This window comes from Ambystoma mexicanum, chromosome 10 (assembly GCF_040938575.1).
Source record: "Ambystoma mexicanum isolate Mex_15411 chromosome 10, UKY_AmexF1_1, whole genome shotgun sequence".
Classification (NCBI taxonomy): Eukaryota; Metazoa; Chordata; class Amphibia; order Caudata; family Ambystomatidae; genus Ambystoma; species Ambystoma mexicanum.
In genome coordinates, this window is record NC_090932.1 from 1049949901 (window position 1) to 1050094079 (window position 144179).

Consider the following 144179-nt stretch of genomic DNA (forward strand, 5'->3'; position numbering starts at 1 on the left):
AAGAACTTTATACGCGATCAACACATCGAGTGAAATGGGGGACCATCACTTCCTACAGTTTAAAGGGCCAACAACCGCAGTTCCCAGATTCAGATAATCAGGAATATCCTTCCAGCAATACCCCTATCCGAAATTACCCACTGGTCTCTGATAGTCTGAAAGTCGGACTGCCCATCCATTAAAAAGGGGAACCAAAGGGCAGTCAGTGGACACAAATCCATTCACAAGGACAGGCAGTCCAGAGAGTAGAGAGACAAATACCCTCTTGCTGCTGCTTGGAACCCCACTCCCCATGCACGGTGGACTGAAGAGAACCTCCACCAGCTTTTCCATGATATCCATCTCAAGCCGGGACTGACTGTAAATAACTACAGGTAAAATAACATTGGAGTGAAGGTGGGACATAGAGGATCCTTCAGGTCGGTCTGCTTACCAGACTCTTTCACTGAGGCAGCAACAAAAGCCGGATCAGAATTTGTTTTGAAGGGAGGGGCAGCACAACTGTAAGAGGATATTTCATTTGCAAACCTGATATTGGAGAACGACCAAACCCAATACACAGAAAAGCGGAAACATACATGAGGCATAGAGAATAACATAGTGACCAGTGTACTAGCCTCCCCTACTCACTGTGACCCGAATGCTCATTAGAGGGATGTCTGTGATCAGCACATCTCATTGCAGAACTCATTCCTTCAACTTTCAGGGCAGGAGACAAGGTTATCCCAGCAGTGACAGCAGCCTGTCCGCAGTGCTGTCTGAGGATTCACAGACCGAAATGTACAGCAGGAGGCAGTGCCATGATCTATATACACACCAAGAGACTGGGAAGTCAAGCATAACCTGCAACAGGCCGTATTACTTGCAAACTTGAAAATGGGGAACCATCATACCCAATACACAGAACAGTGACACATACATGAGACCTAGAGAATAACACAGTGACCACAGTCCTATTCTGCCCTCTCACTGCAACATCAAAGTTCTTTAGAGAGGTGTCTGTGATCCACAATTCTCCATGCATTGCTCCTTCCTTCAATTTGGGGGCAGGAGACAGAGTTATCCCAGCAGTACTGACCGCTTGTCCATAGTGCTGTCAGAGGATTCACATCCAAAATGTTGCCCGATTCTATGTCATGATCAGAGCGCCTACTGCAATTTCCACAGAAGGAGGCAGTGCCAAGATCTATACCCACACAAAGGAGCTGGGAAGCCTAGCATAACCTGCAAGAGCTATTTTTGGTTGCAAACCTGAGAATGGGAAACCATCATATCCCATTCATGGAATAGTGGCACTCTACATGAGACATAGAGAATAATGCTGTGACTGCATTCCTACTTGGTTCTACACACTATGACCTCAAGGCACTATGGAGGATGGTCTGCAATCCACACATCCAGATGCCATGCTCCTTTCTTAAGTGATGGCCAAAGTGTGGTCCCTGGCCATTTTGACTTCCCTTGCTCATTCCCAAAACTCTGCCCATTGCAGGCCCAGGACGAGCCATCTGTAGCCACCCAGAAGCCGGTGCACCACTGCCACTCAGCCCAGCGGAAACTCAAGCATGTTCCATACACACAAAAGCACCCGCTCGCAGAACTTGTAGTTTTCCGGTCCGGAATCAATGGTACCAGCAAGTTTACCAGTACCGTTGTTTCCAGACAGGCAAACCCGTAATGAGGCACAATATGTTTTAGGAACGTTCTGTCCGTAGGCAAAGCACCTACATAGAGTAAGTACTGTTATGAGGAAGACATGGAGGTAATGATTCAGTGAGAATGTAAGTCTTGAGAGAAGTATTGATGAAGAAGTATAATCAATCAGTTACAGAAAGAGCCATTGAGGACATGTGTCAGTAAGAGAGTAAACCAATGAGATGACATTCTACTGTTACTTATTATTTGTTGAACACTAAGCTGCATGGCGTGAAAGTACTGCTAGCTGTATCAGGGTGTAGTTGTGTAAGGTTCTAGTTTTCCTGTAGACAAAACACTGACATTTCAAAGCAATTTAACAGTTAATTTTATACATTTGAATATTCATCACTCATTACCACTGCATACTATTGCACATGCAATGAAAATTATCAATTATCATTCCCTACACATAACAATCTGGTGGCTATGTGCATGGTTGTACTGGGGTGGGCATTTGTCTGAGTCACCTGTCGATGCTAGGTTGGTGATGGCTTATAATGACTTGCAACATGATGGAACAGCTTTCTTGATGCTATGCTTATGAGTGGAGTGTGTGGTTTCCGTTCACATGTGGCTTAGAGCAAGAGGCTCAGGCCCTGATCACAAGTTGGGTGGTAGCCCTGAAATGCAGATGTAATGGTCTTACCACTGCATTTAAGTGTCTGCCCAATCTCGTGCTCAGTGTTTGGGGTTAACACGATGGAAAAAATGGCAATTTTCAGCGCAATGATCGCTAGAGGTATTACCGCATGGTAAAGCTCAGGAATTGCGCCATCAAATACCCATTGGTTCCATGGGGACTAATAGTTAACACCCAACCTGTGATCCAGCAGTAATACTGCCGGATGGGTGGGCGCTAACTCTAATAAAGTTGGGCGGTATCCCAGCGGGGATACCGCCTAACTCGTGATCAGGCCCTGAGACATAAAGAAACTATGGGCCTCATTAGGACCCAGGCGGATTTCGCGGTGCTAAATGCACCGCGAAGCACGGCGGAAAGCCGTCGATAGCGCCATGGGGGTTGGCGGATTTACCGCCCCATTCCGACCTCGGCGGAGCGGTAAATCCCCAATCCCCATTCTGCCCTTCCCCATTCCCATTCTTGCCCCATAGGGTATAATGGGAGTGGGGAAGGAGTTAATTACGCCACCGTAAAATACGGTGGCGTAATTAACAACGAGGTCCCGTAGCGCCATGGTTTTCTCCGCCTGGTAAAACCAGGCGGAGAAAACCTCCATGGCGCTAAGGGAACTCGTAGTACGGCGGACGGGTCCGCCGCGATTAGCGCTGGCGGAAACCCACTCCGCCTGGGTCCTAATGAGGCCCTATGTCAGTGAGACCTAACAAGTGAATATGCAAGAGAGGCATTTTCTTTTGTTATGTAGTCAGTGTATTAATAAGTGAGTACATGAATGCGGCAGTTATATTATGAGTCACTGAGTGGATGAGCCTCAGGGAAAAGGATACAGTGGTTAATGAGTGGTGAAAAATGTGGCGCTGTGAGAAGTCAGTGACCAAATGAGGTGTGGAATAAATTATCCAGCAAGAATGGATCACTGCGTGTGTCAGGGAGCGAATGGGACATCACGTGAATACTCCAAAGCGTGAAAGAACGAATGTGTCAGTGATAGAATGACAGCGTAAGTGAAAGAATGAAACACTTAGAAAATGATCAAATGAGAGGAATTAGCACGGAATTGAAAACGTGACTAAATGGAACACTGTAAATGCGTGCTGCTAAGAGAATGTTAGAATTGAAAGTGCATTTGAAATAATGTCCGGTTGTGCCAGGCAGCAAATTTGTGAATAGTTCAAAATGCAGACAAGTGTATGTGCTCAAGATTGGCCAGCGTTTTAATGTGATTACAAGAGAGTGTATGGAGAGCAACTACTTGGGAGAATGATTGCAAAGGAGAGTCATGTCATCTTAGACTGAATGGTAAATGAATTATTGAATTATGAGTAACATGATAAATTAATGTGAACGTGAATATATTACAAGGAATTGAACAAATGAATGCATGAATAGCTGGCTAAAATTAATAAAGAAAAAATGTCTTGAGTAGGATGTTTCATGACCAAATGTGCAATGCTCAAAATATAGGTAGAATGGTCACAAAGGTGTTCTTGTGACACTCATGGAAAATGGAGTCACTTTAATTTGAAATGTGTTATGCGTTGTTTCTAAATGGACGTGGACCATGCATGGTTGTTGAGACAATGGGCATTCGTGAACATATATGAGTCTGGACAACACTTACATCACTCACCACAGAAATGTTAATTGTTCATTCCAGGGCAAACCTTCGGCACAATGACATGCTTGATCAGCAAAGTCTAGCCCAATGTCTCTAGTGAAACCAAGACCGTATTAGGAAGATGAACTATAACGTATATGAGTGAATGGCAGCACCACCCGACCTCCCGAAACAGAGCCTTTCCAGTACCCTAAATCCTCTAACTAGACTCATCCTAGGAAGGGGTTGCAAAGTCTGGACACATAGGGAGATGGAATCAGCAACACAAGGAGCTACTACTCGAAAGTGTGGTAGAACAGGCAGAGGGTTCAAATTCAAGAAACACATCATGATCCCTCAACATCCCTGTTGGATCCAAATTGCAGTTTGTTCACCAACCTTTTTTCCCTGCAATCCCCACGTCTTAAGCAAGCTGAAGATCCCCACTAAGCTCAGCAGGACATGATGCTCCTACTTGCCAGCATTAACCCTCTGGCCAGCAGTTGCACACACTGAGGCACTTATTTTGGAGCACAACCAATTCAGAAAGAAAACAAAAGATGCGATGTGCATGAAGTTAAGATCCAAAGAACTGGCTTTATTTAATTAGTGTTTGTTTTCTTCCTCTTGATATCCTTAGTGGCATTATGCCATGTATTGATGCGCAGAGTTAGAAAATAATGTTGTGTCCTTGTCTATTTCAACTTTTCTGCGTAGCAGTCTGCTAAAAGCATGTGTCTTGTTTCAAGGTAATGTATTCAAATGCGTAAACACATTCGACCAGAGGTTAAAAGCCCTTGGTTTGTCCAGCCAGGAGTCTTGGTCCAATACAAGAAAGACAGCATGTCCGGGGCTGTCCATCTTGAAACAAGAAGAACACGTTCTATTCCCATAGGAGAGTCGTTTGATGGTGAAATTGTTTTGCTAATAAGGTATACTGGCACATGACTTTTGTTGCTTGTTTCATAAAGGGTGAACTGGCAGCCAAAGAAATGTGAACAACTGGCCAGAGGGTAATCTTGTTTATATATCTATTACTGACTGGTTGATTGATTGACCTGTTTGTTGAATGGATCGGTAAATCATTATTGACATTGTTGATTGATTCATTAATGTATCAATGCATTCAGAGAGAGTTTTCCATTGCCAACCTGCCAGCCACATTGCTAACCTCAGGACATGTCCATTGCGAATATTGTGTTTTTTTTACACTGCTAGGGCATGTTCAAAGAATATGCTGTTTAAAAAGTGTCCCTTGGACAGTTCCAAAAGCAGCAGCACAGTGGGCAATATGGGAATGTCATTGCATTTTTTTTTAAAACATCTTTGCATCAAGATATTTTGTAAATATGTTGCCTCAATAAACGACCACTTGGTATAATATATGAGATCCGCTGACTGCCAGTCTCTGAATTTAAATCTTGTTGATTTTTTTAATATTGGGCAACATGTTGATTTTGTAATATTGAGGGTCAATCATAATCTTGGCAGCATACCTATACTGGTTGTGTTGGTACATTCCAGTTAAGGTCTTTTTATTTAGCCACATTTGTTCATGGTACTTTTTTTTTCAACATTCTACCATTTCTGGCACAGGCTGTTAGATGGCCATAGTACCTTTCTAACTATAGTACTGACTAGAAATGTCAATGGAACTTTAGCTACAAAGTAATCAAATTAGAGTAATAATAGTGTTAAGACTATGTTATTGCTTAATTACTATGTGACATTTTCAGAACTGGTATCGTATGATGTGTCGCAGTGGTATTCTTTGTTGTAGTGAAATGTCTTCCATTTTAGGAGAGGTGTTGCAGGGGCAATCATAAAAAAAAAACAACACAGAGATGTGTCAGTGATTGTTCCCAGAGCAAGCACAACTAAGATGAAGCCGTGCACGGCTTGTGTTAGCCCACAGGACGTCACTTGCCCTCACAGTACCCAGAGGGCGTTATGTATAAACAGTTCTATGGAAAAGCAGCAGTAACCAAGATTGCTCATGTTCAGTGTTATCTCTTGATTTGAGGGCCAAAACAAAACGAAACTAAACGTATGTAAAGATTATTCTCAAGAGCATATGCTCCGTGCCAATACACATACTGGGCCTCATTACGACCCTGGCGGAGTGGGTTTACGCCAGCGTTATTCGCGGCGGACCCGTCCGCCCTACTACGAGTTCCCGTAGCGCCATGGAACGTTTTCCGCCTGGTTTTTCCGGGCGGAAAAATCCATGGCGCTACGGAACCTTGTTGTTAATTACGCCACCGTATTTTACGGTGGCGCAATTAACTCCTTCCCCACTCCCATTATACCCTATGGGGCAAAAATGGGAATGGGGAAGGGTAAAATGGGGAATGGGGATTTACCGCCCCGCCAAGGTCGGCATGGGGCGGAAAATCCGCCAACCTCCATGGCGCTATCGGCAGCTTTCCGCCGTGCTCCGCGGTGCATTTAGCACCGCGATTTCCGCCAGGGTCGTAATGAGGCCCACTGTGTGGCAGCATGACCAGTCCGTGGCAGCAGACATGTTGCAGTGAAAAAGGGCTTGTGTCGGGCAGGGAAGGGTGCATATTTGAGAGATGTGTTGGGTGGATACAAGTACAGAGGATGGGGTTTTAGAGGACATAAGGTTATGAAGGGAGGCACATTTCAAAGCAAAGCCACATGGCCTCGTTCCAAAGACTTTTTTTGAATCATATTTCAATTTAAATTTGTCATGTGTCTCTATAGATTGGAAATGTATGTCTGTATAGCTCAAAGCACTATCGCGGTACTTGACTGATAGCCCTTATAACATATGTATAATTGCAATACAAAAAATGATGTATATAACTATTATGTATTGTCTGAAAGTTCAGTGTAATTAAAGACATCTCTAGTAAAATGTTATGACTGTGAATCTCCATTTATTGAAGCTGCTGAAACGTGTTTTGACGCTAGGTCCTTAATTAGACTGGACTCTTAGATTGTCTCTTGATTGTGTTACATCGAGAGATCATGAGTAGACCCATGGTTGCTCCCTCTACTCCCGATGACAGATAAGCCATGCACTTTTTTGTATGTACTCTTCTCTTCTGACTGCAAGGCGCTGACTTTTTCATTTAGAGTAACGTTTAAACATGTTAAGCATTCTATTTGTCAAAGTCTTGACAAATAGAATGCTTTGGGGGGGCAAAACCAGCCAACTAGCTCTTTCAAAAAGATATTTGGCACCCTGATATTCACAAGAAGATTGAGGAGATGGTGGGATTGGCCTTTGCACCTCAGACTGGACACTAATTATTGGAAGACATGTTGAGACATGTAGAGTTTGGAAATTCATGTTATATGTTTATAAATACATGTGAGCCTTGTTTTATAAAAATAATCTGCTGATATACTGTGGTCTTTCGACTGTATAATGTATGGCATTTGCCCCCCTCTTTAAAGGCTCTTTTCTTATCTTAATCAAGATTTGAATTTGAAGTCCTTAATTTTAAGTTTTTATTGTGATATGGTGTATTTAAAACAAGTTGAGAACATTCCTAGGAGCCTTAGATCCCCACTAGAAATATGGACGAGAAAAGATACATCTACTGCGCAGATAGAATGACCTCACAAGAGAATTACAGCCATAATGGCTTCGCTAAACAAAGCAAATACCTTGATATGTGAAATTGAGTCACAATTACATGAAATTCATACAGAAAAAAAAGCAATGAAAATTGTGTTGATATAGTTTTACCACTGATAAGAAGAGAAACTAATGTAGATATGAACACTAGTCAAAACAGAAATCTAAATAAACATAAGCCTTTTACATTGATCCTAACTCAAATTGCATTCAGAACATCACATTGACCCATGGCTTAATAGACCAACTGATTGAATCAAGCAACACTAGCTAATAGATTTACACCATTAGAGGACTTACTGAATACTATTTGTACACTTTGATCTTTGGTTGATGGCAAAGAGACATGCTTGGAAAATATATTTTACCAAATTCCATTAAAAAAAGTCTGTGACTATTAATATTATATCCCTACAATCTAAAATATCGAAATTAAAACATAAGAAAGGACAGGAAAAAAATAAATTGTCTTACCATCAAAGCAGTCTAACAACAATCTGAACGCAGAGATTGAAATACAATATGTTGGCAATCTTATCTCTTGCATAAAAGAGGTAATGCCCAACACAAAAAGTTACTAAAAATGCTAAATAACTTCTCCATTGAGGCTTGGAAGTACTAGAAGCCTGCATTGCTAACCACCGGCTTCTCAAAAATTAATCCAAAACCAAAACAAAGGCGACAACATAAACAGCACCATTGTATCAAATAAATCAATCAATTTTAGAAATATATGAACTGCCAGAGAAATCCCAAAGCCAAGGCAAGCTAAGTGTCCTCAAGCAACGCATTTGCCAATACTCTTGTTTAAACGTACTTCACTGATGTCTAGAAAGTCACCCTTATCAAGTTCTCCTTCTGAGATATTCTCTCCATATCTCTCCATTAGGGCCAAGATTGTTAGAAGAAGGTGGTTTTTTATTACAAAAAAGCATCTTTTGGATAAGGGAAACTATGGTCTGCAACTCTGTTATTAGGGTAGACATATAAGAGGGGAAACCCTTGAAATTTCCGTCAAATTTTAATCTGGATTGTTTTTGAGTCAAACTGAAATACTCATGACAAGCAGAGGTTTTACTGTCAATGGAGTACAGATCACTCACCCCAAGTGGTGCACCTATTTAATTAAACACTATCTTCCAAAGATAACGGGTGCAAATACTAATAAGCATGTGAAGCTAAATAGAAATTATACATTTTTTATGGCAACTAGTATGAACAAAAAATGTATACTGTAAATGCATTTGATTGTTCCTTAAAGTTAACCACAAATTATGACTGCCAAAGCAACAGACATGCTTTGGATATGGTACCATATGATGGTAATCAAGTTGTTGATTTAGATGAAATTGATCGACACATTTTCACCACCAAGGGTGCTCTTTTCCCACAAGTGATATCCTCTATTAATGCACATGAAAATAGACTATCAATCATCAGTTGGAGTATTTCAGGCCTAAACAAATAAGTGCTTGACCAATATTGGGTAAAATGGATTAGTGGATTCTTTAATATGTTGTTGCAAGAAACTTGGGTTATAGATCTGCTATCAATTGAAGACTTTTCCGACTATTGTATACCTGCAGTAATGGAAGCCAGTGGTTGACCAACTGGTGGATTAACAATTTGGGTAAACAAAACATGTAATCTGACACTGATAACATTATATACTTGTTCGATGTATATCCAAGTATCAATGTTATATCTGTTGCTACACGTTTGTTACTTGACAAAGCAACTGCTTTGTTTAGTCTTCATAGACTTGAAAACAGTTTTTGAAGGTTTCCAGTGAAGCACATTATGGAAATGTGTGTTGGATTTATATATAAACCTTCAATTTGTATGTGGTATTCTGATGCTTTATAATGACAATACAGCAGTAGTAAAACAGGGAATGCATTGCAAGCAAATTACCCTCTTTAAAATTGAACATGAGTCAGGCTTCGGTCCCCTTCCTTTTTTCAATTTGCATTCATGGAACAGCCAGAAATCTGTTCTTTACCTGCAAATGCACCACTTTTAGATGGCAAATAAAGTGGAATAGTACATTTCACAGACAAACCATTCGTTATTTCCAAAACTCCAACTGGATCATGATTGCAATATTTGAAATGTAAACAAATGTGTATAGATCATGATTTGGAAATATACCAAAATAAAACTAAGACAACATCGTGCTCATGACAACTGATGGACAAGTCATATAGGAACAATATAACATGGTTGAAGGTTGAAAGGAAGCAAACTAAGAGATTACTTTGACTATTTAGGAGTTTGATTCTATGAACGAGGCACATGGTTCAGGCAAACACAAAAACACACCAAGCTTGATTTACTTGGCTGCTGTCTGAAAACAATGTGCATATCACACTGAAAGTGCTATGGTATTCTAGTTTAAATCACATCTCCATTGACATCCTTTACAGCTAACACATTCAGTGTCCTACCAGATAGAATGCTCCTGAGGACATATAAGAAAATGTACTGAGGTTGTTATACTCTCTACTGGGTTTGCCTTTTAAGGCATAGGACAGGTATGGCATCGCACAGCTACAGTCAGCATGACCCAGTCATCTTTGTCTACAGCTTCTGCATTCAGATTTCAATATTCTTCTTTCGTAATCTGGTATTAGGCAGGCAAATCCTACATCTAGTTTGCTTGAGATAAGGCCGTCTTAAGGTGTCTGCACATTATCTCCACCATATTGTTCCACTTCAGTACTTGTACTGTCAGGTAGAGGTTCCCCAGCTGCAGACTTGCCAGAATCCCAGAGCACCCTCTACTTCCTGCGAATTTAAGTTGACATTGATGCAGTATTTTACCACATTGTGTCATTTCACATAGCATTTTTTCATCGGTTGAGTTTTCTGATTAGTTTCCTTCAGAGGGTGACAATCCCATTGATACATGATGGGTCCATGATATTTATCCATATGACACGTGGAGGTTCAGGTTAAATGTGGGCCCACATTAATTTCCCCCCATATATTTGGATCTGAACATAATACAATTCTGAGGCACACTGTTTTTGTATTACACACAATACCTGCATCTGTAACATGCCTCAGTAGCATGAAATATGACAAGGTTTGTAAGTTACGTACATTTAATAATAATTGATATATGTTAATCTATCATCTTTATGAATGTAGGAAGCCTCAGCCAGATTGGCTGCCTACATCCATTTCTGGCCAATCCCAGGAAGCCGGCAGGTGATAGCTGGACCCCTGTCAAAGGGCCTTTTCAAAGGTTCCTATCTGAACCTCTTCCCGCTTCCAGCCCTTCTCAAGCATGACAGAAGTTTTTTGTCTTGAGCTCCATCTCCACAAGGCTTCCTGGACATAGCACCAACCCCCACACACATCGGGTAAGCCCTTTTGGGCTTGGGTCCTCCTTGCTTTGACACTATCCCTGTTTCCTATACTGCTGTGTGTTCTTCCCCTTCTGCCCATTGATAAGCCTGCTGTAAGCAACTACATATAACCCCACCATGTTATGCATGCCTTAGAGTGCCTTATGTAAAAAATAAAAAAAATACAATGTAGCTATTCTTAGATCTGTTCAACCACTTTGGTGGTTTGTGCTTAGAGTGCCTTATGTAAAAAAAAAAAAAAAAACACACACAAAAAAACTAAAACATGTTTTTAGGTGTTCTTAGATCTGTGCAACCACTTTCATGTTTGTGCTTAGAGTGCCTGATGTAAAAAAAAAATCGAATTTAGGTGTTCTTAGATCTGTGCAACCACTTTTGTCTTTGTGCTTGCAGTGCCCCTACAGTGCCATTCATGTGGCTAAGAACTGTCCTATTTGCGTACTGCTTATTTTTCACTAACTTACAGATTCCTTACTGTGCAGCAGTCTCTTTGATGTTGCCCCTCTTTCCATGAGGTGAGGCATTGCCAGTCCATGTTACTGCACCTATTTAACTCATATGCTGTCTGATATAGCCACCGCAACATGAGGAGAGGCTTTTCCAGTCCGTGCAATTATACCTTTTTGACTCATATGCCTTCTTTATGTAGCCCCCCACAACATAGGTGAGGCTTTGCCAGTCTGTGTAATTGTGCCTATTTGACTCATATGCTGCCTGGTGTAGCACTCTGAATCACGAGGTGAGGCCTTGCCAGTCTTCTCACACACACCATTGTATGTCTGTAAACATATACGTTTTCTTGTACTACACAGATTGACCATAAACTGTCTGTAACTAGCGCCTAGATGCCTGTGGGCTTTCTGCACTGAAATTAATACAAATAAATAAATAGTATGTAGATGTATTCATAGGGCACACGCCACTTGTCTACACTTTCTCAAACAACTAAAGTACTATCCAGTTGCTCTCATTTTTGGAAACAAAACATAATGTCCATAGAGGTCCACTCAGACTCATTTATTAACTTGAACAGGGCTGGCTTAAATCTCTTGGGATCAAATCTATTCATTAGACCTGGACAGATGGTACTTTATTGCAGAGTTAGAATTCAAAGATCGAAACCTAGCTCAAACACAGTCTTTTGATTGACTATTCTCTGAAAACAAAAATTCACTGTATCTGATCATCTCAAAGTCATAAAGTGGAGGAGAATTATGGAAACCAAGATTTCGGTGTGCTATAGGGCGCATTCCTCTATATGTTCATATTGTTTATTTAACATAAGGATGCACTCTGAGTGTATATATGGGTGTTCGCTTCAGCCCCACCTTAAAATCTCTCTTTCTCTCTCCCCCATCTCTTCCTCTACTTACCTAACCCTACCTACTTCTGTTCCTCTTACGCTTACCTGTCATTTATCTTTACAGGCTAATTGCTCTACACACTGTTTTGTTGGTTTGATTCATGTTTTATAAATTGCTTCTACTGTTATAATCTTCTGTGTATCTTGTTGTTACAATGTGAAGCGCTTTGCAATAAAGCGCTATATAAACACAATGAATACAAATACAAATAAATGAGTGGTCATCTTAGGCAGGTGGCTGAACTCTAGTCAGGAGGACTACCCGTTGCCTTGGCAACCTAGTCAAAAATTGATGTATTCTGATACAGGTCTTAAGTTTGTGTTCTTAAAGTAACATGTGCACGGACACAATTACCATGGCAATTATTTTCTCTCATTTACAATTGAACACACACATTGCTTGATACAATTAAAGAACTCTTGTCCATTCTTGTGCTCTTGGAGATGTGCAGAATTTACTCGACAGGTGCTTTGGAGCAAATTTCTATGAGATAGGATTTATATAGAAAAATGGCACAGTAGACACAAATCTTAATTAACTTGACAAATGGGTTAAACATCTATTCAATGAACTACACTTTTAAGGGATGAAATAATATTCACATAAACAGTTATTTCATTTTTAAGGGCAGAGTTTGTCCTCTTGTGTAATTATATACATCCTGCAATATTTTGGTCAAAGAGTTTTACTCAGAATAAATGTGCCTCTTTCCAATATCTGTCACCTTGTAACATTTGGTAGATTATTACATGATAGAAATGAGCAGTGTAAAAAAAACATGTTTGGTTCAATAAACTGAATTCCATTTAAATTAATTATCCCTAATGGTTTGGTATATGATGCTTCTGGAACTGAATTTTACAAATTATATGTTAAGTATTCTCCGAAGAATGTTTGCTTCACATGGGAAGTCAGCGATGGGCCAAAAGTTGGAAGAGATTGATATGTTGGCATTAACTATATTTCTGTATTGGTATGAATGTGTGAGAGAGAATGCATGAAATAATGCAAGGGAGTTTACAAGATAAGGTGCAAGAGAGAGCATAAGATATTGTGCAGGAGTGGGAGCAACATGGGGTTTAAGAAAGTATAGGTCCATGCAAGCAAGGGTTTGATAGTGGGGAGGGAGGGAGGAAGCGAGAGGTTGAGAAGTAGAGTGCTACACAATGTAAGATACAATAGTGAGAGTGCACGTTGGCAAAGAGGTACATTGTGGAGTGGTCAAAAGAGATTGGAGAGGTGGGAGGATTGTTTATAATTAGGAGAGGCCTATTGAATGAAGGAATAAAGGTACATCAGGAGACACAGTCACATCTTTGCAGAAGTAGAACACTATCAGGCCTAAGAGGCATATGAGGGGTGTATAGCTACAGTAGAGAGAAATGATGCCAAAAGGGTGGTCAGGTCCAAGGGGATGGTGTACCTATAATAGGGTTATAAGTTCAACAGGACTGGTGATGGGCACATTGTCAGTCAATGGAGCAGTCAGGCTTCAGGTATGATGATTCTCTGAAGCAGCAGAAATAATTTGCTGTATCCATTGGCTCTGAGGATGCAACTGTGGTTGTGTTCCAGTCAATGGCAGACACCATCCTAAAAGATGAGAATTTTTAATTTTTATGATTTACTCCACATCTTCATCTTGTGGGATATTTTAACCCATACTAATGAGCCCCACTGCCTCAATTTACAAATGGTGAAAGAAACAGCCAAAAATGGATGTGCTAACCGCTGTGCGTGCAAAAATCTGCAAAACTCTGCATGGGTCACATTCACCAAAGGCTGTAAACCCCTGCCACACAGTCAAAGTGGGGGTGACAGCAGAATTCTCACTGTAGGAGAATGCCATTGGGTGCTGTTACAGTTAACATGAAGCAAGGCCACAGAATTAAGCTAAAAACTGAAAATGCCTTTTAAAATGCAGATTTTGCAACCTTCACAGTGCTGATTTGGCACTAGATCCATTCATTTTCCAGTGAACCATTGAAATTAAAAATGTACAGAAATCACAAATCCCCCAGGTGGCTCAGAGAAACCAGGCCTCACTGACTGACAGCAGCTAAGAAATGGATTTTATGAAAAACCAGTCCAGCAACAGTTTGTTTTCAGTTACACAGGAACAATGCGGCTAAAAGTGGCAACATATAACAATTTCAGCTGTACAGAAAAAACTCAAAACAAAGGCTGGATACATATATCCAGATTTCAAAACAAAGCCCAGCACTCAAGGGCAGAAATAATTCTGAATTAAATGTGTATGTGCTGCATAAGAAAAGTGTATTTAAAAGACTCAGTTTAAATGTGCTTTTTCGGTGAATAAGTGCAAAAATCGCCTGTTTAAAAGCATGTTTTATTGAGGGGCCTAATTCTTTAAATATCAAAATCTACCTATAAACTTTGTTCAAGTTATATGTTTTAATGAAAGCTGTAGGTAATTTCTTAAAGTCAAAACCCAGTTTGACAGTGCCCAGCCTGGTAAAGATGACACTTCTTGTTAACACCTTGCTGCTACAGGAAGGCTTAATTGATGCTCGGAGGTTCTCGCATATTAATAACAATGAACTGATTAGACATTTGTCTTGGACCGAGCAAAGGAAATGGCAGGCTGCCTATTTATCCCTACAGGGGAGGGGCTGGGAGCTTCCCTCTCAAAGAAGAGGACACCCCACCCTGATCAAAGGAATGTGACAGCTGTTGCCTGTTTAAAGGAGAGAAAATAAAAACTGCTAAAAGATATCTGTTATTTAAATGCCTATTTGTGATTAAGTTTTGAAACTCTTTAACTTTGCAACATGAAGAAGGACAAATCTAAAAGTTGGTAGTTGTACAGCTAATGTGATGTTCTTTCTTTGGAGACATGATTGAACCATGTACTGCATAAGGAACCAAAGATACACCAACACACTGATTGTACCAAAACTATTAATGCTGCAAGTCTAATATTGTATACCCATGCTCTAGTGATGATTGTCCAGATATGTACTGAATTAGGAATTGTAAGGCCAAACCATTAAGATTAAAATTGACAAAATTCCACAGAATGACAAAGACAGCTCTCACTGAGATGGAAATTGGGTGTAAAGATAACCCATAAAATGTGTAATGCATGTGTCTGATTTTAGTTCAGCGCATAATTATAAAAAGTTGTGGTCAAAATCACTGTGGGAGTTCCTAAATCACCTCATAAAATATGACAGCTCTTTCTGGCTTCGAACCAGAACAAAGCAAGTGCCTCTGACCTAGCACAGCCGAGTGGGTGTGGACTGTAATTCTGCCCCTACCATAAACTTTGTGATGTCACTTGGCATGATAAATATAGGAACTTCACCACACACAGACACACACTGATTCCTGGCTCCATCCTGATTGCCGCGTGATGCCCTCTTCCAGAATTCTTCATCTTGTCCTGATCCAGATTACTTTGCAAAACCAAGTCTCAGCAATTGCTGAACTCTTCTTCAGCTAGGCCCAATTCTTGAACCATCCCAAACTTCAGGAAAGAACAATTCTGTTCCATACTGGCCTGCTACCATTCATGCATGCCTACTGAACTCGCAATCCCGCTAATCTACTGTGTCCAGTGACCAGAAGGGCCAATCCAATCCAAATCCAGTCTGAGGTGCCAGTGCAATTGACCCAAACCGCCCAGCTGACCATCCTGCCAGAGGTGCCCTGCTGCCAGTAGATGCGACCCGTGATGACCAGAACCCTGACGGTCCAATCTTAATTTACAGTGGACTGTAATTATCAACAGGAATCATAGTAACCCATAGTATATTTGCATTGTCCTATCCCAATCTCTCAACCTATCCTCCCTTTAACTTAAGAACCTTTAACCTTGTCAGACCCATTTTTGCAACACTTTTTGTAATTCATAGTGTTAGCGCTGATTTTCTCTCATTTGTTAAAAAAAAACATAACCCATTAATGATTTGGATGAAATAAAGTAATTCCCATACAGAAAACGTAGTATCCGCCATGTGAAGAGTTACAAGCGGCTGTGCGAAGCTGTGGAGATTCCCAGGTGGCATTCTATTTTTTTTAGTCCTTCATATAGTTTAAACAAAACCAATCTGCCATTTTAAAACCAAATGTCTGCTTTTCTCTGCTCTATTTATTTAAAAAACGCCTCTCATTAAAACGTACATAACTTCTTCAATTGTATAGCTAGAGATCCAATTTCAACTCTCAGTTAAACCTAAGACCTGAAGCTGCATCCACAACCAACCCCATTGCGGAACAGTGTATTTGACCCATTTTTATTATAAATCGCAAAGTGAAATTTATGGGCGAATTAGCATTTTTGCAAAAGTTTTACATGTGTCTTTTTCTCATTCAAAGTATTTCGACACTCCCATTCTGATTTAAAGTGTGTTCTATTGCTCATCTTGTAGCTTATGTTTGTTAGAACCTATTTAGTGTTGCTCTCATAGGAATTTACATTAGTTTAAGCATTTTGCACACTTTTCCTTGTTTCAAAAAGCCATTTTCAACTGTCATTTTAAAAAGTATAAATTTCCAAAAACACTTTTCTCTCTTGTTTGGGGAGGGAGGATTGCATTCAAACCATGTACACTGTTCTTCATTCCTAAATATCTGTTGCTTACTTAAATCTGTGTAGAATTGCTCATTTGTGCATTAAGAACTTTGCAGGGGGAAATCTTAACCTAAGCGCTATCTTTTCACAAGCCAAAACTGTTCTTTTTCCTGTGTTTTATCTTCTTTATTGCTATAAGTGAGTTCAATTGCTTTACATACTTTCTGAATTGTTTTGTCACCACATTGGTGATTGCTGCCCCATATATTTATATATATATATATATATATATATATATATATATATATATATATATATATATATATATATATATATATTAAAATGTGTGTTTGATTTGAATTTTAAATAATAAATATATATTTACCTTTAACCAACCAGCCTGATTCCTAGTCCACTGTGACCAGGGGGTATTTTGAGATGGGTGTGATATGAGTGGTATATCACTCAGAATATTTAACCTATAGCCATAATAAATAAGTATTTCATCTGTGCTTTACATGCTAGACGAGACCCGGTTGTATTGCCTGATTGAAATCCTTAACAATCATCAGTACTTTAGGCACATTTTGAATCGTATGAACCAATGAGAGAAGGTGCACACAATATCAATTATTCATGGGTATACTTATATGAAAGTGCAGCTCTCACCTGCAAAGAATCTATGAATTTTGATGGCAAACAACAAAGAAAGGCTGACGAAGACAAAAATAAAGAGAAACGTATGCAGTTGGCTTGGCTGGGTTGATTTTTCTTTTCTTGGTTGTTATGGTTATGATGGCAATAAGTTGAATACAAGTTTGCTTTCCCCAAACCACCAAAATACAATAAACCAGATGTTATGCATATTACCCTACATTTACATTAAATTATATATCCTATCCACATTTTACAAAAGTACCATGGGCAGTCTGGTAGTAGTGCGACTTGTTGGGACCAGGAGCCTTGCTGACAATAAGGAGAGAAACACAGACTGATGGTATTCAAGCTTCCTTTATTAGATTGCAAACACATGGCATACAGAGGGAACAACAGGGAACACAGCATGCAAGTGTGAAAGCAATTTGGCACACAGAGCTCTCTCCCGGGCCCCCACCGTAGAGTGCTCGTTTATAAAGCATATCATAGACAAACAATTATATGTTTCAGTACTTTCACAATGGGGGTGTTACTTGGCACGATATTGTAGATTTTTGGTAAGAACTCTTGACATCTCACTTGTGATGCAGCCCTGCAGGGACATTGTGTTGTATTATGAATAAGCAGCATTCGCAGAAAACCCCTTCTGCTATCTCCCATATAAGGGGCTATGGCTATACTTGTTGAGAATAAGCAGAAGGGAAGGTCTGACATGCCCTGTGCCCTAGAAGGGGTTTAGGCCTGTCTGGGGTGCTGCGTGTAGAGCAGGCAAAGGGAGGTGACCTGGAGGGTCAGAGGTCTAACTATATGGGAGAGCCTAATGTAGAATACTATAATATCGCAGTTCATTGCATAGCATAGCATATTATTGCATACCATAGTATAGCATAAGATAGCATAGCAATCCTTCATAACAGAGCATAGCATATCAATCCTGCATTACATAGCATAGCATAGCAATGCTGCATAACATAGCATAGCAAATCAATCCTGCCACAACACACTGAACACTTGTAATGATGTGATGTTATCTTCTATTAAGAAAAAATCAAGAAGTGAGAGCCTACCTCAAATTTCCATTTTCCATCTCACCATTAAAAATGTATGCTATTAGAATATGACATACTTGTGTTTCTGTGTAACCTATTGGCCTTTCATTCAAGACTGTCTACTTGGGCTGATGGCAAAACAGCCAAAGCTACATTAGTTGAAGCATTTCCGATCAAGTCTGATCTTGCTGCTCTCACTTTTCACATGGAATTTAACTGTACCCTTAGACTCATATGACAAGCGCAATCTGTGACTTCATCAGAATTGCAACATTGTAGATGTCCTACTTTCTGGCCCCCTAGAGTGAATCTAATATGCATGTCTAACGTGCTATTTGTGTCCAATAAATGATGTTCCTGCTGCTGAGACAGTAAATGCAGAATAAATATACCTCGAGAGACTAACATGGTGTGGTGTATTAAGAGGGTGAAAGCAAGAGAGGCCCACTGCACATCAGATAGAGATTTTGCAGGAAGACCCCCCAAAAAACAATATAAAAGAGTACTCAACAAGATTATCAAGAAACCTCTGAATGACATCCAGGAACCTATTCAGGGCCTTGTATCAGATAACCAGATAACCCAATGTCTGACACATTCTACATGGTCCTCAAAATACACAAAGAAAACCACCATATATGCCTAATTATCTCTGGCTCAGGCAAAATGAATGAGAATATCTCTGTCTGGGTCGAGAGCATTTTGAAGCCACTGGTAATAGAGACAACCAGCAACATCCAAGACACAACTGATCTACTCAACAAAGTGGATGATATAGACCCCCTCCCAAGGGGCACATTACTTGCACATTACTGGCATCAATGGATGTGGAGTCACTGTAAACAAAAAGTTCCACACATCTATAGCACAGCCGCAAGTTAAGAATGTTCTTGCAATAAAAACCCACAAGATACCATCGAATATGCTAAAACACAAGGGACCGGGATAAAAACATACACACTTTGAGATCAGACTTCCTAAACCATGATTATAACCACCAAATTGTGGGTAGACAGATTCACAAGGCAACACAGATTCCCTGGATCAACCTCTTAGAATACAGAGTGAAAGAAGCACAAACACAGGTGCCACGGGTAGTCACATACAATCCAGAGTTGGAAGCCCTCCACAAAATTGCTGAGGATCTCCAACCCATCCTGCAAGAAGATGAATGCCTGAGAGAAGTTTTCCCTGAGATGCCCCCTGTGGCTTTCAGCCAACCAGCCAATCTGAAGGGAACAATGGTCAGAATCACACTACTCACAAATAGCACAGATTATGAAACTTTTCCTTGCAGAAACAAAAGATGTCTATCCTGCCCACATATCAACATTTTGGACACAATCAAGATAACCCACACAGGGAAGTACTGCATGATTATGGGACAGTAACATTTTACATGCACATCCAGCAATATTGTTTACTTGATTATGTGTATGAAATGTCCCAAGCATGGCTACTATGTTGGGGAAACTAGACACCATCTACATAAACATGTCGTCACAGTGTAAGCAATGTACAAACAAGTGTGCAGTTGTTGAGAATTTTTCAGAAACTAATAATAACTCTGGTGATCTCAAAATTGCTGTACTATGGGCTAATTGCATGACTGACAAGGTCATAACGACCTATGAATTCAAATGCATGCACCATTTCAATACCTTAGCAGGGAGCTTGAAAAGGCATGAAGGTTCAATGAGTCACTATCCCAACTAACAGACGTTCACTTTTTCCACCCATAGAGATACAGGGATAACAACATTCAGACCTTACATGTTCCATTCACAGGCATCCAACTTATACTGTTCCAGACCCACCAGCCTTTGTAATGCAATGAATTGTTTCTAGAATCGGTCCAATCCACCTCCTTCTGCCCTCCAACTGCCCCGGCTGAATACTTCAAAGAGGCTTATCAGGGCACTGTCTCTAGTCAAGTCCACCCTTTCCGCACGATTGTGATGCAACACAATCCTGAGATGGTATTTGAAGTTACCACACTGGACGTCATGAGCCACAGGTCTAGCACAACATTGGTTGTGTATCCCAACTGGCCTGGTGGCTCTACATGCAAAGTACCTTTTTTATATGTGTATCATGGTTTCAATGTAGTATAACCACATGAAGTCCTCAGCTTAAAATTAATACTGTCACTAAACAAAAACAGCCACTCCAGATATGTGATGTCATCAGTGATGTCATTGAGGATATCACATGTGACGACATCTTTGATGTTCTTGATGTTAGTGTTGGCAGTGCATGTTGGTGGCGCAGGTTATGGTTGCATAGCTTACTGTAACGGGCACGTTTTTTTTTTCTTCTTTTTACTTGTAACAATAACATCCAATTAAAATGTTTCCCATAATTTGATAGATTTTTATTAGCGCAACTTAACCATAATGTCCTTTTAACAATGTTTTTTCACTGAATTTGAGAGGTTTCTATTAGTGGATCTTAACCATAACGTCCCTTTAACACAGTTTTTTCAGTGAATTTCATATGTGTTTATACGTGAAAATGTTTCATGATGTTAAATCACTGTATATAAATTATTAATAATTCCTCTTTTAACATATGTGGAATAACTATACACTTCCTTTAACAAACATAAATTTTGCAATGCATTCTGTTGTGTGTTGTTATCAGAAGCGCATGCTGTGGATGCAAGTCATGGTTGAATTGTCCAGGGCATGAGGCTCGATCATGACCCCAGTCCCACCAAAACACCTGTGTTATCCACTGCACCTACCCTGCATCCTAGTTCAGTGTCTACTATACCCTCATTATGTGACCAATGGCCAGTGCGAATGGCTTGCACTCATGACCAGTCTCCAAAATCCATGGGGCATGGGCTTCCGCCATGACACATTCCCCAATAAGCAAATCAAAGTAGACATTTGTCCTTGCTGAAAGCCAGGCCCACTCTCCAGGCACCAAAGTTATATCACTATTTGTTGTACTTGCATTTTGATACTTTCCAAAATGTAAAGCACGGGACTATTTGGAAAAGCGTGCTTTCAGGTCCTTACTGAGGTTTCTCGCATAGGTTTACAGCAATCCGTTCAGGCCTTCGGGCTACAGCCGCAAGTAGAATTTGATTATCATTTAAACTCCTGGGCTTCGGACATTCTTCCTGCCCAAATAAGTAAATCAGAGTAGGCATTCATCCTTGCCAAGGGCCAAGCCCACTGTCCAGGAGCCAAAGTTATATCACAATTTTTTGTACTTACATTTTGACACTTTAGGAAAAACAAAACAGAGGGCACATTTTCAAAAGCATTCTTTTAGGTCCTTGCACTTCAGGCTGTATTCGCAACCAACATGTGTTTAACCATTCAAAATTAAAGCTCTACCCATTCAGCATGCCCCAATAAGCAGATCAGATTATACAGTTTTACTTGATGAGGACCAGGCCCACTGCCCTGACACTGAAAGTTACATCACCAGGTTTTGTATTTACATTTTTGGCACTTTGGAAAAAAATAAAACACAAAACAGATTTGCAAAAGCATGGTTTCAGTTCCTTGTTGATGCTCCACATGCAGGTTTGTTGTAATTGAGTCCAGCACTTCAGGCTGTACCCGCACATAGAATATTTCATCCTGTTCAAACGTAGGGCTTTGGCCATGCAGCATGCCCCAATTAGCAAAAAAGAGTACACATTTGTCCTTGCTCTGGGCCATGCTCACCACTCATGCACCAAAGTTATATCGCTATTTTTTGTACTTACATATTGAAACTTTGGAAAAAATAAAACACAGGACAGATTTGCAAAACTATGTTGTGAAGTTCTTGTTGATGCCCCTCGGGCATGTTTGCTGCAATTCCATCTAGCACTTCGGGCTGCAGCCATGAGCAGATTTGTTTATGCTATTCAAACCTATCCCGAGTTTGAAAGTCTTTACCACATAGCTAGTCTCTGGTGGACATGCCCACTTTAATCCCATTGCCGGTCCCTCGTGGTCATGGCCAGTGGTTAGATTGTACAAGCCATGACCCAGACAATCTGGCCACTGGCCATGGGCACAGGCTATGTCAACAAAGGTATATCAATATTTTTTGTACCTACATTATGACACTTTTCAAAAAAGAAAACACTGACATACTTGCCAAACCATTCTTTCGGGTCCTTGCAAATACTCCTTGGACGAGCTTGCTGCAAATCTGTCCATATATTATTTTTTGATATATCAAAATGTACGAACAAACTATATTCACATAAATTAGCCCCCACATTATAAAATCCATTCATGCTTTGCACAAACATTCAAGGTTGGGTCCGTAATCTTTCTGCAAACAATTGTGCAGATTCATCAAATGGCACTAAAGTTCTAAGACATCTAAAAATGTTGTGACCCCCTCTAATTGTGCCCCTTCTTGACAAAACCGCACTAGGATTTGCAAACCCTTCGATTCTGGGTTTAAAATCTGTTTGCAAAATTTTGTGCAGATTCATCAAAAGACTTTCAAATATTTTGCGACCCCCCTCTATTTTGACCCCCTTAGCGAAACAGCACCAAACCTTGCAGGAACATTCAGAACTGGGTCTAAAATGATACTGCATGCAGTTTGATTGAGTGGCACCAAAGTTATAAGCCGTCCAAAAACAGTTTTTCACCCTATAATGCAGAGATATGCATGGATATCTCCGAACATCTGAGATGTTCGCGAACATCACAAGAATGTTCCTGAACATCGGAAATGTTCACAGATTTCAGAGAAGAAAAAATACCAATTTTTTTTATTGTTAATGGGCATATCCCATTCCATCCTCACAAAACCCTCACCTCCCCAGAGGTTGTTTAATTTTTTGACATGTGTAATATTGTGTTTTTTAATATGTTAATACTGCAATGTTCGCGGACTACAGGCGCTGTCCGCAAATCCAACATGGCAACTGGTTCAAATGTTTTCGTGTACCTCACATTTTTAATTGACCAATCAGCAAGCGCGTACAATGTCCACAAATGTCACACGGCTCTCTAATTGGTCCAGAGGTGTCCACAGACACTGAATCAGGACATAGCTTTACAGACGGGGCTAGATATCACTAATTTTGGTTTACCTCATTCTTGGCCATTTTAAAAAACAAGTGACTGGACTAATTTACACCAAATTTGCAAAAGTGCGCTTTCAGGACCAAGTGCTGCTCCTCGCGCAGGTTTGGTGCAAATACGTTGAGCAGTTTGCTCTCTAGGTGTGAGCACATTTTTTCTTACATTGTGTATATGAGGATTTCAAACGTTTTGGAACCCACTGTAAGTTTGCCCCCCTTGAAAAAACCGCACCAAACTTAAACTTTTTTTTAAAAGTTTGCTGATGATTTTTAAAACAGCGCCAAAGTTATAAGCCACCCAAAAAGTGGTCTTCCTATGAGATGAGCACCTTAACTATAACTACACTGCTGCTAGCGCAGGCCGTGTTATATATCTTTAAGTTTTAGCATATATGCACACTCCCTTCCAACATGGCCGCCCCTGTTCCCTTGGAGTTGGTAACAACCTGTTGCCATCGACATAGTTGAGGGACCATTATTGATGATGTATTTACACTGTCCAACCCTCTCCCCCTTACGTGATCAAGCGCTTAGTATAGCGCGAAACGCGTTGTTTGCAGGCTGCTGCCCCTAGGTGTCCTGTTGTTGTTCTGTCTTCTATGTGCTGCTATGTGTCGTGCATTTGTTTTTTTGCACGATGCTTTTGTTTTTTAACTTATTAAAACATTAAAGACATTAGTAATTCCTATACTGTGTCTGTTTGTTCGTTCCGAACCTTTTTGAACCTGGCATTCATGTTTGTGCCTGCGGGAGTGCGATTCGTTCTTTCCTCCTTTTTTTCTCTCTCTCTATATATATATATATATATATATATATATATATGCCATTATAAATAGCAGATTTTTCCTCAGCATGCTCCGGAATATTGTATTTTTCGAGTACTTGGCTCCAAACAGCAGTGCATGGTGTAAACAGTGTTAATCTCGACGCAGGTATGCTAAAAGTGGAAGTGCAACACATGTAGCAAAGAGAATGAATGTACCTAAAACCTATAAACTAAGGCCAGACATAGTGATCAGTCAAGAAGGCAGCAGTATACCATACATGGATATGAACTTTAGTGAATTCTATATTTTAACAAAGATGAGTGAGTTACACATTACTGATGACATCATTCCTAAAATATACATTAAAAGAATGCAATATAATGAAGTAGATATGAGTTATCAGACCATAGTTTAGACATGTCCAAGAAATTCAATGTAAAATGGACCTGCAGCATGAGCACCTCAAGCTGCCCTGCCCCTCGTGGCCTTGATTAATGTGGCGGGGTTATGAGTTGCACAGGACATCCAGAAGACCAACTTAAGTGTGAACATGTATCCATTTACAAATGATTTTTTTTTTTTTGACAAACGTCTTAAATTATAAACCTCTAAGCATTGTCCTGAGCATGATTACTATAGTAGGTAAGCAAAGTTCAGGTGTAAGATTGTTCCATTTTTTGAACAATAGTTCTAGACATTTTGGTAAGAATGGCCAGACATGTTGGTGATCTATTCTGCCAATTAAACCCAAGAATCCAAAAAGGAATAATGTGGTTGCACGATATTGAAGGGGTTTGGATCTATAACATTCCAGGACTAATGGGCCAAATGAAACAGAGGGTTTTAATATAGTGTCAATGTGGGGATATTAGAACTGTTTGATATCATTAACAATGAAACAGGACTTTAACCACCTTCAGAGTTCTTACCACCAACACACAGTCACAGTGCTGAAGCAATAGTGTTTGAACAAAGTGTATTGACAGACCTTGAAACCTTGGAAAATACAACTAAGAATCTTTTTCAGAACATATCACACCAGGAGAGAAATGCAATATTGGATCTATCTAACAACGAACCAATAGTAATATATAAAGCCAAAAAAAAGGCAGAGGAATTGAAATAAAGGACAGGGAAAAATACATTGGGGAATGCCTCAGGCAACTGAATGATGAATCGTGTTGCGTCAAACTTGATGTAGATCCGACGACAATATTACATAACACTATCAAACTCAAAGTAGAGACAGCTCTCGAAAAAGGGTGGATTTGCAAACAAGACACAGGTTTTTTGACATCTAAAAATCAGAGAGTACTTTTATTCTACACAGTACCAAAAATACATAAAAAATCTCAGTACCATGCTGAGAAGACCAATTGTTTCAGGTTTGAACTCAATTGTCCAAATTTGCAGACAACTATTTGAGACCAGTAGTGAACGAGATGAAGTCACACATACAAGACTCTGTTGCAGTTGTAAAATAGATTGAAGGTATGAAATTTGATGCCAGTGAAGATACACTGATCAGTTTCGATATCGTTTTGCTGCACACAATGATACCACAAGACAAAGCCTTGCAAATGCTATAGACGTTTTTATATTGTGATGCTGGAAATGCTTGGAGGGACAGGACCTCCATGCCCTTGTCCTGTACTCCGTTATCATGTGTGTTCTGGTGTGTTTTCTGCACAGGACTCCATGTGGGACTCCTGGCAGTGCGCTCTTCCTCTTTTTGGTTGTATTGAACAGACCCTTGGGATACCCACATGGCATATATGGGACGGTGTACAACCCTGTTGGTATCGGTATGTTTTTGGGCACCTGTGTGTGGCCCACAATACAGGGTATGGGCTAGTGGCAGCTCCATGCTGAATTTGACAGGTGCTCTGAGTATCCTCCATTTTGGATACCCAGCCCCTGCCAATGGAATACGTTGATTCCTGTTAGGAGAAAATATGGCCCCTGTGGCCTTTTGCTTTCTATTGCCTGCTACCTTGTTTTTCCAAAGACTTAAGAAGCCCTGACTCTGTCCCTTCCCCTGACTGGATGTTGGCTGGAAGTTCAATATATGGTAGTGTGGGGATATCCAGGCCAGACTGGCTGGAGCCTTCCCAATGACTGTATGTTGTGGGTATGCCCGTGGGGTGGAACCTGGGTGAATTGAGTGTGTGACCAATATACATGTCATGCTATGGGCATCTTGTTCCTAGTATGTGACACAATTAATGAGACAACCCTGGTCGAAACTTGTATGAATGCAGTGTGGAGTGCTGAATGGCTGTCTGTTGTGAGTGTCTGGATGGAGAAGAATAGCCTGAATGCACTGTAGCCTGATTCGATGCCTGCCTGCTGAATGCCCTTCTGAATGATTGGCTGCCCAAGCCTGGCTTAGCAGTGTGATTGAGAGACAGCACCGTACATCAGGGGACCTCTAACTTACTGAAATTGTTCAGAAGCTGAAGATAAAACTTGATGGTTAACCTTGAAGCCCAGCTGGAAGAAAAGGAATTGCTGCTGCTTTCCTGTGACACAATCAGAAAGCTGTTGTGTCTCCAAGAACTGATCCAAGAGAAGAGCTGGGTAGGAGACCACTTCCCAAGCTACGAGGGAACATCGTGCACCAGCTAGTCTTCAACAATGCTCCCTGGAATTCAGTCCTCTAAAAGCTGCCGACCAGAGACGGGGACCGCTGAGGAATCTGAAGTGAAGCACCAGGGCATCGAGGCCATCGACGACCATCACCGTCGACTGAGGTTCGGAGGACCGCTGTGACCTCATCGACCAGAGCTGCAATGCTCCATTGCCTAAGGCATTTTTAAATCAAGGACTCTCTTGCTCATCACCGTTGACAACTTTGTCCTGCCGGAGAAAGTCAAGGTCGCTGATGAACCGAGGAGAATCTGCTGGTGGGTTTCCCGCTACCCAAAGTCCACAAAGACGCCAACGAAGATCTGAGAGCAAGCCGGGTCGAGTCCCGATTGCTGACGCCAACCACCGACGACCTGACACCCTTGCTGAGCCTACTTTCCTCATTGACTCTTTCCGGCAACAAACTATCGTCTTTGAGGTGCACTGCACACCTCATCTTCACAGGACGCCCACAATTGACAAGCACCGTGAAGGCCAAAGCTGCCATCTCAGCAACATTGGTCACATTTTCTTTGATGTATCTCGATGATCCATGGCTCCTGCCTTAAGGGGAGTTCACTCAAAAAGGATCCATCAACGACCCGTCAACAAACTCTGCTAAACCAGGTACATTGGGGTAGTAGAATGTTTTTAGACACGAACATGACTCTGCTAAACAATATATGGTCTGGGCTTGTCAATATACTTTATTTATAGGTTGCCCAGGTGGGGGTATCCTCACACAGAACTGTGTCTTGTTGTAGGAACCAAGTGTTCTGCCAATTGTTTAACCCAACATGTTTTCCTCTCATATCTGTTGTTGGTTCACTTTGCTATTAGACTTGTATGTCATTTACAACTGTCAGCAGTTGGTGCACTTTAAATGAGTCATGAGTCAAGAGATAACTGTGGTACCACATAGATATTCTACATATTTATCATTATAGTATTGCCTGAGCATAAAATGTGCTATTGTGTGTGTATATAACTTGAACCTTATTTATATAAATAACTGTGTTATCACTAGAATAGTGTGTGGACATTCCATTGTGGGGGCTTTAGGACTACACTGTACTTAAGAACCAGCCTGCATCACCTCCTGAGAGCTAAGCCTTTATTGCTTGTCCATTACTGCTTACAAAAGTGAATATTGGCTAGGGTGCTCTGCGCTTCTACTGTGCCATATAGAGGGCAGGGGTACCGATAACGCCCCTCCAGTCTTTACATATATGCCAAACACACCCCATAAACAACATCTAATTCATTAATTTTGTGGTGCATCGAAATGACACTGGGCCTCATTACAATATTACAACTCTGGCGGCAGCCGTGCCCTTATTAAGGGCACGGCTGCCGCCAGAGTTGCATTTTTTCGGGCACCCGCGAATGTCCAAGAACCGGGTCATGCTGAGCTTGGCGGACCCAGTAATTGCCCATTTGTGGGTGCCGGAATCAAGGGCCTCCCAATCCCCATGCTGCCCCATAGGGCTGAATGGGGATGGGGAGGTTAGATGCACCGGCCCATACAGAGTTGTGCCGGTGCATCCGACGTGCTCTGCTCACGGGGGCCATTAAACCTGATAGGAAAAACCTGGCGGGTGAAATGGCAGCCGCAAGCAGAGCACGTAGTATGGCGGTCCGGGAACTACGGTACCAGCATGCTTACCGGTACCGTAGTTCCCGCACCACCATGCTTGTAATGAGGCCCACTGACAGAGAACTATTTCAGGTTTCTGGATACATTCTACAAGCAGATCCATGGCATGGCTATGGGTGCGACCGTAGCAACAAATGTAGCCAACCTGTACATTGAGATGTCGGAAGAAATTAAAATCTATGAAGCATCTAACACATACAAGAAGATTGTAACATTTTGGAAAAGATAAATCGACCATTGTATGGAAAGAAACAATCTTGGAGGACATAGTTTGTAAAATGCCTTAATAACCAATACAGAAGTGTACAATTTACCGTAGAATACAACGATAGTAAATTTAATTTTCTGGATCTGACAATCTATGTAGATAAATACAACAAAGTGTTGGCAGTAAAACTCTATCACAAAAAGACAGACAGAAACTCATTGTTGAACTATGAAAGCTTCCATCCAAAACACTAAAGGGACAATCTATCCTTTGGGCGATTCTTCACACTTAGGAGGAATTTCACCACCAAATCAGACTACACAAAAGAGGCCAAGACACTAAAAAATAAATCACACACAAGAGGCTACCCAGAAACATTGTTAAATGAGGCATGCAAGACTGCCAGTAACAATAACAGAGAGGCAATCGTAGACTATAAGATAAACAAAACAACTAATAACAACAGATTAGTGTTCATGAGTACATTTACCGACCAATCAAACACAATCATGAGATGATAAAGAAAAATTGGAGCATTATGGCAAAGGAAAAAAAAATTGGAAGTACCACTAATGGTGTTCAAAAGAAGCTCAAACTTAAGACATCAAGAAAAAATTACATTAGCCTGAAAACAAAAACAAAAAAAACTACAGAGTTTACCTTCCATGTCGGGTTTGCTGAATGCTAAAGGACATGTGGCATGTGGGAAATGTAAATGTTGGGACTCAAGCCAGAGAAGTAGACATCGGACTTAAGATGAAATGGCAACAACAGGTTTTAAATTTCAACTCAGAGATGGTTGTTTATGCCATTTGGGGTCCATGTCCACTGATGTAAATTGGGAACAACAGCAGAAAAATAAATACAAGAATTAGTGAACATAAGAGTTCCATTCAAAACAAAATACAGGAAGCCCCTATGGTAGATCATTATATCTCCAAGGGCCATGCTTGTGATGAGGTAAAATGGACCATGCTGTATACATTACAGAAAAGCAAAGACAGCAGCACAGACAAAAATCGCCTGTTTAAAAGAGCAAGAACTAACTTTCCTGACAAAATGTGACCAAAAGGGTTTAAATGACAATGTCAAATGGCACAAAATATGTTAAAGGAATTACAGTAGAAAACAGTGGTAAACAGCAAGACCAGACAACCCAGAATAATAAAGTAATATGTGTATTGAATAATAACTGGATTATATCCAGTACGTTGGGTTATAAGAGCATAACGGAGAATGAGAACACATTGTTACAAGACAACAGCACACTATGAAGATGGCAGACGTGTTATCGCGACTGAATGGTAAAAAGCGAAGAAGTCTGTGTAAGGGTTGCTAGGACACCACTTTCAAGGCATCACCGCATAGCACTCGATCAGTGTGAAGGTGCCAGATGTAAAAGCAATACAGACACAAGAGCAGGAAAAGGCGCTCATAAGCATTTAAAACATAATGAGAATGCCAGTACGAGGATTCATACGGCTAGAAAATGAATAGCGAACAGAGTCACCTGTGGTAGCAGTCATCCACATCAATTAAGTGATGAGACTCACGCAGTAAGGAGGCACAGGAATAAGACAGGGATCCAAAGGACACAGATATGGAATAATGAACATGGGTACTGGGTTTGTTCTCTGTCTTCCATAGTGACCTAAATGAGGAAATGCATGATGCATCAATAACGGATACTGAGCACATACTGGGTCAAGGAAAGACAGAATCCCAGAAAACACACCGGGTTTGGTGAGAACTAATTAATACTTCTAAAAAGTACAAAGTCACTGTTGACAAATAACCATGTAGCAAATGTAAAGAGCTAATAGGTTGTTTTACACATTGCATTCACAGTGAAAAACAGAATACGTGGCAGATAACGGGCAATGGATTCTATGAAGGTAAGGCTAATCAAAAAAGTCCGGTAGAAGGAAGACAAGCCTTTTCCATTTAAAGGACTGCTGTTTCCAGTTATATTTTGGTCATTTAGTGGACCATGAACAGACAAGACAAAAGTTCAAACACATGGGAGAACTACACAGAATTGTAAGGTCCTGGTAGCATAGGCTAGCACATAGTAAATGTAAAACACAGTAAATATAAACAACATTACAGTGTGGATGTGAGGACATTGAAGGGACAAGAGCCCCTGAGGAAGTTCTAAGGACATACGCCTATGATACAAGAATGCCACGTCGGGCTGAAGTTTGGGTTTTAACAAATATACTCACAAAAAAAGATGATTAATGTTGCAAAGGTTTGTCTGTTTGTGTTGTTTTATTAAGGCCGTTTATGTAATTTGTTGCACGTTTTTGGGGTAATTGCATTTTTAGCAGGTTCAGTGCAGTTTGTTTAGTAGAAATGAAGAGTTTTATTGATTGAAACATTACTGAGGCAGAATTAATTGTTGCATTGCATGTTCCTGTTGATATCCTACTACAGACTACTGTGATGATGATGAATCATTTATGAGGTTTTAGAAAAGAATTAAAAGAACCATCAAAAGTTTAAAAAAAGAATGACTAATGAGTTTTGTCTAAAGTAGTCCACTGAGGTCTAACTGGTTGGTTTTCTAGGGATATGAGAACTGCCATCACATGGATGAAGTAGGAGATATTGCATATTAATCGAGTAAGATCTTTAAGGGAATTGATGTGAATTTGAGTGGTCTCTTAATAGTGGAATGGCAAAGTATTTTTTTGGGAAAAGGCTGTTGCCTACATCACATAAGGCACATGCACATCACATTCAAAGAATCAGCATTCAAGATCCTAGCCAGTCCTAAATAACATGTTAGTGCAGCTCATCACTATGTATGGCTAGTAAGTACCTATATATGATTTTTGAGAAAAAAATAGAACGTGCTTCCACTTACTTGAAATGTTAGAATATGTTCAAAATGGTTTAATTGTATGAGGGTCACTCCCCTTCCCTTTCAGTATCATGACATTAAAATTGAACTGGTGGACTGTATGGTGTGTTTTGTGACTGTTTTGCTATGTCCTGGTTACTTATTTTGGGTTTTGGGTGTGGGACCAGGATCTCATTGTTCTCTCTCATCGTGCAGCACCCGCAGTGCCTAAACTTCTTCTATACATCAGTTAGTAGCATTGTGAAGTTTGAGGTCTGGATTTCCGAAATGTTCTTTGAGGAGGATTTCTCCGAGTTTAACTGACAATGAGCCTCATTCTAAGTGTGGCGGTCCGGAAATAAGGGTGCCGGCCACATCGTACTGGCACCCTTTCCGGACCGCCACACTACAACACTGCCTTCTGGGGCCGGTTACGCTCAGCAGGTCTGACCTGCCGGGTGCAATTGCCTGGAAGACAGTTTTGTCATGGAAGCACCGGCACCGTTGACAATGTTGCCAGTGCTTCAATGAACCCATTCCCGTGGATCCACGGAAATGGGGACTTACCAAATCTGCCACCAACTTCCCGCTCCGCCAGGACTTGTAATATCCCACTGGCACTGAGAGGTTAGATGGCAGATTTGGTGTTACGAGGATGGCGGCAACCCACCAGTAGCACTGGTGGTTTACTTCCATCCTCATAATGAGGCCCAATGACTGCATAGATATAGCCTTTATTTAAGGTGTAATCCGTGCTAATTCTCATTGTCATAGTATTTCAGTTTCACAGATTATTAAATGTTTCATTGGACTTCTAATATTCGTTTTCAACACACATACATTAATCTATGAACTATGTTTTTTGACTTTATTCAACACATGCTGCTATCATCGAATACGGTGGGATTTATTTCATGTCAGAAGAGAGGTAGAAAGGCATTATAAACCCCAACAGATTTCAGAACTGATAATTACAGGATTCTTAACTCTTGCCACAGATCATGCAATACATCAGTGGACTATCTTATCCTTTCCAATTACAGAAACAACTAAAGAGGTTGCACAAATATTGGTACTGTCTGTGCTTGAACTAACTTCCCCCATGTACAGGATAGCCCACATGTACGTCATAGATTTTTTTTTCTGCTGAAAGCTGCAACAAAACGACTGTCAAAAAGTGTCAGAGTCAACAGATGTGTCTTACCTGTGGAAATGAATAGCGTTTGCATGATTGCCACATACCAGTTGTTGTCATCATAGACCCAATTGTTCACAACCCAGCACATACTTTACTAAGAGATACCATCTATCTACATTGAAAGGACAATGCAGTCCCAAAAAAGACAAGGAATCAACAAAAGGTCTATTTCTCCATTCGAAAACACAGGATTATTGCAAAGGGTAGTAGTAAAGCAGCTTTGCATCAGTGCGAGTGCAATTAGCATGAGGGCAAATGTGTCATGATGGAAAAACCTACCATTTCAATACGTTTTTGCATCATAGCAAAGGACTAGGAAACAGCTTTGCCTGGTGCAAACATATGTTTAAAGAATATCGTGTTGCACTTGGACAATCCAGTGCACATCTGCCACTTATACTGTTAGGTTACAACTTGCTCAGCCACTTCCTTGGAATGTGTACTCTCCAAACCATGTTGGATTGTGTATATAACGTTGCATTGCACTTCCCTTTTAACTGGATGGATACACATTGCACATCATTGTTGAAATGCAGTACATAGTCCATTTGGTATCCTCACCCTTCGAGAGTTGACAATTAGTGGCTGTTTTGACAATCCGACAAAGCTAAAAAAAAATATTTAAAAAAAAAGACACAAGAGACAGCTATGAGCCAGGCCTTGCAGCTCCAGCAAAGAGTTCAGACCAGTGCAGCATGCAAATAATGTTAAATGAAACAGATTATGCATTTTTTGTTTTAAATACATAATTTCTACGCATTTTCACAGCATTTTTTACAAAATCCTGTCTGGGTTTTACTATGTGATGGTGTGATGAGCCCAGCTTTGGCCAGTCAGCAGAGATCTCCAGAATGCATCGTAAGGTTTACTGGTAGGAGACTTCAAAACATATTCAAATTGTATATGTCTTACCTGTTTCGTTTTTATTAACTAACGCCATTAGGTGACTGCTAATTTTCAAATTTGATTTTATTTGTTTAATATAGACATCAACGTGTTAAAGGTACTGGTCACAGATCAACTGTGCATGCCTCCCTTTGAAACTAATATTGTCGCAATCTTAATATTGACTTTTTATAAAGTGTGGTAGTAGACGTATTTAACAGGAAATATTATGTGAAGTAAAATTTATTTTGCGTGATTATTCTATATATTAATAAATGTTTTGTAGTCTGAAAAATGTTGTCTTGCTAAATAAATAATATATACATAATATATATATATATCTTCAGTAAACATGCCTACATTATGACAGACATATAGTGCATCACTTAGCACTTTGCTGACTTCAAGCTGTGCATTAAGAGAGATGAAATGCTTACTTTAAAGAAGTAATCACAGCATGTTCAGGGCTATTTCTTCAATGGAAGCCTGCATAAATGATGAAACGTATTTACCAATCTAACGAGTAAATCTCGATGTATACACAGCTATAACACTTCGACAGAGATCGTCATATGCTCAGTGTAATGCTAGTGCACCTGATACTAGCCCGCTCCCTAAGCTGCACTAACATGTATCATACCAGTTCCCCCTTATTGCCATTACTTCTTCTAATACTGCTGCCCTGCTCTACACTGCCGTTGCAGACATGAGCCAATCTGCCCGGAAATGCATCTTCTGAAAGCAGTTCGCAATAATATGCATTAACTCTGTCAATGCCATTCCTTGCTGCTCTAAAACATTGTGATAATACCAAATGCCATTGTTTGATTTTGGATTATCACTGCTAACATTTGGTTTCAATTTGTATCAATTCCACACATTTTAGTTTATCTTCATTTTGATTAAATTCTGTTAAATCTGAAATGCGAATTACACCACAAGGTACATTATTTTCCTAAATCAAGTTCTCCTAAAGTATGAGAACTGTCCACATGTAATGTCCATCTCTTTTGCATCCTCTGTGATCTGGGCCAACTCTGGTAAAGCAGGTTCTCCTGTTTTGACTTCAAACTGCTGATGCCAATTCCCTGTAATTTTAAATGAATGCATTCATAAAGGTCATGCTATTAACATTTTCTCTACTGATATGATATCCCTACATTGCATTACACATGCTAATATCAGTCCCAGTAAATCGGCAATACCTCTGTTTTTATCATTGCCAACTCATATACATATATTCTGCAAAAACTATCCTCATTAGCCTTGAACATTCCAATGTCCTCATTATCATTAACTGTGCACGAACCCGATCCTTCTCATTTCCATTAACTCAGATAATTCATGTTCACCATTATCTACATCATCACTATCAATAATTCCAATGCCTAATATGTATTAACTCTGCCAATGTCATTTCCACTTATTGAAAACTCTGGTCATAATGTATAGGTTTCCTGAAAATAATATTTCCTGAAACCAGTTATATCTGGTATGCATTGACTCTGCTAATACCAGTTTCCTCTTATTGCAATTATCTTAGCTAAAACCAGGCCTCATACCATATTCACTAACTTGAATGATCCTATGATTCCCATGGCCCCTGCTGTAATGTCAAAAATATGCTGGAGCAATTTCCCATGACCAGCATTAACTCTGCACCCCGCACTTGTGCAATCTGAATGACACAAGGCCTAGTAAGATTGTTTTTTTGTCTTCCTTCTGTCTTCCCTTCCATATCTTGTCGTGCCTAGAAACACTTGTGTACAGGCGCGTTATAAATGGCTTATCATATCGTATCATATCACAGCAATACCCTTCTAATCGCCACACACTCTGGCATCAACTCTACTAATAGTAGTCCACAGATCTGATTGCCTCTGTTGGGGCTAGCCTCACTGCTCTGCATTAATTCACTCAATACCTCACGCTTCAGATCAATATTAACACTTCAAAAACCAGTTAGTTCTTTCTTAACAATATTACCTTTGTTAACTCTTGTCCTGTAATCTGCATTAACACTATTAATACCCGCTCCTACTGCTTTTCAGTATCCTTTATACAGTTCAAATTAAAATGTTGCTAATGTCAGTTCACAGTTTACTATTTTCTCTTCGAAGTATCTAACAAATTGTATGTATTGCTGTTGTAAAAGAAATCCCAAATGTAACATATAGTTTGAGGAAGACACTGTAGAATCATTAAAACTGTAACCTGCATTCTGTCTTGGACAACCATAACATAGAAATCTGCAAAACAGACCAGGAATACAAATGTTTGGAGGACCAACACATGTATTGACAGGTTGTAGATAACATTCATCATTCAAAACGGGGCTGGACAGAACAATGATATATGATATCTGCACTTATCAGAGTTACCCAGTCTGCTGCCTTAAACACAGCACTTGCCACTTGCTGGCTGCACTACCACTGTTTATTGACCCGATTTTCTATTTATTTTTTTATTTATTATTATTTATCTGCTCTCCTCTGCTCCGCACTTTCCACTCTCCCCATTCCATGCACTTTTTCCCTTATCCCATTCCCATCCACTTGCACATTCTCAATGTCACTGGGCCTAGTAAGATTGTTGTTGTGTTGTGTTCTCCCTTGTTCCCATCCCTTGCCTAGTCACTCTCTGAAACACTTGTATATTAGTGTGATACAAATAAAATATCATATCATATGATAAAAGTAATAAGTAGTAGAAATCAGTCAATTGATACACAATCAGGTGATGGATTCTGCCTCCAATGGTACACTGCCTCCAGACCGGAAGTCCAATATTTGTGCTCCAATTGCCCAGTATTTTAGCATGGCACTGTTTGCTTGTAAACCCTGCATATCGGCAACTCAGAGTAAATAACCCATGGTGCATGCTGTCAAGTCTGGACATGCTGAATGTGTATCCTGATTGCTGAAATGCAGGCAGACCTTGCTAGGTTGGGCTGTTGGACTACTTTGACTGGGTTGCATTCAGACCAAATGAAGAGGTTAATAGGGGTCACAGCCCACATTCCTCAGTGTAGGAAGAATAACAAAGGGGGTGATTGTGGACCCAACACACACTTCCAATCCGCAGTACCAAACTATTATTTGCCTATTCTTAAACACACAAATTATGTGAAACAAATGTACTTGAGCGAACAATCAGCATACAGAGAGGTGATAGACAGACCACTCATAACACAGAATGGAGCAGGTGGGCCAATCATCACAGAACATGTTTTTGCCAGATCACCCTGTATGCATAGTTCTGCTATTTCCCCATCTGATACCAGTATTTCAGTTAATCTCCAAATCAAGACAATTCCATCAATATTCTTTGCGATTTTAGTGATGATGAAGCACACCAGTTGTGCATTACATCTTGCAACAAGCACCACAATCTACAACTAAAGGTGAACACAAATCCCTTGTTTGAGGTATAGTGGCAGAGCAAGTTCTAAAATGCAATCCTTCTCAAATGTATCTCACTGTAAAACTGGTTGTGCTCTCCATTTTGCCATTGCCTTCATGGTAGTAGTACTAGCACATGTAATGTTGTTCTGGACCATCCCTACCATGCTGGTATCCAGGGGAGCCTGTCACAACATATTACCACCTGTGTGAAAGTGCAGTGGCACAAGCCAATAGACTATGGAGCCTCCCACATAAATGGTGTTGATTGCTCAATGATGAGCTGTACATTGAGTATCATGCAATGGATGATCTTAGTCCTTGGCATGAACGTCACCCCCAGCACCAAAGTGGGCCACGTTCCAATGCAAGTTATCCCAGAACAGTGTATCTGTTGATTTCCCTCTCTCCTTCCTGTTCTAGTCAGGAATCCCCTCATGGAAAGGGAAGCCCTGTGGAATGTCTTTACACTATGGTTCCACACTTTCTGCTGTAAGCGATATTCAATCAACACTACAGCTAAGTCAATGCCTAGTCTGGGATGCTGAGGAAAACCCTTATTGATGTATTTTTATGTCCAGTTCAGTACTCTGGATGACAACCCTTGTATAACACCCCCCTTTTAGAATCCCCCTGACCCCACTGAGCCAAGAAGTAGGTTTGTTTTGAAAATTAAAAGGTTTATTTGAAAATTTAAACAATATATATATGTCACACTTCTATAAATAAATAGATAAGGGATATTACACTTGTGAATATGAGCAGTAATCAGCAAGAGGTAACTTATGAATAGGAACAGAAGAATAAGGTGGGAAAGAATGCTTTATATGGTTCAAGGAAATGCATTGATGAATGAAATGCAGTACAGAAAATAACTTGATATGGCTTCAACAAAAGACAATGTAATCACTTTTCCTTGACAATTCACTCCCCCCCTATGCAATGTAAGAAATGGAAGGAGAGCACACAGTCTTCAAGAATCCCAACAACATGCAATACGAAATGCAGTTCCCCCCCAGCAAGCTTAGAGGAAAACAGCTAGAGGTTTGAAACACAGGCCCAAAATGCTTTGAATGTGATGACAATGAAGTGAGAAATGTGCTAAAAATGCTTTTAATTCCCTCTAGAGGTTCAGGGTGGGTGATATCTAGTTTATATTAGTTCAGGCTCACTTTAGCAATGCCCTATGAATGATTGCCAGGTTGCACACGAATTTCAGCAAGCAAAGCAAGGACAAATATTTTTACACATGGCTGAAATTGAGCAAAATGTCAAATCGCGGCAAATTTATTCGCGTGTGTCGCGTGCGTCAAGCGCGAAAACGAAGGCACTATAGGGAGTAGGAAGTCGGTTCTAGGCTCGTTGGAAAGCTTAGAATCTTAGCTTTAAGATAAAATTCGCTCCTAGCACAAACGGTTCCGGAGATACGGCCGATTTCGTGAAGGTAGTTTTTCGGAATTGAAATTTTAAAGCTCAGAATGACAGATGACAGTTTTCAGTTTTAAAGATGACAGAATGACACGATTCTAGGAGGCAGTTCTAATAGGCTAAAATAGTTTGAATTAGATCATTTTAACTAAGAGATTGGTTCTGCAGAGTTCTGCTAGGTACTCACAATATAAATTTGAAATAGGCCTCGTCCCGGATCTGGTCAACACGTCCAGCGGCGGTTCTCTCTGCTTGGCGGGTCAATCAGGTACCGGTTCTGCTCACAGCGATCCAGATCTCTGGTTCTGCTCACAGCGGTCTGGGTCTGGTCTGCGGTTCCGGCAAAAGTTCTTGGCAAAGAATTCAAACAGCTCGCCCGGCTGTTGAATAGATTGGTTAGGTTTGCTGGATTCTGAATGCCTGCTGAGAATACTTTTGCTTGCAGTGGGCCTTCTAGGTTCAAAGTTCTGTAGTCTATGGGTCTCTGGTTCTGGTCTCTGTCTGGATGGGATGTCGGCCGTCAAAATGCTCTGCAGAAATGGAAAATGAATGTCTCTACCTGTCCCAGCAGTCTCTTTTTATGTGTTTTGGAAGTGGGTGTGTGCGTGGCATAACTGAGCCTGCCCCTCTCTACTTGTCATTGGCCCAATTCTCCCCTCTCCCATGATTGGGGGAAGGAAATGGATTGTCATCGTGATGAGGTCTGTTTATGGGTCAGAGGATCCTCCCCTGGTCAATTTGCCCACAAATCTATATTTGATTCAAATACATATTTCCCAGATACACAATTTGTTGAAATTAAATGTACACATTATATATTCCTTATGGTCCATGCTTGTCCGCCTCTGATTTTCCTGGGGGCTTGCATTAAAAAATGACAACATTTTGCGCTTTTTGACTGGTTTACCAATATCGGACATTTACCAAAAATTACACACATGTGCGCAAGGAGTATGGACATTAATTGATGAAGTGTCAGATTTTTAACGTGCAGACATTTGGAGTAAGACCCTATTTTCCACTAGCAACCCCCCAGAATACACCACAGGGTCCTAACACCTCTTAAAACGTGCACAGAAAAATCACAAGAATAATGATATTACTTATATAATTCTGACAAGTCCATACTATGAATTATCCATCTTTTTAACTTATGCCCTGGTCAAAAAGGGGTGTGGCTTCCCACATCACAGGGTGGAATAACTGGTTTATCCACTTCCCCCAAGCTCAGCTGGCTCTCACAGGCACTTCTCCTCCCACTTCTCCCAAGAGGAAGCCACTTTACGGCCCCCCCAATATAACATTTGCCTGAGTCCAGGACAAGGCTTTGTTCAACCTCCTGCGGTGCCCCTCCCCTAATCTAATCAGAGAGGGCCATGCGATCTCCTGTTGGTGGGGCCAGCAGGATGCAGCCAGGCCTGGGAAGAGTTGTTGAGCCAGTTCAACTCCTGTCGGGGGTAGTTGTCAGGCAGAATTCAGCTAAATGTCACTTTAGTTCCCAGTTTTCTACATTCAAATCCAATTTACATGCAGCTATTTTTTTATATATACATTAAATAATTACTTCCTTCAAGTCATTTCAGAATATAGTTTTACATTGTATCCACCTCTTAGCAAGTCTTTCCTTGGCCTGGTTTTGGTTCATTTGTTCAGTTTTACATAAAAGTCTGGTGGTTTTAAAACGCCGGCTTTCTGATAGTGGTGAGTACCGGTATTGCATCCATTTTTGGGATCTGTCTTGAATGACTGCATTTCAATAGAGTGGTCTTTTGGTTGATAGTATAGGACCCTTGCTTAACATTGTTTTGATGGCATCCTTACAGTAGAGTGGTGATGTGGAACCCCCCACAAGAAGGTTGTATCTTTGGAGTGGTCTTGTGCCAACTGCGCAGTTCTCCTGGATTCTGGCGTGAATGTGGGCGGCGACAGCTCATCCCCACATCCACCCAGTCTATTGATTTAGTTTGTTCTGGGATAGAATAATGGGCGGCGACAACTCATCCCCACATCTACCCAGTCTATTGATTCAACATGGGTCAAAACCCTTGACACTGCAAGGATTCCACAATTGTCTAATGAAATCAGTAGTTTGGTCATTGCGATTTTTTCTATTTTCCCTGAGCAGTTATTCAGCTTTTTCTGAGAGGTTCTATTGGGAGCTTCATCAGAGGCAAGCATATAGTTGATAGATGCCTAAACCTATTTGGGGTGGGGTACGTCAAGGACCCTGTACTGTCCTGTTTTGTTCTGTGTGGGTACCTTCACGTGACTAGGTGTGAGTGTGTGACACATTGACTATTGACCTGCAAGAGTACAAAGATGATTAGAGGCTAAAACGCCCACCCAGCCCTCACACTTCTACAAACCAAGAGCCAACACAATCACAAAGGTAAACAACCATAGTAAATAGATATACTTCATTTGACTTTTGTGGTAATGTGTACTGAGGGAAGGCTATACTATTAAGATGGGTGTGAATGCGGTTCAGTGTCAACCCAAATAGAAAAGTATAATACTCCAAAATAAAGGAATGTCCACTGTAGGGATATTCATGAACAGCACATTTGTACAAAGTCAAAAAGAGCTAAAGTGGGGGTTTAATTGGTTAGTATATAAATACAGTTAGTTTGAAATAGGTGCTAGGGGCAGCTTTTTAGCAACAAGCCAGTAAGCATTAATTTTTGGAAAAGCATTATTTTTAAAAGGATTTAGTAAAACGTTTTTCTCTTTAGCAACAAGCCAGCAAGCATTAATTTTCAGAAACATTTAGCACAATGTGCTGTCATGAATATCCCTTCACCACTCAAGGTTATGTACAAATATTGTTTAGACACACCATGTACAACTAACTGACCAGAAAATGATGTAAAACTCACCCCTACAGACGACACAAATAATATGCACAGATAGAAAAGATGCAGCACTCTGGGTGATGAGACGAGGGGAAAGAGGCATTTAAAAGAGCACAATGTTCAAAAGGATATTTCTTCAATTTGCAAAAAGGGAATCAAAATGACGTAACTGATAAATAATATATTCTGCAAATGTCTTAGGGGTTCGACAGCCTCAAGCCAGGCTGCTCAGTGTCGACCATCATGTCAGCTTGAGTCACAAATGCAGCAGAGTCAATGGTCCAGCTGCACGCTGGCATCGAGGCAGGCCGAACTGAAGGGTAGCTGCAGAATTGAATATTCTACTTGAGCTGTGCATATCGGTTGCTTACCTCGTCTGGTTCAGTGGTCGAGGATCAGTGGCGGCTGATCTTTTACTAAAATGTGCTTGCAAGTTGATTCGATGCGAAGGCTCAGAGGTCGCCTGCGTTGGGTAAGTCGGCTCACAGGAGTGGCAGTGAAGAAGTTGGTGTTTCTGATGGCGATTTGAGCAAAGGCAAAGTAGTGGTACTTCATAGTTCGAGCTGGGGCAATGACATGCTTTAGCTGGCATGGTGCAGCACCAAACGATGTTTGGTGAATAGAGGAAGTCAGTTCGCAGTACAATGGATGCCAAAAGGCAGCATCAGAGGGTCCTGCTGGATCACTTGGGGTCTAGGCAGACTGGAATCAAGGTTTGAAGTGGGTCATCATTGAAAACAGGGATCTTGACTGTTCTTGATTCCAGCCAGGTATCTTGTGTCCCACTCCTGGGTCTCGAAGGCCAATGTCAGTCCATTTTTCTCAGGCTCCCAAACATGGAGGAGTCTGGCATACAACTTCAGGGGACCTGTAGCACGGTGAGGACCTAGGCACAGGGTGGCTGGCAGAAAAGCAAACTTATGTTCCAGCAGCAGTGTTCACCATCAAAGGTCCCATGGGATGGCTGTGGGAAATAGCTTGCTTCTGCCTTTGGAACCTCGGTCTTCACCCCACAACTGGTGGGCTTTAGAAAGGACTACTTTCTCAGCAAGTTCAAATCGTTATAATGGTTCAATATGAGTCCATATGATACAAAGATGTGGTGGGACACCCCTTCTTTTATAGGCACATATCACGAGGTGATTGAACTAAAGCTAGGCTGATTTAAGGGTCAAATTCCCACTATTAAAATGTGTGAACTTTGCCCTTATGATTTCACACCCAAAATGATTTGCTCCAGTGGAAGTGGAGGGGACAGGAAAGGAAAGAGAGGCAGGGAAAATCAAGATGGCACATCCCTCCTTAAACTAAACAGGTCCCTCTATGGCTATCCTAGCTCTCTCACCTCCCCTTTTCAATAGGTTGAAAGGCCTTTAGAAATGCAACACCCTCATGTGAGACCTGGATTTCAATGCATGGGTGTTCCTCTGGTTTTCTGCTCCAAGCCAGCATCCTGTGTAGTGGCTGTTCAATGAAGAAGGGTGTTTCCTGCCCTTACAAATGAACAAAGAGAGCCCCATCCCAGGATACCATCCTGCCAGTAGAGTATAGCGCAGCCTCTCTGGGGTAATACACACAACCCTTTCAAAGCTGAACTGGGCCCACAAACATGTGTGCAATATCAATTTGAAGTGGCTGGGATAACTTAAATGATAACTCAGGTATGGCTTAAGTTTACAGTTTTATGTGGTTACACCAGGACAACATCTTCAGAGTTATGTTGATTTTGGAAGAGGGGTGAGTATTTTAAATGCAGCCCCTGCACTGCAGAGACGTGGGTGTCACTGCAGCTTTCCAGAGTGCACCTGTGACCTCTGAACATGTTCTGTGTCACTGGTAGAGCAGGTGCTGCAAATCAGGAACCTTATGCAGCAGGGCACAAGTACATGCTATGCTTTTTGCATGGAGTGTGTTTGATAAAAGTCCTCTTTAACGTCGGGTTAAGAGCTTGTAAGGTACATTCCATTCAGACTAAGGGTTAATGTGAAATTCATGGCATCATACAGGGAACCTACTTCAACCGGCTTTATTATTGTCAGGCAGTGAAAAAAACAAGCCCTGCAATGAAACAATTGATGCCACAAATGGATCCGTATATGGGTATTTCCTTTCCGAACCCTCCTTCTGTGCCATCTCAGAATATACCCTCTTGATGACTGTTTGAAAGAATGTCTGGGGATTTGACTGGGAATGTACATCCCAACATAAAGGCTATGAAGAGACCGATGAACTTTGAATGTTGCATCACCAGTGATTGAGTGGCAGCCAAATGTTTTAATCGATACAAAGATTGCAATCAAGGTTTGAAACTCAGTTCTGAATCTCTCATATAGACAGAGAGTCTGCACCAGTACTTTGTTCAATGCTTGTACAAGTTGCTTAAGCACACATTGAAGAAACTCAGCATCTCCGGCAGACAGCACATCACCAGAAGCCAGGACACACAAAACGCTGCTCCAAAAAGGAAAGGAACAGAAAACAAACCTTCTCTGCCTATGCACCAATACTATGGCACCTCATCCCTGTCAGCATCAGACTCATTCCCCATGCTCTTACAATTCAGAAAAGAACTCAAGACCCACAACTCCAAGTAATCTCTACACCTCAACACCTAGGCCATAACTTCACCTCTCGTGCCACCTGACTCGCTAGACGCTGCCCATTCCTCTCCTCCACTCCACCTGGTACAGCTGTACCCCTCCTCTGTGCCCCTCTGTATACCACCCTCCGCTGTATACCTGTTCTATTGTCCAGCCGTGTAAGCCTTATTGCATCAGACCACAGACATTCATCACAAAGCTAGTATGCAAGCAAAAAGTATCTTCTTCACAAATCGCGTTGAATACTCTTTGAATCAGCCCAACAAGCTTTTTAGCCTTGTCTGTTCACTTTCTTCTGCTTCAGCTGCGTCTGAAGTGACTTATTCTTTACAGGCACTCTGTTTCTTCATCAATCTATTTTACAGAGAAAATTGCTACCATCCATTTGAAAAACGGTACACTTTGGTGGTATGATTCAGTATTAGAGCCTCCATTCAGGGATCCATTCAGGGATTCAACACAGGTATGGTCCAAGGGATTGGACAAAATGTTTGTATCTAAAATGCAAAATGCATGTTTAGAGCGCATTCAGCATAGTAGATAAGATCTAAGCCCATAATATTGAACAGGGATGCAGGGGTTGCCGGTGTCCTCCACACATATTACAGGCAGTGCGGGGGACAAATGGCCAAAATACCAAAAGACCAAGTTACAAAATGCAGGCTAGTGGGCTCTGTGATTTTGTAATTCAATCTTTTGGGATAATATATTACAGTGCACATCCTTGTCCAATTTCCATCACTTCTTTCCAGCTGATATAACCACCGCCACTAACCGAAGGAAATTTGCTTCCCCATTGGACACTATTCCTTTGACTACTCAAAGAGATTATGGCCATCATTGTCTCTCTGGCTGCTCAGACAGTCAATCATTCCTTTACTTCAGGCACTTTGCTCTGATTTGAAGCACACTTTGGTGATTCATCTTCTGAAAAAAACCTTCCTGGGCCCTATCTGTTCCGGACAATTTCCTACCTATTTCTTAGTTACCTTTTGTAATGAAGCTTCTTCAGTGCTCCTCTGCGAAAGTGTGTTCGTCTTAGCTGTTGATGACCTGGTTCGACTGTGTGATCAGAGCAGAGTTGAGGCATTGATTTTGTTCAACCTATGGATCGCATTTGGCACCATTAATCACACTGTCTTGCTTGATCACCTGTTTGGGAGGACCTGATAGAACCAGTGCTCTCCTGGCTTTACTCGTTTTTAATGGATTGGTCCCAATCACTCTTTGTTTCTCCGTTTCGTTCTGCCCGAGCCCCTTTAACATTTGGGTTCCTCAGGGATCTGCCATCTCCCCTGTCATGTTCAATGTTTATTTTCAGCCTCTTGCTAAACTCATCCATTCCCATGGCTTCCTATGCTATTCGTATGCAGATGAAACCCAGATTATCCTCTGCTTAGACCAGGTGCAACCTGCTACTGCTTCCCCATTGAAGTCTTGCCTGGAATCCAAGGGAATTTGGATGTGTAGCAACTGGCTGAATTTTTATGAAGACAAGACAGAGGTGTTGTTGGTTGGTCCCCCCTCAAATGATTGTTTCTTTACTCCATCCTTTAGGCCTCGCTCACATAGGCTGTTTCCATCGCTGGTGCCTCTGGTTAAGGATTTGGTCTTTTTAATCTCAGCCTCCCTCTCTGCCGAAGCCCAGGTGAGTGCTGTGTGACAATCTGACCATTATCATCTTAAAGTGGTGAGGGAAGTTCTTCCTTATTTGTCTCCCCATTTATGAGCTCCTGTTGTGGCTTCTCTGGTCTTTGGCATCATGGATTTTTGTAATTCACTGCTTTTGGCAAAGCCAGCCTGTCTCCTCCAGCATCTTCAGGTTTTGCAGAAGTTGGTGGCTACCGTAGCCACTCAATCCCCTTGTGGAGTTCATGTTTGTGTTACACTCTGTTCATTTTGAACGGAGGATAGCACAGGGGCAATGCACTGGTCTTGGAAGCATGACCACACAAATCAACAGAGGTTTCAATACCAACAGATCCATGCTTAGAAACGGAACTCCAGTATTAAGGGCATTATAAAAATAATAATAAAATAGAATAAAATGTCTCCCGATATTCAAGCAGATTCATTTTTAATCCCTTTGTAAAGTTCACTGTGTCTTTTATGTCATTGGAGTGAAATATCTCCAATCAAAGTCTTGCCCTTATGTCCCCTCTTGAGCGTTTAGATCGCAAGATGCATGCCTCATTTCGGATACCACGCTTTAAATATTCTCAAATTGGTAGCTGTGGCCAGGTTGTGGCACAAACTCCCTCTCTCCCTTAGGACCACTGAGATCCACCTTCTCTTTAGATGCTCCTTGAAAACGTTTCTGTTCTAGGTGTTTTATGACTGTCCTTTATAGTAGTTCTTCCTATTCAGGATTTTAGCACCGAGATTCCTTTTTGTTGTATACAGCACTTTAGAAATAGATCTAACTTAACAGAAGCTGGGGTTGTCGATATGAACCAATTGAATTGGCAAGAGCCATGTTGTTTTGTTTTCAATTGTTCGTTTTATCATTGCAGATCACTATTGTTTGCGCATGCCCAAAGTAACACGATTAATATTGATGCATGAAGATGCATGAAGTGTTGACATTTGCTGGAACCCGTGGTCCTGCGGCAGATTCTTTGAATCAGAGAATCCCTCGGAAGGACCTGTGGGCATGAAGGCTACCAGACTATTTCTCATAGTTTCTTCAGTTTATGGGGGTTTTGGTCTGGTATCGTACTCTGATAGGTATGATGTGTATACCATGGAACGGAAACTGCTCAGCCCAAATAGGGAATTGGCAGTAATGGGCCACTACTGTGTCCCTGAACACAGTGGAATTTGATTGCTGTAAACATGTTCCCCATATCTGGCAGCCCTGTTGCCATAACGGCTGAATTCTGGATTCTTGCCATTTCCACCTCCACTACTTTTATTGTAATGAGTTTAGAGTTTTTCATTTTGCCTTTAGCAGTTCACAATGTCTGTAAGCTTGTCTGAATCTGCAAGGACTGTGAGCACCCGCTTGCCACAGCTATAACTTAACCTAACATCTTTTCCGTGACAGATTTTCCGCCGAATACCCTTGAGAATTCCATTTATCTCCTATTGTAATTCCAGAGCAGAAATACACCTGTCGTTCAAAGGTGCCTGGGACAGTGCATAAAATGATGATTTCCTAACAAACAGAAGGAAGAAAATATTCAAATGCGCCGGTCGTCTTCTAGGATCGTAAATCAGCATACGACGTACATGTGCTATATATTTCACCTTCTTTTGAAGTCTGATGCATGCATAAAACTCTGAATGACAGAGTGTCCCTTCGCCTGGGCCCAGCAGGTGCACAGAGGATGTGCCCTGCATTGCAAAAATGTGGCATCAAAGACTTCCTACAACCCAAGAAATGATCTTTTAAATGCATGTCCATAAATGGTTCACCTGCAAATGGGTCTGATTCTAAGGCTCACCACCAGATGACATCAAAGCCACTTAGGCATACACAGTGCCATGCAAATGCCCATCTAATACCCATACACACACAACTGTTGGCTTCATCAATGCTTGTTTTTAACAGGGGTTCAGTTCAAGGAAGAGGGACAATTCAAGTGGCTGAAAGCACACTTGGTTGAGACATTTTTATGACAATAGTAGCAAATTTACAACTGAAATTAAGCCATTAACTTTCAGCAGTCTGCTCAAAATAGCACTGGCAGGCCGACGTTTGATGTCAATTTGATAAAGTTAGCTCAACGAGATCCCAAGAAGACCTTTGGGCGGTAAAGGACTAGTAGTGTGTCGGAATGACCAAAGTGATTTACAAGGCAATGGGAATACAAAGGGTCAGTAAATACCCAATGACACCCACAAGCTCTGCATCACTCTCTGCAAGCCATATCCCTTGTAGCGGTACTCCAATGCAATATTGGTGTTTTATAGGTGGTGCTGTATTACCAGCTAATGTCATAACTAACACAAAAATGGGGGACTGGAAATTTGTGGGAGACATTTGGATGTTGAGATTTTTTTTGCAGGCTCCCCCAAATTCATCCCAAAATGGCAATTTATCCTGCAGTGATTCATGTGGGATTTGGGGAGATTTGAAGGCTAAGCCATATCCTTAATATGTGGCCAGTATTACTTTTCACCCATTAGGCCACTTTGCCTCTCGGTGTTTGCATCTTTCAATATTTAGGTTGAAAGACAGTGCAGTGTTTTCTTTGTGTGTGTGTTTATTTTATTTTATTCCTGCAAGAGTTTCCTTTGGAGAGTTCCCACAGAATTATTCCTGTGTGAACTCATGTACTGGTGGTCCATTACCGTGTGAAAGTTTCTTTTGGGAATACTATGTATTAAAATTCTCACAGTCAGACAAACCTCTCTTTGAATTTCATTTTTAGCCACCCAGTTACTTTACAAATATGCCATCCCTCGTTGTTTGTTGTCCCCATATCCCTCTTCAAGGCCATATGTAGACAACCTCTCTCCTAATAAAGTATTCCCCTTGTTTCTTCCTGTGATGCACTGTATTTATCTTGGAAACCTCACCATTTACCAACGAGAATCTCGTGAGATCCCTGCGGTAAAATGAAAACTGAAAATATCCTCTATACCCCTCTTTGAAGTGTCAAACTCACCAGTTGGTCCTTTGTCACCCATCCCTCCTCTACCTTGATTTGAATTTTCCAAGTTCCCATCTTTGAATATAATTTTGAGCACTTTTTTTTTTAATGTTACCACACAATTATCAAATGAATAACTCACATTGAGTAAGAAAAACAAAAATGATGTATTTTAATTTCTGAAACGTGTCAGTGTGGAAAACATAGATGTTTTACTGCGACTGGGTGCTCCCCCTTCAACATTATTTATTTTAAAAACGTAGTGCACAGATTACAAATCTACACCAGACCACCAAACAACACATCTGTACTGGTTTCCCGCCCCATATTCTTTCATATTTGGCAGAAATCTATCCAGCAGGTTTCATTGTGCATGTCTGCAGGTGTATGCAATCTTTGGCTCTCCAGATGGTATAAATTACATCTCACACCAGCACTTTTCAGCATAATCAATGATTAGAATTCATGTGAGTCATAGCTCAACACATTTGGGGAGCCACAGGTTGCAGAGTTATGGAAGAGAATGGTGTTTACTCACTAATTGAAAAGGAACTGGCTCTGTCTGAAAACAGTATTTGTTCTATGCTTAATAACTTTTGAACTGACACTTTAGCCCCAAATGCTTGACTTTGCGGTGGGACCCATACTAGGCAATGTAGCTAATATATTTCCGTCAGATTCATCCAGAGGCTCAAATAATATGAATACAAAAATGCAGCAATATCTGACGTCATCAATTTTCACGAACAAAATGCATGTTTTTGAGCTACTTTGAATATCCGCAATGTATTGTGTAGTGGCTCTGAAACTGGGCATGACATTCAAGAATGGCTGCTTAGTAGTGCAGTGAACTATGCATCTTGATAGTTGAAATGGTCTATTATACGCTCATATTTCAGATGCAAGTGTTTTTCATGGATGTTTAAACTCATCAAAACATTGATGGTTTTTGATATACTGTCAAATCTCCTGCAAACACGAGTTATGGGGGGATGGTATGTATGGATTGAACATAGATGTAGAGTTTTTTTCTGATGCAGGGTAAAACTAAATATCTGTCAGCTGTAGAGTGTATGCCACATTGCATCCCTTGTAATGTAATTATTGAGATAGCAGTGACATCCTGCAAATCTTAAAATCCTGCAATGTATGTCAATTCAGTGATTCAACGGACATCAACAGACGTTCGCTCAAGTCTCTCTGGAGAGAAAATGTCATTAAAAAATACATTTATATAGAAAAGATTTGGCATTCTTGATGTCATACTATGTGGAAAATAAGGAACCCTACATGGGGTTGTGATAGGCTTAAGGGAATCATCTAGGTTTACTTTCTATGGGGGGCAGTATTGTGATTGGGTCTCTAAGGTCAGGTGGACAGCTAGGCCCACCAATAGTGCAAGTCATAATTGCTGTCATAAAATACATGACGTTTCATTGGCTTTCAAACTATAGGGCTCTTTACTGTCTGACCCTCTACAATTGGCTGGGACGCTTGTACCCTTCTGGAATATTCCACTCGTCAGCAGCACGCAAGCTGGTACCCGAGGTGCTTGTGGGTTGGACTTGACCATATCTACCCACCCAATTAGCCCATCATCATTCATCACTCCTGCTGTCAGCCATTCAAATTATCTTTGAACTCAGTCTTGCAAAGTATCACTGTGCCTGAGAATAAAAGGGAGTGCGAGCATGGTCTTATATTCAAGTCTCGGTGTAGCTTGCCCAAAGTCTATTTTCATCTAGACCATGTGACAGGAGATCCAGTTTTAACTCTTTCTTTCATATTTAACGTAATTAAATTAATAAAACCTGGCACTTCTAGTGTTTTTCCATTACACCTCAACATGAGCTTGCCTCGCTTCTCACGTTCATTGTATCTTCTCAAATAAATAACCTGTTTCTTGGCTGCCCCAACCCTTGACACTGGGATAGTCAACCTTTCTCGAATCTCTCCTCATCGTCAGCGGTTTTCTTCTACGGCCCCACACTTTCAGCTCTTCTGTTCATGGGGTCCTAGTTTGCAAAAACATGTCTTCAAACATCCAGATTCTATATAATATATATATATATATGTATATTGGCGGCACCGCCTGCAGTCTATTCACTACGTATACCCAGTCCTACGATTACTTAGTCTACTTGTGTTTCAGCATCTGTACAATTATATAACAGCTTGCATTTTCTTCAGTGCTCTCCACATGTGCAATCGTCATTCCGCACATGAAATATTGTTCAATTCTTCACTTCACCATCAGATTCAATAAGGTCTATATACTCTCTTCATTGGCATCTCCTCTGGGTTTGTCATTTCTGCTTCATGTGATGTCACTAGCCCTCTTTTTTATTCAACATCACACTTCTTCCGGAACCTCATTTAAGAGACTGTCATTTCTCTGCGGGCACATCATATAGAGTTTTCTCGAAGGATACCTTGTTTTGAGGATTCTTCGCAGTATAGGGACCATTATTAGTGTAGTGCATGTCACAATTTCCAGTTTCCAACATATAGGCAACATAGGGGTGGGACTTCCGGTAGAAACATTTGGCTCCTCCTCTACACACTTATCTCTTCGGTTACCATGTATGTTAATGATTAATATTGATAGAAGCAAATGTGAACTTGCCCGCTGCACTGTCTTTGATTTGGAAGGAGCAATTCACTGAAAAGCTCATACTTCACTTTAGAATTTGTTCACGTCTTGAGATATCACTCAACATTAAATTTATTGATGAGTCCCACCACTTCCTTTTTTGGAACTTGTGCCCTATTGCAGATCCACACTACACAAAGTCATTGATTCCTTTAAAACAAAGGCAGACCATCTTCTCACTTGGATGGACCAGCCTGAAATTTCTAGACTGAATCGTGGTTTGACAGAGGGAAATATTATTTTCCATCAGTTTTGAACAGACACACCACTATGGGCAAAACAGCAAGGTGGATTTAAACAGAACTTAAATGGGATCAGGGTGGACTTGTGTGTGCCACCTTAAATTCGGGGGCTGAGGTCCAGTTTATTGTGGGTACATGTGTGCTGCTTGCAGCTAAGGGGCAGAAGCGCAGTTTAGTGTGGGTATGTGGGTGATGCCTTAAATATGGACCAAGCACAGTTTAGTGTGGGCACCTGGGTGTTGCCTTAAGTTAGGGGGCAGAGGCACAGTTTGGTGGGGGTAAAGTTAGGAGGCAGAGGTACAGTTTAGTCCTGATAAAATGGTGCTGTTTTACATTAGGGGGCTTAGTTACAGTTTACTGGGAGTTAGCCGTTGCTACCTATAGTTAGGGGGCCAAGGTGCAGTTCATTGCGGGTGCTGGGATGAGGATTTGTCCGGTTGCAGGAGTGGAAGGGGATTTCTAGTAAGTAATCATTTATTCATTTGTTACATGGGTACGGAGCAAAGTTTTGACAATGCTATGTGCTGTTTGTAATGGGGAGAGTGGGTGGCATTTGGGGTGCAACTCGATATTCGTTGCGCTGCATGGTTGTGCGGACATTTCATTCCATTAATCGGCTCCTAGAGTTAATCTTTTCACCCGTGCAATCTTCTTTCTCGCGCTAACTACTTTGTGCGGACTTAGCACTTTTATTTGTAAATTAGGCCGAGTGTTTTACCTAAAACACTCAGGGTCTGATTTACAAAAGCCTTTTTATAAAGGCATAATCCCATTGAAAAACTGAAGTCATTTCGATATACCGGTCCAAATAGTTTGAATCATTCAAACTGATATGTAACCCCATTGATAGGTTAAGTTTGAACCAGATGTTAATGTGTATGCTACTCCACTGTTCCACCCCCATTGCTATTGTGCAATTTTGTGAGCTCCCCCTGACAGCACCTGCAAAAATACAAAGCTTTTCACTAGCTACTAGAGTAAAAACAAACAAAAACAAAAAAAGTTGCGGTAATTTCAAACACAATTTTAGGTATACGTTACAAGTTAAGTGTACTTTTTACGACTCACACGTTGAAATATACCTGTCAAAATATGTTTTCAAACACATGGCACAAAATGACTACTGCTCTGCAGGGTAGAGGGATATGCAGTGAATACAACCCCTATTTAGCCCCACACTACTACTAAACATGATCCCATTTACAACACGCACAATGCAACAGGTACACCTCCTCCACCTCTTGTGACGAAATGGGCTCCGGTTAGAATATTATCTTTAGGATAAATGTGAGGTAGCAAAGATGCATCCAAACAATAATTGTACTGGTATACCAACAGAATCCTTTCATAGAAGACACATAGGGCCTGATTCATGGAATAGAGTCTGCATGGCAAATTGGGACTAAGCGTGCAAAACCATGCGCTAAATCCCATTTGTCGATTCACGGGATCGACTGCACAAGACTTTTTCCTAGTCTAGGTGGACTTTACGCAGGCTCGGCATGCGTCTTTAAGTGGCATATTGTCTTGTACAAGACACCTTGCAGAACTCGCAAAATGGGAAAGAACAAGGGAAAATGAGGGCGTTCAGAGGGACAGCCCGTGAGAGTCGATCGCACACACACAACTGTGCAGGTAAAATCGTATTCATGGATATGATCACGCAATCCCTTCTCGGAGAATTGACAATGCGAAGCTCTCGATGTAACTGCCACCAGAAGGCAGGTGTACAGACACTTGTGCATAGGAATCACAGTGCAGAGGTAAGATTGCAGGCTGTATTTAGGGGTGTGTGCACGCAGTCAGGGTTCTGATAAAAGTTAGGGGAAAGTGTCAGCAGTGTAGCTGGGGCAGGGACAGTTTACAGTGGTACATACGCATATTTACTGGGAAATGTTTACTTTTACGACACATGTTACGCATGTTGATGGATTGCTGGGAATAGTTATGGGGGACCCCGTGCAGTGTCCCTGAGGTGCAGACCTGGTTGCAGGGGACCCCACTCATTGTTTCAAGAGTGTATGTGTTTGTGCTGAGGAGCACCCAAAGATAGCTGTATCTGGCTCTTTTTGCTTTCTGTGGGGGGGCATCAGGGTGTTCACAAACAAATCCATGAATACGTGGAGCACGCAGAACAACTTCTGTGTGCAGGCTTGCGCAGAGGCGTTTTCACTGTGCAGCCTTTGCAGGATCTGTGCACACTTTTCCATGAATGGGGCACTTAAAATGTAGACTTTGGAATGAAAGTGGATACTCTAAGCCTGAATACAGAGTGTGAAAGGTAATATTTTTAGTGTCAATGTTCAAGTTAAGAGAAGTATTTAAAAAGGTACGGATTCTGGTCTTAAATGTCCATAAGGCCGTTTAAGTCAGGCCATAGCACAGAACCAGCACATACACATTTTAGGCTTGTTTCGGGGTCTCAAAGTGTGGAGAGTGGTTTCCCTGTGTTTGTGCTTATTGATTCTATATGTCCCCATCCACTTTTCGTAGGGGTATTTCAGGAATGTAAAATCGGAGTGTGCCAGACTATCCATCTTTGAATGGAAACCTTTCATTGGAAATTAATTTATATGGTTGTGTTCGTTTTTGATGATGTGTTTTGCGCCATACCAATGTGCTTTTCTCAGTAAGACAGGTTACATGTTCTGAAAACAATACGTATTTGGGGTGTACCAAATAGTAGATTAATATTCGTCTAAATACTGAATAGTTGTACAAAGTATTCAGTAGAAGCCAAAGCCGAATACGGAGCCAAATCATTCCATTTTTAATACATAAAGTTGCGAAACAAAAAATATATTTTACAAATTAAAACCACCCTTATAAATATGTATCCCCATTGTGTATGTTGTTTCTCTTTTTGTTAACTATAGAAAGTGCTTTAATGAAAGAACACATTAAGGGCCTGATTTACAAAGCCTTTTTTCAATGTGATTGTTCCATTGTAAAACACCTTTGTAAATAAGGTCTTAAGAGATTGTTTCTTTGTGCATTCATGTGTGATGCTTCAATCTAGCACAGCTGAGCTAGGGCCCAGTAACTGCGAAGAGCCTATGACAATAAAATGCAAATGTACAATCACTGGGAAGTGTTTTGCCTCTGCCTTTTAAATGTTTCTTTTGGGCCAGCCCATTTTTGCCTTCTGGCTGTAGCAGAGCATTGAAACACAGCGAGTGCAGCAGTTAGCAGCCTGCTGATAGATAAAATGCTACCGAATGCAAACTTTTTAGATGCTAAAACCATCACATAGGTTTTCAGTAGACACATTAAACACTGAAGAATAGACCTACAATTTCCAGTAGGTGATTTGCTTTAATATTGCCAGCTGAATGTTTTCAATTACACAGTAGATGCTAGGGTAAAGGCTTTTTTAGCACACTGAGCTATACTTCCTGCTTTCTTTAATTTTGCAAAACATATTTTCTCTAACTTTTAGTTTCTTTTCTGGTAAATGCGATACTAACCTATCTGCTTAACTTTCTTCAGTTCTATTTTTAGACATGTTTTGAAAGATTTAACTTATGTGGGATGTATCAACTCACTCATCCAAGCCCTGCAACATCACTGTGCATTGCTGTGCATTGCTGGCAGCAGAAACATCATAATGGCCGCCGGAAAGCATGCTGCTCGCTAGAAATCACCAGAAATTGTGCAGTAACAACCTGAAAAAAAGGCCACCATCCACTTTTGCCTATCTTAGTGAGCACAGGAGATCACTTCCAAAAACCACCATTGGGCTACCCACAAAGTAGCCTGAAACCATTTGGAAATAGCAATGCTGATTGAAAAAAAGAAACACAGAGCTGTTTGAAAATCCGTTTTCTTGATTGTCAAAAATTGATAAAATCATGGCTCACAAATCACCTAAAAGATCCAACCTCTTTGTTGGGTGTTCCACATTACTCTGCTGCAAGAATCCACATCAATACAATGTCAGCAAGAATCATATGTTCTCAGAACAAAATCCTATTTTAAAGATACTTGATGGAGAGACAGTTGTCAAAAATGGGTGTAAATCCATTGCTCACCTCTACCAGAAAGCCAGCGTTTTAAAACTATTTGTGTAAAGTTGAAAAATTGAACCCAAACTATGCCAAAAGAACAGAATTCCATCAAAATGCCATATAGAGTGCCACACAGTGATATCATGTTGAAAAAAGACTTGATTTACAGGTATGTTGCTTATTTTAAGTTTATAAATGTTATTTGTTTTTTCACAAGGAACTATGTTACAATTGATCAGAAAGTAACCTGATGCAGTTAAAACTCCAAAAGGCTTGCTTCCCCTGAGAACCCTTCACACCTTTTCCCTGGACAAAGGAAGCTTCCCCTGCCCTTGGCCAAGAGATTGACAGGCTGGTGTGAACAGGAACTAGCAGAGGCACCCTGGCCTGTTGCTCTCTCCAAGACAATGGATTCTTTGGGATGAATAGGAATATGCTAAATTGGGTGTAACTGTCAACAAAGTGTTGGCAGGAAACAAGACATGTGACCCTCTAAGTCAGCCCAGCTCTAGGAGGTGGACCAGACTGAGATGTGAATTGAATTGAAAGCAAATGTATGTTTTATAAAAATGCTTATAACAAATTGTATCAGGCTGACAAAAATGGGAAACCTTGAGGGTCTTAAAATTAAAAATTCCCTCACTATTTAAGACTAAGCTGGACGCTGTGTGATGTTCTGAGATCAAACCCCGGAATGTATTCATATTGCAGCTGCTGGGTTGTTGCTATGAACATAAGAAATTACAGTAATATGCCCAGAGAGGATATGAATGCATGTCTAAAAATGGGTGCAGAAATAATATTGGGAAACCCACCAAAAGCGCAAAAAGTGGTCATTTCTGAACCAAAGCTCCTAGGAAGATCAGAGTTGGACAGAGATGTACCTTAGGCGACCTGTCATGCAATGTAGGTAGCATTAACACGTTGTGTATATTGTCAATATGTGTTTTATGAAAAATCAGATATGCTGTACAGACACAAAGGCGAGTGTTTTTTGCCTAAGCCATAAACATGACACCGGGTGACACGCTGATCCTTTCTCCAGTCAGGGGACAGGAAATCTTTTGACCAATCCAATACTTAGAGGGTTGGGCATAGAGAATCAGCCTCCCCACCCACTTTGGAAATACATAAATAAGGACTGCTAGGACAGATAGGACACACACACTCTTTTTCACTACTCAACTATTCTTGGTCAAGCACCCTGAAGGAAAACTCCAGACTCCAGGCTGAGATCCAGACAACTCCAGAACCAAACTCTAGAACCAAACTCTAGAACTTCGAAGCAGAGCGGCCTAATTCACCAGCTGAACCCTTCTCAGCAGGCCTTCAGAATCTAGCAACCTGATTCTAACCCCTAAACTCCCCAGGGGCTCTCAAAATCCAACAGCCTGGCTGAGCTGTTTTGCTATTCTAGCCAAGAACCCTGTGCAAGAACCAAGGTCCAGACCCAGAAAGCAGAGCTGTATCCAGAACCCGTCAGATCCAGTCCAAGAGGCCACCCAGACTGCTGTGCAGTGCTAAGAGAAGAACCCAGAAGGCCTGAGACCTGTCCGGTGGCGAGTGAAGTCCAAACCCTTGACCAGATCTTTGACGAGGCCCACTGCATTCTAAAACCTAGGAGTGAGTATTTGGTCTAGTACTGTGCATAATCATCTCTTAAGTAAGTAATCTTATTCCAACCATCTTAACCTGTCCAGAACTGCATTACAGAACCTTTTGTCTATCCTAAATTCTTCTCTCCTCCACATAAGTCTGTGATATTTGTAGCAATAATCATCTTTGTGCTGATATTTCTGAATAGGGACGTGTTTTGACGGACAGGGATCAGAGCTGTGGCACCGCTGTTCTGGTGGCTGCCCGACAAGTGTCTTGCTTCTTCATAGCTCCTTAGTATATGCCTATCCTTGTTAGTAAATCTTTAAAGTGCATCTGTCATTTCTGAAATCTTGACTTTATTTCTGAAAATCTACCTTCACAAAAACCTCAGGAACTTTTGAACCATACGTCCTAGAACCGGAATTTAGCAGTCATTTTGAAGCTAAGATCCTAAGCTTTCGAACGAACCTAAAACAACATTCCAATTCATTATAGTTTTTGCATAATCACGTTTTACGCACACAAAAAAATTGCCGTAAATTGCAATTTAGCTCCATTTCAACACATGTCAGAATAGCTGTTTCTTGTTTGAAACTGCTGAAATGTGTTTTCCATCTGATAATCATTCATGGATCATTACTAGCGTTGACCTGAACCAATTCAAAGTAACTCTCACTTGTCCTGAATCTCCTTTAGTGAATTAAAATCATTTTATCATATTTTCACCTTTATTTTAATCACATTCAAAAGTATTTTTGCCTGTTTTAAAATCAGACCTGTTCTCTCTAAGCTTGCTGGGGGAACTGGGATTGAACTGGATTATAGATTGTATTCTTGAAACCTGTGTGCCCTCATTTCTATCTCTTCATATTGCATAGGGGGTGGGGAGAGAGTAGTCACAGGGGAAAATGTGATCATATTATCTTTTGATTGAAATCATATCAAGTTTATTTCTGTGTTGCATTTTTCCCATCTTGCATTTCCTTGAATCATAAAAGTATTCTCTGCTACCTTATTCTCCCATTCCTACTACTTACTGATTAAAGAGATTGTTGAGATTGTAATATTACCCATTGCTGATGTTTGTCATATTCATACGTGTGCTATTCAGAGATTATTTTATTCATAAAAGTGTGATATGTATTGTTCAATTCTTCAAATGAACCTTTTAATTTGCAAAACAAACCTACTTCTTGGCTCAGTGAGGTCGGGGAGATTCAAAGAGAGGGGCGTTATATACGGGTTCATCCTCCAGATTTAAAGAACTTTGACATAAAAATATATAAATAAGGGCTCCCATTGGGCATCTCAGACTAGGCATTGACTTAGTTGTAGTGCTGGATTGAAGACCCTTACACTTATCACGGCTGCTATCTAAGCGACGTTACACACAAGGATCCTATTTAAGCAACTTCCAATGAGAAAGAGAATGCCTCACCTTGAATGAAGCCCCTCATCGATCCCACATTCCTGTAACATACCTTTGCAAAGGGCCACATATGTCAAGGGCTTGGAAGAAGCTGAAAGGATGCCCTGATTCTCCTTTCCATCATAGCAGACACTTCAAGTACACAGCATGTCCAGAAATGCATCACCATTAATGGGATATCTGCAAGGGCTGTTGCTGCAGCCACCTGGTTTTGTGCTTTGTCAATGCCAGACAGGGGCAGATAACCATCCTGTGCTTCTGGCTCTTTCCTCTGCTGCTCACACCTCTGTGAGTTGGCTTTAAGTGTCCAAAGGTGTCCAACCCATGAAATCAATCAGATAGCATAAACACTGACACAATCCTTGGAGCAGCTGAAAAGACGGGCAATCCGCTGTTCAAGCAGACACCCCCAGTAGCAGTCAGGTAGACCATGTACTGACATTCAGTTTGAGTGACAGACTAATTAAGTATTTGGCTGAAGCAGAATTTCTGTTTCATAGCCAGCATTTAGTTGGATACTTACTGAAAGCCAAATGTTGGTACACCCCTAATATGTATTGGTAGTCACCTTTAGAAATCCACATAACTTAATGATAAAACACGCTAGTTTATTATATGCAAAGTGCCTTTTTATTACAAATAGCTGGGTAGGCTCTAGAAAGCATGCACCCCAAAAGGAGACACTCACTCACAATTAAAGAGACATAGGCATAGAATGAGACAGAGAGAGATTGTGGGAGAGAAAGAGAGTGAGGAAAAGAGAGAGGAGGAGAGAGACATACATTGAGAGAGACAGAGAGAGGGTGGGAGGTGGATAAAGAGAAAGAGAGGGAGAGAGAGATGCTCATTTGATATGCTGTGTGTGGTCAACATCCATGTATTAATCAATGCATAATTTAAATGGGCAAGCAGCATGAGACTAATATTAGTTTGAGAGCTAGACTGATGAAATAAATCAGTGAACATTGGTTTTGAAAAGAAGCTAGAACAGAACATCTGGTGAGTATCATGCACAAACTCATTCAGTAGAACGTGACACAGTTCAACAAGTAGCAACACATTTTCACGTCTCTAATTTCAGAGAAGAACACACAAAAGTTAAGTTTATGCAGTAAGTAGACTTAGCCATTATAGCCAAGCCATACAGAGCACAGCCCCACTCAGTGCACAATGCTTTGTGGGTATGACAATAAGCTCAAATGTAAACGTGTTGCTCCATTTTATACATAGGGTTTTCATACCAAATCAGAAGAAGACAGACACATGCATATCAATCCCACCCTTATTAAGGATCATTAATGCACTACTGTCGACCACCCTTATTGTTGGCGCACTTGGGCATGTTGAGCAAACACCAGAATAGCAAGGGTGGGTTTAAAGGCTAGTAAAACAAATCTGGACAGTAGAATTAGCCGAATCCACCAAGTCACTTACTGAACTGCACCACCAAGTAATAATCACTGAAAGTTCCTCTCCAGTTCCAAGCCAGAGGTTCACTGCATTGAGTGCATTCACATTAGATCAAATGCCAAGCTTCTGACCCAGGAACGTCTCTTTGTCTATAGGCCACTCATATATATATATATATATATATATATATATATATATATATATATATATATATATATATATATATATATATATATTTATGCCATTTGTGAGCACAAGGTAGGTAGCTTGCAAGACAATTGCATACATGGTTCAGGTTTATTAGGAATCATTAGCACAGTATAGCCTGACGATATTTTGAGTGGGGGACATTGAGAAAACAACAGCAACGTTATTGTGTGTTCTCAAGTTTTGAACCACCACCTGAAAGTAGAATTAGTCATTGCAGCCAAATCACACAGCACCATCATTCCTCCCCAATAATCATCACTGGACATTCATCATCAATGCAGAGCCTGTTGGGCAATGCAGCAGGCATGCACATTAACTTAAATGACAAGCCTTTGTTTACCGAAAACAACTGTGTCTTTCAGTCAGTGCTATTTTATGAGGTGTGTGACAGAAACAGACATCTCACAAGCATACAAACAAAAGCATATACGTGCCTGCGTATTAATGGCAATCAGTACGTTCAGAAATGCTTTTGGTTGGAGGATATGGTCATGTTGATCAAACACAAAGGGCCTCATTACGACCCTGGCGGAGTGGGTTTACGCCAGCGGTATTCGCGGCGGACCCTTCCGCCCTACTACGAGTTCCCGTAGCGCCATGGAGCCGTTTTCCGCCTGGTTTTTCCGGGCGGAGAAATCCATGGCGCTACGGGACCTTGTTGTTAATTACGCCACCGTATTTTACGGTGGCGTAATTAACGCCTTCCCCACTCCCATTATACCCTATGGGGCAAAAATGGGAATGGGGAAGGGTAAAATGGGGATTGGGGATTTACCGCCCCGCCAAGGTCGGAATGGGGCGGTAAATCCGCTAACCCCCATGGCGGTATTGGCAGCTTTCCGCCGTGCTCCATGGTGCATATTGCACCACGATCTCCGCCAGGGTCGTAATGAGGCCCAAACAGTTGTGTGGTGATATTAAAGATTTGAAAAAACAGCCCATGCACTTGACATGTGAATGTAGAATTATCCATCTCAGGCAAGTCCCACAAAGCACGGTGCCACCAAATAGCCATCACTGGAAGCTCACCCCCAGTTCAGATCCAAATGGGAAGTGCATTGTGGGTATGCACACTAGCTCAAATTGCAAGCCATTGTGACAGAAATGTATTTTTTGTCTAGCACACTGCCTAATGTATTTATTTGTGTATGTATTTCATTTTTATATCAACCAGACAGTAAGTACAATTACTCTGTTGGCTGCCATCAGAATGAATGTCAAGGGTTGGGTTATATGCAATGCACACAAATCATACTACATGGAAAGGAGCAAAACACGTATACAACTCAAGGAGCAGAGAAAAGATGAGCCTACTTTAATTAAACGTGATTACTACATGTTCGTATGTCACAGAACCTCATCTTTGGTGACCCACACTTATAATATTCTCAGGTTTGGTGTTGCAGACCAGGACTAGTAGGGCCGGGTGGCAGTATCGGCAGCAGGTTCTTGCAGGCAGGTCCTACTGTTGTATTCTTGGGTCATGCCTACGATGAACGCATATTTGGAGACGTTCAAAGGGGACGTCAGCCCACCCACAATCCCTGAAATTATTTACACAACCATAGTAACAGATGACACAAACAGGAGCATAGTGTTATGCCCTACTCCATTAGTCATGAAGAACATTACAAAAAACAGGGTGCCACACCTTAAGTACAGGATCTACAGCAATTTAATGATCTGTGTCAAACTTGAGGGTACAAATACGTGACCCCATTCAGGAAACAGTTACGCTTCACTGATATCCTCCTCTACCGAGTAAAATGAAGCATGTCTTGATTAGAATAGGGATGTGATCAACATCTTCTCGGCAGCATAGCTCAGGGGCAATGTGTTCGACTTGGAAGCAAGACGACATGGAGCACCACAGGCTAAATCCCAAGGTCTGCGCTTAGAAACCTCTGGGTATTAATATCACATTGAAAACTCATAGGGGCTGATTCATGGAATTACGTGCACAGAAAAACGGGCTTTGTGCGCCATTCTGCTCGCAAATCCCCATTTGTGAAACAGGGATTTTCAGGCAGAATGGGGCACAAAGCCCGTTTTTCGGCGCACATAATTCCTTGAATCAGCACCATAGTACTCAGGCACTTTCTGATGTGGGACCCTGCATTTTTAAGGAGGGTTCAGACTCCTGAGATCATCAAACCAGTAATGGCAACCTAATAGTTTGTTTTGTTATGTTACTGCACTAAGGCAAGCATGTTTAGCCACCCTGCGTCAAAACTCAGAATTCCCAAGACTAAACAATCTCATTGGAATCACTTGCATACATTCATGTTTGGCATGCGGCAAGAGACAATACACATTGTGGTGTGCACTGAATACATCCTGAAATGTACGACTATAGAGGTAGGGGATGCAATGTGGCATGCTGGTATCAGAGAGAACAGGCAGGAAATATATAATGAGCAGATTTACAGAACTTAAGAATGCTTTTTGATCTGCATTTTGGAATCATGATGCAAAATGTAGGATACCGCCTTGAGCTTTGCTGCCACCCTCCTCCCTGTTCTGATTTCACCTGAAGCGCATAATCCATCTTAAATCGATCCATGTGGTTTGGAAATTCCGTTTCTCTGTAAAATGTACAAAAGAGGAACATCTGTGTATGTAAGACGTTGTAAAATGAATGAACAGGACTTTCAAATACTGGAGAAAATGATGTTATAATTAACGAAAGAAAGACACACTTCCCTTCACAGGGCCCAGGGCCGTTTCGTATTGGTGCAGGGAACTTGTGCTATGTGATCTTTTTTATTAGAGATTTGAAATGTAATTGTTCCTGTGGATTAATTTCATTGGATGCTTTGCTAAACTGTTTAGGAGGTTTACAGAAATTGCATTTCTGATTACCATATGGCCTGTGCACTGAAGATTAACCACGTACGTGCCAACGCCAATGTACAGACCTGCTTCCTTCTATCCCTCATGCCCATTCCCACAAGGTGTTCTCTAAACTAAAGGCAAAGAGACATGCAGGACGGTGTTCCGTTTGGCTAAGCTTATCCCTTCTGCACTTAGATTGCTTAAGCATCTCAGTACCAGAGTATAGAAACATATCAACATAACACAGGGTTGTCTAATCCCAGGCCTCAAGGGCCAGGATCCTGACTGGTTTTCAGGATATCGCTCATTAATATTCAGGAGGAAAAATGTGCATACATTTAGAATCATTGTATGCAGATGTAATTCATCTCATGAATACTGAGGGGTATCCTAAAAACCCGGCATGGATCCGGCCCTCCAGGCCTGGAGTTGGACAACCCTGAATAACAGATCAACTCAAAAGAAAAAAACAAAGCACATGTGATTAAACACATTCTTTAAAACAAAAAAATAATACATGTTGGGATACATGTAACATCTAAGAAGCCAGTGAGTTGATAGTTTGCCTAACAACACCAGACATCATTTTCCTGATCTGTCTATGTTAACCTGCTTTCTTAACGCCTTCCACGGTGGACTTACTAATTATTCATTCCAATGCATGACTACCAGCTCCTTCACCTCAAAATCCTGCACCTCACTGCTTTCCTATTTCCCCATAACAGCATCTGCCCAGGCTAAGCCAGCATGCCGGTTTCCATCATCGAGTAGAAGCGGCGGTTTTACATTGCATGATCACGCCATGTTTAGGTGTGTGACACACATCTACAGATGCTTGGTAAATAGGTACAAGGACATCTATTCGTGCATGCGCTTTTAATTGCTATTATACCATATTATACTACTAGGGTCGGATAATTCAGGTGGGACTCGCGTACCATTTATTGTGGTTTCATAAACAGACTATCTCCTGTTTGTTGGAATATTGCCCTTTGGTGATTGCTACTTTACCAATGGCTGCTCAGATCAATGTGGCACAGTGTAGTGGAGATTATTTTTGCCTGACGGAGGACGCAGATCAGGGCAGTCATCCCACGAACCGTTCCGCACCCCCATTGCTTTCTGATTCGGATATCCATGAAACCTCGAACACATGTTTTACTGTTCAAAGGAGGCAGTGGGGTTAATGCATTCTGATCTGAAGCAAGGCAGATGGCAGCACAGGGAAGCCACTGAGGACCACAGCTTTGGAAATATGTTCCGGGTCTGCAACAGCAAAGCGCCCTTGGATCCGAACACTAGGCGATGAAAGCAGACCTCCAGTTGGAGCAGATGCACTGAAAGGGAGCGAGGTGTTTGTGAACCACCTGGCTGTGCTGCACAATGTAATTAAACATACATTTAGAGACATACGTTTCTCTCATGGTTTCTCTTTAGAAGCCACATTTCAAAAAGAAATCCTAGCGTGTCGTCTGTTTTCATGTGGGTTACGAAGTTGAGCTAGAGACAACATACAACAGCGGCAGCGCTCTTTGCCAGATTGTGATGAGGCATGCAGACAATGTGTGCAGCGTTTGCAACACACGCGTGTTTCCATGGTGTTGTCAAAGGCATAGACAGGGTAGGGATTGAGTGGGCAAAGCCCACCCAATATCTGTAAATGCCCACTCAATAGCACTGTGTGGGCATTTACAGATGTTAATGTCACTGCGGTGGGCCCAACTACATTAGCTTCAGGTCCCACTTTTTAGACAATCCTTGCTATGCCTCTGGGTGTTGTTAGCAGTGAGCTTGTTGATATAGTGATCTTGTTGATAGTGTTGGTCTGTAGAGTTTTACTAGAGGCACATGCCATTAGGCTGTGTGGCCACCTGCCTGCCTCTCTTCTGGATTGCTAGGACAGCTGCACACATAGACTGTGGGTAAAACAGGCGCCCAGGACCCACCATGACAGCTTGACGTTCAGCTACGTTAAGCCAATTGGGCAATTCCTGGATGGCAAGAATTCTGGCTTGGCCTGAAGGGCTCTTCTGCGACCAACCTCTGCTTGTTGTCGTCCCAATTTGAGGAAAAAGAGACATGACCAAAGGAAGAAGCCATATCTGATCTGAATTTTCCTGCATATGCAGCCAACAACACCCCACCCGGTGATCATTTGATGCAAATCTTCTGAAAGCCACACCATTGGGGAGGACTGGTTGGACAGAGGGCTTACTGTGTGGCAGGGGTAAAGTCCTAAAAATTAAAGTGGGGGGCTTTATCAACAATTGCAATTGGATGTGACATCGCCAGAAATTAGCATATCATAGTGAAATATGCACATTTCATTAAATCTGCTTTGCATAACCACTCACATTGAACAGGACTGAAGTGGGAGAATGGAAGACCAGGCTCCCGTCCTTCACCTCTCGCGCTTGGCCTAGAGGGTCACGGCCCAGACACCCGCCGCGGGAAGAGTTTGTCCATTTACCAGACGACCAGGTACCCTGGTACAGGAACATACGGATGTGTCCACCTGCCTGCCCAGCAGCCCGCACTGGCCATGCCGACACCTGCGGCTCGGATCAGCTAGACTAAAAACCACACGTCGTTAGAGATGCCATGACGACCTAGACAACGGGAAGCACATCTGTACAAGTATACACACTTAACATTTCCACACCAATTTACACGAAGAACATACTCAGTGCTCTGACGTAGGCGACAGGCATATTCACGGACGTGCATCTTTATTATTTTTACATAGGCTTTCAGAATGCAGAAACGCAAGATGCATCATGAACTCATCTATAACGCTTGCTCACGCTTCCCTTGAAACCCGTTACCACCATGAGAGGTACAATGGAAACACGATACTGGTCATGGAAATGTATGCTACTATAATCTAAAGCACCTATGCACCAAACAGACTACTTAAGCACCAGGCCCGAGTAGGCCTCAAACAAGAGCTCCCGTGGACATTAACAAAGCAAGAGTCAGGTTGCTGATCCTGCAGAAAGAACCCGATGGAGCAACCAGCCAAGGTCGCAATGTTACAAGCCCACATCCAAGAACAAATCATCAAAGGCACGATGTTGCAACCTCGTACTCCGCGTACCAACGTTAAAGTCATATCTACAAATTAAACCAGACACACAGTGGAAAAGCAATATTAATTGTGCAGAATTCTGCCTCAAACACGGTCCCGCCTCACGTGACCAAGCCGAATCTGACGAGATGCCAAAACCCAGGAGAGAAAAGGCGTCTGGGTCCCTCACTACGAGACACAGGCCGAGACACTTGAAAGGCTCAATGGACACCTGCTACAGTGGGAGCGGTCAGCGGGAGCGATCAGCCTTCCACCTATGAATAAATCCTCACATTGTCTGCACGTACCCATATTGAAACATTGTTGCAAACACAGGTACACCGAGAGCTGGGAACAACGGTGGTCCCAGGCTGGGGAGCTCACGGATGCACCAATCAGAACATGGGGCTCTTATCTCAGACGTCAGTAACATTAGCCAATCCTCAGGAGCCTTCATGTAACAATTCTTATGTATCCAATTATAGGGACAACCCAGATATACCACCTGACTACACCTTGTCCACTAATATCATTCTCTATATGTGTACTATACTAACCCTACCACTCGAGCAACCAATTAAGAGTGGCGATAGGTTTTTTGTTAACTTTCTGAAGTGACGCAAGTAGCGCGTCATAATGCAGTAAAAAGAGCCTGCGAGCCCCACGATTAGGTGTGTGTCAGGACGGACGCGTACGCTCCTTGACCCATCCCTGCCGTTTTGTATAAATAAACAGCAGAGTCGCCTTGCTCCTTGTGTGCGTCTCATACTCTATCTCATCTGGGATATACGGGAGGAGTTGGGGCCTCCCTGCCCGGAGGTCTGCGGACGGCCCGGCCGACCCCGGCAGAATTTCCCCCCCCGACAAGTTGGAGGCACTGCTGAGATCTGTTTAAGATCAACTTTTATTTTTAGTTTTTCCAGGCTCTCCCGTTGCGAGGAGGCCCGGCGGCATGGCCCCCTCTGCCGTTGCCCCCTTCTGAGGACTACAGGACCATCGCGGAGCCGCGAGAAGACCGGACAGCGCAATCCGGATATTGGCCCTCGGGAGCCGGTTGAGAAGTATCCCGCCCGCGGTCGGCGAGTGTCCAGACGTGGTCCAGACGAGGGGAGGTGGCGAGCTGCTTGGAGGGTGCACGCAGTCGAGCGGCCCTGCATCGAGAGAACTTGGTGAGCATGACACGCACAACAAGCAATGCGAAATTGTGAGGGAGGGGGAGGAAGTAAATAAGGGAGCGGGGAGGTATTGTAGAGATGTGCGGCGAAGGTTTAATTGAGTGTTGCTAATAGAATGAATGATAGGAAAACGAGTACGAGAACAGTCGGCTAACGTTACGCGAAAGAGGGGGGCGGGGCACGAAAAACATCACGTGCAGCCGCTCGTAACAGTCAGCTAACGTTACGTGAAAGAGGGGGGCGGGGCACGAAAACATCACGTGCAGCCGCTCGTAAGACCCTGATGGTCTAAATTGCGACTAAGTGTGAGGGTGGGTGTGTGGTTTCCTACGACTTGACATTTATTGATCAATGAGTAGATGAGGTTCCCTATTGTTCGAGCAAGAAACTCGATAGGTAGATGACGTTTCCCTGTGGGCGGTAGCTAGTTACATAGTTGCCCAAAACGGAAGATAATTGGCTGGTTAAGCCCTCCTGTTAAGGGGCGTATCACACGCGAGGCGACGCAGCGTGCGCAGTCCGGTTATATTATTGATGAGATTACCTTGTTCCAGGAGAGACAGGAAGACAGCTGTAGGGTTAGCGGGGTAGATTGCAAGTGTATTTTGAACTTAAAAAACATAACAAGAATATACCAGTAGCTCGAAGAAATCGGTGACGTCACCAGTAGGGATTTAATAGGATATCGCGAGCACAAGGAATTTTGGGTTTGAAAGTGGTGGGGAAGAGAAGCATGATAAAGGAGCTGGTACGGAGATAAACTATAAACCAGTGGATCGAAAACAAGGGGAAAGGGGCGTGGCTGCGCACGGAGAACGCCGGCCATGGCAAGTGTAAACGGGGGAGGAGAACGGAGAAACAGGACGACTGTATAAGATCATCGTAAGGGGTACGCAGCCGCAGGGGGCTGCGTGCGCTTCGGCCGCAGGGGGCCGTAGGGGAAGGAATATAATATAACATCATATTTATTATTATTGCATAATTTGTCAAAAGGATTGTCGAAAGTCCCCACATTTGCGGGGCGAGGTAAGCAATACAAGGTTGTATATCGTAAACTGCTAGTAAGGGGAAGGGTAACAAGGGGAGTGAATTTATGTCATACGGGAGAGGGTCGGGAGGGTGGGGGAACACCCTCACTACCCCACTACAGCACATATGCACCACACTGCCACCACATAGGGAGAAGTTAATTAAGTACAGCATAGAGTGGACCCAGGGGACAGATAACAAAATGTTAACACCATGGCCGCCTAATGGTAGTTTCGATCCATATGCCCAACATTCACTACTGAACCATCTGCACAATACATACAAGGGGAAGAAGTTGGCAAACCATGTGGAGGTGTTTAACTTATGGAGGATGTTCCAGGGGTCTCGAACAGGACCAAATGGAATGTTCACTATGGGGGAAACACCGGAAGAAAAGGAGATTAAGAAAGAAGGAACGGGTGGGGAAAATGAGTGCGAAAGCACAAAGAATACGGGGAACGAAAGACAGGGAGGAGAAAAGATTGATAAATCAGACGACATAAAAAAGGAACCGAGCAATGGGATACCCATAACACCGGGAGTGAAAACAGAGGGAGGAGGGTTGTACCCTTTAAGAGAATTAGGAGAAATAGCAGGACAGTTAAGGGCAGCTGAAGGATACTCAAACCCGGCATACAGCCCTCCACCATATGTGGCTCATGGGAAGATACCAATGGGGGACAGGAGGATTAGAGAAGAGCAGACTGTAGAGATAGGAAACGATGAGTGGATAGCTGCACAGATATTGTTGAAATTACGAGGCTCACTAACTGGAGAAGAAAGGGAGGCGGTAAGGAGAACAAACGAGGATAGTGCCAGAGAGAGTGAAATGAGGGGAGAGGAGCTACTACGGCAGAAGGAAGAGATTTTGGAGGAAAGATTAGCAGAACTAAGGGATGATCAGAATGAACTGATCAAACAACTTGAGCGGGAGGAAAGAGAGAGAGTGAGGAAAAGGAAAGAAGGTAAGGACGAATTGGAAAAATTAAGGGAACGAAGTGAGGAACAAAAGAGAGAAGCTGAAAGGGTAAAAGGAGCAGCAGATAGGGTATCAAGAGTAGTGCTGAGAGAGAAGAAGAAGGAAGAAGAAGAAAAGGAAAAAGAAATGGAAATATGGAGGAGGAGGATAATATCAGAGGCAACTAAGAAATATGAAGAGGGGAAGGTAATAGAGAGTATAGTAGAAAGAGAAAGGGTGAAATGGGAAAGGAAGAAAGAGGATGAAAGGATATTGGAACAGATGAGCAACGAAGTAATGGAGGAGTTGAAAAGGAAAAGGGAGGAAAATAGTAGGGAAATGGAGGAGAGGAGTGAAGGAGGAAGAGAAGAGAGGGGTTGGGAGAGTGAAAGATGGGGAGATGTATATAAAAGTAGAGAGGTAGCAACAACATCAGCACAAAGGGGAACAGTTGGTAACAACGGAAAGGGAGAAAGAGACCTAATAGACTTAAAAACAGTAACAATGAAGGGAAAAAAGGCAGAGTGGGGGGTGCCATTTATGAATGATTTTTGTAGTGAGGAGGAAGGAGGAGTGGAGAAGGATGGAAGGAAGAGTGAAAGGGAAAGCTTAGATAAACTATACCTTACTAGAACAAACATAGATTCGCCCTGGACGAGTAGTAGATGGGAGGAGCTGGAGAGAAGTAAGGAGGAAGTGAAAAGAATAGGGGAAACACAAACCAATGAAACCACGCCACCCACATCACCATCGCACCCTCCCACGTCACGCCCTACATGTTCAACTACCGCGCGCTCTCTGCACAGAATAAAGCTCGCGCCCTTCATGAATGAACTTACACCGTATGCATGTCGGCTTAGGGACCTCCCTAGTCGCAGGCAAGACAGACAAATAAACATACCCATATTGAACACAGGAAATGATGAAAAAAGGGGAAAGGAAGAAGAGGGAGGTAGGAGCAGAGGTAGTAAGGAAGAATTTGGAGTAGTAAAAGAAATGGGGGAAGAGGAGGGGTGTGAAGACTCAACATTATGGAGCGTAAAGGGTGACACAAGACAGAATTTAATGCCACTGCTGGAGAGAGGAGGGGTTAGACCACAGTATGTACCTTGGAAACATACGGATAAGGAAAATATAAAATGTAGGCTCCCATCACTAAGTGGAGGTGCGGGTAAGTGGATATATGAAATGGAAAAACACACCGCAGGACAGAAACTAGCAGTAGGAGATGTGAAGGGCCTGTTAATATCAATATTAGGGGATAGAGCGGATGACATTTGGAAAAGAGCGGGATTCCATAGGGTAACAATAACGAACACATCGCATGATGGGGCACCATTTGCAAACTGCAGACATGCGCTATGGCAGGCACTGAGAGTGCAGTACCCAGACACATCAGACATAGGAGCCATTACTTCCCGTAAGATGGGTGAAAATGAGGATCCTGTTGATTATATCCAGGATGTTCAAGAGAAGTGGCGCATGGAAACTAGAGAACAATGGGACAAAACACCAGCCATATTTTATCATATACTAGTACAAGGGCTCCCAGAAGGAGTTCAAAAACAACTAAAGAAAGTAGTGGGGATGGAAGCAAAACCATGGCCAGAAATACAACTGACTATAGTACATCACTGCAGAACATGGCAAGGAAAAATGAAACAAAAGGAAGAGGATAGGAAAACAGAAGAGGCCAAATTAGTACAGAAAAAACTTACTAAATACACAATGGAAGGGGCACTAATAACTACGCCCACACCAATGGCCCAGAGCCCAACGCAAGTAGTGGCTGCACAAGATCCCGCACAAATAACGCCTCCACAAGGTGTAATACAGCAAGTGCCGCCTCTGCAATTACACGCACCAAACATGGGAGGAGGGTACCCAATGCAAGGAACTGGGTATTATAGTTATAACCGAGGGAGAGGAGGGTTTATGAGGGGGAGAGGATATGGATATAATACCCAACAACAGGCTGGGGGACTAAGAAATAACTACCCCACAGGGCAACCCGTATACCAGGACAACACAGGGAGCTTCCCATGGCAAAACAGGGAACCACCCGTGTGTTGGAGCTGCGGACTATTGGGACACATGTCACGTACATGTAGGGTCAGGCCAGGAACACCAGCATGGAATGAACAAGCACAACCCAGGACATTACAAGAACAGCAGGGCATACAACAACAGCAGACGTCACAAAAGGGGAGTGACCCACAACAACAAACAACACAACAGCCACAAACCTATTCACTGCCACAACAACAAATAACACAGTACCTGCCACCGCCACAACAACAAGTAGCGTTAATACAACCACCACCCCAAAATGAACGAACACAATTGGGTGGGGTGACGGTGTTGGGACACAACCCTTACACAGGGAATGGCCAATCATTGTACCCCCAATAGGCCAGCCCACAGACGGCCTTGGTGTGTCCCATCCTGTCAGTAACACCTAATAGTGCGGAGGAACCACGCATAGAGGTAACGATAGGTGACAAAAAATTATCATTTCTTGTTGACACCGGGGCAACCCGGTCTTGCATAAGGGAAAGTAAATTTAAGATGTCAGGCGAAGCCATGAACACCCAAGGATTTTCTGGGGCTAAAGGGTTGGTTCCATTTACTGATAATGTTCCCTTATCTATTGGAGATTATGATCTGTCAGTTCCACTCTTGTATTATAGTGCCTCACCAGTAAATATACTGGGGAGGGACATAATGAACAGGTTGAACATGACGATCTCCTTTACAGAGGATGGCATAATTTGCTCTACTCCAGGGATTAACATGCTCGCAGCACGACAGATTTTGCAAGCATACTGTGGACAGACAGCGATTAGGGCGGAGCCAGTAGATGGCGAGATATTCCAATATGGCACTGACATGGCATTTGCATGGATGCCAGGGATAGAAGGGAAAATATGGAGGAGACCAGCAGCCTATCTATTCCGACCAGAAACACCAGGTAATGAACTAGAAGGGAAGGTGTTTGTAGTGGACATTGAGAGCATTATTGCAACAGCTGATTATGTTGCTGTGCACGCCCAAGATAAAGAAGGGAGAGCATGGAGGGCGGTGATAGCACTAGCAGAAGGATGTAGGCTGACCCAGGTGTCAGATGAAGAGCTGTTCTCAGAAGAAAAGGAAGAAAATGAAATGGTGTTCATGATGAGTGTAGAAATATGGCTAAGAGTGGCTCACAAACAAGTAGCACAGAAAATTGCAATGGCACTTGAGGCACCCGCAGGCACCCCAGTCCCATTTTTTAAGGAGGATATGTCAAAGGTGCCCAAATCATTATGGACTATTAGCCCTTATGACGTGGGATGCATAAAAAGCATAGGGGGTGTAAGGATAAAATTGAAAAAAGGTGCGATACTACCAAGAGTTAAACAGTACCCATTGTCAAAAGAGGCAGATGAGGGCATATTTGAAACCATAACGGCCCTTATAAACAATGGCATATTGGTCCCCTCAGAATCACCATGTAACACAGCTGTGTACCCGGTGCGCAAGGCTAAAGGGGGGTCTTGGCGCTTCATACAGGACCTCAGACCCTTGAACAACATAGTAGAAGCAGAGTATCCAGTAACAGCAAACCCGGCCACAATATTGTGTGGCATTCCAGCAGAAGCATCACGATTTACAGTGATTGACCTTAAAAATGCTTTCTTCTCAATACCATTACACCCAGACTCACAAGATTTGACAAGCTTCACTTACCGAAATACAAAGTGGAAACATACCAGATTACCACAGGGGTATTGTGAATCACCCTCAATTTTCAATAGAGTAATACAGATGGATTTGGGTAACGTTGAGGTGGAAAGCACAGTGTTACAGTATGTGGATGACATAATAATTTGCAGTACAAACGAAAGTAAATGTAGAGAGGACTCCTTAAAAATGTTGACGATACTGGCAGAAAAGGGGTACAAGGTAGACATGGAAAAGATACAATACTGTCAGGAACAGGTACTTTACATTGGTCAACTGATATCCCAACATGGAAGAAGGATTGCACCACAAAGAGCACAGGCCATCTCAAGCACTCCCGTGCCACAGACTGTGAGAGAACTGCAGCAATTTCTGGGGCTGTGCAACTACTGTAGAGCATGGGTATTTGATTACAGCTCATACATAGGACCCCTGCTTGAGGGTTTGAAGGAAGCAAATAAAGGGGAGAAAAAGTTGGGATGGACTATGGAAATGAGGGAGGCATTTGACGAATTAAAAGACGCGATATCAACTGCTCCAGTACTTGCATCCCCAGACTATGAGCGGCGCTTCTTTATATTTTCACATTGCGACTCAGCAGTGATGAAAGCAGTATTGGCCCAAAAAACTAGCATGGGCTATAAACCAGTAGCATTTTACAGCGGTCACTTAGACCCTATAATGTTAGGCCACTTCTCTTGTGAACAAGGTCTTGCTGCAGCTGCTTTTGCAGTAGAAAAAGCATCAGCAATAACTATGGGGTGTCCAACTACACTATTTGTGGAACATGCACTATTTGCGATATTGAATAAACCTAAGTCCACGTTAACGACACAGAGGGCATCAGGTTATGAGATTATTTTGTCTAAAGCTGAACTGGCAATTGTTAGATGTAGCACGGTTAACCCTGCAAGGTTCCTAGCAGAAGTAATTGAAGAGGGAGATTACGCCCACGACTGCACCCAAGTAACTGAAATATACTCATGTACTAGGAAAGTTGAAGAAAACGCACTAGAGGGAGGTGAGCTTTTGTTTATTGATGGGTCATCAACTATTGATCAAGGAGATGGGATACGAAGGACTGGGGCAGCAGTAGTAAAAATGATGGAGGCGCCGGTGTGTGTGGCTATGAAGTGTGTACAATTACCACAGCACTACTCTGCTCAAGCGGCGGAACTCGTTGCACTAATATTGGCATTAAAGGAAAGTTTTAATAAAAGAGTAACTATATATTCCGACAGTGCATATGTTACATCCACTGTCCACTCAGGGCTATCAAAATGGAGAAGGAGAGGGTTTAGGAGAGCTGATGGCACTCCAGTACAACATGCCCTCTTGTTGGCTGAACTAATTGAAGTAATAAACGACCCCCAAGAACTAGCCCTAGTAAAATGCACCGCACACACCAATGGAGAAGACTACGTTTCAAAAGGAAATGCAGCAGCAGACGCACATGCGAAATATGCTGCATATTTTGGTGAGATATGGAACCCCACAGACTCACAGAGAGGGAGAGGGAGGGGAATAGCGAGGGAAATGTTAATAAGAGAAGGGTACACCCATCTCCCAGCAACACAGATTATGGAGCTACAAGCGGCTGCACCAATGGCCGAAAAAGAAGTATGGGTGAAAAGAGGATGCACAATGTCACCAACCGACGCACTATGGCGCCAGGGTGGCACTGGGAAAGTTGTAATACCGTTGGCACTGTTAAATACCGCCTTGAGCCAATTACATCACCCTGCCCATACAGGCAAGGAAATAATTGCAGCACGAATTAGAGAAGATTGGTTTTGTCCCGAGTTAACCTCCCATGTGTCAAATTTTATCAGCAATTGCCTCACATGTCAACAGTTTACGGCCGGTCATACTCTAAAAGTGATAAGAGGTACAATACCCCGGCCAGAAGGACCTTTTCGGCACCTTCACATTGACTATGTTGATATGATCAACATCTGTCAAGGCAATAGGTATATGATTGTAGTAGTATGTCCATTTTCTAGGTGGATTGAAGCAGGGCCCTGTTCACACCCTGATGCGTTTAGAGCAGCCAAATTCATAGTAAGGGAGGTCTTCCCGAGGTGGGGAGTGTGCGAGGTGTTAAGATCAGACAACGGCCCCCATTTCGCAAATGAAATGTTCCAGCATATTACATCCCTGCTGAACATTAAACACAAATTTGCATGTGCATACCACCCACAGGCTAATGGTGTATGTGAACGCCTGAATGGCCTGTTGAAGGAGGCGATTGCTAAAATACAACAAACAACAAAGAAAAGTTGGTTGTATTGCCTTCCGTTAGCATTGTTTGAACTTAGAAACAGGCCAGGGTCCGACCACCACCTCACCCCTCACGAAGTGGTTACTGGACGTCAAATGCGCCTTCCCCTAACACCAACGTCAAGGGCATTCACCGATAACGAAAGTTCAGCGAATGTGTTAGGAGATGAAATGTATCAATATGTGTCTTCTTTGATTACTAGTGTCGTATTTGTGTCTCAACAGCTCGAGCGCACACGGGGCGGGTCTACCAGCAATCAAGAAAAAGACGAAAGTACGGAATTGGGAAAGGAGAACTCGTGCAAACTTGCCAAAGGTGACCACGTACTACTTCGCAATTTCAATAGAAGGTGGCACGAGAAGAGGTTCACTGGCCCCCATCTGGTAGAGGACGTATCAACAAGAGCAGTAAAACTAAAGGATAAGCGTGCCTGGAACCACCTACATGACGTAAAGATCTACAAACTGCAGACCCGCCCCAGCGCCAACGACAGGTCCGTTGGACGAACAGCAACAACATCGCTGACAGCGGAAGAAAGTTCCACCACAGACAACGACCCAATTGTTCCCTCGGAGACGATAACTGACGAAGAAAGGGGTGATCCCCATACTGCCCACCCCATGGTCACGCGCTCAAAGAGTAAAAATACTTCCGCCATCTGAGCGCAAACCCCCCCCCATTGACTCCTAAGTACAGTTGTAACTAAAACTAAAGGACATTGCTTGCACCAATACACATGTAAACACGTGAATGTTCTCTTTTTCTCTCGCACATACAGGAACTGCGTAATATTGTATTGTTAAGAAAAGCTAATTAACAAGTTCAGTGTACAGGCGTAGATGGTGCTGCCAGACGATAACTACCCAGAAGAATTGTCACACCAATTTGTATACGAAATAAAGAGGCCAACATACCTAAAAAGGAGAAGGGTACGTGTGTACTACACAGCCTTCCTCCTGGCCATAGAATATTACATGCCCCACCTCCGCCCATACTTGCCGGTCCTAAGAGACCCATCACTTAGAGTAGCGTGGGAGCAGCTCTTCGCCTGGGCACTGAATGACCACTTGATAGGGAGAGCTTAAAGGAAACAAAACTAACATTTAATAACGAGCACTTTTGAGAATTTTTAGGCGGGCAACTGTAACGTCGCAAGAATAAGCTGCCAGGACCGCAGCAAGGTAAGAGCAAAATGCCGGTGAAATTAGCATATGTAATAAAAATAATAGGGATTTTTATGATCACCGGGTTCTTGGCTGCCTCTGTCTGGCAGTACAGCTATGCTATTGATTTTATTGCTGCACCCAAACTTAATATACCCCCGTCCCCTGCTGCAACAGGTGTTACGTCAGGTGGTAATCGTAATTTTGCACCCAAGCAAAATAGAGTTAAACGCAGCACGTACTCAGACAATAAAGGTATTGATAATTATGTACAAGATTCAGCACACGTCACAAACAACATATGGTACCAACACATGACCCGCATTGGTAAGCAGACAACTGAGGATAGCTGTTACGTTTGCTCATTAATACCATACGCCATGAGCGCTTCACGAACATTTGTTGCCACAGAAATAGATGAAAAAACAGCACAGTGCATAATATATTTGGCCCTGTTCCAAACGAAAGGAAGATTTCAAGGAACAGTAGTGCACATGACATGGAAAACACGAGACTCATACCCATATGAAAACAACTTCCTCAAGACCTATCTGAGTTATCACAAGACCAGTTTTCATGCTGAAGCATTCAGGTACATAACAAGTGGCCCTGCAAAAGGAGAAACAAAGAAGGTAACACTGCAGTACCTACCATGTGATTGGTACGCAACTGAAGTTCCGGGTAAACAAGGATGCTGGGAGAGGCCGCTACTGACGATAACAGGAAAGGTGTTCCTGGGCAACAGCTGGGAGATAGGAGTGATTGGCAGCAACATGGTAACAAAAGAAACTATCTCAACTATCGAGACACACAATCATCGATGTTGGACGACGTGGATCAAGTATGTACCAATGCTCACGTGGGTAGAAGAAGATGAAGACCCGATAACTATACTACCATTGACTGCGCCTAAAGTATGCTACCAGCATAAAGGAGAGGTGGACGTAGGATATAACACCAATTGTGCAAGCGTGATGGAGTTGCCTGAGGGGGGAGCGGGAACAGCAGTAATAATGGACCGTTATTGGGCCTGTGGGGAAAAGGCATATCATACACTGCCTCCCCTGTGGAATGGTGTGTGCACAATGGTACACGTCAATGTACCATCACTAGTGGTACCTAAGAAGCATGTCGATGTGGCGAAATTTCCTAAAATGGATGAAGGGGATAAGAGAAGAAAGAGATCTGCACCACTTCAGAAGGAGCAAGGAAACAGGACCAACAGCAATGATACTGTCCTAAACAGGAGAAAAAGACAAGGAGAGCCATTGACAGGAAATTACCTGTGGGGAAGGTCGGAAACGGAACTAACATCAATACCGCCAGAACATAGACTATTCAGCAGAGCAGCAATGTTCTTCTCCTCAATAATACATCCGGGACTGCAGGCATACGCAAACGCAAAATGGCTCCAAATAACAAGGTGGGAACTAATGATGACCATCAATTCAACAGTAAATGGGTTCAACGCAATTAAAGAGGAGCTGCGAGCTGTAAGGATGGTAGCACTCCAGAACAGATATGTATTGGACCCTCTCACAGCAATGGAAGGAGGAGTCTGTGCAAAAATAGGACAATCTTGCTGCACGTTCATACCTGCCAACGATGCTGACAATGGTACACTGACAGAAGCAGTTTCACAATTGGCCCAGATGCACTCCAAAATGATGGACGAAAGTAACGGTGTAAACAAGGATAAGAGCTGGTTTTCACTATTATGGTCATGGATGCCATCTTGGCTGTCAGATGGACTGAAAATAATAGTGGGATGTGCTATTTTGGCTGGAGCTACCCTGATCATAATTAGATTTTGGAAGGCCCGGAAAGCACGCACGACTGACGAGTTGCTGGAAATGGTGGGAATGCACCCCTTAATGCCAGCAGATGACGGCCAGCATACAGGTGTGATAATACAAGAAAGGGAGAAGTTGCGCACCCAAATCATCACCAATCATCTAGACCCACCATCAGTGAAGATTGAGAACCCAAGGAACCCCAGGAGCTACATAGGAAGATGGGTATACTGTACTCCTGGAGGAACATGTGAATACATGTATTGGTCATTTGAAGATCATGTAAACCATTATGGACATCTCGGAGGGATAACTAAGATATGGAGGGTAAGAGGAGATAACGAGAAGGATATGTTTGTGGTCGACAAGTCGACCAGAGGGGGGACTGAAGTGGGAGAATGGAAGACCAGGCTCCCGTCCTTCACCTCTCGCGCTTGGCCTAGAGGGTCACGGCCCAGACACCCGCCGCGGGAAGAGTTTGTCCATTTACCAGACGACCAGGTACCCTGGTACAGGAACATACGGATGTGTCCACCTGCCTGCCCAGCAGCCCGCACTGGCCATGCCGACACCTGCGGCTCGGATCAGCTAGACTAAAAACCACACGTCGTTAGAGATGCCATGACGACCTAGACAACGGGAAGCACATCTGTACAAGTATACACACTTAACATTTCCACACCAATTTACACGAAGAACATACTCAGTGCTCTGACGTAGGCGACAGGCATATTCACGGACGTGCATCTTTATTATTTTTACATAGGCTTTCAGAATGCAGAAACGCAAGATGCATCATGAACTCATCTATAACGCTTGCTCACGCTTCCCTTGAAACCCGTTACCACCATGAGAGGTATAATGGAAACACGATACTGGTCATGGAAATGTATGCTACTATAATCTAAAGCACCTATGCACCAAACAGACTACTTAAGCACCAGGCCCGAGTAGGCCTCAAACAAGAGCTCCCGTGGACATTAACAAAGCAAGAGTCAGGTTGCTGATCCTGCAGAAAGAACCCGATGGAGCAACCAGCCAAGGTCGCAATGTTACAAGCCCACATCCAAGAACAAATCATCAAAGGCACGATGTTGCAACCTCGTACTCCGCGTACCAACGTTAAAGTCATATCTACAAATTAAACCAGACACACAGTGGAAAAGCAATATTAATTGTGCAGAATTCTGCCTCAAACACGGTCCCGCCTCACGTGACCAAGCCGAATCTGACGAGATGCCAAAACCCAGGAGAGAAAAGGCGTCTGGGTCCCTCACTACGAGACACAGGCCGAGACACTTGAAAGGCTCAATGGACACCTGCTACAGTGGGAGCGGTCAGCGGGAGCGATCAGCCTTCCACCTATGAATAAATCCTCACATTGTCTGCACGTACCCATATTGAAACATTGTTGCAAACACAGGTACACCGAGAGCTGGGAACAACGGTGGTCCCAGGCTGGGGAGCTCACGGATGCACCAATCAGAACATGGGGCTCTTATCTCAGACGTCAGTAACATTAGCCAATCCTCAGGAGCCTTCATGTAACAATTCTTATGTATCCAATTATAGGGACAACCCAGATATACCACCTGACTACACCTTGTCCACTAATATCATTCTCTATATGTGTACTATACTAACCCTACCACTCGAGCAACCAATTAAGAGTGGCGATAGGTTTTTTGTTAACTTTCTGAAGTGACGCAAGTAGCGCGTCATAATGCAGTAAAAAGGGCCTGCGAGCCCCACGATTAGGTGTGTGTCAGGACGGACGCGTACGCTCCTTGACCCATCCCTGCCGTTTTGTATAAATAAACAGCAGAGTCGCCTTGCTCCTTGTGTGCGTCTCATACTCTATCTCATCTGGGATATACGGGAGGAGTTGGGGCCTCCCTGCCCGGAGGTCTGCGGACGGCCCGGCCGACCCCGGCAGAATTTCCCCCCCCGACAGGACGAATGTGAATTGCCTTTGATAAAATTAACACACACAAAACCAAGACAGGATATTGTCTTCTTATAGTGTTTTTGAAAACGTTTAAAGGTGTGTATGTTTTAAACTCTAAGAACCAATACAAATGTTTTCCCTGGGACATTTCACCTTTAGTTGTTGGTTATTTATCATCAGGCTATATAATGCAGTGGTGAAGTGTCCGGCCTACAAAGCAGACCACTGCGGTTGTATCCCTGAGGTTGGCTTTAATTCATAAATTCAAAAGGGCCTTCCAATGTTTCTCTTTTAGTTGGGGGGCACTGAGTCCACCCTCTGAATAAAGTGGTTGGACTCCGTCCATCCCGTGTGTACACTCGACTTGAGCCCCTGCTGTTTGGTGGTGGATAGTAATACTAACAGACAGACAACTGAGAATTCAATGTGGCTAATCCTTATTCGCATCCAAGGAAATGCCATGAACCAATCAGGTGGCTGTAACTTTGCAAAACATGTACATTCCAGACACGCAAGACACATCCCTGGGTGGTGCCATCTTTTTTTTTCCAAATGTGTGGAGGAAAAAGGGAGCCTGTCCCTTTTGCCTCATCACCTCCCCACCCCACCCCCCCAAATCAACCCCTTTACCATTCCTCCCACCCAACTTAACTGCTGGACCGGCACTTTATGCTACAGTCCTGCTGCCCCTCCCGCTTCTGGCTCATAGATAGGGAATGGCAGGAGCCATCTTTTCTTTTTATGATTTTTTTTCTTCTTTTCCTCTGTGGATGCCATCGCGTGCACAGCACATCAAAGATTCTGAGGGGCGGAAATAGATTTGCATCCCGGATAAACCTTGGTGTGTGAATGGCTTTCACCCCTGCTCGGCCTGCCTGGGTACGGACTTGTGGGTGGTCAAAGGCCAAATTCAACCCCCCCACAGCTCGGGTGAAAGTCATAATTTTCCACCAATGCAACCTTACACTTGATGACTGAACCTCCTCATAATTCACACATTTAAAAGGTTCTATGCGTTAATATCCCCGCAAAAATATTGCAATACAAAAATATTGCCGTATTTTTGCGGCAATATTGACCCATGGACCCTGCGGTGGACACCCCTGCAACCCTTGCATTATTTTAAAATGTGCAGGGGACACCCCTGCAACCTCCGCTCCCACAAATTATCCCCCCAAAAAATATCACCTATGGCGAGACAAACGTCCATTTGTACGGCAATATTTTTTGGTGGGGATATTTTGTATGGATACCATTTAAAACACATCAATTGTAATTTCCGCTTTGAAAAAGAAAAACAACACGTAGGGTTAGTATATGCTAATCAAACTTCCTGTGCATTCTCCATTTGTGAAATATAATTTGGCAAAAAAGTACCGTACATCTCGGGTTAAGGACACTATAATTTCTTCTCTAGGTGGATGCAAATCAAGCATTAAAGTGGCTAAATTCTTCCCTCTATCCAAAATAAAACTAATGTGTTGCAAAGCAAGAGATAATGAAAAAGTGTTGCTTTGCACCAAACGCTTTATGTTTGTGACATAAAGTTATCTTAATTCCCCCCCCCCTGAAAATCGGTATGCTCGAACAAAAAGTTGCACACATTCCCACAAAGCTCCAGTGAAGTAGAGCTGCAAAGTAAATGCAAACACGGTCAAAGTCCCCCTCCCAACATCTTACATGTAGTGGAAAAACATCAGGCAATGCCAAAGTAGTTTTTAATTAAGGTTGAGTACCATTTGTATGGTACTTGAACTCGCTGGCCAGTACAATGAAGTACTAAGAGGTTTGAATTTTCTATTTGACATTTCCTGCAAACACACATTGTTTGAATTAACTGTCATTTACAGGTTTCATCTGGTGTGGATAGCCCCTGGGTGGCAGCAGTGTGCCAAACATGAAGTGGGTTTGTGTTGGCATGCACAACTATACAGAAAGTGCTGGTAAAATGTTTGTCACCCATCACCATAGGTTGAGTGCATTTCTCTTACATCACATGAAGTAGGTAGACTAAGTTACTCAAAAGGCAGGCCGAGTGTGAATTTAAAGTATTCGTGAGGCCTGACCATGCAAGTGTCCTAAAAAAAGCAACAGCCTAGCCACCAGAAGCTAAATGTTGAGGGTATCCCATCATTGTATCGAAAGAAAAGAATGTATTTTGGGGAATTTATATATTTTTCTCCCACTATGCAGCACCTTCTCTGCATAGTCTATGACTAAAGTGTGTTTATATTATTATGCAAGTACTACAATATGTTGAGATTGCTGATAAATAGCACAACACATATACTGTTGGTCCCAAGAATGTTTTTTTCTGGTCATGTAATTACTCACAGACCACTTAGTATGTTCAATCATCACATACGTTTTTCCATACCCAATATCATAAGATTTACTACAAATGCAAAGCAAAATGATGCCCAGTGGAGCTAGTGCACTTGGCATGTACACGTTTCGAATCTTAAGTGAATAAATGTCAGCCTGCATAAAGTGGCTTAAAACATTTTTAAAGAATTGGAGAGAAATACAAAAAATATTCAAAATACCATGGTTTGTTAACCAATAGGTCACCACCCTATGAGCTTGTTAAATCTTTAAAACACAGCCTACCAATAATCATAGAGGTGGCATGACCCAATGTTGCATTGCGCAGGGCACTCACTACACATTCATACTTCATCTTACACTATACAAACGGTTTCATTCCACGAATTCCCCTTCCAAAGGTCAGATGCAAGTACAGAACTATCCCGGGTGTGAACGGGCACTATCAAAAAGTACACATATCAAATTGAAAGGCAAAAAGACACAACAGACAATTAGTATAAACAATAAAAAGGCAAATGTAAATATCATGGGCTGGAGGCAGATATACAACCAGCTAAAACGTCAATACAACAAAAGCATGAGAGCCAGATAAAACTGTAAACTACATATTAATAACAAGGGGTAAAGTCAGAACAATCGGACAGGCGAGAACACAATGTATCTTATACCAAATAAATTACCAGGTTCTAATTAGTCGGGCCATGGGAAACGTCATAACACATACGCGGGAAAAATGGACGATTGCTGTCACCACAACCCACAAGCACACATTCTCTATCTTTCTCAGAGCACCACATGTCAATGTCATTTGACGAAGAATCCTAAGGTCCGAGATTCTACTTATCCCTAACTGGTCTTCTTTATCATCATGTCTCAAAAAAAAAAGGGATGCCAGTTAATGTCCTACTATTATAAGTGTTCACCATTGCCTACACTGTGATTGCTCACCAACATATTTATAAGTTTCCCTATTACTGGCCCTTAGAAGATCACACCCAAAAAAGGTGTATCAGTGGCAGGTACTTTTCAAAACATGCTGGGTATTATGTCAGGGTTGCTAGGCATTTCAGCAGCGACCCTTCAGTATAAAAAGACATTTGCATTAATCATTCAGTCCAAATGTCAGCGCAAATTGCCTGGCATGAGTGCCACACGTCCCAGAATTTGTGAAGTTGTATAGACAGTCATTTATACAGTGCAGAAACGGTGCCCTTGCATACTATTTCAAGGTATTACTCATATAGACAAGGCCTGCCTCCAGCAGGAGGGTTGAGGGGTCCAGGCTCCCCCAAGGCCAACTCTTGTCCCCCACCCCTAGAAGGAGTCCCTGCCAGTGGTGATAAACACCACTGGGATCAGAGGGAATATTGGTGTCGAGGCAGGGTGGGTTGCATTTCGCTCTAAGCCTTCAGCAACAAACCTCAGAGAGATTAGCATGCTGATAGGCTTCACTTCAGAATGCCTGGTCAGGATGTGCTTGCTTGCCCTGGATAATGATGTATGTGCCATATCCATGAAAGCACAAATTACCAGGGAGATGAAGAGTCATTCACAAATCTAAGTGAGGTAGCACACTTACTCATGCAGGCTGCCTACAACTATTTTCTCAAACCTAAAATCACAAAGTTGGTTTCTGTAATTTAAAATATGTTCATTATGGGTGTGTATATAACGTTTTTTCACATCATCCTTAATACATTGGTTAACTATATCAAACAACAATGACAGGTAATGTTGATTGAACACAAATTTCTGCAGCCAGTGCATCAATCGACTGGGAAACGTTACAAATTACATTGATAATATATAATCTGCTGTCTAACTACTTGAGTTTACAAATATAATTCCAGAGGGGAGAGTGCAGTAAAATCAAAAATTGCTAGATGCAAGACTTTGGATTAAAAATTACCACTATCATTACTCTGCACAAAATTCCAAGCCATAATTCTTTACAATGTCTGTGACATTTTACAAGGGGACACATCATTAGCACATGCCTCTTAGTTCTGGCACCAAAAGGTGCAGTTCAATCCCAATGGCCATTTCCCCTCTTAACTCTAACACAAGCACCCACAGACACTTTTAGTCCTTATATTCTAGGAGTCTAGCAGTTTGGGCAGGGTTGCTCAAATTAGTGGCAGGGCCAAGACGGATTGACAAACATTGGTATGGAGTGCTAACTAGAGCAATGCCGGTGGTTATGATTGATTCACAGAATTAAATCCATCATTGTATTTTCATTTTACTTATTAGGTGTAATATAGACCTCTTTCAGTGGAACACAGATGGTACGGAGATGGGATGGGAAGATAAGCATACATGGGCGCATTTGTTCATTTACCCATCCAATGACTACACACAGCCATTAATCAATCACTTTGTTTAGCTCCCCAATATTGTATGGAATGATTTGCTATTTTCTGATTGTATATGACATTTTTATGTGACATTGTTTAATGAATTTGTAATGTTTATTTTGTTGTTTGATTTTATGGTATTTTGTTTACCAAAATAAATCTTATATGATTATCATGAGGATGTTTTAGAAGCAGATAATTTACAACAGAAAGTGATTAGAGATGGCAAATGGTAACTGGCAGTGAACATTGCTGTGGCACTGTTTTCTAAAAATGATATAAAGTATTAAAAAACTGTTTAAGGGTGATTGTTGGGTGATTAGAAATTAAGGGGATAACGAACAAACTGCATGAAGCAATTACAATGGCATGCGTTTAATTTGATTTAATTTCACTTTGTGCCTGTATGACATTTTTGGTAACTTCACATGGATTTCCATGCTGGAGGTTGCAGGCTCCATTCAGTATGGGGAAAATAAAGCTACAATCATGGGAGGGTCATTTTCCAAGTCGGAAACATTGTCCCAAAAGCATTTAGCACCACTTGTTATGCACTGCAGGATTTTCTACGACTTGAGAGGCAAAGGTGGAGAGCAGATCAGACAAGTGAGCCTGCTCTTACAGCTCCCCAGCCAAATTCCAGTTGGTTTTCTACCAGCATGTATTGTTATGTTGGTGGAAGACCAATGGATTCATTTGGATTCCACCCCACTTGTATACCTAGTAAAAGCACAAAGGTATGCATTGTAGATTACTTCCACAATCGTTAAGTGTGGGAGGGATTTACACATTTTCTGACAAGTAGTGGAAAATTGTAGAGCAAAGGTGAATGTTTGCCTGTGTTGTAACTCTTTACTTCTCCAGTACTTGGTGGAAACAATTAAAATAGCATGGAGGCGCTCATTTACAAAAATGTGCAAAAATGAGTGCCCCCCATGCAATGTAGCATTCAGAACAAAATTACCTATTACTCTTTTTCAAATACAATTGTATGCTAAACGGAATCTGTGGGGCATATACCTGGTCACTCTAATCGAGAAAAAATCACATGATATTAGTCCACTACGCGTTTCGGGGTCATTTTTACACCTTCTTCAGGTGTTGATGTGATGTTTGTAACAATGTTCTCGTGTTTTAAAAGTAAATTTAGCCAAAAACAAAGATTTATGGCAGTGTTGTCTCTAAAGCGCAGCGAGCGCTAATATCCCAAAAATGAACTTACAGCCGCCAATATATAAATTTAACTGACCTTGGAATTTACCAGGGTCCCTTTAGTCTCTTCCGACTACTGTGTTGCTTTCTGAAAGGTATTTCAAGGTATGCCCAAATTTTCAAACACCCTGAAAAAAGATATAATAATGGTGGTGAGTTACTTAACAACTACTTGTCACTCAATCTATCTCTAGGTAAATCTATCCAAAAAAGGACCAAACTCCCATTTCCCGAACTTACTTGCTCAAAGCTTCAATGATGTTCAAGACGCAACGCAGTAACGGCAAAAAGGCTGCAACCACAGCCTCCCGTTCCACGGTGCTGTTTAAATACAAAAAACGTGAATCACGTGATCACGTGACCTAAAGTCTGTATCTTCCCGACCAAAGTCTTCAGAAAAAGTACTTGTTAATCACCTTGTTTTGCAAACGCAACGCGGGAACGGTATGCTGGTTGTAATCACAGCCTCCCATCCCGCAATGCCTAAAAAGTAAATCTTTCCATGGTCATGTGATTCACCCGATCACGTGACCCTTAATACATTTTCTACTAATCCCTTCATTCCGCCCCACTTAGTAACAAAGTCAAAGTAAATTAGAAACGCAACGCGGGAGCGGCGCGCTGGCTGCAATCACAGCCTCCCATCCCGCGATGCGTTGAAAGTAAATCTTTACATCGTCACGTGATACACCTGACCACGTGACTAATATAAAAAAATAAAAAAAATAACAAATTCTTAAATAGACCACTAATGTCCAAGTTCTAAGCATTAGGGAAAACTTCTTAACCATGCTGACAGTCAATGCTGGTAAACCCTGTACTGATGTATTTATAATGTAAAGAATTTCTTCATTTGGCGAATGTAAAGGTCAGAACAGGTAAACCCTGTGGTAATATATTTCCAATATAATACTCACTAAGCAGTAAACTATTCACAAAAAAGAAAGCTTTATTTGGTAAATGAAAGTTTGGCCAACCCTGTTCTACAATTAAATTAACTAGAACGTACTTCCTAGCTGTTAGTCCTCTATTTACTACATGAGAATTTATCACTAATTAAAGTCCAATGATTGAATAACCAGAATTTTCCTATCTATTCAATGCCAAAATTCATTCAGGTGCCATGGACGCTCACCATGCTGCCAGAGACAATTAACAACATTTCATTTATTCATTTTTAACATTTGTAATTCTTCATTCTTATTGATAACATATCCTCTCAAATAAATCAATACTACAATCACAGTTACCGAAATTCTATTTACATTTGAAACCCAAAAACAATGGGTAATTCCAGAAACGAACAAAAAAAGCAGTTATACTCGCAGAAATCACTCAAAAAAGAACTCAATCAGATGAAGCAAGTCAAATCAAAATCATTGTTCATACCCTTTGGTTCAAGTGTATCTAGCCGCTCAATCCATTCCACCTCCTTTTGTCTCAGTAATTTATGTATATCACCACCTCTTTTAGAGCATCTTACTTGCTCCAAAATAACCAATTTCATCTGTGCCACTGAGCGTTTATATTCTTTAAAATGCTGTGCCACCGGTGAGTGGACTGAGCACAATCGGATGTTAGATTTGTGCTCAGTCCATCTCAGTTTAACCTTTCTTGATGTTAAGCCAACATAAAAAAGCCCACATGGACATTTGATTCCATACACTACATCACTTGTATCACACATACTGGTGTGTCTAAGAAAGATCTTTTTTCCTGTATGAGGATGGTTAATGCTGGGTCCCTTAATCACATTATGACAATGCTGGCAATTATTACAAGGTAAAGTATCCCTAAATTTATTCGAGCCGGTAGCCGGTGTTTGGTAATCCGCTCGGACCACAAAATCGCTTATTGATTTGCTCCTTCTGTATGCAAAAGTAGGTTCTTTCTCGAACAACTGTGCTAACAAGGGATCCATTTTCAACATTTGCCAGTTTCTTCTAATGATTTTCTTGATCTTATAACTCTGTTGAGAGTATGTTGTCACGTACACCATAGCTTCCGACTCTTCTTTCGGTGACCGCTCTAAGGTATTAGCTCTCGGAACTGCTGAAGCTTTTGTTAAGGCACTTTCTAAAGTGGTTATTGTATAACCACGTTTAGAGAATTTCTCTTTCAGTTTCTTTGATTGAATCTCAAACTCTGGTGGCTCTGAAATCAGTCTGCGATACCTTAAAAATTGACTATAGGGTATACTTTGAATTGTTGTAAGTGGGTGGAAACTAGATGCCATCAACGTGCTGTTTCTGTCCGTGGGTTTGATGTAGATAGTCGTGTGCAGATGATTGTTCTTGACATAAATTTCCATGTCCAAAAACTGGATGCGATTTTTGTCAATCTGAGTTGTAAACTTAATTCTTGGTGCTAACTGATTCATATACTCAAAAAATTGAAGGCGACTTTGATGAGAACCTCTCCAGATTCCAAAAATATCATCTATAAATCTCTTAAAACTTCTTAAGTAAGGCTGATATTGTGGATTATTCAGCACCATTGTTTGCTCCAATTAGGCCATATAAGTGTTCGCATACCCAGGTGCCATTGCGGCCCCCATAGATGTTCCTGCAATCTGAACAAAGTATCTGTCTTCAAAACGGAAAAAATTATTATTCAGGACCAGTTTCAATAGATTCAATATGCACATGATATTACATTCTTGTGATGATAATAATAGCCATTCCATTGCCTCCAATCCTGCATCATGTGTGATGTTTGTGTACAAACTGCAGACATCCATTGTAAAGAGGATGTCCGTAGTTTCTTCAAATTCAAGGTCCTTGATCTTAAGTAAAAAATCTGTAGAATCCTTAAGGTTCCTCTTTTTCATCAGCTCCTTTCTACAATGATGCATATCCATTGTCACATTGGCTTATATTGTGGCTTGTGCATTCTCAAGTAATCAGTATTCAAGTGAACATTCTTTTAGTTATTCAAAACCAAATTTAAACACATATTTGTGCCATGTTGAGCTTTTAAGAAGATTCCTGGTCAAGTATCTAAATTACAGGCTAGGCTCAATTTTTGACATTACCATTTAACCTCACGTGTGATCCTAGGCAAAACATGTAATCTCACTGTGCTTTACCTGCCAAAATGTGGTGCCCCTAGAAGTGATTCATTTTGAAGTATAAGCTGTTCCAAAAAAAAAAAAAAAAAAAAAAAGAATCACTCATGGCTTAATAGATGGGCAGCACAGGTGTCAAGGCCCACTAAGAACACACACATCTTACTTGGAAAATATCAGGCCACATTTAGTTAACACAATTGTGACATTCAATAGCAAATCAAAGTAAACACATGAAACAAACGGTAATCATTGACAATTGCATATTATAAGCACTATGTAAACAGTATGTACGAGACAATGATGTACAGGGTCATGGCGGGACATAAAGGCCCTGCCATGACCAACCTAGAAATATACCAGGAGGTCAGAAACCCATCAGCCTGTACTGACTACGTCCTGGTTCCACCCCCACCCCCACCCCCATTCCTGGCTCTCTCTCCTGCATGCTAGCACTCCCTTGCACCCTCAACGCAATTAAAATGTGTTTCAAAAATGCACAAAATAATACAATTCTGTGTTTTAAAATTGCATTTTTGTAAGGAACAACACGTCCTATTCATTGTCCTATCCCTTGCTTCAGTATTCTGGATGGGAGTTTGCCTTTCACGTCAAGATTGTGGGACCCCAAGTGCCTCCTCCAGGGTCTCCTGGGGGTAGCCACAGTGTTCAGGGACGCATTGTTGGACAAACACCATCTGAGAGCATCAAAAACTGGGTGGCACGTTCTCAGCCCTCACAGAGGATGAGAATGCATCACCCTTGATTATCCCCAGCGAGGCCAAGAAAAACATGTTGGGGTTTGGTGGGGGTAGGTCGGAGTGAAGCTAAATGGAAATGGTGGTCATGAGGAGCTGGTGTAAGGTAATTGGTGGTGAAAGGTGAAGTTCAAGTTGATATAATAGACAGGAGAGAGCAGATGGGAAGGGACGATATATAGTTTGTTGTTGCAACACTAATGTCCTTGCTTCTATTTTGCTCTGTACAGTTCTTTATAGAGGGGTGCAAACACATTTTTACAGATCCAGGAAGGCATTTTTTCCTCAATCACGGATCTGTCAAAACTACATCAATGCAAAACAAGGAGATGATGGCTGGAAGGTCTAGAATTAATCTTAAACCTCTGGCAATTGCTCTGGGCAACACTCCAGACCATCGTTATTCACCTGCCAAGCCATTACAGAAAGGGAAAAGACCTAAGCTGCTCCTCACAGAGGAGGGCCAACGAGGCTGAAACATGTCTGGGGATGCTTGTGGTCTTGTGTAGAAGTTATGTGACCAAGCCTGCTTTTGATACAGTCTTCTCCCTTTCGTAATTACTTGGCAGGAGAAGAACGATGACTTTGGCCCTCATTACGACCCAGGCGTTGGACCATGGTGCTAATAGCACCATGGTCCATGCCGGTAACTTACCGACTCCGCCATGGCGGAATGGGGAATTACCGCCCCATTCCGAGGTTGGCGGGGCAGTAATTTCCCATGCTGCCATGGCCCTTCCCCATTCCCATTTTTGCCCCATAGTGCTCAATGGGACTGGGGAAGGCGCTAATTACGGCACCGTAAATTACGGTGCCGTAATTAGCTCCTAGGTCCCTTTGAGGGTTGGTTTATTAACGCCTGCTAAAAGCAGGCATTAAAGTGCCACCCAAAAAGGGACCTCGTAATCAGGCGTTAAGGGCTTAACAGCGCCACCACCTTTTACGGCGCCGTTAACCCCTCAACGCCTGGGTTGTAATGAGGGCCTTTGACTGGACAAATACAATGCCCCTCATCATAACAATTTAGCTAAATATATATTTTTTTTTAAAAAGATAATGCTTCCTAAAGGCTTTCTCACAGGGGGAACTGAGTGAGTGGGAGATTGGAATAACATATTTTTCTTGATAACAAATAATAGTGGTTGATTGAAGAATCTATTTGTAACAGAGTATATCAGTGGTTTTGTGTATAGCTGTCAGGATGCTTGTGATCGGAGCAGAAGTTGATTGACACGATCAGCAGTGTTATAGGTGCCTCCTGCAGATTGTAATACTTTTTAGGATTTACAATCTATGCCACTGGCAGCCTGCTGCAATTATAGATAAGAACCATTCCTATGATAGTTACTGCTGAAAAGAGTGCTAACGACCTTCTGATTGCATTCTTCTGATCGAGTCCAGTTGCCCTAGACCAGCGTGGTCTAACTCCAGGCCTCAAGGGCCAGAATCCAGACATGTTTTCTGGATAGTCCTCATTAATATTCATGAGGAAAAATGTGTATACATTGCAAATCATTGCATGCAAATGTTTATCATGAACATTAATGTTTCAGTCCCTCAAGGCCTGGAGTTGAACACATCTTCCCCAGAAGCAGCTATGTCAAGACAGCCATTGCAAGTGTGCTTCCTAACAGAGAGTCATTTTGGGCATAGTGTGGCACTACCACACCTGAGATTAATTGCACCTAAGATCGATTGACTCCTGTGAGAGTTGACTTCAATGTTTAGATGGTATTCAAAAAGAAATCCCAGTGTGTGTGTTTGTGTGTTTTATTTTTCATTTGTTTAATTTACGTCCGAACGATTTAGATGCATTTACATTGATCTTTATTCTTCAATCTATAATTTTAGAGAAACAGACAATAATGCATGGATTAAAAGATCCATATTTTGGAAAAATAAAACAATACATACATTGTGTTAGTTAAACTCTCAAGCCCTAAAAAGGCAGCATATAGCATCTCTGTTGGGTATCTGTTAAAGAGAAACAGATCCCCATTTTGCGGAGATATAATATAAGGTCATGGGCTATAGCGTGAGAAGGATAACTTAGTTTCCTCATAAAATAAGGCGATAAGGAAATGCAGTTTGCTTTTTAAAGGATGCAACTAGGCAGTGAGCAATTGCAAATGGATGAATCGTTAATTAGCTTAACATATACAACATGTTGCCAGATGTCCTTCCTTCAGGTAGACCTCATACAAATGGTTACATTGCATCAAGCAACAGATCTCTGCAGCCCTCTTAGAGACACAAACAATTCATTTGACAAATTCGTATTTCCTGTTGTGGCAGATGACCCTCAGTGCCTGCTAGAAATGCTTTTATTGCACAACTTGAAACATTCTGCAACATGTAGAAAGAATAAATACAGTTCCGTTCTGCACACTTGGCCTCGTTATGAGAATGGCGACAATGCTAATTACATGTGGTGTTTTAAAATCTCTGATTTTTAGAATAACAACTAACTGTGACTTTGAATCACATGGAGTATCTTCAGCATTGGGGAACACATCAAGTATTACCTACAGTAACTAAATATGACTCCTACTTAAAATGATGTGGTAATTGAATCATTTAAAACATCATGGGGCTCATGTTGTTCTTTTGAGTAAATTGCTTGTAGGGAACGGCTTAGATTTAAACTAGCATGCAAACAGGTTACCTATGGACTATTATCATTATTTGCACATTAGCGTGCAAAATGGAAGAACATTTTCACCACTTATTCACGTTGCTGTTCAAAATTAGTATGCACTGAGTGCCATGTATACATGATCCCTATGGAATTCTGCATGCATTTTCCTGATACAAAAAGCAGATGGATGCCATTGATTTTGAGCCAAGATGACCCCCCCTATCTTGTCAATGCATTTTACAGCTACATGAGATTTTCTTGTGAGGTATAAAACCAATGGATTCCTATGAAATACGCTTCATTTAACACATGATAACCAGCAGATTAATTCTATAGGAATTAATCCATAAATGCCATCTGCACCCGTATTTTGCAGGCAGCATACATTTTTCATATGCCCGTTTTTACTTTGTAGAATTCCCCTCCACCTTGTGAATGCTTAGGACCGCACGCAGGGCACCCAACAGCAGGAAACCATACACGTCGGTGGTGCCCTGCATTCAAATTGTAGGCACTTGAAAGTGACCCCACGGTGTCAATTTGTAAAACGTCCTAAATGAATGCTGCGCGTATGTGGCTTCTGGCCACTGACATGCAATGTTCTACAGTTAGAACGTGGAGTGGTAAATGAAAGAGTAAAAACAGGCACAATCACCTCTACTTTTTTATGTTACTCTTTTTGTAAAAATGTAAAGGCCACAGGCAGGATTTTTCATGGATTACTATTCAATATACATTCTATAAAATGTGATCAATACTGAGGAATTAATTAGTTTAACACCATCATGAAAATGCCTGCTGGTGTTAATTCAAGGCATGAAGTGGTTTTTTTTGTCTTTTTGTCTTTTTTTGTCTTTTTTTTACTTATATAGCACACCTAACCCAATGGTATCTGGGCGCATTACAGTTACATGGCTACGTAGGCATTTTGCTTGTTTGCAAAGGTTACATAGGCATTTTACACAATTTACACATAAGTCAGAATTGTACACATTTTACACATTTATCAGAATATATACAGTCTAGGCAGTTATGAAGGCTAGATTAAACAATACTATAGGCATGTGTCATGCTAGGTGGGCACATTTCTTAGCAAATCTAGTGATAATAACAATTTTTTCATTTTTTGCTGAAGTTGTAGTGTGAAAGCACAGATGTTAAGGCTACAGGCAAGGATTTCCAAAGCTGTGCAGCCAGTACTGGGAAACTGCTTCCCCCTGCTTTCTTTAGTTTGAAGTTGGGTACCTTGAGATAATGTGGATAGATAGGATAAGACGTTCAGAGGTGTGCTTTATGAATTTATCCACCAAATATTTTGGGGCCTGGTTGGAGAGGCATTTGAATGTTAAGTTGAGGGCTTTAAGTTAAAGTGTTTAATACTTTCATTTTATAACTTGCTCTACCACGATGGTCCTTATAAAATGACCCCTGGTCTTCACCTGGGAATAACACCTCCTACTGCAGCATTTTAAACTAAGTGCAAGAGGAATTGGTTTATTTCCAAGACCAGTTTCCAAAATTACATTAACAATGACCGACCGCACTTCCAGAGTGTCCATAGGCAAAGAAGCAGCCAACCCCATTCCAGTCCCCATAGGAGTACCCCAAGGATCTTGCCACTCCCCTACGTTGTACAACACATACACCAAACTTTTGTTCTCAGCACTAGACCATATGGTTGTCATATACACAAATTTTGCGGATGACACCCAGATCCTTATTCCTCTCAGAGGCAACTATGAGCAGGACACTGTAACAATCAACGAGAAGACAGAAGTCCTCATCGAAGGATCTCCAGCTAAAATAGCAACCCTTCACCCAGAATATTCAACCATCAACATTGATGGTACCAATATCCCCGTGCTGAAGCAAGTCGAAACACTGGGCATGTACATTGATGCCAGCCTGACTATGACCAAACAGATCAACGCACTCTCCTCTTCCACGGCTTACACCTCCAAACTACTTGCTCTCAGGTAACAATTTCTCACCCCAGCAAACTGCCTTACCTTAGCCAGAGCTCTGGTCCTATCGAAATTGGATTATTACAATGTACTACTACTAGGCACATCCAACGCCAATTTAGCCAAAATGCAACTACTGCAAAACAAAGTCCTGAGGGCAGCTCCGGGCATAAAAAAATCATACCATATCTCTAAGACTAGAAAAGATGCCCACTGGCTCCCCATCAAAGCCAGAATTATCTTCAAAACATTATGTATCACATACAAATGCCTGACCAAAAAAGGACCTATCTATCTCAACAATACTCTACACCCCAAAGTTGACAGGAGATCACTAAGATCTAACGACTAACTCCTCCTGACCCTCCCTCGCTTCAAAACCACCAGAGCGGGGGGAAGCAGCTTCACCACCCTAGCCCCCAAACACTGGAACACCCTACCCACTAATATTAAAAAAGAGCCCTCCTTCACGGTTTATAAGAAACTGCTAAAAACCTGGTTATTCAACCAATACTAGTATCTAAAGATAAGTTTCCTTACCACTGCATACTATTGTGAATATTTGTAAATTGTATCTTAGCACCAACTGTCCATTAATAATGTAATGTAACTAATGTAATGATGTTTGTATTAATTTCTGAGCTGTCTTATAACCTCGCCGTGACAACTAAGGGTCTGGGCGTGTAACAAATAAATAAAATACAATAAATAAATAAAATAATGAGATGCCAGAGAGTTGATTAGTTGCAGCATTTAAAAAAGTGTAGCTGGTGAGATGCAATTCATTTATATGACAAGTTATTTATAATGTGCTTAATTCCAGAGACTTCTAAGTGTGTACCCGGGGATCGAACCTGTGGTGCTCTGTGTTGTCTTGTGTCCAAGGTGAGCATTTTGCACCTGAGCGATCCTCCCGATACTTCCTCCCGAAGTTTAATTGCATGTACCTTCAGGGAGCATGCTGATGAGGAATTGGGATGAGAGGAAAGTTCGGAAGAGATGCCCACAAGTCAATTAATCATGCATAATATGTCATTCTGCATAGACTTATGGTGGTTACCATTGGGTGTCACTTGATAATGCTGTTAACAGTTGGGTAGCCCTATTTGATCCTCCTCCAGTCCCTCTGAACAATATATAAATCAATGCAATGTCCCCCATTTTATAGAGTGGGGGATGATTTATTCAACAGTATCGTGTACACAACGGAAGAGTGATTTTGGGATTTTTTGGATCCATTTTGGATCACAGTTTAGGTACTCCTTTATTTCCTGGATAACGTGGTGCATTTTAATCACTATGATTGTTACTATAAAAACGAGAAGTTCTCAAATAGATGTTACTCTAGACATGCTTCTCTCAAGCAATCAGTCATGGTGAACTTTAACTGATAAAGGCACATGCTGTGCTGCAGCTGTTTGTGTTTTCTAGGCAGGTTGATAGACACTTCAATGTATTGGGCAGTGGACTTCATCAAGTAATACTTTCTTCTTTTCAGTTCATCAACTTCTGACTCTCACACCAATTCCAAAGCTTGATGGGTCCTCTCAGTTGCTGTTCAGAGGCACTGGAAGCAAAGTGGGAATCGTCAAATCCAGAATCCGTGAGATGAATGCCCTTTTATGAACATGCCTAGACTTTAAGTTACGATTTCTCCATAAATATCCCCACACATATCACATCCACCATAGCGCTCTAGTCTCACTGTGGCCCACGTTTGCAAATATTTAAAAGGGCATTTGCTTTGGTATGAGGAGCTAATGGGCGTGCACTGAACTCTTGCTGGGCAGAGTAACCATCTGAAAAACAATAATGGTCTAATTTTTTAAAGACCTGCCTATTTATAATCAATTCTCTCTCTGGAAATCAGTACTCACTGTAGCATGGGGTGTCTCTTAGTGTGTTTTTGGCATTCATTGAGGTCTATGGCGAATTAGGCCGATGCTCTAACAGGAAAACATAACTCAATTTCATGAGGACACTAAAGCTCCAGTGAGGTCCTATCTTTTTCATAGATGCTCAGGGCCTAATTTCAAAAGCCTTGTGCAATGATGCAATCCCATTGAAAAATGCTTTGTAAATCAGGCCCTAATTAGCTTATGTCTTCAACTGAAGTTAACTACGACTGCCAGTCACAAACATGAAATCTGTGGAACATGATGAGGGTAGATTGCGCTCACAATTAAGAGCTGGGTTGGCTATGAGTCCCATGGAAGAGAAGCTGTGGCTCCGTGGTCTTCACTCGGGGAATGCATCATCTCCGGCCTGGGATGCTTTACTGGCCGCAATTGAGCCACTATTCATGGTATGCCCGTAACAAGGCCCCGGTGCGATCGGAAAGACCTCTAAGCCTGGGATTTATATTCTCCTCAAAGGCCTCGGATTCTGCACTGCTCCTTCAAGTACTGGGAAACATAGCCACTTCTGTTTATAAATCTTGAAGAAAAATGCAATATTCCAGCAGCCGCTATGGCAACAGGGGATACAGCATGACATTGAGAGCTGAGCGCATCCAGGCTTCACGGTGTAATATGCAATGGATTTATTTCGTATTATTATTATTTCAGCTTGGGTATGCGGTAAAATGAACTATTAAACATAAAGTTATCAGCATATAACTGTATATCAGCACAAACATTAATTATTATTATGTATTATTTTTTACAGATTAACTATATATGCAGTCTATTTCTGCCGCCTGTTCCAGAGAAACCACTGATGCTGCAATACACAGGTTTGCAATAAAGTACAGCGTTGCCTGGAGCGGTAGATGGAGAGAGAGCAGTGGGACTATTAGGAGAAATGTGAAGAAATGTTACATAGGAAATGTAAAGCATCTTAAAGCAACACTGGACCCAAAATTCCTGCAACGCCGGAGTTCACTCTTTTTTAGCTGCGTTCATAGACTGATTACTTCTATGTTAAGTCACGCTCTGGTTCCTACGCATGGACCTCACGTTTGAACAAATGTCATGCTCCTTTCATTAAAACCAAGCGCTTCATCTGTAACAACTCTCTTGTTGGGGTCCCGTGATAAGCGTTTGCGCTGCCTATATACGTTCCATCAGTGTCTGCGGTGTGCACGCGATGACATGAAACCGTGCGCAGCAGCACCATATTTCCTCTGCCATGTTATCAATCATATATTGCTACGTCACCTGGATACACACATAGAGATCTGAATCCTCTTCCTGGGCCTTCCGCAAACGTCTGAAAACTCGACTACTCACACAAGAGCAACACAACTAACCACAACCTTCTATCACCTCCCGGCATCTGCATGTTTCACCATACCATCTCATTTATATATATGCTACTCGCCTACCCGCACTGCTAATTAATACCATTGTATGTATGCACTATTATCTGCTGTACCACGAAATGTAGCCACAACTGATTATGGATGTGCCTTGACTCTATATGTACCTTTCGAAAGAATTGCAGCGCCTTGATGCCTCATGGTTAGGTGTGCTTTACAAATTCCAAAATAAATAAATAAATAAATAAATATGCACACAGAACACGCATTCCCTCTCTCTCTCTTCTGTCCCTCCTTTTAACATTAGGCAGTTTTCAGATATCATGTTGTTCCCTCTCTCCTCTTTCCACCCTTAGGTTCCAAGAACAGTGCTTTCACACATGGCTAGTGTAAGGATTTGTGACTCCCTCGGAGGAGGTATCTTTTTGGCAGCCACTTGTCCCAAGACAATTATGCCAACCTGCATCATGCAACCTTCTGCTAACCACCTCTTCCTCCCTTTTCTTTCCTCCCCTCTTTGGAACGGCGTTTGTGTCCTCTGACCGAGGCTACCACACACATGCTGGCACAGCGGTCATCTAGCCAACCTGACACCACTTGAAGAGGAACCTCGCTGTATTTTCATCTAATGTCATCAACAAGAGAGCTCTGACTATACAGACATGTGTGTATTGCCGATGATACACTAGAATACGGCACCACTTAACCCTATACACATGCTGTAAAATGGACAGCATGATTTGAGTATTTGGTTCAAGCACACCATTTTAAGGATGCAGTGGTTCTTGATGAAGCTCTAAAGATCGCATCAATCCTTCAGAAGAGGCTCCATGAAAGACTAAAGCTATGTGTGATCTTGGCCTACTGTTACAGAGTCTGCAAGTATGAGACTGTCACTAATCCAATGGAAGATGCTTGTACAGAACGTCTGCAGACGTTGTGCTCAAGGATGAAGCGTGTACTCCTCTGTTCATGCGGAGTCAGCGTAATCCATGTTATGTTATGTTATGGTATTTTGCATTTATATAGCGCCTTATATACCATTGGTATGGTCTGAAGGCGCTGGTAGGTTGAACGCCCTTGGGAACCGAAGTTTAGGTCAGTGGAGAGGGTAGGGAGAGCGTGTGCGCACTGGATATGTGTGCAGCTGGTGCGGTATTCGTGAAATAGCTGCTTCTTAGCGGTAGGCGTGGTGGTTGAGATCAGGGGTATGTGTTCGTTCTGGCAGGATTTATCTAGACCGACTGTGGCTGCATTAGGCCTGAGGAGAATGCCTGGCTGGGGGGGGGGGGTGTTACCAGCAGTGTTTACTTAGAGTGATGGGGAGTGAGCGGGAGATGTTTGTATGAGAACAATTATACCGAATGGTGTCATTGTATGTTCTAGTTGAGTGGTGGTATAAAGAAGAGAGTAAGCGTGGGGTGTGATATGATGGGTTACATGCTCTTTCAAGTGTTCCCTGCATTCCAGACCATACTATGTACGTCGCGCAGTTCTATGCACTCCAGTCCGTTCTATGGACTTTTATTCATTCCATGCGTTCCCGTCTGCGCTACACACTCCGGTCTGCTCGACGCACTCATGCACTCCAGTCCACCCCGCGTGCTCTATGCCACCCCACGCGCTGCTGTCTGCCCCACGCATGCACTCCTGTCTGCCCCATGCATGGACTCCAGACTGCCCCTGTATTTCGCATTGACCCACCCTACGCAATCACCCACCCTATGCAATCACCCGCTCCCCACTTGCACCCGCTCCCCGCACTCACCAGCTCCCTGCACTCATCAGCTCCCCACACTCATCAGCTCCCTGCACTCACCCGCTCCCCGCACTCACCCCCTCCCTGCACTCACCCGCTCCCCCACTCATCAGCTCTCCTTATTTCTCCGCTCTATGCCCTCATCCGCTCTATGTATTCATTGGTTCTATGCACTCGTGCTTTCCACGCATTCAACTCATCCGCTCCCTGCACTCATTCGCTCGCTTCACTCATCTGCTCCCTGCGTTCATCAGTTCCCCATACTCCTCTGGTCCCCAGACTCATCCGCTCCCGGTACTCATCCGCTCCCCATACTCATCAGCTCCCCATACTCATCCGCTCAATGCACTCGTGCTTTCCACGCATTCAACTCATTCGCTCCCCGCACTCATCCGCTCCGCACACTCATCCGCTCTATGCACTCATCCGCTCCATGCACTCGTGCTTTCCCCGCATTCAACATTAATATGCACACATCAGCCCCTTAGAGTCATTCGCTAATACGCAGTAATCCTGTTCTATAAATTAATTTGCTCTCTGCATTCATCCGCTCTTTACACTCATCCGCTCTTTACACTCATCCGCTCTATAACCTCATCCGCTCTATAACCTCATCCGCTCTTATAACCTCATCCGCTCTATAACCTCATCTGCTTTATAACCTCGTCCGCACTATAACCTCATCCGCTCTATATCCTCATCCGCTCTATAGCCTCATCCGCTCTATAACCTCATCCGTTCTATAACCTCATCCGCTCTATAACCTCATCCGCTCTATGGCCTCATCCGCTCTATAACCTCATCCGCTCTATAACCTCATCCACTCTATAGCCTCATCCGCGCTATAACCTCATCCGCTCTATAACCTCATCCACTCTATAACCTCATCTGCTCTATATCCTCATCCATTCTATAACCTCATCCACTCTATACCCTCAGCCGCTCTATAATCTCATCCGCTCAGTGCACTCGTCGGCTCTGTACACTCATTGGGTCTATACACTCGTCCGCTCTATACACACATCCGCTCTATACATTCATCTGTTCTATACACTCATCCGCTCTATACGCTCATCCGCTCTACACATTCATCCGCTCTATGCACTCATCCGCTCCATGCACTCGTGCTTTCCCCGCATTCAACATTAATATGCACTCATCAGCCCCTTAGAGTCATTCGCTAATACGCAGTAATCCTGTTCTATAAATTAATTTGCTCTCTGCACTCATCCGCTCTTTACACTCATCCGCTCTTTACACTCATCCACTCTATAACCTCATCCGCTCTATAACCTCATCCGCTCTTATAACCTCATCCGCTCTATAACCTCATCTGCTTTATAACCTCGTCCGCACTATAACCTCATCCGCTCTATAACCTCATCCGCTCTATAACCTCATCCGCTCTATAGCCTCATCCGCTCTATAACCTCATCCGTTCTATAACCTCATCCGCTCTATAACCTCATCCGCTCTATGGCCTCATCCGCTCTATAACCTCATCTGCTCTATAACCTCATCCACTCTATAGCCTCATCCGCGCTATAACCTCATCCGCTCTATAACCTCATCCACTCTATAACCTCATCTGCTCTATATCCTCATCCATTCTATAACCTCATCCACTCTATACCCTCAGCCGCTCTATAATCTCATCCGCTCAGTGCACTCGTCGGCTCTGTACACTCATTGGGTCTATACACTCGTCCGCTCTATACACACATCCGCTCTATACATTCATCTGTTCTATACACTCATCCGCTCTATACGCTCATCCGCTCTACACGCTCATCCGCTCTACACGCTCATCCACTCTACAAGCTCATCCGCTCTACATACTCATCCGCTCGACATACTCATCCACTCTACATACTCATCCGCTCTAAATACTCATCCGCTCTACATACTCATCCGCTCTACACTCTGAAGGGTGTTTGTATGCCCCACTCTGGGCATATTCTATGCATGGATAGTATGCTCTGCTTTGGCCATGCTGTGATGCATTGTTTGTGTGAAGGAAGATTGCACTGCCAAAGGTTCATTTATTGTGTGAGCGGAGGAAGAATGCACTGCTTCATCCATGCTGTATCCGAAGTGTGTCCCGCAAGAGTGAGAAGAGTGTGCAGTCCTACTTTGTTTTTAATATATTTAGTACGGGTTTTGGGCAGGGCCAGTTTATAAATTGTCCAGATCCGTGGGGAGACAAAAGGAATGAGAAATATGAGTTCTGAGGAATATTCCAAAGAAGAATACTAGGCTTCTAGATAACACATTGCGCAGCAAAAGTAAGCCAAACCCCTCTGCTCTTGCGCATGCACAATTTGCATCTGCAGTGCAGGGCAATGCTCTAGCTCCTTGACATTTTTCCTTTTTTCTGGGCCTTCTTCACGTTACCCCGATCTGTGAGCACTGTGCTGGAAGCCAGGCACATCATGCAAAGAGAATCACTAGTGGAGCAAGGGACAGAAAGTGCACTTTTATATTCGTTCAGTTAACCACACAGTCCAATTGACCTTGCTAAACTCCAGCTATTTCTAAGACTGGCACCTTTTAAGAAAACAACACATGTGTGCACAGAGCGGACATCATTTAGCCAAAATGCCAGCAGTATCTGAAGTGACATCACACGTCTGATGAGATCTCAGGAAGTGACATCACATGAACGTTCATCCTGATGACAGCAACAAAATGGTCAGCATTATTGTAAAAAACATTTACAAAAAACAACAATTATATTGTTTTATATTTGTTTACAACATTAAATAAAAATAAAGTCAAACACAAGGGGGGTCATTACGAGTTTGGAGGCAGACATGGCACTATTAGCGCCATGGCTGCCTCCAACCTGGGTCCGGGTCCGGTCTGACTGAATGCAGACTTACCAGGTCATTCCGATCTTGGAGCACCCGGTAAGTCCCCATTCAGTAAACCATTCCCCATTCCCATTTGAGCCTCCATAGGGCTCACTGGGAATGGGGAAGGTGCTAATAACAGGCCCGTTATTAGCTCCAAGGTCCCTTAACGGGACCCGCAGAAAACAGCTGTTCAGACCAGCCGTTCCTGCTGGGACCCGCTAAGGGACCTCTGAATAGGGCGGTAAGGGTTTACCGGCACCGGCATCCTTACTGGTGCCAGTAAACCCTTACCGCCCAACTCGGAATGACCCCCAAAGTTATATTACTTATCAAGAATACATTACATAGGAGTAACCTTGATACACACTGGGAACAGTCACAATATGCCCGAAAATGCCTAGTGGATCTTTGCTAGGTCAAAGGCATAACGTTTCTATTGGTACTGCCTGATTGCCAGTTTTTGCTAACTGATGCCAGTTTTAGTCTCACATATCAGGTATGCTGAATGCAATCACACATTATCAGGTATTAGCCAAATTTACAGCACCACATGGCCATGAAATTCTTCATCAGGTACTAAGAGATGATTCTGCCAGATAGAACCTCATATCACAGGTACAGCCATGTCTTATACAGCCTTACAAACCTACGTGCAGCCATCAAAAACAAAGTAGAGCCTCACAGACTCATGCTGCTGTGTGAAACCTAAAATGGCCACGGTCTTACCTCCTATGCCAGGTATAGTCTCATATTTTAATTGGGCCAGCATATGCTTGATAGAGCCTAGCATGTAAAGCGAATATCAACCTTACCTATACAGTACAAATAATCCAAAAGGCCAAATAATCACTGCACCTCTTTGCAAGGGAAAACAAGGTTCATCACATGGAAAAAGGTCCCAGAATTTCCTGTAGAACCAAACGGACATGGAGCGTTACAGCGTATATAGAGGTAAACTGCAAAATCTGCATGCATAGGTTACAATATTATCCCACCAGCCTCATTGGCTACCACCAATAGAACATGCAAACACCACCCTATAGTCCCTGGACTGATTGGCCACACCTTATCTAAACCCATTCCTCTAACACATGGCCCACTGCCTCGTCACTATTGAATCCAGGAACGGTATTGGTTGTTTAACCTTATTGTAACATTAATAAATCAAGTAATTCATGTGATGTGATTCCTCTCCAATCAAGACACAATCAAAGTAAACTGTTGAAGCCAACCCTGCTTTGATAAGAAAATAGGCATTCTCATTATACCAGACGCTGCAGCACACACAAGCTGCACGCAGGACATTGTACTACATGTTTTGGCATCACCTCCAGTCCTTCTATTCCAAAACACAGAACATTCCAGACACAGCACCCACCCTTATCTCCTTCAACCACAGGAGCCCAGTATGATGTGACCGGGGCACCGTTCTTGAGTCTGAACTTCATGGATTTATTTGTTTTTGGTTATACGTGTGCTTGAAATTCAAATGGGATGACCACTTCATTTTTTTTTATTTTATTTAAATATAATGTGCTATTAGTTCAAAGAACTATTTCATATCCCATCATTCATGACATGTCATTACAATTTACATTTCTTTCAACATGCTTAAAATCACTTTTAACTATAGAACAAAGTCATTGTATGTCCTTAGACGTTCTCAAACATTTCATTCAGTGCTTTCCACACATTGTATAAAGCGATCAACAAACGACTATTTCCAGAAATAATACATATTATTATTTTTTTTTTTATTGGTTAAACATATTTAAACCTTAAACGTTAGTTCATTACTCCATTATTTCATTCTTTAGTTCATTTTCATTCAGTAGAATCATATCCATGGTTTGTTCCCTCAACTGCACCTTGTCCCATCAATTGGCCAGAGGTAGTTAATGAAGGAGTTATTTATATAGTTATTTACGTAGATCTAGTTTACATCCTTAGAATTAGAATTATTTTTAGGTCCAATATCCTCTTCCTCCTGGTCCAAGTTTAATAGTTCAACAAATTTTAATGCGCCCAGGGTTCTGCCTCCTTATCAACGGTCAGGAGCCATTCCCAGTATTCTTCTTCCGTCTCCTCAGTGATATTGCACGTGTAATTACCCAAGTAGTTTTCCCTTTTCGATTTCAAGGTCGGGCAGGATAACATTACATGTCTGATAGTTTCAAGTTGGTCTTTAGTTTTGCAGAATCTACAGTATGCAGTTGATTTTTCAATGTGCCTTCTTTTCCATTTTACCTCTCTGCAGTGCCAGATGTTAAGTCTGCAGCGCATCAACAGATCTCGGTAATGGTGAGAGGAGAATTTCAGCAGGTAGGGTGGTAGCATATTGAAACCTTTTTTTTTCCCAGACAATATTATGACATTGATTTCTTTTCAATCTTTGCTCCTGTGTTTCCTCCCAGTCCTTTTCCCGGATGGATCTTTTGGCTTTATCTGGGTTTTCCTTTAGGGTGTCTTCCGAATATAGTACAGTCTCTCTGAACTACATCAGTGGTAATGGACATGTGATTATGCACAAAAAGAGTCAGTCGCCTTTCGTATAGTTTGCATGGCTTGTCACATCATGTTAACATATGCTGTGCATTTTATTGTATCAGGAGATCTTTATGTATAGTACATGTCCGCTGTAATCGTGAAATACCGGCTATCAGGCCTAACATTGTTAAAATTTGCAAATGATAAATTCTTAATAGTAAATAGAATCTTCTTACTTGCACAGCTTAACATTTCTTTGAATAAAGTGTAGGTTTCTGATATTGCCTCAGGATATTGGTCGGATATCTGCGCAATGACTCCATATGGCTGTAATTGTTTGTCCAATCCCACTATTTCCGTTTTTTTTTTTATCGAATGATTCTTTCAGCGCAAAGTATTTATCTGTCCAACCAGGGGACCATTACATTTTCACAAATAGGTCAAGTACTAAGCTGACCCATGCGCAGAGCTCTGTGTCTTTCACTGTTTTGATCATTACTTTGCGCATTTCCTTCGGCAGCACACTACATTTAGCTTTCATAGCCTTAATATACATTAAGGGCCCAATTTATGGAATGTTTTTAATGGTTCAAAGTGACTTTGCACTGCTGAAAAGTGACTTTGCACTGCCAACACAAACCCTGATTGATGGATCTGTGCAAAGTGTATTTTTGCAGTGCAAAGTCCGTGCAAAGTCACTTTGTACTGCAAAGATGACTATGCACTGACTGCACTGACTTTGCACTTCAAAAATACACTTTGCACAGTTCCATGAACCAGGGTTTGTGTCGGCAGTGCAAAGTCACTTTTCAGCAGTGCAAAGTCATTTTGAACCGTGCAAAAGAATTCCATGAATCAGGCCCTCAATCTCTATTTTTCAAACTATGGCTGTGCCTGACATTCAACCAGACTCCAATCGAATCAATTCAATCGGCACCAATATTGTTATGCCCAAAACAGATTTCCAAAAGTCCCTTACAATTATGTTTAACCACTGTAGGCACTTCATATTTAGTTCCTCGAGTCCATAAGCAATAGCCGGCACAAAGCTTTGTCTGTACAAAAAAAATATACCTACATAGCTATAGCCGGCAGTATCAGTACCACATTTTTCTATCAACAACGTCTGAATAATGGCTGTCTGTTTCTGCTGGAACTTTAGGTCCATGTACTTTCCATCGCCGTATTATACTGCTAAATACTTGTATTATGTTACTCTTAGAATTTCACCATTACCTACAAAAAACAGAGCAAGAGTGTAGCTTTTCCCATAAGAAACAATTTAGTTTTTTTCTGTGTTAACAACAAATTCATTTGTTTTTGCAAAGTTGTACAGTTTGTTTGCCACCCTCTGCAGACCTTCAAATGTATGATTAAATATTACAATGTTGTCTGCATAGGACAGCCACCGCACATGTTCACCCCCCCCCCCCAGCTTAGGAGGACCACAATTCATATCCTTTATCTGGTCAGGCAAATCATACAAATAAATGTTAAACAGTAGGGGAGCCAGTACACAACCCCGTTGTAATCCCTTATTAGTGAGTATCTTGTCCGTGCTGGCTCCCCCACTGTCCAATATCACATGTACCTTCATAGATTCATGTAACTGGACCATTGTTTCCAATAACCAAGGGGCTATACACAATTTCTGCAAGACCTCCTCCATCCCTAATCAAACACATTATAATATTCTTGTCTCCCTCCCTCACTTCCAATCACATAGATCTCATGTTCTTCCTAATTCCCACCCTTGTTCTCAATCTATACATAGCTACCTCAAAAATATATAGCTACCTCATGGTAGCAGTGAAACCTGATGTACCAATGAAATGAGAATCCTGATTTCGCTTGATGGTCGGTTGGGAAATCCTGAGAATGATACAGCAGGAATAAATACATAGAGACTCATGGAGACACTCAACACCTTTAGCATTCTTTGAAGATGAGCAGGTTGCCTGGGTAAGGTGATAACCTGACTAGGGAAATGTGTGTTATCACGAACACGGGATAAGAGAAACATAGAACATATGCCTTCAATTAGAATAGGAAAATAAAACAAATTAATTTCTTTAAGCATTCAGATATGAAATAAAATAATAAATAAACAAAGGCTTTCATTTCCAACATGCTATTACAAGGAAAAGGGATATCACCCTCTGAAGCAATCATAATATAAAGTTAGGTGATGCCAGGCCATTGGTGAATGGGGATGCCAAAGAAATCAACCAAATTCCCCAGGAGTATCTCATAAATAATGAATAGCACAGGTGAGAAGATGGACCCTTGGGGCACCCCATGTGGTACAGGAAGCAAGCCTGTCCGATTGTGACCAACTGGCAGTGATTATCCAGGAATGACGGAAACCTCCCAAGGATTTACCAATGGATAGATACCCTTGCAATGGAACAAAATGCCATGGCTAAACTATGTTTAATCCTATTTAAACATCACTGAGAGGTCTAGTAATGCTAGTAAACATACACACCAACCAACCAGCACATGATGCACATCATCAAGCACTTGCAGAGTGGCCATCTTTGTGCTGCAGTTTGTTTGTGTTCAATTGACTTGTCTGATAATATGTGGATGTGATATTGATGGAGAAATAAGTGTTTTAAACAACAATGTTTTTCTGCATGCTGCCATTTTATTTTCTGATTGATAAAGTTGTGCATCCTAGATTATTATAAATCTACTATGGGAACAAATGTATGTTGCTGTTTGATATATTCATATTTCCCCAAGTTACTGTCAGGGGGGCAGGGGAGTATGCTCTACTGTCTTGTCAGAGTAGGAAGGTCCAACAACAGGTGTAGATTTTGTGCTGTGGGAAGTGAGGAGGCAGCAGAGTATTTATTGACTTTGGGCTGTAGTGTTCAGGAGGCTGCAGGCGAAGGATAGTGTTTGTGTTGTGGCAGGGTGGGAGGCAGGTTGTCACGTCTCGGTGTTGCATTGTCAGGTGGGGAGGCAGGTTGCCTGGTTTTAATGTTATTTTGCTGACTTGGCTCGTGTTTGACTCTAATAATGGTTCTCCGGCAGGCCTGGACCTATTGTGGGATATATTTACCCACTCAGGAGTACTTCATCACATCATCCAGCTGCACTTCAGCAGAACCAGCAAAATGGCTGCGGTGGCTCCTTTGAGCACCAGGGCCTTGCCTCAAAACTGTGTTTTGCATATACAAAAGGATGGCTGCACTGTTTTGCCAAGCACCATTGTGCAGGATGGAACAAGGAGGCACACTGAGAAATCCTGCCATTGTGTTTCTTACAAGCACTGAGAAGAAAATTGAGAAGCAGCACTGCTTTGTTGCTTGATCCACATTCCCCTTGAAAAAGGAAATATTTGGCCTGCATAATCATGGCACCCTGACACTATTGCCATCTATTAAACATCACACTGCTTTCATCAATGAGGCCCTGCCATGCCCACCCATATCCAAATTGTGCTCCAGCAAAATAGAACATTATCCCTGTATGACAGGCTGTGTCAGCCAAATCTGAGAAATCAAAAGAAGCTTTATTTTCAGTCGCACAAGAAAACACTTGACTCTTGAGTTACAAAATGTCAAATAGCAATGCTGCAAAAGAGACTCTGGCTCTCTGGGCCTATGTCAATTTCAATGGACCTGTTTCTTAAACAGATTGTTGTATAAGTGAAACTGATTAGGGCTGCAAAACAATGGGGGAAATTCAAAGAGAAAGCCTTTTGAAATGGTCACCCCAGCAGATGTCACCATGTGTTAAAATGCGCTTTTGTGAATAAAGAAAAATGCCTGTTTTGAAAGTGTAATGTTGAAAGAAGCCATGTTTTGGCCTAGCAATGTAAAGGTTTTTATTGCTGGGAAACATATATGGGATGTTTTATTCAACAGGCTTGCTTTTGATTTAAAACACAATAAAATACAATAAGAAATAAAGAGCTAGGGCTGCCTTCTTAAAAATAGCCAAACATGTTTCTGTTTGGGGGGTTGCTAGCAACAGAAGGAGTCACAATAGATTCACATGTGTGCTAATTTCTACCCTGGAAAACTTTGAATGGACCCAAAAACACTAAACAGCCTAGGCATTAGACTTTTGTCTGGGCTCAGGCCTCTTACAATGGATATTCTGGGACATAGACATGTGAAACAGGAAATCACACATCCCAGCGACTTCTACTGGGAAATTCAAAGCCAACTCAAGAGCATTATATGGTGAACAACGCTGAACATTTTGGCTCTAAAGACTATGTAATTAATACACTGTTGGGACTATAATCTTTGCAACAGGACTTCATAGGAATGTAAAAAGGTAACAGTTTAAATGTAATTTGGTGGGTTTTAATTTAAGAAGTGGTAGCCTTCACTGCCATATTGGGAACATAAATGGCAGAGAATTGGACAGTTTGAGGAAAGTGTTCATGATGCCACTGTTAAATTCAATATTTGCATGCCTTATGATAATCTCTACCCATTTATAAAGTTATCGAATTTTAGGTCGAATATTTATCAGTAAAAAGTGTGAAAAACTATTAGACGTGTGAAACAAAGTCCTATAGACATGAGAATGGGACTGCTATGTTCTGCATACAATATTTAATCTGCCAATGTAATTTGTTAAAATGCCGAAACTGTAAAAATGTGCCACTTATGTCAAAACTAGATTTTAGCTAAAGTGATTGTGGGCTGATCATAGGCATTCTAAAGCCACATCATAAAGCTGATGTCATGTCTCTAAAAGTGCAACCAGCTGACAGCAGGGCGGTAATAATCACCCCTGGCCAATCGAGTTGTTAGAGGCATGGCAGGCCTAAGCAGGCCCCACCATATAATTCTATGATGTCATCATGCCTTATAAATAATGGGCCATGACAGAACTCAAACACGCTCTCTTCTGAATCTTCCAGCACCTGTGTATCCAGATATTACACCGTCACTCTGCAAGATTCCAGAACCATTGCCAGAGAGTCAACCCAGGCCTTCTCATCCAGGCAGAACTACCCTTCAGCACTAACACCCCACTAACTTCAGGGAGAAAGGGGAAAGGTGGCTGAGCCTGCTTTGGAATTCTCCAGTGCTGTTTGCTTGCCCTGCTTACCCGCTCCAGCCAGATGAGGCATCATTGTGCCGTGATCAGACCTTTGCACAGCTGCCTTTTGCCAGGAGAGCCTGCTATCCAGTGACCAGAACCTTTTGTGCCCAGAACCAGGTTGGCTGTCCTACATTCCATTCCCCCCTCCCATAGTAACACATAGCATACCCCATTTTGACCCCTTTGTCTTTACCCTATTTTCTAAGTAATCCTATCCATACCCTGATAACTTGTCTAAACTGTTCTAATTCTCTGTGCACCCTGTCCTTGTTTTTCTAGTGCTAGCGCAATTCTTTCATTCACCTCATCTTGGAACTCCTTAGCAATTTTTGGAATAATTTAAATTAATTCCCACATAGATCTGAACATGGGGTGTAAGGGTTAAGTTGCAAATTAATCCGGGATCGTATCGTGTCTTTCTTTAACAATTTAGTCTGAATAATCTAGTTTAAGGAAAACTTGTCCTTTTTCTTTTCAAACTAATTTCCTCTCTTTGACGGCTTTATTCTACCAACACCGACCCTCCTTTTATCTTGAAAATCTCATGCCGTTCTTCAGCTATAGCCCTCCTTTCACTTATATATTGACCCTGTGATGCGCCTCTATCCCCAGCCCAAAAACCGCATTTCCGATTCAGAGTATTTCACCTGTTTTTCTGAAAAAACATTTTGACATTTAAAAAGGCAAACTAGAAAAAAATTGAACTTTTCAAATGTGTGATTGACTGCACTGTGTTTTCATTTTCAATCTGCTTTGTGAACTGTATGTCTTTTGTGATACCTTGCCTTATAGTTGCTAGTGGTATAACATCTCTGATAATGTGATAAAACATATGTACATCATTATTTAATTGCATTAAAATCTGAGTGTCATTTTAGGCCCTTGGAAAGGGTTTAAAATCTGTTTTTGCCTCTTATTTTGTGAGGAAAGGTTGATTATCATATCCCTGACTACCTGCTGCTTCTACCTATCTAATCAGAATTAGATTAATTGTGGGTTGAGGGAACATTGCGTGGGGAAATCCTAACTCTGGTGCTATCTATCCTAATTGAAAAGGTGCTCCTTTTCATTTGTGCTTTGGATATGTTCCAGAAAAAGGTTACCCAAGGTTAACCAAGTGTATTTTAGTGGTTTTCATTGTAATTATCACCCCATTGATGATTGCTGCCCAACATAAATATTGTGTGATTTTATTTGAAATTAAAATTAAAAAAAATTGTGTTTACGACCCACCGGCCTGATTCATGGTCCATTGTGTCCTGGGGTATTTGTAAAAAGAGGTGTGAGATGGGTCGGGTATCGGCTCAATTTGAATTTGGTGAAATTAATGAATAAGCATTCTAATTGCGTGCTACATCTAAGGCTGATGGTGTAGGTCCTTGTCCGGTGTGTGACGCCCGATTGGAATCCTTCACACCATGAATGCTTTGGCTCTGCCACCTCTACTTAATACATTCCCAACAGGCACAGAAATACAAGTTCATATGTCATATGTGAATTCAAACATTACAAAGTTCACTGACAACAGCCTGAAGGAATCCACTTAAAGGTTTGGAAGAAAGAGCAGGCTAAGGGGTTTCATTCACGCTGTGGATTTCTTATTTCATCTGTCCATTTTAGAGAGTGGGGAACAAAAGAATGCTGGCTTTCTGTAGATGCTTGGTTTGTAAAATCAATACAATGTTGGATAAATGATCCTCTGATTCACTGATCTGACGCCATGAGCCAAGAAATTTGGAAGAGCAGAATACATTTCAAGACACACGCACTTACATTCGTCAACCGAAAGCCCAAGCTTTGACACTGAGATAGAGTTTCACAACAAGGGCTTGCTGACATCAGAGTGCCATGGAGCAGCTGAGCGCATGACTCACTCATTATCATGCATCCTAGGTAATACTTTCCTGTAATGTGGTGACTGCTGGTGAAACAAACAGGAACATTATAGCTAGAACCAAATGATGTATGCATAATAATGCAATACTCTGCAGACGAACAAGAATCACTCGCACTTTGAGAATAAGATTCTATGACACAATCCTGCGTTTTTGCTGTTTGGACAGTGCATATGATAAAGAAATACAACTCTGTTCACCTAGTAGGAAGGAGGAGTAACCAGTAACAAAGCACTACATTTAAACATATTATTATCAAACGGATACCTAGGCCCTTACACACAGAGTTTTTTCCAATGTGGTTTTGCCATTACAAAACGCTTCTGTGTATTCGGCCCCAAGAGTGTCTGCTGATTGTTGACTTTCAATGGAAATGGTGTCCTCTTCAGTGTTGAATGATCCTGTGATTAAATTAATTCAGGAGTGTACGTGTGAGCATTGGCTAAACCTACTGCTCATCCCCCACACATTTACAAATCAACAGTGATGCCAATCATAAAGGTAAAACAGGCAGAGCCAAGAGATATAACACCTTTGGCTTTTGTAGTAACGTGGGCCAGGGGAAAGCTGCACTCTTAAAAGGAGTCCGGAAAGGACCAAAACAGAAAAGTATAACAGTGCAACACAAAGAGATGTGAAATCAAGGAAGTATAAAAAAATGAAGGCACTTTAAATTGACACACCAATGTACACATTACTGTTAAAACACTGTAAAACCCCACCCCTGTAATAAAGAGCATAGAATATGCACAGATGGAAAGATGCAGCACTCTCAGTAATGCAGTGAGGTGTAAAAAGGTAATAGGCAACCAAAGAGCTCAAAAGGAATGCCGGTCAGTGGAAAAAAACTGCCAAAGTAATCTATTCTGTGTGTATGGTACAAAGTGCCAGGGGACATTTATGGGTCAAAAGTACCTGTTCTCTGTTCTTAGGCAGTTCAACAGTGTTAGCTGGGTTTCAAGCTGGGTTGAAATGCGGGTGGAACCAGGCTAGGGTGGGGCGAGTTTTGCTGGGTCCAGCAGCGTTCTACTTTCCAGTCAGTTCTAATAGGGAGCTCAATGCCATTCGAATGTGGTGGTCAGATCATGCAGTGAAGATGGTTCACCAGGTTCGGATCGCTAGATGAGGTGGTTCGGGATGTTTTGTAACATCTGTTCAGGTCGACCAGTGTATGATGCTCCAAAGGTCGAAAGTGAAGTCTGTCACTTCAATGCAGAGCCACAGATTGAATTGTGTCAGCAATGGCAAGCAGGTTGATTTAGCTGAACAAGTTCTGTGCTCCACCTGGCACAATGTCAAGTCATCTGGTTTGACAGGTGTGATGCAGCAGTAGCTGATTGAGTACCAAAATGATCACCTGCAGGATTCTCTGGTTTGAGTGTGGTTTACACGGTTTGATGTGTTTCGATTGGTTTGATGCGGCAGAACAGAGATCTTTGGCTGATCTGGTCTTTCAGATGCTATGAAATCCATCTAGGGGTTCTAGGACAGGATGAGTCAATTCAAAGTCGTCTCTCCCTGCTTAAGGAGGGTTGGCGCAGAGTGGCATGTACTGGTCTTTAGCAAGGTCAACCCTAATGTTCACTAGGTGTAGGCAGGGAGCAGAACTTGCCTCTGCCTTGGACTGCTCCATCTTCACCTCAATGGTTGAGGGCTTTAGAAAGATCACCTCTCCCAAAAGCAGTCCAAATGAATTCTTCCTCAAATGTTTGTACAAGAGTAAATCAAAGAAAGAGTGTGGGGGTGCGGGCTTCTTTTAAAGGCAAGAATTGATAGGTGATTGGTCAAAAACATACCACTATAAGGGGCACAATCTCTGTGCTTCAGACACGTGTTCTTTGCCTTCTGACATCATACCTAATGTGCTTTTTGCTAAATGAAGGGGAGGAGGAAGGAAAGAAAAATACTAATGTATTAATCTATCATAATGTACAGAATTCCGAGGACCATATCTAAGCATGGGATTGGGAAATGCACCCGTGTTGCTCAGCATTTATTTATTTATTTGTTATTTATAAGGCGCTTGTACAACAAAACAGTGTTTCAAAGTGCTACTAGGACTTGTGACATTCAGAGCGTGCTAGTGCAGTGAGAGAGAACAAATGGAGAGGGTTAAATTAAGTGCTTTTAGTGTGCCCCAGGGGGGACAGTGCAATAAGTGCCTGTTGAGGGGGTCAGTATGTAAGTGCATGGGTGGAGCCGTCCCAAGTGAAGAGGGAAGTCAACCCCCCAACAGTTAAGTGCAGTGTGGAAACAATCCACCCAAATGCAACTGTGGGTCCAGCGAGCAGTCAAGGGGTGTGCTGGTGGTGACTCGGCAGAACCATCTATTAGGCAAGTGTGGGACCAGGGGGCAGAATAAGGCTGCTGGTGATTGGGCAGATGGCCAGCACTCAACTGGACTCTTAATGGACTGGACAGCTATTCTCCGAGAGAGAGGGAAAGGTTAGCATGGGTGTAGGAGAGGGAAAGAGGAGGAAGAGAAGAGAAAGGTCCTGAGTTGTTTGAGGTACTTGAGGTGGTCTGGTTCAAGACAGAGAGAGGGAGAGTGTTCCATAGGAGGGAGCCAGCTGCAGAGAGAGTTCTGCCCCCAGCCCTCTGCTTCGAGAAGCATTTCATCAGCAGACAGTTGGAACCAGAGGATTGAGGGGATCTGGAAGGACAGCATTTAGTAAGAGAGATCTGCAGGTAGCATGGTCCCAGGCCACAGACAGCCTTGCGGATGATACAGAGGGTCCTGCATGTGTTACCAAGACAAAAATGTTGCCCCTGAGCTACCCTCCCATCCCATGGAAGGAAAGAAAATGGTGGTATCCTCCTCTCAAAATGATGTGCTCTTTGTCTGCACTAACGCTGGTAAATTCTCTTGTGAATAGCATCTAAGGCTCCTTGGGTATACAGCACCGTGGTGTTTGGTGTGAGGCAAGTCCTATTGGGAGAGTTGTGCCCTTTGATTCCTGTTTCCCATGGGAGCTCCTGCTGGGAAGCTGTCATGCTGGTGAGAGGCATCACTCAAACCCAGAAAGATCAAAGGAGAGATACAGCCATTTAGTCTCCTGACCTTTCATTTGGCACGGCCAAGTTATCTGACCGGCATACACATAACCCTTCCACATCTGAGCTGAGCTCACAATGCAGACACATGTATGGTATCAAATTGATAAGGATATAAGTATTATGAGAAATGCATGCCACCATACCCTTACTCAGGTATGGGTTATATGTAAAGTTGGCATCTGCCACCCGGATTGTATCTCTCATAGTTATGTGATTTTGAGAACAGCAGAACTTATCTTAAATGAATCCCCTTTGCTGCAATGCCTTGGCAGTCACTGCACCTGTCAGCTGACACCTGTGCCCACTGAAACTACTCTGTGCCACTAAGGGAGCACGTGCAGAAGATCAGGAAATGTATTCAGTAGGGCAACGTTGCCACCATGCTTTTGGCACTGAGTTTGCGGAGAGGGTGTTCTATTCAGCAGACATCCTCTGTGATAGAATTAACTGCCTTTTCTTTATTTGTTATACAAATTCAACAACTCCAGTACATCTACACCCTTGCCATACAGCAATTCTTCACAGTTACCCAAAGCCAAACTGAAACCAAATGCATCAACACCTCAAAAGACTCATGAAATGAAGCCTGACTCCTGACTACATCCATGCCTATATTTGCCAAACCCACCAGCCGGCCATCCTTTTCTGTTGATTACCATCGCGGGGACCTATCACAGAAGGATTTTGGCATCGATTCACTCAGAATATCATTTCCAGCATTACGTTATGCCTTGCATAATTTTCATAGCTATGTATCATATCTCACGATTAAAAATGCTAGACACTGAACTTCCGGTTAAAGACAAACAAAACTTCCAACTGTCCAAACAATAAACGAAAGTTGCAACTTATTTATGAAAAAAAGATACAACTATGTCTGTAAACCATCACTATCAGTCTCCACAAATCACTTACACCAGGACTTGTTGGGTGTAACTTAAGTAACAGGAGAATTATCCGTTACATCTGTAGTATGGTTCGCAACATCTGTAAAATAATCATCTGGCTGTCCATGATGAATTGGTGTGCACAGTGCTTCTGGCATCAACCATTTCATAGTTAATGGTACTAGGTTCATTAAGGTCCATAATTCATGTCGAAAATACACAACACTACCAGAAAAACACTAGATTGGCCATCATTACCATTGTAGAAATGCCTTACAATAAGCTATTGTTTTTTATTTTCATTTTTTTGTATCATGCATGAACATCTCACGGACACTGTATCATGTTTTGTTCTTGTCTAATAACTAACAGGGGATCTTAAAAGGAATATCGATTGCACTTTTAAAGCACACAGGGCCTCATTACAATTTTGCCGGTCTGGTAACAACGGTGCCAGTAAGCTACCGGCACTGTTGTTACCAGACCGGCAAACTACGAGTTCCGCTCGTGGATGCCTTTTGGACCTGGCCGGAGGACCGGCACCCGCGAACATAGCATCGACGGATCGACTCATGAATGGTGCCGGTGCATCCGGCCTCCCCATTCCCAATGGGACTCAAAAATGGGAATGGGGAGTAATAATTACTGGCACCTGCCAATAGGGATTTACCGGGTCTGCCAGGGCTGGAATGCCCCGGTAAATCCCCATTCTTGGGTGGCGGTAAATTCATGACTCCGGCGGTAGCCATGCCGGTATTTACCGGCACGGCTACTGCCAGAGTCATAATGAGGCCCATAGTATCCATCTGAGATCCACATTGGCTCCACAGATCTACAGTTTGATACCATGTTCTACAAATAAAAGTAGCCATTTATCCACATACTAAACGCGACCTAGTTTCATGTGTAGCATTCATGTAAGCACCCTTTCCTGCTGTTCTAAATGCAGTTCTAAAGCGCTCCAATCAAGCACCCACGTAGCATAGGTTCACACATCTGATGCACACAGATGAGGCTCTAGTAGAGGCCTTGGCTGTGTCTTGCCGTCGGATTTCTTGCAGCATCTGGAGTGCCGGGCTCTCTGGAGAGCACCCCGTTTTTGCATAGTTTTCATGGATTCTGTATTGCCATTCCACAGGGAGCCCTCATCCTGTCTCCTTTCAAAAATTATGTTTTACACATAGCTTCGGAGAGCAAATCCAGGGAGAACTTTATGGCCTACATACAGGTGAAAGACATCTATTTTTTAAGACGTTGCAGTGCGCCAATCGCTGTGCCTTTCCCGCTCAGAGAAAAGAAAGAATTCTGCAGCGACCCTTGGGGATAATATCATGTCAAGATTTAAGGCCGTTTGCATAGGAGAATACCGTGGGGCTTTGCTCAGAGCGCTATTTCTTTTCTTGTCATTGAAATCTTGGCTCCTGTGAATATGCATTGGATCTAGGGTGGTCTGATGGTGTCAGTGGAGCGCTGTGCAGAATGCCTCCCTGGCACTCGTTGTGAATGTGACGCCAGAGACGTAATTTTGATTGCTTAGGTCTCTTTCATCCAGATCAGTTTCCTGGGATACCCTATACTACATGGCTCTCTGCCTTTCTCTTCATGCAATCATTCTCCTCAACATTCACGCCAACATATCACCCCCCCTCCCATTCCTCCAACCCCACGCCAGCTGAATTGCTAGACGCCTTTACAGCGGTACCCCTCCTCTCTGCACCTCTATACCCTACCCCCGCTGTATATCTGTTCTGTTGCTACCTCTAAAATGTGTTTCGTTATGCATCTGCACTGTTGTATACCTCTGTAAAGCGCTCTGTGGCTTCTCAAAGCTAGGACTGTGATCAATAAATACCAATAATAATAATAATAATAATAATAATAATAATAATAATAATAATAATAATAATAATAATAATAATAATTAATGATCATGAATGTTGACAGCACTGCGTGTCCATGGTTTAAATACCCACATTGCTACTAGACGGACCCTTGCCATGTGTGATACCTTCATCCAGTCCTGGATTATTAGCCAACATTGCCCTTAGTATTGGGGCTTGGAATTCCTTAATTGAAAAGAGCAAGAAGGACTACAGGTTCCAGAATGCAAAGAACTGTTGGCTTGGAAGGTCTCGCGTATCTCAGGGTGCAACAAATGTCACGTGTTCACCATGCAAGCCTGAGCATGTTATGCGCAGGTGGAAATCCCTGTGCATCTGGACTGCAGTACAGAGACATTGATCTCTGTACTGTAGCATGTCTCGGGACTTGCATGCTAACATGCCTGCCATCTCCATTCGCTTACTCTTAGCCGCATAGAACATATGTAAGCTGCACTGCAGAAAGTGGTGCGACAGCCACTTCTTCTCCCAACAAATAGGCAATAATTGCCAAAATAAAAATAGGGAGTAAAGATACTTACAAATATGAAATGGACATATAAGAACCTCCCTCTACATTCCAAACACACAGCACTATTGATGCGTTTGCATCAGTGGTTCCAGAAGAGCAGAGCCACTGGAAAGGTCTCTGCTACTAATACTGCTAGATCTAAAAGAAAGACATTTGAGGCAAACGTTTGTTTTTAAAGGTATCTGAAAACATGTATTACCGAAATATTTTTTTAGTTTTAACATATATATTTACTTGCCTGAACAACGCCATCAATGAGAAAGGACAATTACTTTTGTACTCCCTAAAACATGTTTTTACTTCCAACATCAAAAAGTAGACAGAAAAATACACCCAAATCAAAATCGTAAATATACCCCATTTTGTAGGTATGATGACTAGCAATGCTAAATGAATGTTCTGTTGGAGACTTTAAGGGCCCAATTCACAGAAGCGTTTTATAATGGAAAAACCCCATTGGAAAACACTTTGTGAATTAGGCCTGAAGTCTTCAGTCCACACTCCCTTCTATCCCACTTTTTCTCTTGCAATTTAACAATGATGTCTTAAGGACCAGCAATGCAATGTCCTTCTATACATGTGATCTATGGCATCATGCACTACATATGCACTGTATGGTGGGACTCAAACAAAATGTTGTTCTCTTTACAGGTATTATTTTACATGTTCTCACTCACTAAGACCCATTGTGAGGTTTGCATGGCAACGGCACAACTCTCTACAACTGCATTACACAATGGGCTGCAATTGCCTTCTTTAAAACGAAATGTGCACTCACTGCCTTTGTGGGTGTGCAGTCAGAAGGGGGCTTTGCCTCATACAGGAGGAAGATTAGATATGTAAATGAGGCAATTTAACATACCAGACGTGCATGCACAGTGCACCCTACGGGTGCTGTGTTGTATGGTTACAGAATGATCCCAGGATTCTCCTGGCAAGCCAAAGAATGGTGCAATTTTACTAAAGCTGTGTCAGCACTGCACCTCTAATGCCAAAAGCCAACCACAGCATACCCTGAACCACTCTCGGGCAATGTTGTTGTTCTAGGAGATGTCCCGATTTTTTTAGTCATCGGATGCAAAATTCAGGGCTGTACACGAGTAAGTTCTTCTTAATGAATTCCGTGCCCCTTTATGACCTCATTATTGCAAATATGACCACAATGGTGTTTGTTGTTTTGTCTCCCGTTACCACCAGTTCTCTACAGAGGCATTGGAATACTACTGGATGCAGACATTTACAATTGAAGGGTGAAGGCTTTAAGAACCGGGCTATGAAGTTGACCATATTGTTGAAGGTAAGCGCAGGTTGATAGAATGCATTCTGATCCTATTATACAAACTATGGTCAGCAATAAATATATGAATCCACAACTAATGTAGTAGTTTTGTATTTCAGATTAGCAAGAGTGTGATAAATTGATGCTTATGAAGTTAGCATCAGCAGCATTCAGGGTTGCAGGTGTTTCTTAAGAATGACCAGAGACACACCATTCAAGTATATTATATTGACAGATATATACTGGCATACCTTGGGGAAAGGGGATATGCAGGATGAGTAATAAACCTAATAGTAAACAAAAAAAGAAAATGTCTGTTTCTATTTGTTTAGGGTACATTGGAATGACCCCATTGTGTTTGCCTAGAATACTTCGCCAATTAGTATACAAAACACCAATCGAAAATGTATAGCCCCTGATGAATGTCCAGCAGAGTAAAGCCCACAAAGGACAGCAACTTGTACACGTAGGGCATTGATAAGTGATGAAAGAAAATTGATCATTGGACCTACGCTCTGATTCTGGGAGGTAAATATTGTATAAAGTCGATATCCTGGTGTGATGTGTGATATGTAGGATCGTATGGTTAGATTTATATAAAATGTGTTGAACATCATTGGTTTTATTCAATATATCATGATTTTTAATAGTATTTAGTTTGTGTAATAAGTATGTAATAAAATTGAGAATCATTTTTTTAATATCCAATTTGGGTGTGTGTCTATATTTATTTCAAAGACATAGCTTAGGTATTTTCCCAAGTATGAAAGTGATTCACACAATGACTAGAACTTTCCTTTTGTTTAGCAATATTGTATACCAACAGAGTAGAAAGGCTAGTTGTCCCCAGTCGTGGGATGAACCTTTTGAGAATTATGCTTCTGCGATCAATACATCTGTCTTCAGTCTTACTTTGTCAAGAATTGACAATGCACCCCGTATGCTAAAGATTTGGAACTGAGTCCAGATAACATCTCCATGTAGACATGTTTCAATTCTGGCACAGAGTGGCATCTTGGAGCACATCTCTGTGAGCAAAATGGGTGCCGTGATGATTATGCAAGACACTCACCCATCAGGCCCCAACATACACATAACTTTGTGCGGGCTACAAAGCCATGCAGAAAGGCATTTTCACATGTAGGGTTTCCCTTTGGACAGATCAGGAGAGCATACAAGAGTCACATGATAAACCCCATCTACAGCAAGGGAATGCCATAGTTTAAGTACAAGCTAAACATCACAATCTTTAAAGGAATGTAATTAATGCACAATTAAACATTCTAAGTTCTTAACTTTGGATTGAGAAGAATTGGTGTTCCCACAAACCTGATTCGCACAGGCTTTGTGATAAGAACGATTAGTAGGTAAGGCACAGAACACAACTTACAACTATATAATGCAGTTGGCAGAGCCCGTGTGCTGCCCATCATGCTTTATTGAAATGTTGAAACTGTCAGTTCAAGTGTTTTGGTGAACTGCTTTTCTTTTCCTGGGAAAGATGGCCGGTAAGTTCAAGAAGCTCTCATCTCTATGAGATGTTTGGAACTCACTGACTTCCAGAGAGAGAGATTGAAAATAATATCTTTGCCTTCTTGAAATCATACTCATTCAACGTTGAATGTCCAAGCAATGCCACATTGGCCTGCTGCTGATGCAATGTGCAGATATCACTGTGTGCCCTGTGTCTCTCCCTCCCTGCCTTCAAAACACAACCTACTAAGAATATTGTGCCACCATCACAGGGCATAACTAATTAATAAACTTAAGATGTATGCATAAAAGAAGGCAGCATTTTGAAAAATGAAATTATATTGAAACAATACTCTAAGAACAGATGTTCTGCAGCTCAAAATCAAAGCAGCTGTGCAGAACAGGTTATGTATTGCTAACTTGCTAGCTACCATTCAGTATATTGGAATGGTTCATTTTGCCTTGCTTTGATCTGAAAACATGTGCAACTAAATGTGTTTATGTTACCTGGGATGTGCCGTGTGGCAACATCGTTCAGGTTCATAGTGTGAGTAGTTAAAAGCTGAATACGGGAGGTGCCACTTTACAAAAACAATCATCTCCACACTTGTGTTCAGCAAACTAGTGTGTTGCTTAAGTTGACTCTTTCACCTTCATCTCCACTCCTTCCTCTCTCTAAACATAGAGCCACCCATTGACAAATTGCAGTGAGACAGTCTGTATTCTGTTCCGAGATGGCTCTGGGTGAAGGACGGAAAAGAGAAAAATATTAGAGTGCATCAGAAAAAAGGTGATAGTAAAAGTCAGTGGATGAGATAAGGCTTCATGAGGCAGAGGTATAGAGGATGGATAGCAGAGGGCCAAGGACTGATCCTTGTGGGATGCCAGAAAGGAGAGGGGTGGGATCAGAAGTTTACAAGCTCCATGATAATTGAAAGGATCAACCTTCAAAGTAGGAGCTGATCCAAGCAAGAGCATATTTCTAAAACCCAAGGTCCTGGAGAGTGAGGAGGAAGAGGAGTGGTTGATTGTGTCAAAAGAGGCAGAAACATTGAAAAGGATGAATATGGAAGAGAGTTTGGAGTAGTGAGTATTAGAAAGAAGGTTGGAAACATGCATGTGTGCAGTCTCGTTGAAGTGTTTACCCTGGAAGCCAGATTGAAGTGTTATCCAAGGCCATTATCCTGAAAGTACTAAGAGATCCAGTTGCAGACCACCTACTCAAGGACTTTTGTATAATGGGGAAGTATAGAAACTGGGGGATAGTTTGCTGGGTCATTTATGTCAGAAGAGGCATTCTTTCATAGGGATGCGACATTTACAGATTTGAAGGAGGCAGGGACGAGTACTAAGTTGTGAACAAACGCATAAGCAGAAAATGAGGGGGCAATGGAAATTGGCTTGGGAGATGTGAGCAAAGATTGGAGGTTAGGTGAAAGCTTGAGGGGATGACAGGAAAAGGAGACAGTTGGGTTTGTGAGATAGGAGGATTTGGCAGAGTCCAGTGCAGAGGTAAGAGCAGCAAGGGAATCTTTTTAGGTTAGGACTACGGAGGGTGTCCTTAATTTTTGTAAGTGTCATAGGTTATGGTGCTTGTTTATCTTGAAAGTCTGAAGTTTAGAGGTCATCCAGGGCTGAGAGCAGGGACAGGAATTGTGAATGTGTAAGCAGGATAGCGTTGGGAAAATGGATCCAGACGTGCATAGTGAAAGTCAGAGCACGTATGGTGAATGGAAAAAGCACGAATGCAGAAAGGTCATCACATCATTAAGGTCAGGGAGAAGTGAGTCCTGCCTGCATTTCCTCTTGGTCATTGTAGAGGGGAAATGAAAAGTAGAAGGTTGGGGGATCGAGAAGTTAAAATGAACAATGGGGTGATCAGAGGGGTCAATAGAAATGCCAGAGGAGGAGAGTGAATTAGAGGGAAAGATAAGGCCAAGGAAGTTCATATCAGAGTGGTAGGTTGGTAATGGAAGGAAAAGAGGGAGTGATCAGATAGGAGGTATTTACCTTTAAGGCAAGTAGCTACAGATAGCTTAGGAAGATTAAAGTTCCACAGCATGACAATGCGGATGTTGTTGGGAAGTGACTCAAGGAGAAGGGTCAGCGAAGGGAAGACATATTTGATAGACAAAGACGCAAGATTGAGAGCCAGAACAGTGAAAGGAGGAGGGAGGAGGTGAACAGAGTAATTTTCAAAAGAGAAAGAGTTGATGTCAGAGTGGGATTATGATCGATTGTGTGGGCATATTGATAAGGAACTACACATTTTTGTGCTTCCCAACAGATCTGGGGAGTGGGGGATTGTAGCAGAGTCAGTGCAGAGAGCTGCAAATGTATCAGAGTCATGAGGGTAAATCTGGATTATGTAATACCAACCATTGGAAGTTGAGGATGATAAAAGTGAAAGTGGTCATTTAGGTAGGAAGACGTGTGGCAGATGGATTGTTCATTCCAGACGCCAAGTGAAGAGTTTAAGGAGGTGGGGGAGAGGAGCAGGCATCATATAGGGTGCAGGTGCATGGGTTTAGGAAGGAATATGGGGAGGCCTTAAACTGATGCAGGCATTAACACAAGTTGAAGTTGAAGGTTATGCGAGAAGGGAAGGAGAAGAGTGAGTATAAGGAGGAATGGAGTGAAATGAAGATGCTTGATGGAGAGTTGAAGACATAGACTGGTGAACACAATGAAGGAAGGGTGCAGACCAAGAGAGAGGGGGGCCAGGGGTCAAGCAGAAAGGGAAGGGACAGAAGGCAGCTGAGAAGAACCCAGTGTATGTTCTGAGTTGGACTAGAATATTGGGCTATAGGTAACGAAATAACAGTTGACATACACACAATGACGATGTTCCCTGGCTCCTGTGAGGTAACAAAGTTCTACAGTGAATAGATGGTGACTGGGTGGAAGGATCCCTATGCGTGGAGGAAGAAGTGAGGTAACAGATGGGTTAGGTGACATTTCAGCTTGATCAGAGATTCTGGCCCTATGCCCCTTCTGGCTTCAACATGCCCAAATGGGGAAACACTCGTTGCTTTTGGCCTTTGGCTGCAGAAGCCTGTACTGCATGCCCTGGGGAGACTAAATAAGGGCAGCCATGTGTCACATGTCCCTCTGGGAATAAATCACTGTATTCGAGATGTGTTTCACCCATGCAGGCAGAGTCCTGGGTGTTGTATGTCTAGAGAGCCTCATTTTATAGGCAGGGCCCTCAAATGGTGCATAGGTTTCTTTAGCATAGCAGGATGTGAAAAAGGAAAATAAATGTGCCATTTATGTGGCGTGAATGACTAATCAGTACTAATGGTCTGTTGGAGTGTGTACACAACTGTTAACCTGCTTCTGGGTCATATGGTTATGGAAGAGTAATATGCACTAGTTGATACATATTTCAGTCTGACAGAAAAATGAAAGTGGCATCAAAGTGTACAGCGATCTGCTGTATCAAAACCATGCTAATGTGATTACAACACGAGCACATGCCTGCCCATGGTACCTAAACACAAGCAACTATTTTCCTACACCTATTAGGGTGGATTCATGGCCAATGCAGAGTGATACCAGACTGATTGTCACTCAGGAAGCAGGGTTATTTGAGAATTTTGAGAGTTTTGTGCTAACTTGTGACTTGTGTGATTTGAAAGCACAGGGGAGGCATTTGCTAGATCAAATGTTTCCTGGTACCAACTAGCCTTTTACATAATTGAAGTAATGTTTGACGAGACAGTCTCAAAGGACTTCCGGGACTTGTTGACATGTTTGACTGTGACAGGAGTTGTCAGAAGGTGAAACAGTGGCTTGAATATCAGTAGGCAGATCTGGGGTGAGGAGTGGTGGCTCAGAAGTCATAAATAGGTACAATTTGGAACTGATCTCCATTGTGTAAAGGTTGCTGTAATGGTGTAGAAACAGTGGAGGCCCATCGCTTGGAATATCTGGACTTTTGAGATGTCAGTGCCATTCATAGAGGTAATTAAGTGAGCTAGCCTTTCCCCCAGAATGATCACTTGTAACCTCTAATGTGGATAAGGTAAGCCAGAAAGTCAGTGTGGCAAATAAAGTTCCTTAAGGGCATCGCCATAGTATTTTGCCTATTTTAGCATGCATGGTTTGCCATTGGACCATTTGCTTATCATAGGTTTTCCTAGCCTCTAGTATTGCAATGTAGCCCTGGAAGCCATCTAGGTATATTGTTACTCCTTTAAGTTGTGCTTTTTAGTCATGATGAACGATTATGGCACATTTCAATCTAGTGAAGTTCTCAGTCTGATTCTGGGGCAAGTGGACATATCATAGATACAAAGGGTGTGATGGGAACAGATGAGTGGCTGGTAATCAGAGATAATGATAATGACAATTAGGCCTAGGCTATGAATAGTGGTTCGGCAATTTTCAAATCTGTCATAAATCCAGACCGCTATTCAAACGTGATATGGAAAATAAGCGGGAAAGGCCAGAACTGGCTCCACGAACTGTGTGGATTGCTACAGTACTCCTTGTGTTCTGTTCTAACACAGCAGGGTGAGAATGGTAGTGAGTAAGTGATCGAATACGAGAGGGGGAGGTAACAACTGTGAATCAAAGCTTACCATAATACTGTGTGGTATCACAAACATAACACTGTTGTGGTCATGTTTTTAAATGCTGCCGAGCAGCTGGGCAATGGGACAATGGTCTTCCTTAGCCATAAGGGGCCAGAAGGCAAGGATATGCTGGGTTGGTGATTGTGGTACATGGGCTAGGGTTTGGCAGTGAACCTCCTCCCCATGACCTTGATAGATCTCAGATGGTGGGTTAGGATAATCAAAATGGTAGTAGGGGTGGTAGTAGGGGTGGACGGGTGTGTAGGGGATGCAGGGGTCTCCAGCATACATGTGTGGTAAAATGTCCTACAAAAAAAAAAAAAACAATCATTGAATTCTCCCTCAATGCTATAATCTCATGGAAATCACATAGACACTCTTTGATATGATCCATTGACATACTTTGGCAAAGGAGTGGGACAACTGTAGAAGACTGAACCCCTGAATCAAAATATGCTCCCTGGGGTTTCCTATGTTGAAGTAGCTGAAAGGAATGGGGAGTGGTGGGGTGTGTGGGCCCTGAGTCTTCCCATCAGTTCCACATTCCTGCCGCACACGGACATATATCTGCAGTGTACATTTAATTCCTTACCACATCTTGAGAATTCCTGTCTTTCCTCTTCTTTTCTCTCCAAGTCTTTTTTTCAAGATAATATCGCCCATTGCACTTATAAGCAAGAGGAAAGTGAATCTTTCAACAAGTATATTACTTTCCTTCCTTTTCCAAAGCTACCTGATAGACATGTTTTTATCCTGCTGGCGATAAACTTGATTCTTGCAACTCAGTGCAACGATATTGCTATCAAATAAGATGTTATGTTATGTTATTTTATTTGCCATTTATATAGCGCTCTATATATCATTGGTATGATCATGACAGCAAGTATGGCCATGTGGACAAAATATTCAGAAGTCAGTGATGGCCTGAAGACTAATGGCCACACACGTGTTCCCTATGCCCATCTTTCAATGTAACAATGTAACAGAAAGAGTCTAAAAAATGGTTGAAAGAGAAGCAGAGCACGAGAAACAGAAGCAGGGATGGTGGGTGAAATTGTTTAAGGATTGTGGCTCCTGATCTGGGTGTCTTCCCGCTGCCTTCCTGTCTTCCAGTGACAGCCCTGCCCGAAGCCATGCTACACTTCCATGTCTAAAACTACCTCAAAAGCCCGCTTTTTGGCCTACTGTCTTTCTATTTAATGTCTGTGCTGCTATCTATTACGCCCTGAAAAGGTTTCTTCATTGCACAACCCTCCGCCAGGTGGAACAATAACCATGCTTCAAATGGTTGTTAGGGCTAGATATTACACTAGGTGACATTTGCACTGGAACCTTTGCCCAATTGGAAACTAAAATGTCCCCTGGAACTGCCAGGACCCTTGGATCCTTTGATCATCAATATGTTTATGTGCCTGAACATTGCTGTGCTCAGAAAATGGTTGTGCCCCTGGACATTGTCATATGAACTCTCTGTGCGCAATCTATTCAAATAGCCTCTTTCACACTGAACCTGTGTGCCCTTTACCATTACTGAGCTTGTGTGATTGACCCCATTCCTGATTCTGCATTTTGCGTAGATTTTCTAAGGATGCATGCTTTATCTCCCTACATGAGTCTGCACCTTTTGTATCCACGCAGTGTCTGCATTGTTTCTACTTTTATAGAGTGTGTATTTTTTCCATTTCCTATGTTGCACTGTTTGCCATATGGTTTTCATTTGCCTGTGTGGTTTTTCCTCTTCCTGTGCCTAGATGCCATTTCTCTCAGATCGGGGCACTGAGAGTGGTCTTGTCTGAGTATGGCATGATCTGGTCCAGCTTGTTGATCAGGGCGGCGTGAATGTTTTGACATTGCTGGATCTGACAGCAGCATTCGATACTGCCAACCATTCTATTCTGCTTGGTCGGATGTCATTGGCAGGCATTTCTGTCAGGTGCTGGCCTGCTTCAAATCTTTTCTGGACGATAGTACACAATTTCTCTAGCGTCTGCCATTCTGCTCTATGCCAGACTCTTTGTCATGTGGGGTGCCACAGGGCTCTGTCTTGTCCTCTATTCTGTTTAATATCTACATTCAACCCCTGGTCAAGCTCACCCACTCTGACAGACTCCACTGTTACTCATGTGCTGATGATACTCAAATCAGTCTTGAAGTCGTGAAACACTTGTGTACGAGCGCAATATAAATAAAATATCATATCATATCATCATCCAGCTTAATCCTGCTCAGCTGTGCACTGCAAATCAGGTTATGGGTTGCTTGGAGGACGTGGGTTGTTGGATGAGTGATAATTGGCTAAAGTTGAATGGGGATAAAATGGAGGTACTTGTGGTTGATCCCGTTTCAGCTGCAGCATTGTGGACATCAGCCGTTAGGACTCCAGTTGTGCCCCCCCCCCTTTCTTCTCTGGTCACTATTGTCTGGAATCTTGGAGTAAAGGTAACTGCCTCACTCTCTAATGTGGCACCGGTAGCTGCAATCTGTCAGGCGGGTCAATATAAGCTTAGAATTCTGTGGAACTTTCTTTACTTTCTTACTTCCCAGTTCCATGCTTCTGTGGAGGCTTCACTGGTGATGAGCACAGTTGATTACTGCAACTATCTCTATCTTGCTCAACCCGCGTATATAACCTATCACTTGCAGATGCTTCAGAACTCTGCCGCCAGAATAGCCACTCAAACACTTTTTAGAGTGCATATCTCTCTGGTTCTGTGAACACTTCATTGGCTTCCCAACTACAAGCATATGCAGTTTAAATCCTTATTCTTGGTGCATCAGGCTTTCAATTAGAAGGGGGGCAGAATATTTGGTATCAAAAGTCCGCCCGTATTTTCCTGGTTGTGCACTTCGCTCTGTGGAAACTTTGTGTATTTAGGTCGCGCGGTTTAGACTTTCCCATAAGTGGCATTGAGACATTTCTGTAGCTGTGGCTATGTTATGGAATGTTCTTCCATTTACTGTACATGGTAGGATGAGACAGTCTGCTTTATGTAAAATGCTGACAATTCATCTGTATTGAATATTTTTTGGTCGCAGCTAACTTCTGTTCTGTTGGGCTCCTAGCACCAATATGCACTTTGTGTTTTATTTTTTTTGATATCATATTTTACTTCATTATTAATTATAGAGACTAAAGTCCTAATGCGAGACCAGTGACTTAACCTTAAATTCATAGTCATACTTCATTGGGAAATTCGTTTGAATCTGTGTGCAATGTGCCTGGTTATTAATATTCATGTCGTACACTTCAGCCATAATATGTGAGAAGGAGAGATGGACCACATGGTAGAAACTCACTATATTGAGTTACAATCCAGAGTAAATCTTGTCCACTGTACTGGGGTTGTGGTGGCTTTGTGATGTGATATGGGTGGCTGGATAGCGTATTTTATGTTGCTTAGCAGCCACGTTCAACATCACTGTAGCCATCACATACATTATCTTTTTTGAAACAAAAAAAAACAAAATCTCTTTGAGTGGCATGTTCCCAAAAGAAAAAGGAACCCTGTCTACAGGGGCGACCTATAAGGGAAATGGAAAAAAAAAACCTTTTCAAATTCAAGGTCGTTATTGATGCAGATGAGCCAGCACAGGCAGAGAGTACACGGTATGAGTAAGGTCATTTCTTTCTAAACATTACTTTGGTAACCAAAGTGGTGGGTGAGCGATTGGAGCCAAGGAATACAGTTGCCAACAACGTACTGAACCCACACTGTTGCATCATTGCACATGGGCTGTGAAGAAAACAATCTGATTGGATAAGACTGACTAGCAAGGTGCTCGTTATTCATTGCCAGAACCTCGCAATAGCTTGGTGAAGTGAAAGAAAATGAAGCAGAAGTTGTTTCAGGTTGTGACTTTGTACTGGCTGGAGCCATTTTGACTTATCGGCAACCAAAATGTTGCCCAATAAACTAACTTGAGTGTATTTAAATCACACAGGAATCAAGTCAGGGATGTTATGTTTAGTTTCAGTTAATATCCATAATCAGCTATAAAGGGTATTATGGGCCTCATTACACGCTATGCGGTAACCATGGCGCTATTAGCTCCATGGTTGACGCCGGTATTTTACCGTGTCCGCCTTGGTGGATGGCAGAATTACCGCCCTACTCCAAGGTGAGCGGGGGCTGTAATTCCCCATTCACCAAGGCACTTCCCCATTCCCATTTTTGCCCCCATAGGGCTCAATGGGAATGGGGAAGGAGCTAATTACGGTACCGCAAATTGTGGTACCGTAATTAGCACCAAGGTCCCTTTGCGGGCGCGTTCCTTAACAGCTGGTAAAACCAGCCGTTGAGGTCGGGTCCCGCAAAGGGACCTCGTAGTAAGGTGGTAAGGGTTTACCGGTACCGGTGCCCTTACCGGTACCGGTAAACCCTTACCGCATTCCGTGTAATGAGGCCCTATGTCATTAAGAGCGATTCAAAGCATTATATTAATGAACCACTGCACGATTAATGAAGAGAGGTCCATCCCGACCTATTGTAAAAGGGGTACAGGTTTGTGTCTACTCAGGAAAAGAAAAGCAAAGCATACAAGTGGGATTGTGGCACTTTCAAGTGCTGTTTTGTGATACAGTCCCCACATACATAATGCTACAACATATTGGAAAGGCAGGAGTTGTTACTTCCATTGTGTTCAAATACCAAAAACAGTTTGCAGATTTAAAACAGATGGGTGGACATTTCTAAAATAATGTTTTGCTCGTGTAGGAACCCCCTTCTGCTCGTCTTATACTTTGCATATTCAGGAAGAAAGTAGTTATTCAGACGATAATGTGCTTATCGTATCGCTAAATAATCAGTGGATATGAATCTGAAAATAATGTGTTCAATTTAGGACTGATACGATTGGCCCACATCATACCTGTCGATGCACTATGCATAACAAGCAGCAAAACATGGTGTCTCAAGGGAACAACACTGAATACGGTTTTGATTACACAATTGTAAACATCAATCCTAGTGGAAGAGCATGGCGCAAATAAGAGTGACAATCACATCATCCCATTTATTCACATTAATGTGATGTATTTATAGAAATTGATTTTTTATTACTCCTTTGGTTCCTTAGAAAAATGCCCTATATGATTACACGTGTTTCGACATTCTATGTCTTTTTCAAATCAGGGCTAGTTAAACATTACATAACAAAAATTACCATTTATATAAATCCAAAAATGCACCCAATCAAAAATTAAACAACATTGATGAATGGCCATTTTGAGGGAGGGGGTAGGGTGGGATTGTTAGGAATGAGAAAAACGTTTTTCAAAATGGAGAAACAGAAATATTTGACAAAACACAATGAGAAAGAAAATTATTGTTAGAAAATGATTGATAAAAGATCGCTTCATAATTGTTTTGTGTGTTCATCATTGAGTGTGTCGCTCACTCTTATTTCTTACCTAATCTGTTTCGTTCAAAATTCATAAGTTGAATGCTTAATTTCAATGGTCATGGGTTAAATCCCTAAAACATAAACATCATAAGGCTCATTAGTGAGTTTATTTGCCCCACGTTATGTCAAATCACTTCAAATACTAAATGGGGCTATCCCTTCCGTTATTTTCTCGGCAGAGAGCGTGAGTATCAGTGCCATTAACCATGTTTAACTGTGTTGATCATTGCAATGCCTCTTGGCATCTCTCACTATTATGACTAGATCCAAAGAGTAATGCCACGTGGTCGCCACGTGTAGTTGGACCGTATAAACAGGACCCCCATTTCAGAGCCCCCTCAGCACGCTTACCTGCTCCTTGCGAGCGTATTCCGTTTCTAAAAGTCCCCGTGCATTCTGCATCTAGGTACTGATATTATTGTCAGCTTAGTAACGGTACCGCTTAGTCCTACTACTATGTTTATTACTTTCGTCCTAATTCTTGCACAATACGATCAAAAGGTCAATTGTTGTTTTGACGCAAGTTAAAATACTTCTTTTATATATATCAATTATAATTTACTAATCCAGGACGGAGTTTTAAACAAAAAAATTTTTTCTCGATAATTTACCAATAAATCACATTTCTTGATAGTCCCTGGTCCAGCACTGATTTAAATTTATCAATAAGGTAATTTTGTCTCTAAGGTGCAATATACATAACTAGGCTATAGTCGAAAAACTGTTCCGATCGTGTCCCTGACAGTCCTTTTTCTATTTTTAAACCCGCGGCCATATTTTGGGAAAATTTCAATTTTGACTTATGGAGATCACGTTCTCCTTGTTTGTTACACTTATCATTACATTGGTTTATGTCCCTAATCATCGATGGCTTATTCTAAGTTAGTTATGTATGTAAGAATTTGCTTATATGTACCTTTGTACATAGAAAACTGATTCCGGAAAGCTATGTTTTTAGACAGAGCTGTCCCAATTTCTTAACATGCCATTCCAGCATTGCCCTCTGGTTGTTAATTGAAGTTTCTGAACCTGGTGTATAAAATATTATTATATGCCTATTCGACCCTTTCCAAATGGTGTTACCCCGAAGAAAAAGATATAAATTATTATATACACATACAAAAGTACTGGAAACAACTATTTTTAAATCACGTTATGTTGAACTTGGTTAACCATTATTTTCTTTATTTAAAGAAATGAGGACATCTCATGTTCTGAATTTAAGCCTCTTTCCACTGAACGAAATTTACAAATTAATTTTGCTTCCTCTTGCCTCAATTTAATTTCAAGGTTTCCTCCTCTTGGTCCCATAGTCACTTTTCTGAGTCCAATAAATTTTAGATGTTTCTTATCAATTAGTTGATGTTTTTGTTGTCAATGTTGAGCTAAGGGTAAGTTGGTATCCTGGCTACCAATACTTGAGATGTGTTCCCTTATTCTTATCCTAAGTTCCCTAATAGTGCTCCCTATGTATATATCTTCACATTGACAAATAATAGCGTAAACCACAAACTTACTTCTGCAATTAATCTGATCAACAATTTTATGTGATATACCATATTTGTCCTTGAAAGTCACTGTGTTATTTTGAGTATATTTGCACATTGTGCATGTTCCACATTTCCGAAATCCTGTTGTTGGTGGCGGAAGCCACGTCAATGAGGTTTCTTTCTCTTCTGGAAGGAGTGAAGGGCTTAAAATGTTTTTGATAGTTTTGGCCCGTCTGTACGTCAACGTGGGTGTGTCATTGATGTATTTCCGAACATTTTCATCTAGTTGCAGAAGATGCCAATTCTTCCTTAAAATCTTTCTCAATATTTTATTATTTGCACAGTAGTTCGTGATGAAGCTTATCTCTTGTCTATCATCTTGAGTAGTTTTTATTGTCTTTAAGGTGCTTGCTCTATCAATTTTGGAAGCCTTTTCTTTAGCTTGAGCTATGGTGTTGTTCCTATATCCTCTTAATTGGAATCTCCTTGTGAGTAGTTTACACTCTTCTTCAAATTTCTCCTGTTCAGAACAATTCCTCCTCGCCCTAATGAATTCTCCTTTAGGTATATTTTTTATCACAGAGTTAGCATGACAACTGGTAGAGAATAAGGTGGAGTTTGCTTCAGTATTTTTCCTGAAAGTTTTGGTTTTGAGACGGTCGTCTTCTACATAAATGTTCAAGTCTAAAAAGTTGATTTCCTTAGTGCTGTCAGTTCCTGTAAATTCTATCCCCATAGTGTTCTTATTTGCTCTTTTTCTGAAGTCTTCCAGGGATCCCTCCTGCCCTTTCCAGATAATAAGTACATCATCTATGTACCGTGTCCAAAGTATAACATTAGCTTCATATTCTTTGTCCATGTAGATATGTTTATCTTCATACATCGCCATGGTTAAGTTGGCAAGGGCAGGTGCATATTTGATGCCCATTGCCACTCCTTGTGTTTGTTTGAAAAATTGGCCATTAAAGACGAATATGTTATTCTGTAATGTCAGTAGGAGCATTTCTTTCAACATATTTACTGCTTGATAGTTAGATGCAGTTTCCTTTGAAAATGTATAGTCTATGGTTTCTATTGCGGTATCATGTCTGATTGATGTATATAAGGACCGTACGTCCCAAGTTACCAAACGATAGCCTTGTTGCCATTCTATCCCTGCTAATTTATTAATCGTTTCGGTTGTATCTCTCAGGTAAGATTTGGTTTTAGTGGCCAACGGTCTTAGAATATTGTCGATATACTGTGCCATATTCATGGTTACCCAACCTATTCCACTCAGGATGGGTCTTCCTTCTGGAATTCTGGTGTATTCTTTATGTATTTTGGGTAAAAAGTATATTGTTGGTAGTGTTGGTTGTTTCATTTCCAAAAAGAACTTTTCATCATCTGTAACTAATCCTTGTCTGTGCCAGGTTTTAATTGCATCTTGTATTTCCGTAAGTATCTCAAATTTAGGATTAGAGTTTAGTTTGGTGTAACAATTAGGTGTATTCAGATGCGTCATTGCCATCTCCACATAATCTTCTCTATTCATAACCACTATTTTCCCTCCTTTGTCGGCACCTTTAATGACCAGATTATGATCTTTTTTAAGTCGGTGTAATGCTTGTCTTTCCATCTTTGTCAAATTATCAAATTGATATTTCAATTTAGATCTGTTTGAAATTTGAGCATCATTATAGTCATTTAAATCCTTTGTAACTGTTTTATAAAAAGTATCCACTAGGTTTTCTGGCATGAACTGTGGCGTGAACTTAGATTTAGGTTTAAATGCCCTAGTGGAAAGAGTGGTTTGTTGTATCTGGAGTTCATGTAATGTCTCATGAATCGGTCTTTCTTCCGTTTCTTGTAAAGATCTCAGTAAGTTTATATTGACCAGTTCTTCAATAGTTATCTCACTTTCCTGTATCCGTAATTCTTTAGGTTGATGCACCTTGATTTGTGTGTCAAAGTATTTTTTTAATTTCAACTTTCTCACAAATTTAAATAAATCTATGTGAACTTCTGCATTGTTGAAGTTTGTGGTTGGTGCAAATGTAAACCCTTTGTTGAGTAATGATGTCTCTTCTGGCTTAAGATGATGTTTGGATATGTTTAACACCAGGTCTTTCACTTGTTCCTTTTCAGTGCTTCTCTGGCACTTGCTCTTGTTAATCTTCTGTAGTCTTCTGACCCCTCTGGGTTTCCTATGTCTATTGCTGCCACGTTTTCCCCTCCTCTTATAGGCGGTTGTATTTCGATTGCCTGTTGTGGTAATAAAAAACTAACTTGTTTTTGATTCCGGTAAGTAAGTCTATTTCCCTTCTTGTATCTTCTTATTTGGTTCAAAAAACCTTGTCCTTCTTGGATCTCTATAGTATTCGTTATGTCTTTTTCTTGGTCTCCTTCTGAATCTGCATCCGAACTACCTGGGGAAGTATTGGGTGTACTCCCTTTTGAGCTAGGTTTACTTAATTGTTTGTATTTGTCTTGGAAAGTGTAAACCTTATCATCTTCATAATCCCTATTATCTCGAAAAAAATTTCTCATTTTTCTTAGCTTAATTTCATCTTGATATTCCTTCAAAATTTCAAACATTTTTTGGTAATTTTTCTCTTTAGTCGCTTCTGGTGCTTTCGCTTCTTGTATTTCCTTCTTAACTTCTTCAATTTGAATTGTTATCCGTTTATGCTCCCTAGAGGCATGTTCTGTTAGAAGCTCTAACATCATGTTGGAACTTTGATTCAGATTCCGTTCCCAAGATTCTGCTAGGTCCTTATCATCATCTTTTGTAAAGTCTGGGAAGATCAATATTCTTAATCCTCTCGGGATCTGTTTCTTCGTGATATAATTTTTTAGAGATTTGATTTCCCAAAATTGATCTACTTCTTTTTTTGATAGCCTCTCCAATTTCACAAATTTATACCTTAAGTCTTCTTTCTGTTTCGGTAGATTCGATGCAAATGCATGTGCGTTGCTGCCTTTTGGGGCAAATAAGTTTAAAGCATCCTCTTCTCTGTTTTCTAAATATTCTGCCATCCTTGGCTGAATCTTTCTTGGATTTCTTTTTAGGGCTGCAAAGTCCCAAGTACCCTTACAGAAAAATTCTTAAAAATGTGGGGAGCCTTTTTTATAGGGTACCTCCTCAATTGGTCCTCAGCGCCCTTTTGATAATAGTTTATTGTTCACCAATTCCGGTCGCATGCCTAGGTAACAACGGAGTCTTCCTGGCCCCCTTGCTCCGTTCGAAAATGTATATAAGGGTTGTGTTACTCTTACTAATATCATGCGCCCTTGTCGTATCGTTATAAGAAAAGATAAATCAATGCTTCTTATACTCCAAGTTAAGTCATTGATTTTTTATTACTCCTTTGGTTCCTTAGAAAAATGCCCTATATGATTACACGTGTTTCGACATTCTATGTCTTTTTCAAATCAGGGCTAGTTAAACATTACATAACAAAAATTACCATTTATATAAATCCAAAAATGCACCCAATCAAAAATTAAACAACATTGATGAATGGCCATTTTGAGGGAGGGGGTAGGGTGGGATTGTTAGGAATGAGAAAAACGTTTTTCAAAATGGAGAAACAGAAATATTTGACAAAACACAATGAGAAAGAAAATTATTGTTAGAAAATGATTGATAAAAGATCGCTTCATAATTGTTTTGTGTGTTCATCATTGAGTGTGTCGCTCACTCTTATTTCTTACCTAATCTGTTTCATTCAAAATTCATAAGTTGAATGCTTAATTTCAATGGTCATGGGTTAAATCCCTAAAACATAAACATCATAAGGCTCATTAGTGAGTTTATTTGCCCCACGTTATGTCAAATCACTTCAAATACTAAATGGGGCTATCCCTTCCGTTATTTTCTCGGCGGAGAGCGTGAGTATCAGTGCCATTAACCATGTTTAACTGTGTTGATCATTGCAATGCCTCTTGGCATCTCTCACTATTATGACTAGATCCAAAGAGTAATGCCATGTGGTCGCCACGTGTAGTTGGACCGTATAAACAGGACCCCCATTTCAGAGCCCCCTCAGCACGCTTACCTGCTCCTTGCGAGCGTGTTCCGTTTCTAAAAGTCCCCGTGCATTCTGCATCTAGGTACTGATATTATTGTCAGCTTAGTAACGGTACCGCTTAGTCCTACTACTATGTTTATTACTTTCGTCCTAATTCTTGCACAATACGATCAAAAGGTCAATTGTTGTTTTGACGCAAGTTAAAATACTTCTTTTATATATATCAATTATAATTTACTAATCCAGGACGGAGTTTTAAACAAAAAAATTTTTTCTCGATAATTTACCAATAAATCACATTTCTTGATAGTCCCTGGTCCAGCACTGATTTAAATTTATCAATAAGGTAATTTTGTCTCTAAGGTGCAATATACATAACTAGGCTATAGTCGAAAAACTGTTCCGATCGTGTCCCTGACAGTCCTTTTTCTATTTTTAAACCCGCGGCCATATTTTGGGAAAATTTCAATTTTGACTTATGGAGATCACGTTCTCCTTGTTTGTTACACTTATCATTACATTGGTTTATGTCCCTAATCATCGATGGCTTATTCTAAGTTAGTTATGTATGTAAGAATTTGCTTATATGTACCTTTGTACATAGAAAACTGATTCCGGAAAGCTATGTTTTTAGACAGAGCTGTCCCAATTTCTTAACATGCCATTCCAGCATTGCCCTCTGGTTGTTAATTGAAGTTTCTGAACCTGGTGTATAAAATATTATTATATGCCTATTCGACCCTTTCCAAATGGTGTTACCCCGAAGAAAAAGATATAAATTATTATATACACATACAAAAGTACTGGAAACAACTATTTTTAAATCACGTTATGTTGAACTTGGTTAACCATTATTTTCTTTATTTAAAGAAATGAGGACATCTCATGTTCTGAATTTAAGCCTCTTTCCACTGAACGAAATTTACAAATTAATTTTGCTTCCTCTTGCCTCAATTTAATTTCAAGGTTTCCTCCTCTTGGTCCCATAGTCACTTTTCTGAGTCCAATAAATTTTAGATGTTTCTTATCAATTAGTTGATGTTTTTGTTGTCAATGTTGAGCTAAGGGTAAGTTGGTATCCTGGCTACCAATACTTGAGATGTGTTCCCTTATTCTTATCCTAAGTTCCCTAATAGTGCTCCCTATGTATATATCTTCACATTGACAAATAATAGCGTAAACCACAAACTTACTTCTGCAATTAATCTGATCAACAATTTTATGTGATATACCATATTTGTCCTTGAAAGTCACTGTGTTATTTTGAGTATATTTGCACATTGTGCATGTTCCACATTTCCGAAATCCTGTTGTTGGTGGCGGAAGCCACGTCAATGAGGTTTCTTTCTCTTCTGGAAGGAGTGAAGGGCTTAAAATGTTTTTGATAGTTTTGGCCCGTCTGTACGTCAACGTGGGTGTGTCATTGATGTATTTCCGAACATTTTCATCTAGTTGCAGAAGATGCCAATTCTTCCTTAAAATCTTTCTCAATATTTTATTATTTGCACAGTAGTTCGTGATGAAGCTTATCTCTTGTCTATCATCTTGAGTAGTTTTTATTGTCTTTAAGGTGCTTGCTCTATCAATTTTGGAAGCCTTTTCTTTAGCTTGAGCTATGGTGTTGTTCCTATATCCTCTTAATTGGAATCTCCTTGTGAGTAGTCTACACTCTTCTTCAAATTTCTCCTGTTCAGAACAATTCCTCCTCGCCCTAATGAATTCTCCTTTAGGTATATTTTTTATCACAGAGTTAGCATGACAACTGGTAGAGAATAAGGTGGAGTTTGCTTCAGTATTTTTCCTGAAAGTTTTGGTTTTGAGACGGTCGTCTTCTACATAAATGTTCAAGTCTAAAAAGTTGATTTCCTTAGTGCTGTCAGTTCCTGTAAATTCTATCCCCATAGTGTTCTTATTTGCTCTTTTTCTGAAGTCTTCCAGGGATCCCTCCTGCCCTTTCCAGATAATAAGTACATCATCTATGTACCGTGTCCAAAGTATAACATTAGCTTCATATTCTTTGTCCATGTAGATATGTTTATCTTCATACATCGCCATGGTTAAGTTGGCAAGGGCAGGTGCATATTTGATGCCCATTGCCACTCCTTGTGTTTGTTTGAAAAATTGGCCATTAAAGACGAATATGTTATTCTGTAATGTCAGTAGGAGCATTTCTTTCAACATATTTACTGCTTGATAGTTAGATGCAGTTTCCTTTGAAAATGTATAGTCTATGGTTTCTATTGCGGTATCATGTCTGATTGATGTATATAAGGACCGTACGTCCCAAGTTACCAAACGATAGCCTTGTTGCCATTCTATCCCTGCTAATTTATTAATCGTTTCGGTTGTATCTCTCAGGTAAGATTTGGTTTTAGTGGCCAACGGTCTTAGAATATTGTCGATATACTGTGCCATATTCATGGTTACCCAACCTATTCCACTCAGGATGGGTCTTCCTTCTGGAAATCTGGTGTATTCTTTATGTATTTTGGGTAAAAAGTATATTGTTGGTAGTGTTGGTTGTTTCATTTCCAAAAAGAACTTTTCATCATCTGTAACTAATCCTTGTCTGTGCCAGGTTTTAATTGCATCTTGTATTTCCGTAAGTATCTCAAATTTAGGATTAGAGTTTAGTTTGGTGTAACAATTAGGTGTATTCAGATGCGTCATTGCCATCTCCACATAATCTTCTCTATTCATAACCACTATTTTCCCTCCTTTGTCGGCACCTTTAATGACCAGATTATGATCTTTTTTAAGTCGGTGTAATGCTTGTCTTTCCATCTTTGTCAAATTATCAAATTGATATTTCAATTTAGATCTGTTTGAAATTTGAGCATCATTATAGTCATTTAAATCCTTTGTAACTGTTTTATAAAAAGTATCCACTAGGTTTTCTGGCATGAACTGTGGCGTGAACTTAGATTTAGGTTTAAATGCCCTAGTGGAAAGAGTGGTTTGTTGTATCTGGAGTTCATGTAATGTCTCATGAATCGGTCTTTCTTCCGTTTCTTGTAAAGATCTCAGTAAGTTTATATTGACCAGTTCTTCAATAGTTATCTCACTTTCCTGTATCCGTAATTCTTTAGGTTGATGCACCTTGATTTGTGTGTCAAAGTATTTTTTTAATTTCAACTTTCTCACAAATTTAAATAAATCTATGTGAACTTCTGCATTGTTGAAGTTTGTGGTTGGTGCAAATGTAAACCCTTTGTTGAGTAATGATGTCTCTTCTGGCTTAAGATGATGTTTGGATATGTTTAACACCAGGTCTTTCACTTGTTCCTTTTCAGTGCTTCTCTGGCACTTGCTCTTGTTAATCTTCTGTAGTCTTCTGACCCCTCTGGGTTTCCTATGTCTATTGCTGCCACGTTTTCCCCTCCTCTTATAGGCGGTTGTATTTCGATTGCCTGTTGTGGTAATAAAAAACTAACTTGTTTTTGATTCCGGTAAGTAAGTCTATTTCCCTTCTTGTATCTTCTTATTTGGTTCAAAAAACCTTGTCCTTCTTGGATCTCTATAGTATTCGTTATGTCTTTTTCTTGGTCTCCTTCTGAATCTGCATCCGAACTACCTGGGGAAGTATTGGGTGTACTCCCTTTTGAGCTAGGTTTACTTAATTGTTTGTATTTGTCTTGGAAAGTATAAACCTTATCATCTTCATAATCCCTATTATCTCGAAAAAATTTTCTCATTTTTCTTAGCTTAATTTCATCTTGATATTCCTTCAAAATTTCAAACATTTTTTGGTAATTTTTCTCTTTAGTCGCTTCTGGTGCTTTCGCTTCTTGTATTTCCTTCTTAACTTCTTCAATTTGAATTGTTATCCGTTTATGCTCCCTAGAGGCATGTTCTGTTAGAAGCTCTAACATCATGTTGGAACTTTGATTCAGATTCCGTTCCCAAGATTCTTCTAGGTCCTTATCATCATCTTGTGTAAAGTCTGGGAAGATCAATATTCTTAATCCTCTCGGGATCTGTTTCTTCGTGATATCATTTTTTAGAGATTTGATTTCCCAAAATGTATCTACTTCTTTTTTTGATAGCCTCTCCAATTTCACAAATTTATACCTTAAGTCTTCTTTCTGTTTCGGTAGATTCGATGCAAATGCATGTGCGTTGCTGCCTTTTGGGGCAAATAAGTTTAAAGCATCCTCTTCTCTGTTTTCTAAATATTCTGCCATCCTTGGCTGAATCTTTCTTGGATTTCTTTTTAGGGCTGCAAAGTCCCAAGTACCCTTACAGAAAAATTCTTAAAAATGTGGGGAGCCTTTTTTATAGGGTACCTCCTCAATTGGACCTCAGCGCCCTTTTGATAATAATTTATTGTTCACCAATTCCGGTCGCATGCCTAGGTAACAACGGAGTCTTCCTGGCCCCCTTGCTCCGTTCGAAAATGTATATAAGGGTTGTGTTACTCTTACTAATATCATGCGCCCTTGTCGTATCGTTATAAGAAAAGATAAATCAATGCTTCTTATACTCCAAGTTAAGTCATTGATTTTTTATTACTCCTTTGGTTCCTTAGAAAAATGCCCTATATGATTACACGTGTTTCGACATTCTATGTCTTTTTCAAATCAGGGCTAGTTAAACATTACATAACAAAAATTACCATTTATATAAATCCAAAAATGCACCCAATCAAAAATTAAACAACATTGATGAATGGCCATTTTGAGGGAGGGGGTAGGGTGGGATTGTTAGGAATGAGAAAAACGTTTTTCAAAATGGAGAAACAGAAATATTTGACAAAACACAATGAGAAAGAAAATTATTGTTAGAAAATGATTGATAAAAGATCGCTTCATAATTGTTTTGTGTGTTCATCATTGAGTGTGTCGCTCACTCTTATTTCTTACCTAATCTGTTTCGTTCAAAATTCATAAGTTGAATGCTTAATTTCAATGGTCATGGGTTAAATCCCTAAAACATAAACATCATAAGGCTCATTAGTGAGTTTATTTGCCCCACGTTATGTCAAATCACTTCAAATACTAAATGGGGCTATCCCTTCCGTTATTTTCTCGGCGGAGAGCGTGAGTATCAGTGCCATTAACCATGTTTAACTGTGTTGATCATTCCAATGCCTCTTGGCATCTCTCACTATTATGACTAGATCCAAAGAGTAATGCCACGTGGTCGCCACGTGTAGTTGGACCGTATAAACAGGACCCCCATTTCAGAGCCCCCTCAGCACGCTTACCTGCTCCTTGCGAGCGTATTCCGTTTCTAAAAGTCCCCGTGCATTCTGCATCTAGGTACTGATATTATTGTCAGCTTAGTAACGGTACCGCTTAGTCCTACTACTATGTTTATTACTTTCGTCCTAATTCTTGCACAATACGATCAAAAGGTCAATTGTTGTTTTGACGCAAGTTAAAATACTTCTTTTATATATATCAATTATAATTTACTAATCCAGGACGGAGTTTTAAACAAAAAAATTTTTTCTCGATAATTTACCAATAAATCACATTTCTTGATAGTCCCTGGTCCAGCACTGATTTAAATTTATCAATAAGGTAATTTTGTCTCTAAGGTGCAATATACATAACTAGGCTATAGTCGAAAAACTGTTCCGATCGTGTCCCTGACAGTTCTTTTTCTATTTTTAAACCCGCGGCCATATTTTGGGAAAATTTCAATTTTGACTTATGGAGATCACGTTCTCCTTGTTTGTTACACTTATCATTACATTGGTTTATGTCCCTAATCATCGATGGCTTATTCTAAGTTAGTTATGTATGTAAGAATTTGCTTATATGTACCTTTGTACATAGAAAACTGATTCCGGAAAGCTATGTTTTTAGACAGAGCTGTCCCAATTTCTTAACATGCCATTCCAGCATTGCCCTCTGGTTGTTAATTGAAGTTTCTGAACCTGGTGTATAAAATATTATTATATGCCTATTCGACCCTTTCCAAATGGTGTTACCCCGAAGAAAAAGATATAAATTATTATATACACATACAAAAGTACTGGAAACAACTATTTTTAAATCACGTTATGTTGAACTTGGCGACCACGTGGCATTACTCTTTGGATCTAGTCATAATAGTGAGAGATGCCAAGAGGCATTGCAATGATCAACACAGTTAAACATGGTTAATGGCACTGATACTCACGCTCTCCGCCGAGAAAATAACGGAAGGGATAGCCCCATTTAGTATTTGAAGTGATTTGACATAACGTGGGGCAAATAAACTCACTAATGAGCCTTATGATGTTTATGTTTTAGGGATTTAACCCATGACCATTGAAATTAAGCATTCAACTTATGAATTTTGAACGAAACAGATTAGGTAAGAAATAAGAGTGAGCGACACACTCAATGATGAACACACAAAACAATTATGAAGCGATCTTTTATCAATCATTTTCTAACAATAATTTTCTTTCTCATTGTGTTTTGTCAAATATTTCTGTTTCTCCATTTTGAAAAACGTTTTTCTCATTCCTAACAATCCCACCCTACCCCCTCCCTCAAAATGGCCATTCATCAATGTTGTTTTAATTTTTGATTGGGTGCATTTTTGGATTTATATAAATGGTAATTTTTGTTATGTAATGTTTAACTAGCCCTGATTTGAAAAAGACATAGAATGTCGAAACACGTGTAATCATATAGGGCATTTTTCTAAGGAACCAAAGGAGTAATAAAAAATCAATGACTTAACTTGGAGTATAAGAAGCATTGATTTATCTTTTCTTATAACGATACGACAAGGGCGTATGATATTAGTAAGAGTAACACAACCCTTATATACATTTTCGAACGGAGCAAGGGGGCCAGGAAGACTCCGTTGTTACCTAGGCATGCGACCGGAATTGGTGAACAATAAACTATTATCAAAAGGGCGCTGAGGTCCAATTGAGGAGGTACCCTATAAAAAAGGCTCCCCACATTTTTAAGTATTTATAGAAATATATACAAAACACATTAGATAAAATTGGTACCTAACCATCATACTTCATACTAATACATAAAATAAAGTGCAACACATTTTCACTCTAAATATGTAAACATTATTCATGTGCGAAACGGCATGACATTCATCACTCCAAGTGACATTCAATACATCAACGATCACGTTATGCCATATACTACTGATCACATTCCAATGTAGGACCATTCGTCGTGGAATCTGGTGAACTAGTGGCTGGTAAGAGAGACCAATTCATAACATCACGTGGGTTTCCCAAAATATGTGGGAACAACCTTCTCTAGTGCTAGTTTCGACAGGACATCAGAAGACTAATACAAAATGTATCCGTCTTTTTCATGACCTGGGGAGCCAGTGGGCAACCTCCCTTCACATCCTAACCAGGGACACGTGCCTCATAAGGTTCCTCCTAAATCATTTTTACTGGCTCGATACATGCCCGAAATCACTCAGTCACTCAATCTGTGACCTCACCAGTTACTTCCCTCCAGTATCTCCTTGCTGATAGGTTTACATTAAGAGGATGGTTATTTACCTCTCATTCAAGTTTAAACTTGGATGACTTCCATCACCGATTTTGGTACTCTATTGCAAGGTGGTCAACATCTCCTGCAATGACACACCGAACAGCTAGGTTCAAAACCCTCAAGTTGCTGTGTAGTTCGTGTTAGAACACATGGTACCCAAAGCCAATAAATACCAGCTTATTATGATTCTGTCAACCTTGACAAATGTAGACTGGTCAACCAGCAATCGTTTGAAATCGTTTGAAAAGGTATCCAAAAATATTTGTGGGTCTCGCCATCAAAATGTA